This window comes from Triturus cristatus, chromosome 8 (genome assembly GCF_964204655.1).
Source record: "Triturus cristatus chromosome 8, aTriCri1.1, whole genome shotgun sequence".
Classification (NCBI taxonomy): domain Eukaryota; kingdom Metazoa; phylum Chordata; class Amphibia; order Caudata; family Salamandridae; genus Triturus; species Triturus cristatus.
The window spans coordinates 1,444,145,038-1,444,289,216 of NC_140591.1; positions in this window are offsets into that span (position 1 = coordinate 1,444,145,038).

The following is a 144,179-nucleotide window of genomic DNA, read 5'->3' on the forward strand; positions in this document are numbered from 1 at the left end:
GCCACGCCCCTTTGAGCGACTCCCTTCCCCCGTTTTTCCATTCCACTTAAAGCCCTGGCTATAGCAATTTCGTTATGCAGTGAGAGCAACATAGCAAATGGATTACAACTTACAAGCATCTCTCCCGCCACCTCCGAATGTCTCCCGACCACGGTATTCTTCCACTCCCTTCCCTTCCCGCCTTACTGCCCCAACGCCCGGTGTCTATCCACACCTTCTACCCAAATCCTGAGTTGCAATTTTTTCGGAAAGTCATAAGGTTGAGGTGCGCAGAATGGACATTTTCACCGGTATGAGTGGTAAAATCAATGTACGGGGAAAGGTGCATTGGACGATGCAATGATGGTCCCAGCAAAGGTGGCGGGGGGAGTTACAAAAATAAATACCAAAATGTAAACTGCTGTGACAACCATCCTGGGTGGAGGGAGTCTGAGGATAAAGCGACAGCAGTGGGTGAGTAGGGCTCGTATACAAACTTTTTTGAACTGCGTACAATATTCCAATTAAAGTGGAGGGGATGATGAACCTCGACTTGAGCGGTTTCACAAAGCCCGCTCCGTCCCGCCAAAAATTCAAACCATGGGCAGATCTCTGTCATCGCGAACCCCCGCCTCCGTCTAATATGGGCCCTCATTCTTGGTGCAATTAAAAGTAACCGTAGTGGGGCATTTCGTCTCTGTCCGTGCGCTCTTTTCAGCGGTAGTTTTCTTCCTGGTTTGGTGGCACGAGGCACCCAGACAGCCAAAAAAAGCCCCCGCCTGCCCGCAGAAGGATCCGACGTGTCCGCGGAATCCGCCGCCCCCACCGCTGACAGCCATGCACATGGATTTCTCGGCTCCACTTCCGAGAAAGCACAATCTAGGCACACGATGTAAGGAGGAAATAAAAGTCTACACGTCTACAGGGTGCTGTACCGGAAGAAACAGATGCACAGACAGCGTAAATAGAATCCAGTAGGGGAACCCCCCCAAGAGAGGCGGCCTACACCTCCCCTTTAAGTAAGAACGTCACAGATCACGGCACACGATAGGGTGTCACACTGCAAATAGAACATTTGTTGACTTTAGAACGTGTTGATAGTTGCACTTTTCTTCATGCCTTCCGGCGTTTAGATCGCCCGTTATGATATACCTTTAGATTTCACGCTTGCTGTGTACACTGCCATTGGGACATACAGTTCCGCACATTTAGAACGTCTAAATCACTTTGCTGCTTTTAGAACAATAGGGAATCGCCCTGAACACCGCCGCCTTTCTCCGAGGTCAAGCAGAAATGCCTCGGAGAAACGCAGTGGCGTTTTCGGATTCGGGGGCGTGTTTTTCTTTCTCTCCTCTTGCCATTGGCTGGAATGTTTACATTCCAAAGGAGAGAAAGAATCGAAAAAACACGCCCCCGAATCCGAAAAAGATAGGGCTTGTTTGGAGAGACAATGCTCTTCTCCAATGGCTGACCAGTATTTTAGAGGCCAGCCAATGGAGAAGAGGTAAAAAAAGGGGCGGGTTAAAGCCCCACTCCAAAACATTAAATCTCGGAGCGAGACTGCGCAAGCGCAGCCTTCGAGCCGAGACCTAAAAAGGGGGAGGTATTGCCTGCATCTACCGCTCTAACCTCCTTGTTAAGGAACTTCCTGTGGACCCTACAGACTCCTGTGAATACCTAGCACTCTCCATTTCTAACAACACCTCCCAACTGTGCAGACTTCACATCTTTTACCACCCCCCAGGCAAGAATGGCACCTTCACGGACCTCCTCATGGAAATCATCACATCCAAGGTTTCTCCTAACTCTAATGACATTTTCCTTGGCGACTTCAACTTGCATTGGAATGATCCTAAGGACCCTCAGGTCAACGCCATCAGAGATTTCTTGGCCGATCAAGCCCTTACCCAAGCCTGCTCTCTCCCTACTTATTCAAAAGTCGCAACTCTAGACTGGATCATTGCTAAGGAATCAGCAGTGAAACTTATCTTTATTGACCCTTGTGATTCGTCTGACCACCACGTCATCACCTTCCTCTTGCCTAGCACCCACAAGACATGGACACCACAACCTGTGATTCCCAAACAATGGGTTAGAGACACCAAGAACTGACCCCCCTCCCCCAGTGCACCTCGGTCAACAACCTAGCGGATCATTATTCCTCAACTATATCTGACATTCTGGATGACCTGGCTCCATTAAAATGAAAAAGAACCCAGATCAAAGACAGGAATTCCTGGTTCAACGGATCCCTCAACAAGGAGAGGAGATCCCTTCGACAGACTGAACGAAACTGGAAACACCACCCATCAGCAGCCCATCTAAAACTTCTCCGCCAGACCAGAAATGCCTACAATAAGAAAATCCTCAACTCTAAAAAATAATTCTTCAGAACTGAACTTGAGAACGCCGAAAATCGACCTCGCAAGCTGTTTGACTTGGTCAAACACTAATCCAACAAACTAGCAAAAACCTCCAAAGAAACACCTAAACCCCTAATAACAAGCGATTCATTTTCATCCTTCTTCTGCGACAAAATCTCTGCCCTAGGAAATGAATTTAAATCCACAACTCACCACCAAAATCAAAATCTGCCGGCTCTACCTCTTTTCTCCGCGCTGTCTTCCCAAACCCCACCCAAAAACCAAGCGCACTGGTCCAACTTTAAAATCTATGACGAACACTCTATCTCGAGAATTCTTGCCTCCTTTAACCCGAACCGTCACTTCAATGATCCTTTCCCTTCTAACTGCCTAGCTGCTGCCTCTCAGGCAATCATCCCTTCCTGGACCTCAATAATCAACGTCTCCCTCCTACAGGGCTCAATTCCTGATTCTCTCAAGGCTGGCCAAGTTGTCCCCATCCTAAAAAAACCTACGCTGGACCCTGCTTCAGTTGACAACTATAGACCCATATCCAACATCCCACTCCTAGCCAAAGTTCTGGAAAAATGTGTGCAACAGCAGCTGAGCCTTCACATCACCAACTTCCACCTTCTAGATGACTTCCAATCCGGGTTCGACACAGCACGGAAACCACCTTCCTCCACATCGTGGATGATTCCCTCCAAGCCCTCGACCAAGGCAAAACCTGTCTCCTAATCCTTCTAGACCTATCTTCTGCCTTTGATACGGTTAACCACGAAATTCTCCTTGAACGCCTCAAATTCAGGATGGGTTTGGATGGCACCGTCCTTGAATGGTTTAGATCCTTCCTCTAAAATCGCTCTGAGAGAGTCCTCATCAACGGTAATCTATCCGCTCCCTCTCTGGCTATGGTTGGAGTCCCCCAAGGATCAACCCTCTCCCCTACCCTCTTCAATCTTTACCTTGAACCACTCACTGAGGTGCTACGTGCTGCCAATATCTCCTACCTTATGTACGCCGACAATACACAGATCTACATCAAAATGTCTTCTTAGGACATTTTCTCCCTGAATGAGGCCCTGAAGCTGAGAGTCCATTGGATCACCACCAACCAGCTTAAATTTAATGCAAATAAAACTGAATTTCTTCTAATCTCCCCTCCCAAAACCAATCCAGACATCCAGGAATGGATCAAGACCATCACAGCACTAAACTGCCCTCCAACCATTGTTGACTCTGCGAAATCCCTTGGAATAACCGGCAGCCTGAACATGCGTGGCCATATAAACTCGATGGCCAAAATGGCCAGATTCCACCTGAGTTACCTAAGAAACCTAAAACCCTTCCTCTATGCTTCCGACCTTAAAACGGCAATCCAGGCACTAGTCATGTCCAGACTAGAATATGGATGCTCTACTCTCGCAGGGCTACCCAAGAACTCTCTGGCCCCATTGAAAGCCTGACTCAACGCCACCGCCAGACTCCTAACTGGCTCAAAGAAATTCGACCACATCTCTCCCCACCTCAAAGTTCTGAACTGGCTTCCCCTAGAGGCCAGAATCCAACTTAAACTGGCCTGCATTACTCACCAAGCTCTTTACTCTGATTCCCCTGCATTTTCGCCCAAAAACGGGTGATATCCAGAGGAGCCAGAAACTCCCAATCTGCCAAAGTCCTTTTGCTTCAACCAGCATGCTTCCGGAAGAAAAAACAACTACAATCGGGCCTTCTCTGGGGTCGATTCAAGAATTTGGAACTCTCTCCTACCCGCCATCAGAAGACTTCTGTCCTTGGCACACTGCAGACCAAAACCTTCTTAATGAGTAAATACCTCGTCTAACGACTACATTACAATCACCTCAGCAAAATGTTCCACCCTCCACCTTGGCACTATCCGCGGCTTCTTTGGATGATACCTATTCCTGCACTCCTGGGCATCCCACCCAAGAGTTGAGACTGCGTGCCTTCTTTTATAATGTATCTACCTGTTTTAATTTTTAACCCATATGTAGCCAGGACTTTTTCTTGTATAATGTATCCACCTATTTTACCCAATTGGTCCCTCCCTTCCTAACACTTTGTATACCACCCTTAATCCTGTAAAGCGCTCTGATACCCTCACGGGTCTGGTTCGTGCTCTATAAAACTATAAAGTAAAATAAAATAAAATAATATCACCAACACCCTGACCAGGATCCTCCTTAACGTGCGATCCCTACACCGACACGACGTAGAGGTCTGGGATCTGATTGACACCCTCTCGCCCGACGTCACCTTCTTCACAGAAACCTGGACAAATAGCACCTCCAGCCCCGACATCACCATGGCCATCCCTGACAGCTACAAAGTCCAGAGAAAAGACCGCCCCCACCGCCCAGGAGGAGGACTCGCCATCGCACACAAGACCCCCCTCTGACTCTCCACTGCCAGCACTAGTGACCCCTTCTCTGACACGGAACACCTCCACTTCCAGATGCAGACCAGCCCCAGGACCACGCTACGCAGCACCCTCATCTACAGACCTCCAGGCCCGCGCACCCAGTTCGCAAACACCATCGCCGAACTCGCTGCACACCTTCAACACTACCAGCGCACCCAAGCCCGTCCCGCGACCGCCACAAAGAAACTAGAGCAAGGTCACAGAGGAACTCCTCACCACCACCCTCTGCCAAGACCCCCCCAGCACCACGACCGACACTAACTCCGCAGCCACAGAACTCCACCGCTGGATCGCCCGCTGCGCCGACATACTCCTCCAGCACCCCGCCAAGCAACGCCCGCTGACGGCTGCCTGGTTCACTACAGAGCTACAGGTAGCCAGACGCTCGTGAAGGTGCCTAGAGAAAACATGGCGAAACCAGAAAACCACGGAAGCACGGAACACCCACAGGAGCGCCCTGAAATAATACCACCAGCGCATCAGGGACACCAAACGGACCTTCATGAAGGAAAAAATCCAGGCCAACGCGACCAACACCAAGGAACTGTTCAGCGTCATACAGCAGCTCACTAAGCCACCCAGCAAAGCCACAAGCTCAGCACATACTTCCACCATAAGATCAAGGACCTCTACGACAACTTCAGCGAAACAACAGAGGACTAGTTTGGCAGAAACTATTTTCAACAGCAACTACAAAAATATTTTTTTAGCACTCTTGAGAATTGTTGGAAAAGCGCATTGCAACGAGGCTAGTTTTGGTTTATTTGCTCGCGATAGTCAGGCAGTGGTTGTTAAGATGCCAGTGTTTTTCTTTTTCCGGCTGAAGATAACAATATTGTTTTTTTTGTAATAAATTTTCATCTTGTTTGCCTGGCAGTGCATTTCTCAGACATCTATCAATCTTTGGAGCCCTACCGGCATTTGGCTTAGCAGGACGACATCGTCTGCATATAGAAAAGAAGAGAAGTGTTGATTAGCTAATTTTGGGGCATGACTGTTTGCTTGGTTTAGTGCAGGGGACAAGTCGCTCATGTACAGTTAAAAAGGGTAGGTGCTAATAAGCACCCCGGTTTGACTCCTTGTTCCATGCTGAATTTTTCCAAAACAGCAGTGTGTGATCCTAATTTTAATCTGGCCCATGTATTAGAGTAGAACAGCAGAATGCCTTGCAATAGTGGGTCTGGTATTTTCCAGGCTATAAGTTTGGACCACAGCAAGCGACAATTAACTCGGTCAAAAGTTTTAATGTGGTCTATGAAACAGCAGTACAGCTGTTCTTTCTTCTGAATTTGTTTGGCTGCGAGCATCCTTATGGCCACCAGGTTGTCTATTGTGCTGGACTGTGTTCTAAACAGGTTTGGTTGAAGGGAAGCAGGTTATTTGTCATTGTCCATTCTTGTACATTGATGGAGCAAGGACTCGTATAAAAGAGACTTGCTCGGAAGCAAACCTCTCAAATAACTAGTAACACTGTATTAATCATGTTTGTAAAGACTATAATGCACCACATTCTATACTTTTAGCTTAGAGCAAGCTTGTGTATGTGTCTTACTAATAAGTAACCCGAGTGAGACTTAAAATGGCTGTTAACGTGGGAAACTGTACTGCGCATGTGTCAACTGCATCTACGTAGGATGACGAACTAAAGCTTGAAGAGAATGTTCTGCTTCTGCGCACTTGCTTCTCATATGGCCGTTTGAGGACTCACATGCTAAGCATCTGTCCTTCTGAATCTAAAACATGCTATTTACTAAACGCTAATGCGGGAAGATTTATTTTAAGTAAATTGGATTAGAGTAGAGATAGGTGGTATACAGTGAAATCATTTTATTTTGATTTTAACATGTTTCTCCTTGACCTCTCTAATAGTTTGTATTTGGGCCTCAGAGTGACACCAAATTATATATTGCATGTGACCGCTCACGCAGGCGCAGTGACTACCAGCCAGAAGCCATGAGGATGGGGTTGGATCTCGTCCAAGGCCGCGTTCGCAACATGTTCTGGGAAAGTGATGGACATCCTGCAAGATGAACAAGACAACTATTGAATGTATTCATTTTATTGATAAAGATGTGAAATGCAGATGGGAAATAAAGCTTGGGAAAATAAATTAAGGGGCGGGACCACTGAGTAACGAACTAGAAAATTGTTAAAACTTAGCATGGTGTGATGATCATGCCCTCTTTCCTGCCCAATCTGGATAAGGAGTTTCATAAATTTGAAACATTTAGGGGTGGTACATGCCATTAGAAAGGTATAATTGAAGTAGTTTAGTTAGTTAGAAAAGGAGATGTTGATGGTGATGATGATGCAGCTGCTGCTAAAGTTGCCAAGAGATCGGGATGCTGTCCGAGAGTTGATCCAATACTAAAGAAGAATCGATTTTCAGAACTTAGAACGAAAATCTATTTAATTAGAGGAAGCTTGCGGAAGAATCGAGGAGGGAAATAAGGCAAAGAAGTAGAAGAAGATCGCGGAAGAATCGAGGAGGAAGATAGTGTCAGAGAGGGGTACGACGCAGGCGTCAGATCTAGAAGAGGTCATCTATCCTGTCCTATAGCCTGTCCTGAAGCCTTTGTCATGTGAGCTGTCTCAGGGGACCCTTCCAGCTCCTTGGCCAAGGGGTTGGTTTCCACACCATTCTAGGTAACTATAATTCTGTGTAGTAAGTAATTGTATTGCTCCCTCTATTTTCTCCTCTCCAGGTACTGTTGTGGCAAAAATATTTGTTTAGATGATATACTGACATATTTGATAGATTGATTTTCCTTCCTTGGAGAAAAACGGTGTACAAATTGTATTTTGTTCTGGCTCACATGAATTTAACTAGATAAACATTTAAACTCTTCCCGAATCTGTGGTTATTTTAAATATTCAATTTATGTAATTTCACCTTATACTAGCTCAACTAAAATGTCCATTGACCAGAGGAAAGTACTTTTGATTTAGAAAGATGTTAAAGGAAATGTTTAGGTGAACTAAACTTGAAAGCATTTCATACAAATTGACCCCAGTGGCATTTTACCAGCTTACGTGAATGTGTGTTTATGGGCTCAGGTGAGTATGTGGATTGTGAGTATCGCTAGCTGGTAACCCGCTGGGTAAACTTCCTCGAGTAGTTGCGAGGCAAAATATTTTGCCTCAATGTCAAATAGTGCAATATGTTGGTTACCGTCTGGGAGCGAGATGGGGCCTTTTTTGTAAATTGGATGAAGAATCGAGCCTTGCCAGAACGGTGTGCCTAACTGTGCATCTCTTGAATAGATTTTTCAGAATACCCAACCAGAAATTGATCTTGTGTTTGTAGACTGATGCTGAGATGCCATAAGGGCCTGATGAACTATCTGCTCTGCTTTTTCAAATTAATGTTGTAGTTCTGCTGGGGTCGAAAAGTATTGCGTATTGATGATGTTTGGCAACAATTGTCATTGAGGTATGCTGTGCAGAGGTTTGTTTACTTGAGACTGATAATTGATTGGGCATTATAGACGTAGCTTTATATAGCGTAGTAACATGCTTTTTCCAATTATCGGCAGTGATGTTATTTCCATTTCTCGTAGCTGAAATTGAGCCACTGTTCAACCTGTCTATGATTAACCAGAAACGTCTTGTATATTTGTTCCAACATGCCTTGAACAATTCGATTTGGAGTGATTCCTCATAGTCTTGCTTGGCTTGCCAAATTTGTTTTTTATACTGGCTACGCAGGGTTTCAGCCTCAACATGTAAGGTGTGATTTGATTGTATTTTAAGAGATCAACACTTTTTGTTCAGTGTTCTTTTTAACATCCTCAGCTTTTTTGTGTATCAGGATTTATGGTTTGTGCGATTTTTGTGCTAGCGTTTCCCAGTTACTGATGGTGTTGTTAAAGGCACCCCCCTGGTCAGATATTGTGTTTTCCAGTTCTCATGCTTTTTGCTGCATAATATAGTCAACCCTGCCACTTAATTTGGTCCTCACAAAATTCCAGAGGCCTTGACTAATGCTATTAGGTTGTCGTATTGAAGTGAATACTGGGTTACTAATGAGATGCACATACAAATGCACAAGTTACAAAGAACTTCCAAAATATGACAGCCAACCACAAAGTAATACCTTTATAATATTATTATGGTGACATAGATCAGGATATATTGCATGAAAAATAGGTTGTTATGGGCACAACATTTCAGTAGGACGTGTGCCTACCAAGAAATCAGAGCCCTTTTTACATGAACAGTGCAGGTGGTGCGATTTAGAACTGTTAGAATTTGAATTTCTGGTTGGCAGAGGTATTCATCCTGTCCAAGCAGGAACAACAATCCTAGTCAGGGTAAGTCAGATACACACCCTAAATTAACCTGTGTTCACCCTCTGGTAGCTTGGCATGGAGCAGTCAGGCTTATCTTAAGAGGCAATATGTTAAAGATTTGTGCAACACTTAAAACAGTGAAAACAACACACAAAAAAGTACCACACCTGAATAGAAAACAATAGCTCAATTTAAAGACCAAAACAAGACAAACACAACAAAAATCCAATAAGAAGAACTTGATATATGCATTTTTCATGAATAAACTGCAAAATAGAGATTAGAAGCAATAGGCACTTACGTGAGTTATCTGGTCGCACTGGACCGGGACAAATTCAAAAGTTCAGGCTGATTGCGATGGAGTGGGTGCTAGATAGAGGGACCCAGTGAGGCCCGCTTCACAAAAGTACCTTAATCTTGGTTGCATCAACAAAGATGCGGGATGCAGCCAAGCGATGCATGGGTGTTCTACAGGAGCACACTTTATACCCACTTCCAAGGGCCCACGACTGGACTGGTACCAATTGACAGGGCAAGACTCACAGATGGCAGACTCCAGGTGCTGTAGCAGGGTGGTTGGAAGTCTCTGATGTCCCTGAGACTTAAGAACAGGAGGCAAGCTGACAAGCCCTTTGAGTCACTTTAGTTCTGGGTTGGAGAGATGCAAGTCCAGTCCTTCTCACTCCCAGGCAAGAGGGCAGGAGGCAGCAGGTCAGCACAACAAAGCAGGAGTCCAGCAAAGTATCAGTCCAGGAGAGTGGCAGTCCTTGTGACAGCACAGCAGTCCTTCTTAGCAGAGTATCCACAGGTCCAGAAGTAGACTGAAGTGGTGGCATCTGAGGGTCAGTATTTATACTTTGGTGTCCTGATTCTGGAAGGTGGGAGAAGCTTCTAGACCATGGTTTTGAAGTGCAGGAAATGTCCTTCCTCCCCTGCCCCGGCTCCAAGCTGGCTTGAGCGAAGATATAGAGTTGTTGGGCAGATTGTGTGGAGACAGGGCACAGCCTATTCAGGTGCAAGTGGTGCTAGTGGCCCATTAAAGCCCATCAAGCCACACCAAAGCTCCCAATGTGTGTGGCTGTCTAGAGGAAATGCACAAGGCCCACCCCAGATGTGTATTCAGAGTCAGGAGGAAGGCACGGAATAGTTAAAGTAAGAAGATGCCAACTTTCTAAAAGTGAAATTTTCATAAGATTTGATTTTGAAGTGTGAGTCCAGAGACAACAAACTTGGAAGGTCCATCTTCTGCCAATTGGAACATACACTTACAAAATGTAATAAGGTAATCCCAATGTTAAGGTAACCTACGGGAGAGATAAGCCTTGCAGTAGTGAAAAACGAATTTAGTATTTTTTCACTGCCAGAACATGTAAAACTTAAAAGAACATGTCCAAATTTTTAAATACACTGCACCCTGCCCTTGGGGCTTTCCAGGGTCTACCTTAGGAGTGACTTATATGTATTAAAAAGGAAGGTTTGGGCCTGGCAAGAAGGTTAACTTTAGTTTAAAACTACACACACAGGCTCTGCATTGGCAGGTCTGAGACATGTTGACAGGGCTACTGAAATGGGTGGCGCAATCAGTGCTTCAGATCCGAAGGCCCATCAGTAGAAAAGCCCTGGGCACATGCAATGCAGTGCACTGTACTAGGGAGTTTTAAATACATTAAAAATGCCAATTGCGGATAAACCAATGTTACCATGTTTTAAGGGATCACATTCCACTGGTTAGCAGTGTTAAAGTGCCCAGAGTCCTAAAGCCAACAAGATCGAGGTTAGCAAAAAGGGGAGGAGGAAGGCAAAAAGTTTTAGCGTGACCCTGCAGAAAGAGCCTGGTCCAACAGGAACAAATTAGAAACAAAGACTCAATTTACGTGCAACTTCTGAAATATAACAGCTAAGAAAAAAAGGGAAGTTTTTAAAGCAAAGTACGATAAAAAAATAAAACCCTTTATAAATATGGTGACATTAATCAAGATTTACTGTATGGAACAGTATTATGGACGGGTGTCTCATTGAACTGTGTATCTGCCTGGAGAATCAAGCCCCTGTTAGATAAACACCTTGAGCACTGATAATTCGAAGGAAGGTGCTTTAAAGCACTATGGGTTCAATGCTACAAGGCTGGGTCACTTTGCAATCAGTGTTTTTGCTTACCATCTGCTTTGCGAATTGACCTTCACTTTGCACCGGGACAGGTGTACAAATCTGTTCAAGCAAAAAATGAGCATTCCATAGGGCTCATAGAATCCTACTGAAGGTATGAGAATGCAGGACTGGGGCCCTGCAGGTGACAGACGACCTCCATCCACAATTTGAAATTGTTCTTTTTGATCTAAGTGAATCCTCTTTTCCTTAAAGGGGCAGGTGCAATATTCCAAAAAAGAAAGGGCGTGCTCCCAGGTCTTATCAGGGGTCATCTGGATCATCGACTGCACTCTCTGATGCCTGCAGATGGTATTCGCACAGTGAACGCTGCCCACTACATACCGGTAACACTAAGTGAATGGCTACCAGTTTTTTGGACAGGATGAAATTTCATCCTTTGATGCATCCCATTCGGACTCAGTAGCAGGTGGGAGGCGCCCATTTCCGGCCCCTCCACCTTCTGCTGCTCAAGTGGGAGCAAACTGTACTGTGAAAGCCAGAAAGACATATCCCATTCAAATAGACTCTTTGGTGCATAATTCATCTGTGTTTTGTGGCCCTAAAGCTTGTGATTATGTGAATCAGAGGCTTACAAAAAACTTCTGCACTTTGAGCCCTACATTACGAATACTAATAGACTGATGCTTTACCTTGTGTTTTTCTGCAACAGACAGGAAAAAAAAATGATTTTTTTTTATCTATGGAAAATAAATGTACACACATGTATTTTTGCTAATTCAAAATAGCACTATTACCAAAAGAAAAGAAGTGAAACAAAATGGGGACTACTCACAGAGGTGTTTTGGAATAATGAAAGTAGTCCTACAGTTGCACTCTTCTATGTGCTCTTACATGTCTTGAGAATATCCGGAAACATCCACAATGGGAATGAAATAGCAAGATCCAGGGGATTTTAGACAAATTATTATAATACTAATTACTTTGCCTCTTTGCACTTTTGCTACTAGGGTGTTGTAAGTTTCGGGGCTGATTCACAAAGGCATGTGGAGTTAAAAGAGCACTCCTCTGCTACTATAAGTCCTCGTAAAAGTTTGTGTGAAATGGCCTCATCCTTAGGTTATCTAATGTGGCCATAAAGCAAACCTTGGCGCACATCTGCACCACCCGGGCAGTTTAGGGGACCCACTCACTGTAGCTCATTTGTGTGAACGAGTGCTAAGCCAACTCCGGATTGCATCTGAGAATGTAGGTGCTATTCAGATATAATAATAAAACATGGATAGTTAAAGTGCTTAGAGTCAGTAATATCAGTTTGAGTCATGCACGTTGTAAACGTGAGTAGCAGTCTCAAGAGAGCAATATATGACTCATTGTAACATTGGTATTTTGAGAGCTCCATTAATGACTCTCCTTGGGGAGAGGATGTGGCCCGTCCGCTACGTTGCCGCCTCTGGTGCAGGAAACCAGGGTTGGAGCCTCGGGGTCACGTCCACATCCTGTGATTCTGGGTAAATCACTTAATCTCCCCATGCCTGAATGTGTAATGTAAATACGGTGCTATGTAAAGCGCTCCAATACCTTCGGGTCGAGTTCACGCTATATAAATCTGCAACAAAAAAACAAAACAAAAAAAATGACAATAATGTTGCTCTCGGCTTATAATGGCTGGTATAAACCGAAGCTAAGCTCCAACATTCCAATGATTATCTTCTCATTTCGCCCTTATTAATTTAGAACATTCTACCCGTAATGGGTGGAATTTTCTAATAGCCTTATAGTCCATTTGCCTTGGGCTATACCAGCTGTTAAAGGCCCTCTCCCTCTTTATAGGCCCTCTAACTCGGGTTCAGAGCCTTTAACAACCGGTATAGCGCTCAGCAGTGGGATAAGGCAGTTTCTGCTCTTGAAATTGTTTCAAATGAAGCTCATTTTTGCATTAGCCTGTACCCGAGATATGGTGACTTACAGATGAAGTGCACATGTTCAAATATAAATGAAGAAAACAAATGATTGGAATGCACATCTTCCAGGTCACAATCTTTGTGCATCTGAATATGGCCTTTCCTTCCTGAAAAAGCATTCCATCAGCACATGCGTTGACACTGAAGTTGGCTAATAGTCTTTTACACATTCTCATCACTCCCCTGCATAGCAATGACCAGAAGAATGCAATTGGGGCAGTGCATTTTGCATCAATGCTGGAAATTGAAGCTGGACCGAATTCTGCTCACACAGTTTAGTTTTTGAGCTATTTTTACTTTGGAAAATGAAATCTTTAACATTGTGTCAGATACTTCCTCCTAATGATCACCAAGAGTGAAACATGTTCTCCTTTTGACTCAGTTTTGAGGTACTTTTAAAACTTTCAATATTTCATAGACAGTGTTAGCTGCAACAAAAATAAAGATAAAAAGGTATTTTCTGCTACTTCCCATAGACCTACTCACACAGCTACTCACCCATGCACTCACTCACACAGCTACTCACTCACTGTTGCAAAGTCATCCTGTGCCCTGGACACCCCCCAACATTTTGTTGACTGGTGGTAACTGACTCTGACTGACCCTGGGCTTTGCCTAAGCAGGACCAGGACAAGTGCTATGCTGAAAAAACTTAGAAAATAGTGAAAACACCTACATATACTAGGGTACACTAAGGGTTAGGGTACCCCGTGATTGGCATGACCTACCCCATAGGGCCCTAGTACATCATAGGGTAAGGGGATTGAAACTACCTATCAGTCCCTAGTATATAATAGGACATGGCAGTTTAGAGGCCAGCAGCCCTTTTCTGCACTTGCATGTGTGCACTGCTGAGCCTGAGGTCAATTTAAAAGTTATAAAGTAGCCCTCTACTGCAGGACTGCTTTTAAAAAGTAAATTGTGCCCAAACTCGAGTTTTGTCTTTGGGGCACTTAAAAATGGATAACCTACAATGTTTGCGCATATTAGGTACCCTCAGGGTCTCCCCTAGGTGTCCCATGTGTGGGGGGTCAGGTAGCTATAAGGTGAACCCTTATAAAATGAGTTGTATATGCCCTGGGTAAAGTGAAATTGCACATTTCACTCCCCACATTGTGATAAAGTGCAGCCCAAAATCAGCTTTGATGGTAGGAGCACTGTGGAGGGTGGATCTGCAATATTTCTGCATATTCAGAACCCCTAAAGTCTCCCCTAGGTATACCAGGGGTGGGGGTCCTGTAGATATAGGCAGAGTACTTACAAAATATGTTTTTATAAGCCTGGGTACTAGAAAAATGGCCCAAGCTGTTTTTCCAATTGCAACCCCCCAGCCACATAGGTTAACATGGGAGAAAGTTATTAACTAATAACTCTTGATAGTAGAAGGCCAAAAGTAACATTCAAAGACTTCCCAGAATGGTATTAATAAATCCAACAATATGATATTGTTGAATTTCTCCTAATATGTAAATACAAGAAGTTATAAGACTTTCTTGTTTGTAAGTCCAAATTCAGTCTTCCAGTGGTCTGTCCTGATTGGTCAGAGTTAAGGGGATTAGCCAGGCTTCTTTGAAGAGGTGATAACGAGCCCCTGGGGTTGAACAACTGTGCTGGGAGGGCAGGGTCCTGTTGCACAGGAATTCCAGAGGAGGGGGAGGAATTGTAAACAATGGACTTCAATGGAAAGAGAGGACCTCAGTGTCATTTACAACTTTACCCTTGTGAACCCTAGCCAGAAGCTAGGATTAAGGAAGGAATGAGCAGATGCAAGGGGGAGAGACTATGTAGACTAGTCATCCTCAGGGTGTGTTAGCCAGCTTTTCTCTCCCTGATGGAAAATCGCCATTATGAATTTGGAAGAATTGGTGCACTCTGGGACAAAATAGTGCCACACTCTGCAGGAAGTGGTCAGACCTTTGGGTGGTACCCTGCAGCCCATCGGACGGGAGTGACCTCCTGCTTGACCCAGAGAAGTTCAAATAGGTATCTGAGAAGGGCAGAGCCCCTCAGATCTGCTGCTTGAAACCTAAGAAAGCAAGACGGCCATGCTGGAAGTTTGATGTGCATTTCTAAAGCCCTGCACTCTGAAGATTGCACATTCTGCACCATCTGCAACGACAGTCTGTGGATTACTTTGCTGTAAAAGGACTAAAACATGAACTCCGTGCAAGCTACAGGTTAATAGAGTTCACCTGGAACATCACCACCAAAAATCCTCAACCTGGAAAACTGCCACTAGATTTGCAAAGGTTTTGTCCAAGTGGATTGTGGGACCTGAAGTCCTTAACTTTCAAGGACCATCTTGGAGATTCCAGACCCTTGGAGTGAGTTTGAGACACTTTGGGACCCTTTGGGGAACCTCAAGAAGAAGTTCCAGAAGTTTGGAGAACTTTGGAGCATCTTTGGAAAAAAGCTCCATAAGCAGACCGACTCAACCTGGCCATCCAAGCCGCCTGCCTTCAACTGCGAGCCAGCCTGCCGTCCAGGTTTGCCCCGTTGAAAAGGTCCGTAGGTCCTACTTCCAAAGTTTGACCAGGAGTAGTTGAAATCCAAGGCCGGCGAACCCTCACCGAATCCGGCCTGGTGAAGAGCATCAAGGGACCCCGTAAGAAAAAGCTCCGTAAAAGTTTCTAAGTCCGAACGAAGAAAGGGTGAGTAAACTCGAAAGCCAAGCTGCCTGCCTTCAACCGTGTGTCAGCCTGGATCCTTGGTTTGCTCCGCTGGAATGCTCCAGAGGTAAGGCTTCCATAAGTTTGACCGTTTGTCAAGAGGCAATCCGGCGAACCCTCACCGAATTGTGGCCAGATGTCCCGATATGGCGAAATAGGTTTCTATGTGCTAGAAAATGCAACATCTTTGAAAATTCATATCTCTGGTTCCCTACATTGGATTTTTGTAATTTTGGTGTCATTTTAAAGATAGGATATTTCCTATTTTTAGAAATTGGTGTTGGTTTTTTATTTTGTATTGTGTCTCAATTATTTACTGAAATGGTGTTTTTAAATGCTTCACACACCTGTCTTTGAAGTTAAGCCTGCCTGCTCGCAGCTACGTTACCGAGGGTTGATCATAGGAATAATTTTCTAAGACTTATTCTGAGCCCTATACTGTGTTTTAGTGGCCTTATTGCCAGTGGTAGATATACATTTGCCTCAACTAATAATCCACATTCCAACACTCACCCACACAGATACTCACACACCCACTTATTTACCCATACAACCACTCACAGACCCAGTTACTCACCCATACACCCTTTCAAGAGAGCCACTCACTCACCCATACAAGCACTGAAATACCCACTCACACACCCATGCAAGAACTCACACGTGTACTCACTCACCTATACAGCCACCCACATAGACACTCACTCTCCAATACAGCCAATCACACACCCAATCAGTTAACCAACACCCACTCTAACAGCCACTCGGTCACCCATACAGCCACTTACACACACAGTCGCTCACCTGTACAGTCACTCACACAGCCACTTAGTCACCAATACAGCCACTCATATATCCACTAACTCATCTATAGAGCTACTCACACACCCATTCAATCATCCATACAGGCGCTCACAAAGCCACTCACTCACCCATACAGCCACTCACACACCCACTCACTCACCAATATAGCAAATCATACACCCATTCCCACACCCATACAGTTACTCACACACCCACCTATTAATCCATAGAGGGGTGGGTGGAGGTCGCAGAGTTTCACATCACAAAATTCTGCAGAGTTCCCAAAAAAATCTCCAAATTCAGCAGAGTTCTTTGCGTGGGCGGAGTATTGCTTGGCCACTCCCACTTTTTCCTTGCAGAGCGATGTGCAAAAAAAAAAAAAATCAGCAAGCTGCGGGCAGTCAGCAGGCACATGTGCCACCAATAAAATACGGGAGCATGGCACAGATGCATGAGCGGCACTGCAATTAACAAAGCCTTTATATTTGCTGAGTCACTCACTTCTGCCTCTCAGACTTTCTCTTTTGCTGTTTTGTGCTCGACCACAGATTCCCCTCACAATACCTCCTCTCCCTTCCCTCACCTGGACCACAATCAATCCCATACCAGGCTGGCTGGCTCAGCCACGCTCCTCCTGGAACATTACAATGGGTGTAGCTGGCTGGGACCTCAGCTCTCCTGCTTTCTATCTGCTAGATGTGCTTCTTATTAATACTAGGTCAGGGTCCCCTTTGGACCCCTGCCCCCTTAAAGTCCTTAAGGAATGTCGGGAAACTCTTCTGCCCCCGTTTTTGACCATTATGAACCAGGCAATACAGGAGGGCATTTTTCCTTCTCTGTGGAAAAGTGCTGTTGTGAAGCCCCTTCTAAAGAAGCCAACCTTAGATCCGGAAATCCTCAAAAATTTTCGTCCTATTTCCTTACTTCCTGCTCCTGCAAAGATGCTGGAAACGCATCTCAATGAACATCTCACGGCTTTTTTAGACAGTTCGGGCTGTCTTGACCAGTCCCAACATGGCTTTCGGAGACACCATAGCACGGAATCAGCCCTTACGGTAGTGCTCAATAACATCCGCACGGAGGTTGATTTAGGCCACACTACCCTTCTGGTCCTGTTGGATTTGACAGCCGCCTTCGATACCCTATCTCCCTCAGTTTTGATATCTCGCCTCAGGGAGATAGGGGTGGAAGGTCTGGCTCTGAACCTTCTGGCTTCCTTCCTAAATCAGAGGGAACAGAGGGTCAAACTGGGTGAATTTCTATCCCCACCCCTACCTGTGCAATGTGGGGTCCCTCAGGGGTCGGCCTTAAGTCCTACACTTTTCAATATCTATGTGACCCCTCTCGCCAGGTTAATTAGATCCTATGGGATGGAAGTGGTGTCATATGCAGATGACACCCAGATCATGGTGTCCCTTTCCCACTCGGGTAGTTCCCCCGCTCTCAGGTTTAGGAACTGCATTGAGGCAGTCTCTCAGTGGATGATTTACAATTCACTAAAACTGAACGGGGAAAAAACCGAGGCTCTTATCTTTGGTGGAAATAGGGACATCTGGTCTTCGGAGTGGTGGCCTCCCTCTTTGGGAGTGTGTCCTATACCTACGGTCCTGGCCCGTAACCTGGGTGTGATGATTGACCCTGCTCTCTCTATGTCTCAGCAGGTTAACAGGACTGTTTCTACCTGCTGGGGTATTATCAGGACCCTTAGGAAAATCAGACACTATTTGGCTCCGCATGCCCGCAAGCAGATTGTGGTTGCATTGGTCGCCTCACGGCTTGACTACTGCAATGCTCTCTATGCTGGCATAAATAAGGGCCTTGTGCAGCTTCTACAAATAGCCCAAAACGCGGCAGCCAAATTTGTGCTTGATGCTCCTAGGATTTCTTCGGCTACCGCTGCTAGAAAGAGTCTGCATTGGTTACCTATCCAAGATAGGATTGTTTTCAAGATCCTTTGTATGACCTTTGGGGCCCTGTCTGGCAGTGGGGCAGAAGGAGTGAAGGACTTGCTGGTTCCCTATGTCCCGAGCAGAAATCTGTGTTCCGGGGGAAGGAATCTGCTCTCAGTTCCCCGCTTTCAAAGAGTTAAATGGGGAGGGAGGGCCTTTTCGTCCCTAGCCCCAAAACTGTGGAATTCCTGCCCTATAGAAATCAAATCTCAGCATAATCTCCCTATGTTTCGAAAGGCATTAAAGACGTGGCTCTTTGCCAAGGCCTACCCGTAGGTGTAGTTCTGGTCTGTTTGATCTTTTTTGTTAGGCGCCTTGATGCCTTTGGGCTTAGTTGCGCTATATACATTTTCTTTCATACATTCATTCATTGTCAGGTAGCTCAGTCTCTCTTCTGATGAGTTTATCCTGTTGATTAAAGCGCTCTGATGCCTTCAGGCCATGTACGCGCCATATAAAATTGCAAAAATAAATCTGCCGTCCTCAGGGTCCTCTCTCCACTTCCCTGCTGTCTCCGCATTCATTGGCTGGTGCGTGTTCAGCACTGCATCTCTTTCTCTGCCTCTGTCCTCGCCTCAGAGCTGAAGCCCGTCCTCAATTTCTCCTGCCAGGGCTTTTTCCCGCCTCTGGGATTAGTCCATCATGTAGGTTTATGCTTTAGGGGCATTTCCAGAGAGTCTATTTTTGACTGCTATGGCCGATAAACAACAACATAAAGCCACATTTACTGAGGCCAGTCACCATGTGCTCACGATCGCCAGTTATTCTTTCTTGGGTGGCACCTTCCCTAAACGAAAATAGTAGGGCAACTAGGTTCATATCATATGTTTGAGGGCCTCGCCAATAAACTCTGTTAACTCTGCCGGCAGAGCTGTGTTTTCGCCCAGCCCTATCACACACCCACTTACTCACCCATACAGTCACTCACACACCTATACATCCACTCACACATCCATTCGCACAGGGATACCCATAGTCACACAGTCACTCACATATTGTATGTTAGAAATAGTATCACTCATTATTAGTACACAAAGTATAGTGATTTAACTTTTGTAGTACCTGAGTGTTTAATACTCATAAACTTTTAAAAACATTCACAATCACTGGATGATGTCATCAGGAGAGGTATTGTGCAGCAGCGAGAGCAGTTGATTCCAGAGTGTGGGGCTCACGGTTCGAGTTCTGGCGGAAGCTCAGGTCACCATCATGTGACTCTGGGCAATAGCTCACTTAATCTCTCCAGTGGCCCACTAGTGCCTGGATATCCTTAGGAGTGATACGTTCACGCTTTACAAATTTGGACATATGAGTGATGTCATTAGTTATTTCATTTGAGATGTCATGAGTGATGTCACTGACCATGTCATGAGTGATGTAATATCTGAGGTCATAATCAGTGCATTGCGGGGGCATCAGTTATAGTTAGCTCAGGTAATTATAACTGCTAAATTTCACTGGTTTTGTATGACTGAAATCTGAGCCTAACTAAATCCCTGTGACCTTTGTTTTTTTTCCAGTGAATTTCAATTTTATTAATTCTATTTCCTAACTATAACATTCCTCTAAACTATGGTTTTTCAAGTGAACTTCTAAGGTTTTTTAATGCTGTTTCCTAACTATAACATCTCTGTCATTGTTTGTTTTTTCAGTTCAGTTCTATGATTTTTATAATCTATATACTAGCTATAATGTCTGTTTAATAGTTAATGAGGGGGCTGCAGGTACATGTGTAGCTCAGTGAAACTCAAAATTAAATGTCTATCCTTTAAAAGAGAAAGCACCCTACCCTATGTCCTACAAACAGCCTAGCTGTGGGGTGTGTTATGTGTAGTAAAATGAGACTTTAAGGCTTGCCAAAGAGATTTCTGATGCCAAATCGAGCTGGCAGTAAAAATGCACACACATGCTCTGCAATAGTAAGCCCAAGCCATCTTTAAAGGACAACTTGTCAAGATGGGTGACTAGGTTGTGTCAGTAATTGGCCACATATCTGAGTGAGTTAATCAGTACCTCTATAGGTGTACCACCAGATGTTTAAGTAAGTATACCAGTATATTACTGAGTCTTTTAGCAACTCTATGGGTCTCTACATCTGTATGTAAATCACTGTATGATTGGCTTACTGAGTGTTTTGGTGAGTACACAGGTATGTAACTGTGTATGCAGACAGCTCTGACACTACTTGATGCTGTCTGGGTGTGTGCGTGAATGTATGAGTACCACTTTCACTGTCTGACTGTGTGTGTGTGTGTGTGTGGGTGTGTGTGTGTGTGTGTGTGGACCTATGCTTTTGTAAATAGGTATGTGAGATGTAGCATGGGAGTCAAACTGGATGTATAACTGGGTTTTTGTGTTCTGCAGGTGCATGTGTAAGAAACTCAAAAATAAATGTTTTACCTTTTAAGCACAAAATACCCTGCTCTATGGCCTACCTACAGCCTAGCTGAGAGATGAGTTATGTGTAGTTAAAGGAGACTTTAAGGCTTGGCAAAGCTGTTTTTAACGCCAAGTCGAGCTGGCAGTAAAACTGCACGTGCAGGGTCTGAAGTTGTAGGCCCGAGCCATGTTTAATGGAGTACTTGTCTGGATGGGAAACTTGGTAGTGTCAGCACTTGACTATATATCTGAGTGAGTGTATCAGTCCCTCAATGGGTGTGCCACCAGATGTTTAAGTAAGTATGCCGGTATATGCCTTGCTGTTTTAGTAACTCTATGGGTTTCTAAATGTGTATGTAAGTGGCTGTATGACTTGATTACTACCTGTGTTAGAGAATATAGGGGTATGCAACTGTGTGTGCAGTATGGGTGGGAGACTAGATTTATAACTGGGCATATGGTTCTGTAAGTACACATAAAACTCAGTCAAACTTAAAACCAACATTTAAGCCAAAGCACCTTGCCCAATAGCTTACCTAGAGCCTACAATAGAGATGAGTTATTTGTAGTTACTGCTGCATAAATAAGTGCTATATGGGCATGTCACTGGATATCTACAAGCCTCTGTCTCTTTATCACAGGCTAGGTGAGTAACAATGCTTTTATACATATGAACATAACCTGTAGTCTGGGTGAAACACTGCATAGTTAACTATGCCTAGGGGTCTCAAGGTACACATGTGACTGAGTATGACTTAAAGGGCATGTCTTACCATCTTAGCACATACAAGCCTGCCCTGTGACTTACCAAAACCTCACCTAAAGGATATCTAGTACATACCTGCCAAGTTTCACAAGTTTATGTGTGATGTATTGCTCCGGTCCAGGTTTTTTTCTTAGAATTTTGGGACTTGCAGTCTTCTTTTATAATGGAATAAAGATGACTACATGTCCCAAAATTCAATCAAAAAACTTGGTCCAGAGCAACACATCACACAATGACCTGTGAAACTTTGCAGGACTGCTAGTACATAGTTAAATGGTAATTTAAAGCTTAGCAAGCAGTTTTATATGCCAACTAGACCACAGAGTAAAACAAAAAATGTTCAGTCTACAGTCCCAGGTCAACACATTGTTAAGCAACTTGTCACACAGCCACTCTCACCCTCAGACACACAGTCACATACTCACACACCCAGAAAGAGAGTTACTCGCCCATTAATAAATATATAACAACACTCATTCAACCACTCACTGATCCCCTCTTAGAGTTACAATACATTTATATATATCATAGTCACTTTTAACAACCGTACATACAATTATACCTTTTCAATCACATTTGTTTTAAAGTTCAATCTAATATATATACCTGAATATTTATTTTGTTGGTCAAATAACTGTTTTGTTCTAATTAGATAGATTCAACCCTCCCAGAAAATGCAAAACCTAAGCATAAAAATGGCACACCACTCTCATACAAAGCAACCATTAATGGCAACCTTTTCAATTTTGTATTCCCTGATACTGCTGAAGGCAGCAAATCTCTTTCATATTTTACTTTTGTTACTCTACTTCTCAATGGTTAGTGTGTGTGTTAACCCTTTCTTGCACTTCTGTGAAGAAGCTCAACATGGTAGGTTATTTGTGCATATTTGCGAATTCATCACGGCCCTCAACGTGGCCCCCATGTAAATTCGTGACAAATTTGGGAATCAGTACAGGGGTCTAAAAACATATTTAGCTTAGTCGTTTTATCCCTTTAATGCTACACTATACCTTATAAGAAATTTCCTCACTAGGAAAACAAACCCTCCTTCTTTAGGAATGACTCTAAACAACTCTAATTTTAACAAAAGAGACTACACTCTACCTTCCCACCAACACTCTCTTAGCAGAGTTTTCACAGTGACCCACTAGAACTAGTAGGTCAAAAGTTCACCACACACTCTAGAAACTACACATTACTCTTCAACTCAACTGCAGCAGGTGTGCTTGACTGCTTCCAATTGCAAGCCTCTCCAAGAGTACATTACATTTTTCATTTTAACCACTGCCAATCACAGGTGTACTTGTGGGGGAGCGACCCTTGACCTTGTCAGGTAGGTCGCTCCCCCACCACACAGCTCTGCCTGTGTGTCCTGACCCTGCCCTGCTGCTGAATAAATTGAACCCCTTCTCCACCCGCAGGCTACCACCTGCGCCTCATCCCTGGTGGCCAGTGGTAGACCTTAGGTTTGTATCACTGTTGCTGTCTTTCCCTGTACTGCCCTTACTGTCTTCTGGTGCCTGTGACTGCTATTGTCTGTCTCCCCCCTTTGCCTGCATTCTTGCCTGTGCCCGTTTTTCTTTTGCTCCCCTCGCTGCCCCTTCATTCTGTTCCCTCTTTTGCCTTCTGTTCCCCCTCGTAGTCCCTTCATTCTGTGCCTTCTTTTGCCTTCTGTTCCCCCTCGCTGCCCCCTGATTTGTGCCTGGTTGCCTTCAGTGTCCGCGCCGCTCCCGTTCCTGCCGCGGCGTCCCCTGCATCCCCTCCCCCTCAGTGCCCATTTGCTGCCCCTGCCTCCCACCTCCTAGCTGCTCTTCCCTCCCACCTCCCCACATATGGTGGCCGCTGTGTTGCTGCGCCACTGGCAGCCAAAGGCGCGCCTAAGGCAAGCCCGGACCGCACCCAGCGCCAGAGCCCCTGGTCCCCGCACCCACCACGACGACCACTGCCGCTACGATGCCAGCACACTTCACGCTCTCAAATCCGGATGGACCCACACCTGCTTCCAAGCCGCCTCGAAATGCACACAGGGTCCCTTCACCAGCCGGAACTGCAGCTACACCAGCCTCAGAGCCACCGAACCACCCGCCAAGAAAGGCCACAATCACCTCCGATGCATCCTACTGAACACCCGCTCCGCACGCAAACATGCCGTCGAGCTCTGGGACCTGCTCGACACTTCATCCCCGGATGTTGCCTTCCTGACAGAGACCTGGATGAACAACTCCTCCGCACCCGACATCGCCATTGCCATCCCAGACGGCTACAAGATCACCCGCAGAGACTGCACCAACGGAGTCGGAGGAGTAATCGCCATCGTCCACAAGAACAGCATCAGGGTCCCGACCAGCACCGACGACGCTCTCAGCACCACCGAACACATGCATTTCCAGATCCACACAGACCCCAAACCTACCCTCAGAGGCACCCTCGTCTACAGACCCCCCGGACCCTGACCTCAGTTCAGCGACTCCATCGCTGACTTCATCAGCACGCATGCCCTGACCTCCACAGACTAAATCCTCCTCGGAGATCTGAACTTTCACCCTGAGAACAACAATGACAGCAACTCCATCACCCTGATCGATAGCCTCGCCAACCTTGGACTGAAGCAACTCGTCACAACGCTCACCCACTCCGCCGGACACACGCTCGACCCTGTCTTCTTCTCAAGCTCCCACGTCTGCTTCAGCCACACCACCAAGCTCCTCTGGACCGACCACCGCTGCATCCACTTCACCTACCAGAAACCCACCACTCACCACCGCACCCAACAGATCCCTCACCGCTGCTGGAGCAAAATCACCGAAGACTAACTACACGCAAACCTCGCTCTCAGCCCACCCACCGAACCCTCCAACACCAACAACGCTGCCCACAGCCTCTGACACTGGATCGACGACTGCGCCAACACCCTCGCCTGCTGAAGAACTGCTCCTACAGAGACACCAGCAAGAGGGCCAGCTGGTTCACCCCTGAACTCCTAGCCTCCAAGCGAGCCTGCCGGAAACTAGAGAAGAAATGGCACAGTGAGAATACTCCGGACAGCCACGCAGCCCACAAGGACGCCATCCGCAACCACCATCACCTCATCAGGACTGCCAAGAGGACCTCCTTCAAAGACCGCCTTGACAACAACGCACACAATAGCAAGGAGCTCTTCAACATTGTGAAGGAACTTTCCAACCCCAGCTCCAACACCAACGACATCCTGCCGTCGCAAGCCCTGTTCGACTGCCACTCCGGCTTCCCGTCAGACCCATTCCCGCACCACATCTTCAACAAAACCAGCAGCTCCATCGCACCACATCTGTGCGACGCCATCAATCTCTCCCTCGAGACCGCGACCTTCCCAGAGAGCTGGAAACACGTCGAGATCAACGCCCTACTCAAAAAACCCAAGGCGGACCCAAAAGACCTCAAGAACTTCCAGCCCATCTCTCTGCTTCCGTTCCAGGCCAAGGTCATCGAGAAGATCGTTAACAGACAGCTAACCCGATACCTCAAAGAAAACAGAATCCTGGACCATTCCCAGTCAGGGTTCTGCAGCAACCACAGCACTGAGACTTCCCTAATCGCCGCCACAGACGACATCAGGACCCTGCTGGACAATGGTGAGACCGCGGCCCTCATCCTCCTGGACCTCTCTGCCACCTTCGACACCGTCTGCCACCGCACACTACGCGCATGCTCTGGAATGGACCACCTCCTTCCTCTCCGGCAGAACCCAGAGCGTCCGCCTCCCCCCATTCCAATCCGAAGCCTCCGAGATCATCTGCGGCATACCCCAGGGATCTTCCCTCAGCCCGACACTGTTCAACATCTACATGGCCTGCTCGCACACATCGCCCAACAGCACGACCTCAACATAATCTCTTTCGCCGACGACACTTAACTGATCCTCTCCCTCACCAAGGACCCCATCACCGCCAAATCCAACCTCCACGAAGGAATGAAGGGCGTCGCTGACTGGATGAAGATCAGCTGACTGAAGTTGAACACGGACAAGACAGAATTCCTCATCCTCTGCTCCAACCCTTCGGCCTGGGATGACTCATTGTGGCCGACAGCACTGGGGCAGCCCCAACACCCACCGGCCACGCACACAACCTGGGAATCATCCTCGACTCAACGATCTCCATGACAAAGCAAGTCAAGGCCGTCTTCTCCTCCTGCTTCAACACCCTCCACATGCTCCGCAAGATCTACAGGTGGATCCCGACAGATGCAAGAAAACAAGTCACCCAGGCCCTCGTCAGCAGCAGACTTGACTACGGAAAAGCTCTCTACGTGGGAGCCCTGACCAAGCTCATCAAACAACTGCAACGTATCCAAAACGCATCTGCACAACTGTTCCTCGACGTACTTCGTCACAGCCACATCACCCCCCACCCGAGCAACCTGCACTGGCTCCCCGTCAACCAGAGGATATCCTTCAAGCTCCTCATCCACGCACACAAGGCACTCCACAAGATCGGCCCAGCCTACCTCAACAGACGACTTTCCTTCTACATTCCCAACCACCAGCTCCGCTCTTCCGACCTCGCACTCGCCACTGTCCGTCGCATCCAAAGAACTACCACTGGCGGGAGATCCTTCTCCCACCTCGCCGCCAAGACCTGGAACACCCTCCCATTGAGCCTACGACAGACCCAAGGCCTGCTGACCTTCAGGAGGCTTCTCAAGACCTGGCCGTTTGAACAGTAGCGCCCACCCCTCCCAGCGCCTTGAGACCCTCGCGGGTATGTAGTGCGCTCTACAAATGATTGATTGATTGATCGATTGATTGATACTTCTGCTTATAAATCACAACCTAATTTTTAGAATCTGTTCATTTACATCATCCCATTAAATCTATCATATTGTTTAAACCACTCCTGTCTCCCATTTTGACCGCCTTTCATTTTTAAAGCTATCTCATTCTGCTCCAGCCTTTTCCTGTGTGCTATTCCTGCTTGCCTCCAAAGTGGCTAGAGTGTTGATTGTGGTCGCAGTTTTGTGTTTTGGGACAGAGAGTATGCTAGAAAGAGTGACATTGACAGGGACCTGGGTTTGGTAAATGCATTACTTGGATTGGCCTGAGAAGGTTAAAGTGGCATCAATTGCTGCCTTTGTTTGGAAGCATTACAGGATACCAAGTTCCTGACCTCATGATTAGGCACTGTGGTGGCAATGACCTACACACACTTATTGGGGTACGACTGGAAATCCTAATGAAAAATACCTTTGCTCAATTAATGTTACTTTTCCCTCAGATTGCCTTGGTGTTCTTCAACATATGCCAAAGGTAGAAACGGAAAAAGTCAAGCGAAATCTTTCCACAGATAGGCAAAGCAAGGAAACATGTTAATGAAACTGTTTCTGCATTTCTCAGAGACCATAACATGGGCTGTATCTACAACAACAACTTGCGCTTTGACAAGGATGGAATCTATTGAAGTGATGAGGTTAACTTCAGAGACAACGACAATGGGGTGTTTCTCAGCAACTTGAAACACAGCATCCTGCTTTATGTGTAGTTATCATATACACACAGTAATCACAAAAGCTCTTCTGAGACCCACACTATTTCCCAAAATCTTATTGTTAGACGGCGACCTCAGAGGAGCCCGGAAAGGGGTCCTGACTACCCTGAGACCCACCCTCAAAGTATCGTAGCCGGCACTGGCGGGAGACTCCTCAGGAGGAGGAATCTCGTATCGAGGATCGTACTTCTGGCACCACACGACACAGAAACACCACACCGTGCGTTCTTAGGAATCAATCTTTATCAAACAGGTTAGCACTGCAAATATGTACAAGGGGAGCACAGGCTCAATGAGTCTCGGAAGGGATAGGGGGTAGCGGGACAGTCTCTGGTAAAAGGTTCAAGGCAAGGGCGTACCCGGCGCACAGCTCACAATCCTCGAGCTGGGGGGTAGGCTGGTTGTCGTTGGGGTCCGGTGGGACCGGTGGAGTCTGTGAAAGCCGCGAGTCACTCAGCGGGCTCAGGTACAAGTTCGGAGGTCTTACGATCTTCAGGGAGCCGCGAGTCACTCAGCAGGGCTCAAGTACAAGTTCGGAGGTCTTACGATCTTCGGGCAGCCGCAAGTCACTCAGCAGGGCTCAGGTACAAGTTCGGAGGTCTTACGATCTTCAGGGAGCCGCGAGTCACTCAGCAGGGCTCAGGTACAGTTCGGAGGTCTTACGATCTTCAGGGAGCCGCGAGTCACTCAGCAGGGCTCAGGTGGTTCTAAGTTCCAGGAGCCGCGACCGCGTCAGCAGGCTCTCGTTGTTCCAGCGTCGAATCTGCCGGACAGTCCCAGAGCACCCCTTGTTATAGGTCGACCCCTCTTTGATGTCCGGAGTCTGTGCAGGCAGGGGTCTTGTCACCTGGGGGTCGCTTGTCGGGGTTTCCTGCCATTGTCTTTTGATCCTTTCAGGGCCGGGTCGGGAGGAGTCCCAGACACCCAGCAGGCGTGGAGCCAGCCCTCAGGGGGGGCCGGAGGGCCGATCGAAACCCGTCGTCCCAGGGGAGTTCAGAGGTGCGATAGAAACTGCTCCTCCCTCTCTCATCCCCTGGAAGCGTGATGTCCTCCAGCCGGAGTGACGCCTCTAGGCCCGGGTCGCGCTGGGGCCGGGCGGCCATCTTGGTGCATGAAGTGGGCACGCGGGCCCGGGGTGGCCGAAAGGAGGGAGGCCATGGACGAGGATGTCCGGGCCGGGTGCGTGTGTTCTGGTGGGACGGATCGGCTAGGCCGTGTGCTTGGGGCTGCAGGTACCAGGTTAGTTGGTGCGGGGACAAGTAGAGCCATGCTACGAGGCCGGGTCCAACACTTGTCCATTTTCTTTTAATATTCAATACTAAATACAAAGGCAGACATTAAACAGACACCAGCACATTCAAAACTCACAATTATATAAGTGATTCTGTGCATCACAGTGGGTGCATCGCTGTCTGAATGAGTCTGTGAATGGATATGTGAGTGTCTGAGTGGGTGCGTCTGTGTCTGAGTTGATGTGTAAGTGGGTGCATGAGTGTCTAAGCGGGTCTGTGAGTCTCTGAGTGGGTGTCTGAATGGGTCTGTGAGTGGGTGTATTACTCTCCTAGTGGGACTGTGAGCAGCTGTGAGTATCTGAGTGGGTCTGCAAGTGGGTGCATGAATGGGTGAATCATTTTCTGAGAGGGTCCGTGAGTGGATGGATGAGCCTCTTGCTGGGTGAGTGACTAGGTACATGTGTGCCTGTTTGGATTTGTGAAGGGATGCATAAGTCTCTGAGTGTGTGAGTGAGTGGGTACATGAGTCCCTAAGTGGGTAAGTGACTGGGTGTGTATGTATCTGAGTGAGTCTGTGAGTGGGTGCATAGGTGTCTGAGTGGATGTGTGAATATCTGATTGGCCCCCTGAGTGGTTGCATGACTGTCTGAGTGGACCTCTAGATATGTGCACTAGAGTCTTAGTGGGACTGTGAGTGGGTCTATCAGTCTCTGACTGAGACTGCGACTGGATGCATGACTGTCGGAATGAGTCTATGAGCGTTTGCATTGCAGTCTGAGTGCTTCAATGAGTGGGCCTGTAAGACTCTGAGTGATGCTGTGAGTGGGTACATGACTCTCTCAGTGTATCTGTCAGTGGATCCATTAGTGTTTGAGTGGTTCTGTGAGTGGGTGTCTGAGTGGGTTTGTGATTGGGTCCATGTGTCTCTAGATGAGTCCAATGAGTGTGAAGATCCAATTGCTCAAAGAGACTTACAGTGCTATTTGAGTGAGATGGGGATTACCCAATCTGGAGGAAGAAGTCAACTCAAATTGAAGTCAAGAACAATACCTAAAAGCCCAAACGATGAGATAGATGTCTTCAATGATGCCATCATCTCTGATCTGAAAAAACTCATGGGAAAAGAGAGACAACATCAAGAACAATATAATCTTACCAGTGAAGAATGGGAACTGTTACACGATTTAAAAAAGATGACTCACTAATCTTTAAACCCTCAGACAAAGGAGGGAACATTGTCGTCCTTGATAATGAACACTACTACACAGAAGCCAAAAGACAATTGGAAGATGTAGAATGTTATGTCCCTATACAAAAATCAGTTTACCAGGATTGTATACAAACCTTTCATAGATTGCTCCTTCAATGGGAAAATGAGGGAATGATAACACACAACGAATATCTCAACATATATTGATTTGTTTTTAGCACCAAGGGTTAGAGACTTGGCATCCTATGTACAAGATTCACAGGACTTTTTAAGACTCATTGAGGGATTGTGATGGAAAAAAATATGATGTTAATTACGTTAGACATCACTAGTCTTTATACTTGCATTCACCACACCCAGGGTCTACGTGCAATCAAGTGGTTCTTAGAGAAAAGGCCACTGAAATTCCATCAACACAATCAAATGCTCCACGATATGACAAAGTTTTGCCTAGGGAATAATATTTTCATCTTCTCTGGGCAATTGTATAAACAACAATGGGGAACTGTGATGGGCACTTGCTTCGCCCCCAGCTATGTGAATCTTTTCATTGGCTGGTGGGAGAAGCGTGTGACCTGGGCAGGATGGAACGAAAAATGGGTCGATAGCATTGCCCTTGGGGCGAGATATATTGACGACTTGTTTGTCATCTGGCGAGGCGACCGCTCCCAGGCTGAGGAGTATGTGAAATCGCTAAATGACAACAAGCTGAATCTATTTTTCAAAGCCACTATAAGTAGTGAGACAGTATGCTATCTGGACCCAGAGGTGTATGTAGAGAAGACCAGACTCCTTACCAGATTGTATAGTAAACCAACCTCAGGAAACTCTGTTCTTTATGCAGGGAGTCACCATTCTAAGAGTTTGATTTCTAACATCCCATACGGGGAATTTTTGTGTATGAGACGCAATTGCACAAAAGAAACTGAATACCAACAAGCTAAAATGGGGGCTTTTGAATGCTCCAAAGCGAGAAGCAATTCTCACAGTATCCTCCACGCTGCAGAGGCAAAAGCCAACAAAGTGCCAAGGGTACAATTACTAGTGGCTAAAAACAGAAAGAGCACATACCAACAAGGGGAGAAAGCGCCGGTAAGGATGATAACACAATTTAACAACCAATTGGTCCAGATTATGCAAATCTTTAAGAGGAATTGGAAGATTCTGCAAAACGGACCAGGTCCTGCACAGAGGTTTCTGCCTAGACCCTTGATCTCCTACAGGAGAGGAAAATCCCTAGGTGATCATTTAGTGCACAGCCACTTTCATTCTGCACCCCCAAGGAAAGATTTTATTACTGGTTTCTATCCCTGTATGAGGTGCAAAGCCTGCAAATACAGCAAAAAGGTCACCAACTACAGGATTAATGAATAAGACCCTAAAAAAACTTAGAAGATCAATATGCTGCTTAATTGTAATTCAGAATATACAGTTTATTGCCTAGTATGTCCTTGCAATAAGCGGTACATTGGCAGCACGATCCATCCTGCTAAGAAGCGTATCTTGGAACATATGCGGGCAATCAGTAATAAGGATAACAACTATCTGATTGCCCGCCATTTCGAAGAGGTCCACCATAGTAACAGGGACTTATTGAGCTTCTTTTGTCTCGACCAAGTACGCAAGAATGAAAGAGGTGGGGACAGAATGAAAAAACTTTGCATCTTGGAAGCGAGATACATCACTAAACTTCAAAAAATGGTTCCCCAGGGTCTGAATGGTGACGAAGAAATGCGGGTTCACCTGGATTAATGATAAAACAACTTCACATCCCCATCATGCATAATTTCACACTATCCTCCCCTAGCTCTATTCTTTGTTCCAAGTACAACAATCCAAAATGCTAGATACCAGGCATTATCCATAGCTAACTAGGAAATATCATGAAACTACTCAGATAGGATATTAGCAATACATGCAAATAACATTAATCAGGAAGCAGCCTCACATGGTAGAGTAGATGTTTAGAATATATTGGGAAAAGGACAAAGAGCGAACTGGGGTAATCGCTTTAAGGCAGTGAAATGATAACATGGATAAAAAAGCCCATTCAGGGCACAGTTGTGGGAAAATGGGACTCTGCATACTTAAAAGCTCGTACATTTTTGATATCTCATTGAATGATGTATGATGTCTCACTATGCATGAATATATGATAAGATACATATATTTCCACGAATTGTAAATACTTACTTTTGGTTACACTATTGTTTGTGCACTATTTTTTGCAATTATTTTGTATTTACTGCACATTAAAAGATGGCCACCATGAATTAAGCAAAAACCAAAGGAAATGATGGACGGAGTGTTGAGCATTGCAAGCACTCACCCCCAATCAACTGATCTGGGTTTAATCCATCACCGTTCTCTAGCCCACTCTGCCACCCCAGCTCCGACATGGCCACATGCAAATCAGTCTGACCCTGTGCCTCATGGGAACAGTCCAGCCCGAACTGCCAAGCCATGTCTTCCCTGGACCGGAAACAAGCTTCCTAGGACCGGTTTCCTTTGGTTTTTGCCATGAATTAAGGCCATCATACCATTTTCTATTTTTAGTTTAATCATGTGAAATCAAATGGGCTTGTATATCAACAAGAAAGTGGTTGGAGAACACCGACATTGAAAAAGGCTGTTATGCCAAATCACGTCTGCCGGTGCGGGGGGGTCCGCACAATAAAGTGACTAAATAGAATCCATCCGTGAGTGCGTCCGTTTGTAGCCTGAATTGTGGTATTTTGGAGGAATTGATAGTGGCTCACCACCGCGAGGACGGCATCTGGAACGAGTGGTGCGGCAGCGGTGAAGTCAGTGCATATATATATATATATATATATATATATATATTTCAATTACGTGTACCGCCTGAAGTTTGTTGCTCTCAGCATAACGGGTGCCGCAGTTCACGAAGGCGACTCCGTGAAATAAATCGCAAACAGTTGTCACAGGACATAAAAGGGTGCGCACTCAGGCTTCTAGTTGATTGTATAATTTTTATTCATGCTTCTCAGAGAGTAAAAACTAACAGATGCGTTTCAGCCACCTGGCCTTCGCCAATGTCAGTCAACAATCGTGTTTTTTCACCTTTTGACAAAAAAGAAAAAAGAAAATGATTGGTTGATGATTCATCATGAAAATAATAAAAGGACTTGTGCAAGGATGACTTCTTATGTGTTAATGTGCAGCCATTTTTAAGTATGCCTATGGGATAATACGGGTATGATATACATCTCTAATCAATGGAGATTAAACTGATGTACAAGGTATATTCAGAGTGTCACTGATATAGCGACTCAAATGGGCTCCAAATTAATCCTATTTGATTTAATTCGAGATCATATGGACATTTGACCCAATAACATAATTGCGCCATCTTAAACATTGGTATGAGTCAATACACAAAATTGCACCCTGTATGGGCCTCTTTTGTCAACAGCTGACACTCACATCAACCAAATACATTTGTGCTCACAGTCCCCATTGTGATGCTGCACTGGTTCACTGGCCATACGAAATAACTCATTTTTCAAAAACACATATGGGTGAAATAAAGACCTACGAACAAATTGCGCCCTTGATGGGCAAATAGTCCATTGCAATTACATCATTGCGCCATCTTAGTCGTGGGTGTTAGTCAGTATACAAAATGATGCCCTGTGTGGGCCTTTTTCAACAACTGTATCAATCGCTAATTATTTTTTAATTGACACTCACATTGATCGAGTAAATTTGTCCTTACAGTCCCCATTGTAATGATGAGCAACTTAATTTGCATTACAAAATAACACACTTAACAAAAACACATATGTGTAAAGGAAAGACCTGCAATTTAATTGCACCCTTAATTGGCAAATAGTCCACTGCAAACTTTCAACCCACAAATGACCAGAGATCCTCTTCACTGTTTAGCCACCAGGGGGTTCAAGTTTGAAGCTCAATTATATATCTTGCCTCCAGCTGTCGCAACAATTTGACTCTATTGCCTCCCCTCTCTTTCACTGGGACCTGATCCAGACAGAAATAATGTAACCTATCACTTCTGGAATTATGGGCTTCAGCAAAGTGTCTGGCCACTGGATAATTAAGAATTGTCAGGATTGGTTATTGCCTGTGTGTGTGCTCCAATACACGTTTCTTCGCTGGATGGATTGTACTTCCAATATATTGGACATCAAACGGACAAACCAGAAAATACACTACAAAATTTGAGTCACAATTGAGAAATTTACTAATATTCTGTTTGACTTTCTTCCCTGGAACTGAGTAATCCATTACCTTGCTGCTATTTTTGCAAGTGGTGAAGGGATAGAATCCTTTGATAGACAGTCTCCTAGCTGTTGCTTCTTCTGTGAAGTGGCTTTGGACTAAAATGTCTTCTACTGTGGCATTCTTCCTATAGGTGATATCAAGCCTACTTGGTAAAAGCCATCCAATCACCCTATCTGTCTGCAGAACTTTCCATTTCTGCCGGACAAGATCCCTAATCTTATGTGACTCGCCTGAAAAGCCAAGAATCAACATATCAACATGTATCATCATCCGTGTTAGGTGCTGTGGTTGGTTTATAGGTAAGCAACTCCTGTCTCTCTTTCGATTGCACCTTCACAGCAGCATTATATAGTATATGATTCTGATACCCTCTCTTTCTGAATCTACTTAGGGATTCACTCGTCGCTTTGGAATATTCATCTGCAAGTGAACAGTTTCCTTTGAGTCTCAGTAGTTTCTCATAAGGGATGCTATGAATCAGACTGTGTGGATGCTGGCTTTGTTAATGTAACACCTTATTGCCAGCCGTGGGCTTCCTATGCAGTTTCGTGCAGATTTTATCATCTGCCACAAGAACTAGAAGATTTAGAAAAGCTACCTCCTTGCTGCTGATGTTGCTGGTGAACTTCAAATTTAGATCATTATTATTCAAGATCTGAATATATTCCTCAGCTTCTGCAGAAGTGCCTCTGCAGACAATAGAAAGATTGTCAATAAATCTCGCCCAGAGGGCTATCTTATTGACCCATCTTTAATTCTCCTCTGCCCAGGCTACGTGCTTCTCGCACCAGCATACAAAAAGGTTTGCATAGCTGGGGGCGAAGCACGTGCCCATTGCAGTTCCCTGAGTCTGTAGGTATCATTGACCGCCAAACAAAAAAATATTGTTGTTCAAGCAAAATTCGACAATTTTGAGTAGCATTTTACTATGTGCCTGAAATTTTAAATATCTTGTTTAAAGAAAATATTCAAGAGACGACCGGCCATGGGAGTGTACAATACAACTATAAAGGCTTGTAATATCCAACGTTATTAATAGAAAGTCTGTTTCCCAACGAATTTTCAGGATCTGCCGTATGAAATCCGTAGTGTCCTGAATTAAGGAACTCAAGTCTTTCATTATGGGAAAAAGAAGAAATCCACATAAATGGATGCTTTTTCCAAGAGACTTCTTTTACTGGACACTATTGGTCACCCTGGCAGTTTAGTCATGTCTTTATGGTTTTTGAGTAGAAGATAGAATGTGGGAAGCACAGGGAAATCCACTCTCATAAATTGATATTCATCTTCTTCCTGACTACCAGTAGTTTTGCAATTGTCAAGCAACTCATAGAAAGCCAGGATACTTGCATTAAAAGTTTATCTGTTCACTTTCTTATAGCTCTTCATGTTGCCTAGAAGGCGTAGTGCTTCCTCCTTATATAGAGATTTGTACATGATCATGACGTTGCCGCCCTTATCCCACTGTTTGATAACCAATGATGTATCGTCCTTTAATATTTTGACGGCTGCCCATTGGGCCTTGTTAGATTTTTTTTTTTTTTTGGCTGTCGGTTGTAAGAAAGATGTTTGTAACTCATCTAGATCTTTGATCATGGCCTCATGGAAGCAATCTATTGTGTCAAATGTTGTACTGGGGATGCACTTGGATTTTGGTTTAAACTTGCTGCTACGACTTCTCTGTTCAATTCCCAAATTTTCCATTGTCTCAATTGCATTTCCAATGCTGCTTTGTGTCATATCCTGCTGTGAATTCTGTAATGTATGTAAAGTTTGTAGTGCCTCAAAATCATTTCCGGTGAGGATGTCACTCGGAGTTGTCAATGCTCCAGCTCTCGGATCAGGGCGTCTAGGATGTTGAACAAAAAATTGTTTTAGTTTTAGTTTTCGAACAAACTGCTAAAGATCTATTCGTGTCTGTACATAGTCCCATTGAGCCGTGGGACAGAACGTGAGTCCTTTTTGTGATTCCTGGATTTCAATGTTGGACAAAGATCTTTGTGACAGGTTTACAACCAAAAGTGGATTTGTTTCTTCTTGTAATCCCTCTTGCTCCTCGTCACCCGTGGTTGAAAGTTAGTTTTTCCTGTTCTTTCCTCCTCGCCTGCTTTTCCAATGCCTTAATCAGGTGGGCCGGTTTCTTTGGGGGTACCCTCTCCATGAATCTTTGATGAGTTGATACTCCTGGGGAAAATATGGCTTGCTGGTAGAAGCACCTGTATCTCTTCTAGGATTTTCCGTTTCCAACTGATGTGTGTCCACCTCGGATTCAGAGGTATCTTTTGGAGCTCTTCTTTTCCTGCAGTGCCCTCCGCGGGCATCATACTTTTTTGCAAATGTCAGGACTCTGCCTGTTTCCTTCCTCAGTCCCATGGGTTCAGGATACCTCTATCTATACCCCCGGGAACTGTGCCCCAATTCACAAAATGGCTTCCACCAATTTTATCTCAGGTTGCGTACAGCCAATCACGGCACTGCTGTTGACACGTGGATCCGAGGATTCACCGTGGTGGATTTGCATCTCTAGATATACAAAAATCTTTTGTCTTTAATAATTCCAAAACTACTGAACAGATTCACACCATTTACAAAAAGCACTCTTTCCGGACCAGGATCTAGCTTTCTGCCAAATTTGGTTTAATTCCGTTCAGCAGTTCGGGCTGCAGTCATGTCTAAAATCTCTATAGGACACTTCATGGGAAATTGCATGTTGACGCCTCTTTTTTTTGGCCCCCACATGATGGATCACCCCGAAACTTTCCCGACGGCAACTGAAGTGAGTGGCAAAGTAGTTCTGAAAATTTCTTAAACTGTTCAAATGTGGGGATTTTAAAACTCAAACTATTTGTAGACAAACAGACAAAGGCAATCAAATTGAACGTTATATATAGACTTATGGATCAGTTTTCGTCAGCTGCTTTTTAAAAAAAAAAAAATGGCCATTAAGCTTGATATATTGTTCTTTGATATTCTTAAATGTGCCTATCAAAATCATGCATTGTATTTCACATAGTCTACAATGATTTATAGTTTGAAAAGTATACGATCAAAATAAGTAGGCAGTCTGTTTTTTCCACTGTGTGAGGGCTCGTTTTACAGTCTGTTTTCAATGCCTATTGTGAGGTGAATCGCATTGGATTAGTATTTTTTTTTATTGTGAACAATACCTCAGAGGGTTTGTATGTGATCAAGGCCACTCGAGGTGGCCGAAATTCACCATGACATGTTTTGAGCAACCCAACTTGAAAAAACACTAGAGTATTGGAGTTTGTGCCCATTTGTATCCTTTGAATGCAGAATACATGGGATATTAAGTTTATAATTTGAACTACCAGAAGACGGCTGCTTCCAATACACAAACACCCTCCCCGGAAGTGGTCGGGGGGCACTCAGCTGAGGATCATAGTGGTTTCTGAGGGAAGGAAGCCGTATCACAGCAAGAAAAGCGAATCCAGCTTTGGCATCGGTGGGATGCGAGTTAGAGGACCCCTGAATCACTGCAAGACCGGCAGTGAGTCATATTGCAATACTGATAGATGGGGAGGTGTGCTAATTTATATTTACCGATACCGAGGTAGCATATCCGTGGAGCTCAGCAGTTAATAAACATGTTGGAAGACGTGCTGCGGGAGAGGGAGGCAGCGGCAAAGGTACTATTTGGTAATTTACCATTAGCTTCAGATAACAAACAAGTAAGGAGACCAATGAATCTGCCCAAAGAAAATTATGCGAGAACATTGCTTAGGACTTTGGAAAAACATATGAGGAGTGAGATGACTAAATGATGGGAGCAAAAGTCGCTCCAAAAATATCAGGGAGCTGACTGTGTTCCACGTGGTTTGTGCATAATGGTAGCCCCGAGTTTTGAGAATCCAAACCCATTAATGCTGAAGGAATGGGCTGAAAGTAACCTAGAGGCATCTATGAGACTATTCCAAATCCTCATTAAATATGCTCAAATTGATCGTGAGGCACTCCTAACGGAAATTGAAAATATCAATATGGAATTACACAAATCAGATTTGAAAGAAAGATTAAAAAACCAAGAAGATGCCATTAAAACAAGGAAAGCTTAAAAATTCGCAAGGGATAAAGCGGACTACGATAGAACTAGATTTCTCAAGATGAAGCATTGCTCTGTTTTGTGTTTCAGACTGACTGCATTTAAATTGGCACAGAGATTTTGGTGCAAGTGAAAACACATGGCACATGAAATATTAAATGAGGCCTAGTCAAATGCTTTTTAAAAAGGGTGCTTTTGGTGCATACAAAGTGAAAGACATAAAATGAGGCCTGGTCAAAATGCTTTCAGTCTGAAATGCTTGTGCTGAATTAACATGTGTTTTTGCAGTGTAGAGAAACTCGTGATTGCAGTTTTCCTTTTTAGCTTTGAAGATAAAATGGAATGTGTTCTCTCCTCCCAGCTCCTTTCCCCTATAATCTACACTCCTTGTTTCTGTCTCAAGAGACTTTGACTTTGTTGCATATTTAGACAATACATATTCAGTTCATAAAACATCTTTTTATAATGTGTATTAATTAATCAACCATGCACTACACATAGGGCAAAAGCATGTTGCACGAAAAGCTAAAACATTGGAGCATGTTGCTATAAGCGTGAATTAACTACTTGCGCTTTGAAAATTTGCACTGGTGCATGTTTATGCTATGTTGTACATTGCACATTTTTGCATGATGTGCACAAATAATAGAAAAGCTGCTTTAAACTAATAGCTTGTGCTAGGTAATAACGAATACAGGGTACTAGTATGGGGGAGGTAAACATTAAGGGTTTTATTTCATAAATTAATACTCTTTTGTGTTTGTTTTGTTTTTGGCCTACCATAAAATGGCTGCCTGGGAATCCAGCATGGCTGGGAATTGTGCTGAATGAGAGATGCATGCGGAGAACCAGCTTGCCTCAAGTGAAGACACATGGGTCAAGGCCACAGTGAACTGTACATTCTTGTCATCGTGCCAATGTACCAGTGTTTGTGGATAGAATCATTCCTGTGTGCGATGTGAAAGGAAGGAGGAAATGGACTGATACATTTTTCTGCCTTAATGTTGCATATTTGTATAATTATTGATGGTGAAACATAAGACTGTATTAAGCATTAACGCTTCCTTTGTTAAAACTGGTATGGGTTGGATTTGCAATGAGAACAGGATGGTGAGACCCTCATGTCATCTATGCGAACCAATCACAGTGCGAGTTTCTACTGAAACTGCAACATTATTAGTGTAGTTAGCCAAGAATTAGAGTGTAAATAATGACCCCTTAGTGGGCGTGTCAGCTTTTGGACTAGAAGAGATAGGAGGAGAGTGGAGAGGGAGCAGATGAGACCAGACATCATATGGGTTAGGTACCTGAACGTCGCGGGTGCAGCCTGGGAGTAGATTGCGTCCGAAGAGAGACAGAGGGAGGTGGGGGTTCTTGCTCACATTTTTTTTCAGAGAGTCCTTGCACGTCATATTTTTGGCAAGGCAGATCACATTCCTCTGTGGTCTTGTGAAGGGCGGGCTGTCTTTCTCTGTGAAACACAGAGAGGCAGATTGAACAGACCAGGGCAGAGAGTACAGCTGATGGAACAGGTTTAGTTTTAGATGCTAAAACTCTAAGTTTATGTTTTGACTAGTTTTGAAAATGATTTATTTGTCTTATACATTTATTTCTCTATGGGAGATTTTGCCCATTATTAATTATTGATTAGCCTTGCAAACTCACTCTTGAATTATATTTTTCCTGAAACTCTTTAAAGAGTTCTGACTGACATAGAATTAGGGGTTTTCCACCTTTATGGAGTGCTTTGTATGCAACCTATAATATGTTTTGAATTAATTCCATTTTTCCTATTTTGAAATTCTGTAACCTGATTGATATTTGACTAATGAATAAAGGGTCAGAGAACTTTAACTTTTAACTAGAAAATAAAACCCTTTAAAAATACTCACAACTCTCTTTATTGGCTTAAATATTAATTGCATTTTTGATTTTTCATGTTTCTGTAAAGTCTCCTGAAGGTAATACACGGTGGCAAGGGTCCAACACCTTTACAGAGGTAAATTAGAAGTATGAGAAGTGATTAAGGATTATTAATATCACCATCAACTATTCGACTAATGGACCATTGACCTTAGGACGAAAGTTGGTCTGTGAAAATTGGTTTACATATTGACTAATACAGATCAAAGTGAAGAAAAACCACAACCTGCTATATCAGTTTCTGGTAGTAGAGGTAAGGTTAACACCATCACCAAAACGGCCATAGTTTAGTTTAAAAGCCTAAATAGTGCTAGAAAATAATTGCCCAAGTTAGATAAATATATAAATTCTCTAAACAAAGTCCTGAGTCGAATGCTCAGAACCTGAAGACTGGCAAAGCAGTACTGGAAGGTGATGCAAGAAGGTGATTGCTGGAGTGGTGTGAGTATCAATAGGGTTGTGAAATGTTGTTAATATGCTAGGATGTATGTTTTAAGTGTTGGAAATAGTAAGGGTTTTGACTGTTGGTGAAAAGTTTGCTCATTTTTGACTTGATGGTTTTATTGATTATATTGGTAATTTCGTAGGACAGAATTTTTGATTATTGATTATATGTTCTTAACATGAGTCTTGTTTTATGTTGTCTGTAAACACAGGTACAGTGATACCTGGAAATTTCCGGTAAAAGAAAAGCGGGTGGTAAATGGAAGCCACACTGCTCTGAGGTTACTCATCCGAATAACACTGAGAAGCTATGCAGGGCAGGCATTGTTAATGTAGAACCGAAACCGGTCCTAGGATGCTTGTTTCCAGTCCAGGGAGGACCTGGCTTGGCAGTTCGGGCTGGACTGTTCCCATGGGGCACAGGGTCAAGACTGATTTGCATATGGCTGGGTTCAAACTGGAATGGCATGGTGAGCAAAAAAACGATGGATTTAGGCCCAGATCTCTGTACTGGGGTGAATGTATGACATTGTTCTGCATTCTGTCCATCAATTGTTGTTTTTGCATTGTTAATGTAGAGACTATTTCTGTGTAAAAGTGAGAGTGATTGATAGCAAAGAGTTCGCTGGTGAAACATTGGTGTTATATCACCTAGAAAGTGTAACACTGAAGGAGTAGCAGCTTCTTCTGAGCTTGAGCGATGGGTAAGCGGAAGGGATTTACTCGCAGTGTTTGAAGAGTAAACAGAAGTTCTTACTTTGTGAAGAGTAAGCAGAATGTGTTACTCGTAGTGAAAAGAAATCTATCCTTTGTTTAGTGGAACAGACAGAGTAGCGAATGTTGTTATGTTGTTATTAACAGATTTTTGATTAAGAAAACACAGAAAAATATTTCAGTAAGATTTTGTGGAGGGTCAGTAGTAGGAGTTAAACTGACTGAAATTGAAACTGACAGCATTGGAGAAAAGAAAGTGCATTGAACTATTGCAGAAATGACATTGTTTGAAGGTTTAAAGAAACTGTTGGGAGGTAAAGTGAAAAAAAATGTTTTTCATTGGTGATGCTCCTGAAGGAACACCTGTGCATTTATGTTTACCAATTTGGAACAAAATTCATGTATGTGGGTTCACCAATGGTGCAAGATTACTGAAAAAGAGGGTCCTTTGAGGTTTCCAAAGATGGTACATTTGAATTGCAAACCATTGACAAAGTAAGGGAAGTGTTATGTGACATAAAGACACGATCTAGAGCTGCACAATTTGAGGCTTTAAGCATGTGGGAAAAGGCAGCAAGAGACAAAGCAAGTGATGATAAAAAGGTAAAGCACCAGATGCAGGAGAAGGGAATTAAAGATGATAAAAAGCTTCAAATAAATAATGATTCAGGGGATGAAATAATAGATGCATTGTTAGCTGAGTGTCCGCCACTTTATGTGGTTCCCATTAAAAACACTGAAAATAGTGTACCAGTAAGTACTACAGTGGCTACTGCTTCTGTTGAACAAGGAGAAACACAGATTGAGAGAACTGTGCAGACATTCCAGATTGACCCACTACCTGTTGATTCAGCACTGACAGTGATATCTGCAGGTTTTACTGTTTCAAATGTGACTGATTCAGTCACATTATTACAAAATGCAAATGAGCAGGCAATGCCTAGAAAAATTGTGACTGTCCTAATTAATATGATCCCTACTCAAAAGATTCAAAGAGCTGCAGAAGGAGTGATTTTGTCAGGGTTTATTTCAGAAACTCAGAATTCACAGATTATTGAACAGAAATTACCCCAGACAGTCTTAGCACTGAAAGGTGGGGGGTAAATGGTCTTTACAACATCTGCAGCCCAGGATAAAATGAATATATTTGATATATTTGAAGATGGGATTTTTCAAACCTGCTTTGAGGAAGCAGCAGTGCTGAAAACAATAGAACAAATTAACTCAGAGCCTGAAAAAGAAAAACAGCTTAGTGTTTTATATTCAACATTTGAACATGAAGAAATTAACAGTCCTTGCTATTTAAATCATGAAAATGTGGAGCAGTGTCAGGAAAAAGAATTAATTTCCCTGAGTAAGGAAACAACGACATGTGCAGTAACTACACATGATGGACTGAAAATTATGAAATTGATGTTTCAGGAAGTTTAGCATTTCAGAAAAGTTTCAGGGTAGATATGGATGATGAAGCAAATGAGAAAATGGGCTCCTCCGGAATGCAGCTGTACATTGCAGAAATATTAAAATATATTTTCAAATGCAATGGGCTTGAGAAATTAAGAGACAAGTGGGCAAGAAAACATGAGAAGAAAAAGAAACCACCAGAACTTGTTAGGGAAAATAATAAACAGGATGAGGGAGAAGCTTTTGCTTATTCATTGAGAGAAAAGGTGGGAGAAGTGCATGATCATGTGCCATGGAACAAAGGTGAACTTGCAGCATTTCTGAACACATTCCCACAATTGAGCGACAAACTTATGATGTGGTACCCACAAATTGATGGATTTGTTGAAAATTTAAAAGAGTTGTGTATTAATTTGGAAATGTTCTTTGACATTGCCATGCAGACTGAATTGTGGTTTGCATCTAAAGTTGTTGTGCAAAGGCCAGGTGAGGAGAAAATGACTTGCATGAATGCACCATCATTTTCTGTTGTTATGGAGAAAAACGTAGCAATTATCACTTTCCTGAAGGGCAGAGTGCCAGCAAAGGATGTTAATTGGGTACAGATTAAAAGAACACAAGATGGAAGTAAAGGTGTTTTGGTTCGTGCAAATTCAGGTATGGATGTTGCACTGCTGAAAAAAGTATTCTTTCGCCATCTTTATAACAGATTTGAGCATTGGAAGAAGAAATTTAAATTTAAACATGATGCAGCAGTTGGAAATGTGCAAGAACAGAGATAAATGTAGGTGCAAGATGTGTCAGCCAAGCAAATGCAAATGTTAGTTCAGAAACAGGTACCAATGGCTTTTCAATCCCAAATGGTCCCACAAAATATGGAAAAAGCTAAACTTAATTTTAAAAAGTTGTCCAGAGCAAATGTGAATTATTTCCAGAACTAAAATCAGAACCCAGTTCAACAGGTTGCTGTATTTGAAAATGAGAGTTTTAACCCTAACAATTCTGAATTTACCAAGTCTATTGTGAAAGCAGTGGAAGGTCCAGACTTAGTTGTAGGAGTTTTAAGCAAAGAAATTACAAACCCAGTTTTAGAAGAATTTGCACCACAAATAGGCCCATTTGAGGAAAGTTACCAATTTGTTGTTTGTAACTCAGGCCTGGCAGGAAAACAATTGTTTTGCAAATGAAACTGCACAGATTACTGTACACCAGATAATGTCAATTTTCAGATTCCTGATGAGGAGGTACATTTTAAAATGGCCCAACAAGAGACAGCTGTTGCATTGTTTTCAAAAAAGACAGTTGAAAAATTACCTTCTGATTTGAAAGAAATAATAAACACAGACGTAAGGGAGTTCACAGAGAAAGATGTCAGATTAATAAAATGTGCAGAACATGTCTTATTCAAATTAGAAACAGATGACATGTATTCAAGAACACAATGTAGGGTCTCACTCTCTGAACATAGAGTGTATTGAAAATCACACAATGTAGCGTCTCCTGGTTAGGGGACGTTCCCCTGAGCACAGCTGAAATCCCACGAAGGGGCAAAGACTTTGAAGAATGTAAAGTACACAAATGCAGAGACTTCAATCAACTGAACGTCTGTGCATGCAATTTATTGATGGTTTTGATATTAAGTTGTCATATCATAACGAACATTCCACACAGAGTTCGATTAATTCAATCAACAAAGTTCACAAACATTTTTCTCATCCCAATGCATTCGTCAGGGGACATACTCTAAGAGTAAATGAGAAAATACACATAATTAGGGGGAGGTCAAACCACTCCAAAGACTATTAAAATAAAAAATCATGTAGGTAATCTTAGAGTTGGTGCAACTCGTGTGTACTTTCACGCATGATATGTTTCATCTTGTAACAGATTTTGGGCTTCACCTATATGAGCACCATTCTTTTGTCTTTCTGTTTTTAAGCACATATGTTGAGCTAATCCCACAGGTTGTTTCATTCACTTTCTGGGTGCAGGTTTTGATTTTTGAACACAACGCTGGTTTTATCAATGGCATGACTCTTACTCCTTTTCATTGAAGGGGGCTCGCTTACTAAATAACAGCGCATGTTTTTTATTTATTGTTTTTTATTTTACTAGTCTTTGGTCATGGTTTGATCTCCCCCTAATTATGTGTATTTCCTCATTTATTCTTAGAGTATGTCCCCTGACGAAGGTCTAGCATAGACCGAAATGCATTGGGATGAGAAAAATGTTGGTGAACATTGTTGATTGAATTCATCGAACTCTGTGTGGAATGTTTGTTATGATATGAAAACTTAATATCAAAACCATCAATAAATTGTACAGACGTTCAGTTGATTGAAGTCTCTGAATTTGTGTACTTTACATTCTTCAAAGTCATTACCCCTCTGTGGGATTTCAGCTGTGCTCATGGGGACGTCCCCTAACCAGGAGACGCTACATTGTGTGATTCTCAATACACTCTATGTTCAGAGAGTGAGACCCCAGAAGCACACTACAAATTTACAGACTGATAATCAGTGGTGCGTGCCCCAAAAACCTTTTTCATTATTCAAGAACACCATCAGTTGCAGAAATTGTACCCATAATTGGAGATAAACTGAGTAAAAGATTTTTAATGGAATTGATTGGAAGTTTATGTAACTGTCTGATCACAGGTTTGCAGAAACTAAATGAAAAGAACAGATTAGTGCAGGAGATTAATAGCATAACTTTTCCATGTTGTCCTGTGGTACCGAATCCAGCCAACATATTTGTGCTGAAGAATGGCTTATTGTTATTGATTTTTGTCAAGTTCATGTCACAGTGCCATTGCATGGGAATTGTCAGGAGTACAGTCAAAAAGAAAATGAATGTCTGGGACACATAATTGGAAAGGGAGCTAGAAAGGTGTCACCAGAGAGAGTGGAAATAATTCAGCAGATGAATCCCCCTCAAATTCAGAAAGAAATCAATATGTTTTTGGGAATGGTTAGCTGCTGTAGAGAGTGGTTACCAAACCTTTCCCTAGTGGCTAAGCCTTTACTGAGGCTGACACACAAGGATGTGTCTGATCCGCTTCCATTGGACAACAATTGCACAAAAGCATTCCTAGAGTTGAAAGAGAAAAAGTGTAGTGCCCCGGCACTAGGAATGCAAGTTCATTTAAAAGAAAATACACCAATTTGCAGTGAGAGAGAGGGCTGCGCTCTCTCAGTGCCTGTTCAAAAACATGAATGTGTTCAAAGGTCTGAGATGTATTTACCAATGACCTTTGACCCCAACATCAATGAAACTGAAACTGAATATGAGTGTCTAGATGTCATGAAAATATGAATAAAGCCAAGATAAGACTTTAAGGTTGAACGTCTGATTCAGCCCAACAATGTCCATTTTGTAGATGGTTAACGGTGGTGAGATGCACTCCGTTTTACTCTCATTACTTGTCCTTATTTGATCTGATTCCACTTTACTAGCGTGCAAACTTGTTCTGCGCTTCGCCTCCTGCGCTGCAGGCAAAACAAATCGAGGGGAAACCTTTTACAGGTTCCACAAGATGCATGTTGGGATAGTTCAACACCTGATGGTATTTAAGAAGGGCGGGGAGCTTGGTGAAATATGTTTTCACCGATAGATAAAGCGCACATTTAAATACAATATTCGTGGTGCGGCACGCTCGAAAAGGAACATGTCATAACCGGAGAAGTTTGTTTACATAATTTGTATTTTCAACATGGTCTGATGGATGAAAAATGCATGTCATGGTAAGCGCGAATGTTATCAAAACTGTTGGGTGTTAGTTAAGGGAATATTACCTAATACTAAAAGGATGGTGCTACATAGTATATGTCATAACGTCGTAGGTGTAGATACGAGAGCACAATTGGCGATCATTAAGTGTATCATTAATTGTATTTTTGTTCAATTAAATCCAAAGAGTATAAGATGTGGAATGTACTATTTATCCTCTTGAATATTTTGGAGTCATAATATATGTATGGTGATTATTTAAATGCACAGTACAGATGATGTTCGGTTAAATATAATGACTTTGTTTGTATTACGTTTTAGATGCCCCTGACGAAGGGATTTTTTTATCCCGAAATGCATTGGGTTCTTTTTAAATAAACATCATGATATGTGGAACTTACCTTTGCCCTGGAGTTTGTTTGAATATCTTCGTAGAAGAAAGTGTATGGATAAAACAAATTGAATTAACAGTTAAATAAAGGATGAAGATCAAAATGGATCAAAATAAAAAATGGATAAAAGGAAGATAAACACGGTTGAATTTAATTCATTGGATTCATACTGAGTTCATGGCTGTGCAACTTGGTGGAACCTGTAAAAAGTTTCCCATCGATTCATTTTGTAGATGGCCCATATTTTAAAGGGAACAATGACACATTAAGAGCAGCACATGCTGTGCTCCTTTTACATTATGTTGTCAAAGCTTCATGGCTTTCAGTAGTTACTTCAGCCCAAAATTCGAAATTGATTGCCCTTACCATAACATGCAGTATATTTGCTCAAATGGGAGTGACTGTTGTCATGGGAGAGAGAAATGCTAATTCAGTTGCACAAAATTGTGTTCTGTTAGCATATACATTCAATGGAATCTTCACAGGTGAATAAATAGAGGCTCAAGAAATTGTTTCAGAAGAAGAACAACAGGGTTGTATCAGAACTGTTTTTGAGAAAAGTGACAACTGCATAGTAGCAAATGTGTTATTGCAAAGACTGATGCCCATGTATAGATTGCCAGTTTCTCTGAAACCAGATCATAATGAGGTTTCAAAGTTAATGTGTGCAGAACCACAGATTAGACAAGGATTGGATTGTAGCAATCTCCTTGATATTTCAAGCATAATGAAGCAACAAAATGACGGTACAGAGGTACAATTTGCAAAAGACTGTGTTTCAGCATCACCGAAGTGGCTTGAAAATATCCATGCAAAGGCACTCGTGAAAACAACTGATGAAAAGACTAGCCATTGTTGTGAAGGTCTGACTGATGTGGAGCGTGCAGTTTCTCACCAGATTGCAGCTGCTACACACGATCTACATAATGGATGGTGCCAAAACTTTGTTCTGAGAGATGCTGTGAAATGGAAAGGCCTGTTCCAAAAGATCCTGGCAAAGACTGTTGTGAAATGTGGTGCCCTTCCAAATTGGGTGCATGCCTCTCACACACGTATGGTCCTGTGTCCCTCTGATAAAACAGCTCCTCTTCAAGAAGAGATGCCAGCAGTGGTCAAAAGTCCACAGAAGAGGGTTAGTCAAGCTGTAAGGGAACACACAGAGTCTTAAGCAGCACTAGAGAAAACTGAAGTGGCACTGGAAAAGCAAAACGTGGAACGGACTCAGATGATAGCGGTGTCCAAAGGGTGATGCTGCCTCTGAAGAAGAAATTAGTGCTGTGGGCCTACAAGAGGAGGTAAGAAAAAGCTGGCTGAAAGAGTATTGAAAACATCTGCAGTGGTCCCTTGAAAATCATTTGCACCCATAGCTGAAACATCTGAATCTGATCAAAGTGAAAATAAAAGTGAAAGGCTTGGATTGGAAAAGTGCAGAGAATTGATGGTGCTCTGTCAGAGTTTCTCAGCACATGAGTGGTCAAAATGCATGGAAAAAGTACAGAATGCCACTTTGAATTAACTGTATGAGCCACCCTGATTGCAAGCTGGTGACAAAGAAAACAAGCATTGGCATAGCCAATAGGTCTTGCTTTTGGGTCCTTCTAAGTATTTAGTTATGCAGCACAATATCCTTGGTGCAACAACATCAACTGTTGCATGGCTAAACACTTGTAAGGTCCGTGAGGCAAGATCTATTGGCTATGCCAATGCTTGTCTATTAAGAGTATAAGAAAAGTGGTGCCTAGATTTCACAAAATAAATGCGTGTCCAAATCTATTGGACGACTGAGAATACAGAACCATATGGTGCAGCATGCTCACTGTGCGACATCGACTCATGTGCCTGTTGGTAATTGAGCATTTGTGCACCTGCTACGCTTCTCTAGCCACTTAAGTCCTGTGCCAGTTCGAAAGGGAGTGTGCTGGCGCAATGCCGCAGTAAAAATAAATGCATTGGGACAGTCAGTCGAAAACTCGTATGTGTAGTTCTGTTTACCAGCTGCTGTTGAAGAAGTCCCCATTTCTACTTGTTTGTAGTTTGGACTAAATGATAGTATTTTTTCAAAAACATTTGTCTTTTAGCGCTATACACAATCGATGTTACATTTACCCAATTTATTGCTAATTATTTATCGACCTCGGAAGCATGAGTGGCTGCACTGATATTTCCGGGTTTTGAGCTAGTGACAAACGGGTTCCCTAAAGTGTGTGCAGCCAGGGTTTAACTCACTGCAGCAATGTGCATGCTGTTGGTTATAAATTCTTGTTTCAATATTCCTGCGATTCAGTGTCATCCATTTATGGTTGGTCCTCCCCACGCCTCTGCTTACGCAGATTGTGGGGCTTATTTGACTGACAATTTTCGTTTTCGAGTAAAGATTTTTACACAAATTTTATTCAGTTTTAAATTTGGAACACAGCAGGCCGGAAGTCTACAGATCAATAAGTTTCAATATAAATGCCGCCATGTACCAATAAGAATCATACACAAGCATTGGCAAAGTCAATGTGAATGTCTTTTAGCCGTGTTGTCTAGCAGCACATCTATTGTTCAGCCTGGCTGAAAGTCACTGAAAGCTCAGGATCACAGGATGTTGGGCCGATGTGCGTCTCTTTGCCCCCATACTGAGTTTATTGTCCTGCCCCTCCTAACACAAAAAAAAATACAATGTGGCATGTGCTGGTTGCACAATAGCGCTTTTTTAGTGACTTTCAGCCATGCTCAAGAGCAGATGTGCTGCTAGACAACATGGCTAGGAGACATTCATAATGAAAAGACCAATAGATAGGGCATTGCCAAAATCTATTGGCTTTCCCAATGCTTGTTCGGTGTTGACAAGGTCTTGCCAAACAAATATGGAAGGGATAGTGAGAAACAGTTAAGGAGCTTTGAAGTGAAGCGAGGATGTGTTGTTACAGCCAGAGCATCCGACAAGGGAACTGGGAAAGAAGGTTTGAATCTCGGGCGGCTGAACAGTTTGTGATTCTGGGCAAATCACTTACGCTTATCCCTGCCAATGACAATGAAAGTGCCCAAGGTGTGCGTTCACTCAGGATATTGAAGACTCTATGTTTTGTGTTCACCCTATTGAAAGTTTGACGTGGGTTTAAACACAATTGATGAGTACATAAAGGCTGCATCAGGGACCAGGTTATAGTCTACCAGGAAACCACAAGATACCAAAACAGTCGTAAGTGAGAAATGCGAATAAGATTTTAGAATCTGCAAAATTTGCATAGTCTGCTGTTTGTATTATCTGGAAAATTATGCACTACTATGTGCAAATATGCGAAATGCAGATCCGACATTTAGCTCTATATTCTAACATGAAATGCATCTTAGCTTCCATTTTGGGTGCAAAGATACATTTTGCAATAAAAAATAGCATAAAAAACACCAGTGCCGTGAACAACAGTGTTCTGGTCATTCTCATTGCTTAAGCACTATAAGTTTGACACAAACACAGCAAAATTACACTCTGTGGCTTAATTTCATCAATTTTGCGTAACAAGTGTAATACGAAATTACAAAATATTACGCGGGTGTAATTTCAATTTCACCCAGGACTAACTATGAACTGGTGCGAATGGTGTGTAAGTAGAAGAGTGCCCAAAATAGAGGACAAGCAAACTATCTAGAAAATAAAATATATTATTGATAAGCAAAGGCGCTATGGAGTAGCAGACACATTAGAGCTATAGACAGACACCTAACAATGAATCCACACATTGTTTGTATATGAGGTTCAAAGCAAATGTATGTGTTGTAATTTCTAGATGTGTGAGAGGCTAAAAAATGCATAGGGCACTGTGTTTTGAAAATTACAAAGGCACACAAATCTCAGCTGTTGTCTCCAAAATGGGAATGTTTGGGGTCATAATGACTGCAATGTCCTCTGATGCGGAATTAAGGAGGATGGATTTGGCACTGATTCACAAATGAATAAACTCAACTGACCTAAGATAGGAAGGAGTGGAGATAGTTGAATAAGCATCCAGACAGGGAAGCTGAAATCTAGCAGCTGAAATGGAAAATAACCGATATGCAAGATAGGCAATGGAGGGACAATATCCAACTGTAGGACATACCAAAAACTTGGAAATTATGACATGGAAGCATTTCTTTAAAGATTTCTGCTGCACTTGCTCAAATTAATTTTTACAGAGAATTCCCAATTTCAAAGGGCACATAGATGAGATGAAGAGACAGATAGATGTCTGAGCAAACGAGACCTGCGAAAGCACTTATCTTAAACCATCAGTAGGTGACAACTATTCACAAGTTACCAACTAACTTTAATTCTGAAGGACTGGACGTTCGAAACACCACAAACTTCTCGTATGAAACTGCTAAAAGAAATGTATGGCTTGAAGAATGAGACTATGTCATGGAAACTTTAAATTTGGACCGTTGGAGCCACGAGTTATGATTATTAAGGTTGAAGGTAAGATAAAGGTGTTCTTTGAATTTGAACTTCTAGAAAAAATTCTAGATAATCTTGAGCATAAAATGTTATCTCTTCTACCTATCACATCCATCAATTCTGAAAACAAGAATATTTAACTACACCAACTTCAACCAATGGCAGAAGAAATTTTATTTACCACGCAGAACAGCTGCCCAATGGACTCCCTGACTGACCTATGACCAGCAAGAATCATGAAACTCTGCGAGTCTTTTCTAATTCCCCAACTACTAAGGCTACTAAACAGCTCAAGAACTAGTGCTTCCTTTTCCATCAAAACTGACACAGAGTTCACATGTCTGTTTTAAATGGTTAAGTGGATTATAAAGAATGACCACCTTCTTGCGATGCTGTGTCAATCACACACTAGTGTTTTGCAAGCAGCAGCTTTGTAGACTGACTTTTAGGAATATGCCTTGCCATTATGAGCTTCATTCAAAGTGTTTTCGTCGTAAACATTGGTAGGACAATACTTGCCATACTGATGACAAACTGGATACCAATATTCCACCCTCACTGTGATCAAAGAATACCTAGTTTTGAAAAAGATGTATTTGTCTTATGCATTTATTTCTCTTTATGGGAGATTTTGCCCATTATTAATTATTATTATTTTTTTTTTTGTCTCTCCTCGTTCACCTCTGATCCCAACAAACTAGTAGTCCGCAGGTCGCCACTGCTTCTCACTTTGGAGAGGTAGGTTTTATGGGATGCTGCGCCATCCCTATATTGCCAACCTTTCAGTGGTTCATCTGCTTCGTACCCGTTGCTGACCTCTCGTTGTTAATGAGAGGGTGAATCATGCTCTCCAAGGATTTCAAAAGACTGAGGTCTACAACTCAGTCTGAGAGCTTCCCAAGAGGCTTAATCATAGGAGAGAGACAAATTGATTTTCTCGAACTAGTCTGAAGACCAATTTAACAGGCAGTCCCATATGGCTCTCTTCTTACAATGTTTTAATCTGGTCAAATCTATTTTAGATGTTTTATACACAGATGAGAGCCATTCTGAATGTGTGGGAGGCAGGGTTGCAGGCCATTTCTTACAAATTTCTCGTCTGGCCAACAGAATGGCGAAAAAAAGAAAACGTCTAATGTGGCCAGTGATTTCAGTTTGAAAAAAATTATTAGGCTGAGGGTTATGTGTACTGGGTAGCCTAGAATAGATTTTAGAGTGGAGCTCACTTTTTGCCAGAATTCAGAAATGGCAGGGCAAGTCCAAAACATGTGTGTGTCAGGGGCCCTTTCCATGCTGCATTTTTTACATCTGGCAGGTGGACCGTTGGACATCTTTGAAAGCCTGGCCGGGGACAAGTAGGCCCTATGTGTGGTGAAATAATGATTTCTTCTCAGCCAAGCTGGTTTCACAACTGAGAACAAGGCACTATAAGCGACCCGCCATAATTCCACCCAATCCCCCTCCGGAATCAGTTCTTCCCATAGTTCGCCAGCTAGTCTAAAGTCCCCATCTATGGTCTCCTCAATTGCCCAATGGAAAAAGGCTACCTCTTCCTTGCTTGTTGGCTTTTTAACAAGGTGTTCTTCAAGGTCATTCCCACACCCAATCGGTTTTTTATCATTTTGAGCCCAACTGTTTAACTGTATATATTTAAATTTAGACATACTTCCTTTCAATTTGTCATCGAAGGTCACCCCAGAAAGAAGAGAACAATTCTCAGTTAAGTCTCTCCATGTTGATAAACCTGCTGTTTTTAAAGGTATGGCCAGCAGGAGATTCACTCTGGCTATCTCCTCAATTTTTGGGACGATTTTAACTCCCAGATACCTCATCTCGTCCTTGATATGATGTCTACCCTTTGGCAAGTTCCAAGTCATAATTTCGGTCTTTCCTGCGTTGACTTCATAACCAGAGACTCTACCAAACTTCTCGGCTAGCCTGATAACTTGAGGAAATGATGTTTCTAAGTCAGACGACAAGATTAAGATGTTGTCTGCGTACAGGGCCGCCTTCCTCTCCCATATGCCGCTTTTAAATTGTGATATGGCCAATTCCTCCCTGAGACTTTGAGCAAATGGCTCTATGTACAGATCGAAAAGGAGGGAGGAGAGAGGGCAGCCCTTTCTTGTTCCTCTCTTTATGCTGAAAGGCTTGGTTAGTTTGTTATTCACTATCAACCTTGCCGACGGGTCACTGTATATAAGTTTAATAATTCGGCAAAATTTTGGGCCAAAGTTAAATTTCTCGAGGACGGCAGCCAAATAAATCCAATTCACCCTATCAAAGGCTTTCGTCGCGTCAAGCGTCATAACAGCCAATGGTAGCGTGAAATTTGAGGAGAAATCAATCGCACCTATCAGATCGTGCATAAGATCGAAGAGATTTCTACCTTTTAAAAAACCCTTCTGGTCAGTGTGCAGCAGATCTCCTGCCACTGCTCCTAACCTATCAGTCAGGATCCTAGTGAAAATCTTATAGTTACAGCAGTATATTAGAAGTAAATGAAGTTTTGCACTGAGAAATTACCGTGAAATTACCGCTGGATCACTATGAAACAGGGCAGATTTTCACTTTTTCAAGAAAATCTGATTCTGTCAAATGCCAGCGATTGATGAATACTAATTTATATAGCAAGGCAATATGACAAAATCAACAACTGCAGAGATGGTACAATAGCGGCTTCCACATCCGATCTCAGTCCAATAATCAGTGAAACTGACTCTGAAAACAGCAGTTTTGTTTCCATGAATCGGGGAAGTGATTTGGGAAAGTTAACAACAGCAGAGGAGCTCGATTTTTTACGGCTGGATTGTCGGCAAACACTAAAACCAGGGAATCCCATGTATGTACCAAACAAAGGAGAAATCAAAGAAGACGGGCATGGAGGAAATGCAAAAAGCAAGAAACAACAAGGCAAGCAATGGCAGAGAAAGTAGAAATGTAGGACAATACAGTAATTAACTTTCAGACATAGTGCTAAATCAAGCAGAAATCCAACTATTATCATTGGGATTAACCTTTTGTCCTGAGAGTAATTTCAATTACGGTCAGACACGAACTAACGTCTTTAAACTAATCCAAAAACTGGAAACAAAAAATATTTTACCATCAAACAAGTGGTAGGCCATAATACTCAGGATTCTTTCCACAATGGCGGAATTGTGATGGTCTGCAAGTGTCCGACGCATCCACATTGATATCCCTGCATGATTTCGCCAATGAATTAGATGATAATGATGGGTCAATTTCGACACACAAAGTCTTACAAGATATTGGTATCAATTACACTACAGCTGCTAGCAGTCTGTTTAAACCCACCTCTACTGTCATGATTTTTGAAGTAAGAACTCACACGCAATAAAATAATTGCAGTGTTTGTGCAAATTGGGTAATGACAAATAATCATCGTATTCACACAAATTGCAGGAAGTTCATAAAGGAAAACATTTGCAACTGATAAGAAAAGTTGAAAATAGCCTTGGAAGAATTATTCTTGTGGATACTTACAGCCTGGGAGTGCTGATGAGTTGCTTTGGAAAAGGAGTGTACACTGAGGGTAACAATGTTGACTCTAATCAATCCAACCAAATTAATGGTATGGGGGGCACAGACTGTGGGTCCAATAAGCTTTACATGAAAAGTGATTGATTTGGTGGAAAAGCCATAATGCATCATTTGGATCATAGCTGACTTTAAATGGCCAGGTATCTGCAGTGAGTCAGGCCTCTGTACCTGAAAGGAGCAGCTGAGGTGCACAAGAAAGATTTTTTAGTGGACAAGCTTTGATACATTTGGGCACCTGAAGTTAGCCAACAGGCAAAACAAACTGTGTTTTGCATGAGAAAAATGAGATTTCACGAAATGTTTATTTCCCCCTTTGGTAGTGCACATCAGAAAAAAGGTGTGTTGGAGCATACATGAATTTCCAAAGTGAATTTGCAGCTCAAAAGGAGAAACATGAGCGAAAATTGAATTGCACAGATTCATATAGTAGCAAGCAAATTATGTGCTCGAATAGTTCAAAAGGGGGCTGAGAGGCATAGATGCCACAGCACATCTTATTCCCAGACAAAAGTGCTGGAAATTGCACCTAAGGACCATCATGTTCCCCAACAGTGTTCCTAACCCAGTGCAAGGCTGCTATAGTGGAAGCAGCAATGCAGGCCAGAGACAGAAATGTCTCCTGCCTTCAAGGCAGACCCCGCACTCCACTGCTATGAAATACTTGAGGAGTAGAGTATATATGTACATTTTCCCTTAGAGTAAAGGTATAGAAGTATAAATCTAAGCATGGACGTGCATGGGCTACCCAAGAACTCGCAGAGCATTCCACTGTGAGAAGTCTGCTGCCTTTCAATCTGCAGAGGCACATATTTACACAGGCAGAGCCTGATTTTGAGGATTTTCCAACATGAGGAAAGTCAGGTTGGCAAATTCAGGCTTTCGGAACTACATGTCTGAGAAAGGCAGAAGTGACGAGACGCCTTTTACACAAAAAGAGTATTGTTTTTGTGGAAACTGATATGTCACCAGGAGAATGTTCAGGAGGTAAGATTGGAGGATGTAAAGTAGGCCTGGGTGAAATGTCATTTATACCATCACAATTTTCGAATTTTGAGAATTCCTTGTTAAGATTGGAAATTCCCAAATTACGTGTTTACCCACTTCATGTAACTGAACTTCGTTGGTGGCAAAATAATAGCATAGGAACAACAGTAATCACCAGAATGCGAGTAGATATTTTTCACAGCACTGATTTTTGTGGTAGTATTGAGGGAGAAATGTGTCCTTGCGAGAATTCATTACACACTAAACTATAAAACTAAGGGGCCGATTACGATGTCGGGGGGAAAACCTCCACCCGACACCAACTCGGAATTGGGACCGACCGACATGCGGTTGGTGGTTCTGACCGCCGGATTATGCTGCTACAAACACTGTTTGGTTGGAGTCTCATTGTTCCTTATGGGAGCTTGTGTTCCGCCCGACAACTGGCCATAACACAGGCTCTTATGGGGAAATGAGGTGTATGCACCCTGTCGCAGGCACTCCATGGAGCCTGCTACACATTGCAGGGTTTTACTGGGGGAACACTTAGGTACCCCCTCGGACATCAACCGTAGACCCCCAAACTCTTTTTCCGACAGCCTTTCTGTGACAGACAGGCCGATGCGTAAAGGCTGTTGGAAATCGGCATTGTAATCCAGAGTGCGGAAACACTCTCCAATGGGGTGTACGATGCAGTTCCGGCCGACACAAATACTCAGCGAGTCGCTCAGAACCGATATGAAATGACCGTGCGGTTTACAATCCGACCTCGAACATCGTAATCGGGCAGTTGGAATGTAAACCGACCGGTAGGTCAGGAGGGCTCTGACACGGTCGAGGAGATTCTGACTGTAGGGAGGAAGCTTTCTGTCTGACATCGAAATCGGCCCTTAATTGCAGGATTTGCATTTTGTCAAAAAAAAGTGGAATTTTGCAGAATTGTCTCCAAATTTCAATGCGAAAGCAAAATACATTTTAAACACCCCTAGTATATAGGATTGAGGAAAATGTAGATAGTTAGGGGGAAGTAATACAAGAAACTTTTTTCTTTAAAAAGGAGTAAAGCAGGAGGGAAGAAGATGGATGGGCATTAAAGAAATGGAAATGGAGGTAAAAGTGTAGAAGAGACTAAAAGCGAGAATGGTATTGGGCTATGTGTATAGGCAGTGGGAAAACATATATGGGTAGGGGAAGGTTGAAGAAGTAAAAATAGGAATAAGGAAAGGAAAGTCCAAGACGTATGGGTATCAATGAAAATGAAGCAGAAGTAAAAGGGGAACAGTTGGCGGGTATAGGATGGGGAAATTTAGAAGTGACAGTGAAAAGCAGTAAAAGTAAAACTGAAAAAACAATGATGCTGGAGGGTAGAAGAAGTATGGGTATTATAGAAAGGGAAGGTTAAAGAATATAACTGAGTAAAAAGGGGAAAGCTAATGAAGGTGTATAGGAAGGGGAATAACGTACAAGGAGTAGAGGGAATTAGTACAAGTAAAAAAAGAACTAAAGCAGAAGGATGCATTATTTATGGATATTAGAGAAAAATAGGGGGAGAAAAAGAGGGATGGTTGCAGGGGGATAGGGACGAGTTTGGCAAATCATAGAAGGGGAAGTAATAAAAGTAAAATATAAATAAGAGTAAATTGGAAAGGTAGAAGATGTATGGGTATAAAAGACAGGGAAGGAAATATAATAGAATAGAAGGGAGAAAAAGAAAAAGGGGGGTGTTTAGGGTGGGGAAGCATGTGAATGGGTAATGGGAGATAATAAAAGTGAAGAAAGTATTGAAGTGTGAGGGTATAAGATGTATATTTATCCATGAAAATGAATGGAAAGTAAAAGAAAGTAAAAGAAAAAAGGGTGCAAAGGGAAAGCATATAGGATGGGAAAGCAATAAAAGTACAATCTAAAAAGGAGTACATGGGGAGGGTAGAACATGCAGAGGTATTAATGAAAGTTATGGTGAACAGAAAGGTGTGAAAATGGGAGTGGTAACAGGAGGAGGGTGCAAAGGATAGGAGAAATTTAAATGAGGTAGGAGAAGTTGTAGAACTGAAAATGTGGTAAAGGGGAAGGTTACAAGATGTGTGGTATTAAAGAAAGGAGAGGGGTGATGGTGTAAAAGGGGAATCCCCTTTAAAAAGAGGGAGGTTGGGGGTGAAGCACTCTCTAGGCAATTAAAAATACATGACCGAATGAATATTTTATTCTAAAAGTTTTTTTCCAGCTTAGTTTTGTCAATCTGGTAAAAACCATTAATAAAAGCAAAAATCATCAAAAAAGGTTTTATGAGAAAAATGTGCCAGAACCCTTTACTTTAAGAATGTATTTAGCCATAAATACATGTGTTAGATCTGGCAACCTTGTCATGTTTTTCCGCTAAATTTTTTCCTTCAGACCTGATTTTGCTGGTCTTTTGACTCTGCAAAAACAACAGTTGATGTACAGAATGCAGAACAATGTCATACATTCACCCCCGTACAGAGATCTGGGCCTAAATCCATCGTTTATTTGATCACCATGCCTTTCCAGTTTGAACCCAGCCATATGCAAATCAGTCTTGACCCTGTGCCTCATGGGTACAGTCCAGCCCGAACTGCCAAGCCAGGTCCTCCCTGGACTGGAAACAAGCATCCTAGGACCGGTTTTGGGGTTTCACCCCTCTTCAGCCAGGATAGCTTGATTCCAGTGGCATGGAGAGCAAGGGACCCATGTCTGGGCATACCCTTCCCACTCGGGGTGACAAATGCAAAAACAACAGTTGATGGACAGAATGCAGAACAATGTCATACATTCACCCCAGGACAGAGATCTGGGACTAAATCCATTGTTTTGTTGCTCACCATGCCGTTCCAGTTTGAACCCAGCGATATGCAAATCAGTCTTGACCCTATGCCTCATGGGTACAGTCCAGCTCGAACTGCCAAGCCAGGTCCTGACTGGACTGGAAACAAGCATCCTAGGACCGGTTTCGGGGTTTCACCCCTCTTCAGCCAGGATAGCTTGATTCCAGTGGCATGGAGAGCAAGGGACCCACGTCTGGGCATACCCTTCCCAATCGGGGTGACAAATGCAAAAACAACAGTTGATGGACAGAATGCAGAACAATGTCATACATTCACCCCAGTACAGAGATCTGGGCCTAAATCCATTGTTTTTTTGCTCACCATGCCGTTCCAGTTTGAACCCAGCCATATGCAAATCAGTCTTGACCCTGTGCCTCATGGGTACAGTCCAGCCCGAACTGCCAAGCCAGGTCCTCCCTGGACTGGAAACAAGCATCCTAGGACCGGTTTTGGGGTTTCACCACTCTTCAACCAGGATAGCTTGATTCCAGTGGCACATTGAGCCCAGGACCCACGTCTGAGCATACCTGGCGCACTTAGGGCAAAAAAGCAAAAGACACACAATTGATGGACGGAATGCAGAACAAATCAAAACATTCACCCCGAATCAAGAGATCTGGGTTAAATCCATCATTCATTTGCGCACCATGCCACCCCAGTTTAGACCTGGCCATATGCAAATCAGTCTTGACCCTGTGCCTCATGGGAACAGTATAGCCTGAACTGCCAAGCCAGGTCCTCCCTGGACCGGAAAGAAGTATCCTAGGACTGGTTTCAGGGTTTCACCCATCTTCAGCCAGGATAGCTTGATTCCAGTGATTAAGTTGGCAGAGTATGTCCAGACGTGGGTCCCTTGCTCACTTTGCCACTGGATTCAAGATAGCCTGGCTGATAAGGGTTATGAACCCGAAACCGGTCCCAGGATGCTAGTTTCCGGTCCAGGGAAGACATGGCTTGGCAGTTCGGGCTGGACTGTTCCCATGAGGCACAGGGTCAGACTGATTTGCATATGGCCATGTCTGAACTGGGGTGGTGGAGTGAGCTAAAGAATGATGATGGATTAAACCCAGATCAGTTGACTGGGGGTGAGTGTTTGATTTGCTCAAACGCTCCGTCCACCATCCCATTTGGTATAGGTCTTTTGACTCTGGGCATTTTACCACCCCTAACCAGTGCTAAAGAGCTTGTGCTCCCTCCTCAAAACATGTTAGAATGGCTTATACCCTAATTGACATAATTAATCTACTTGTAAGTCTCTAGTAACGTGGCATTATCGGTGCCCAGGGCCTGTAAATTAAATGCTGCAAGTGGGCCTGCAGAACTGATTGTACCACCAGCTTAAGCAGACCTTTAAATGTGTCTCATGTCTGCCATTGCAGTGCCTGTGTGTACAGTTTTAAAATGTCATGTTGACCTACCAAAATAAACCCTTTTTCAGGCCCAAACCTTCCATTTTAATACACATAAGTCACCCGTAGGGTAGGCACTGCACAGCATAGAGGGCAGGGTGCAATGGAATTAAAATGTAGGGCATGTACTTTTAAGTTTTACACGTCCTGATAGAGAAAAACTCTTAAATGTATTTTTCACTACTGCAAGGCCTACGTCTCCCGTAGGATAACATTGGAGTTATCACATTTTATAAGTGTACTTTCCAAATAGGAACAGGTAACCCCATCGTGTTTGGTGTCTCTGGAAGTGTAATTTCTAATCCTAATGTATGATGTAGTCAGATTTTAAATTACAATTTTGAAAATGCCACTTTTAGAAAGTTAGCTTTTTTTTAGGCATTTGATGAAAGAAGGATGCATCTAAGTCATATGACTGGGAATGGGTGACAGTCGGGTTTTGTGTTTTCCACCTACACAGCCACACACAATGGGGAGCTTAGGTGTGACTGGATGGGCCATACTGACAGGATGGGAGGAGGGAGCTGGACTCAGCTCCACTTACACTTGAATAGTCATTGTACTGTGTCCACAAAAGGTCAGCATACCCCCTGTAGTTAGTCTGTAGCCAGGGAAGGGGAGGCAGGGTATCTGTGCACTTCAAATGCATGCCCCTATGTTGATCCTATTTCCTTTCACAAGATATTCTGTAATGTCCTTGTTAGGCCAGAGGTCATGTGATATTTTTTCTAGTGATGTAATCAGTATGCTATTAGTAGTTTTGCAGACAGAAAATACTTACCGTGGTGTCACAGAATAATAGCAAGTAAGGGATGATGCTACTGGGAAAGGCCATGGCGAGGATGCCTGGGGAAGCTGAGAGAACAAAGTGTAGCGTGGAGTGAAAATCCCGTTTTGTGGAGAAAAAACATATTCTAGAGGGTTTCTGTGTATTATGAAAACTGCAGGTCAATAAAATACATCCATAGCTTTCACAAACTTTATATGTTCAAGAGTACTTTTTATGAGTCTCCTGCTGCAATCCCATTTACATTTATACTTTCTCCCTTTCCAACAACAATTTGGAAGTCTTTGCAGGTCTTTCTTCATCTAAATAAGAGACCAGTAGTGGACAAACTGTGATCTTTGTTAGGATAGCTGAGGGAATAGGCTTAAGGGATGGGAGGGTATCTAATTGGGATGGACTGTGGAAGTTCTTGAGGACCAGAGGAGAAAGATCTACATCCGCCTTCCTGCACCATCAGCATTTTTTATTGCCCAATTCACTCTCTCCTGGAATGGCTAATTTGTTACTCCCTGTCTTGGTATGTACAGATATTGTTTTTAAAGCCTGACAGGAAATACTCACCCTTCCATTCTCCCTAATCAGGTGAATTAAGGCTAGTTAATTGAGCAGAATGATATTGGATGAAAGCAGAACCTAAATTTACAGCGCTTAAAAACACAGCACTTTGGAATAGCAGAAGTGTAATATGAATTGGTAACATATACAAACAAGCATTTGCAATGCAATAGGTCTCGCATTTATGAAAGGTTGAGCTATTAGCATTGTAAATGAGAATGCCTTTTATTTATGTGTTTTCAAAACATGCAAGTGGTGCATAAACAGACACTTTGTACTTATAGTTGTTGCTTACGAGAAGCAAGGCTGGCAGTAACTGTGCCTTTTTTACTGCCAGCCTTGCTTCTATTAACCCCTTCACTGCTGCGGACATTCCGCTGCAGCGCTGGGGGGGGCAGGGGGGCAGCGCGGTGGGCCTGTGCTCATGACAGAGCTGCTCCGTCATGAGCCACAGTTGAGCTGTGCTCATGACGGAACGGTTCCGTCATGACTCCGCCCATTTGCGTTGTCCCCTCGCACAGGCGGGGAAACAGCGCCGCGCAGGCGGAGCGGCCGCCAACAGGATTGTCATGACGGAACCGTTCCGTCATGAGCACACGCCAACCGTGGCTCATGACGGAACGGTTCCGTCATGAGCAGGGAAGGGGTTAAGCAAGGGCTATAAATACAAAGTGCATGTTTTTCGCCCAACTTGAAGGTTTTCAAAACATATAAATAAATGTATTTGTTATTTATAATGCCAATAGTTTAAACTTTTGCAAATGCATGACCTATTGCAAGTGTTTGTTATATTTACTGATCCAAGAATGCGTATGCTACTTGGATTGGTACAAAAAAAAGGAAAGTACACTTGTGCAAAAACACTTGTTGTAATGAGGAACAGCCCAGTGGCATATGGCAGCTGCCAAGACCTCCCAACAGAAAACAAAATGAACATTTTATTTATTGTGCCACTAGGTGTGGAAGAGCAATAAAGGAGACAGTGGGAAAGGGGCGTTCGGTGGAAAATATATGTGCTTAGACCAAGAACAGGCCTTTTTATAAACTCTGAAATACAGGGTAATAGGAATGGTAAGAGGCAATAACGAAGAGCATGCTGGAGACTCGTGGTGGGAATAATTTCAGTGGCGCGAAAGGACAGGGCAATTTTTGAGTGGTTGTCTCCAAGTGGGAACCCTGTCTATGTCTTTTTTGCAAGTTCCTCAAATGTTGAGTTATGTGTTTTTTTTAATGATATTGCCAACAAGTCTTGTGTTTTTTTTTTCAGCAGACTGCTTGTTCTCCTGGGAAAATTAGTTATTTCTTTACTTTAACTGTATATGCTGTTCTCATCAAAATAGCAATAATAAAAGAAACGTAAGTAGATTTGTAAATTTTTTTACCTAGTGTTTTTTTAAGGTTTTAAACTCAGGTTAGGAAAAGACACTATTTAACTTCACTTTTCACTATGGCTGAATAGTTCACATATTATTTAGCACACAAACGAACACTAAAAGACCCTGTTTGGTGCTCCCCTACAAAAAAACAAAAAATACACTTGCGCAAAAACACCTCTGGTAATGTGGAAAGGCCCAGTGGCAAATGGTAGCTGCCAAGACCTTCCAACAGAAAACAAATGAACATTGTATTTGATGTGACACTAGGTGTGGGAGAGCAACAAAGGAAATGGTGGGGGGAAACAATGGGTAGTTGGTGGTGTAAGGGAGAAAAAGAGGCTCTTGAGACTGACCAGCTGCATGAAGAAGACAACATTGTTAGGAGAACTATAAACATTGTAAGATGGTCCATGTAACATGGTTCTTGGAAGGTGTACTTAGAAAAAAGAATACTTGTGAACGTGTTGAGATTAAGTTTTATTTAAGTGAACTTTTGGTGAGGAAACACCAAACTCTGTTTTGATTAACCCTTCGGCGAAGTTACTTACTTTCTTCCAGAAAAGAGTGCCAGACTGCAGAATAAAAAAATTTAAAAAAAGAAAAGGGCAATAAAGGGATACCAGAGGAACGCACTGGGTATAAAAAAAAAAGCTCAACACTTACCCTGCAAGTGACACATAAGCGCCTTGGATCTTGTAGTAGGAGGCAGAGGCCTCTTTGCCCAGCTTAGTGATGACCCACACCAACAGAGTAGAAGGCAGTAGTGAAGATAGGAAACGGACACTGTATTTTGTGTATTTGTTCATTTCCTACTGCTGTGGACACCCTTTTGGAACAGACACACGTCTCTTAGATTATTACATACATTGCCACTCCTTAATCGAGTAAGCTGTTATTTAAACATTTGTAATTTAAGTTCTATTTTTAAAGATGGCAGTATAAAAATAATATGAGGATCGCACAGGGACCCAGTGGCTGAAGAAATGTGGTGCAGTTCTCAAGACTGCTCGAGTACGGAAAGCAAAAAAATTATAATGCGCAGGAAGGAAAACAAAACAAGCTGCAATTCAGGAGAGGGGTTGTGTGCTGGTGCATTCACACAACTTTTCTTTTAGAATAAACATTACATAAGAAGGATTGTGCGGGCACCCAGCTGGTGAAGGAATGCGGTGCAGTCATCAAGACTGTTCGGGTATGCAAAGCACAAAAAAAAATTAAATGCGCAGGGAGGAACATGAATAAAACAAGCTGCTATACGGGAGGGGATTATGCGCTGGCGGGCGCTCACGCAACAAATGCGATTGCAATAATAAAACAAAACACACATGTTTCAATGGTGCCGATCTGGGATGAAGGGCAGCAGAAGAAAAAGAGTTCCCCCAAAGAACACATGAACAGTGAAGGCGAAAGGAAACTGTACATTGCCAGTGCTCCTTAGCCTTCACTGGAAGTGACGTGTTGGCTATTGGAACCAGTTAGGAGCCAGCAAAAAAGAGCCTATACATTGTTCAATGAATGGTAAGCAGCAGGCGGGAATAAAGTGGTTTTATTGAATACAGCAGGTCTTGCATACAGCGCATGTGCACTTATGCTCGACCTAAACAGAAGGGAAAGTGACCACCGGTATCTTTCAATTGAAGGAGAATGTACTCTAGCCCCTTGTTGAGTGGTCGCAGCAAGGCGTCGATAGTTGATCCAGTCATCTGACTGTAAACATGACATATACAGTGTTGGTAACCAGCACACACAGAATTAAGGTGAGTTGGTGACTGAAGGAAACATACATTTCTTTCAGTTACCTAGATGGATGCACAGTGACATGGACACTGGTGACCAGAGCCTCTTAAAAACTCATGATGCAGGTAAACATAAAAGCACTTGCTCTGCATATACATCCTGTATACAACTTTACTTCAGTGGGGTTTTGCAGAACTATGTTAAAGGCCCTGTGCTCCCTTAAAGCTAGCATTGTTAAGAAATGTGTAGATATAGCTGTAGATCATGTGAAAGGGTTGGTAGCATGGCTAGAACAACAGCTGCAATGGGTACGCGAGCCAGGTCTACTTTGACATTGTGTCTATGATGGAGCAGAGATGTTGTCATTATGACAATTTGCATAGAAATGGTTTGTGACACTATTTTACATGATAATGATAAAGTGTGTATTAGGTCACAATGTTTAAATGAAACACACAAATGAAGTTCTGATATACAAATTGTGCATCGTAAAAGCATGCAGAATGTTAGAAGTAGATTTCTGATAACACCTAACAGTCAATTTTAGTGACATGTGTTCTTATGCATAGATGAACATGGTAAATAAATGATAACACAGAAAATGTCTATAGAATAATAAAGCTGCTTTATGTGTTATGAAAATGAATGATAATGCTAAAATGTGTAATGTGAGAACTGACATTGATAAGAGAAGTAGGTGTTACACAAGGTTATGTTATGATTTGCACTTCGTAAAAGTTTATCTCAAGTGTCCCTTTCAATCCTATATGATGTATTAACGTATAACATGCAAAAGATGTATACAAAATTATATGTGAAATGATAGTGGTGTTAAAATTTTTATGAGTACCCTATACTTACATGAATTAATTACAATTTATGAAGAAGTAATATTAATCTACATAATTTAAGAATGAATGCACTGTTCTAAGAAATGTGGGATTCATATTTTAGCACAACTTCATCATGCATAAGCTGTGTTTCATGAAGTCCTCAACCTCTGCTTCCTTTCCTAGTATGAACTTATGAACTGAATAGTCTAAAGCCTATGGGAACTTTTCGTGAAGTTTCCACTTGAGTTCTAACACTGAAATGCCACTTCTTGCGTTTGTAGCTTACTTGACAAGACTTGCAACAAAAGTGTTACTTCCTAGAGCAATGCTTGAAAATTGACTGACAAGAGATGAGAGCATGAACTCGCCTACTTTCTAAATGCAACAAACAATCATATGACAAAACTACAGCGGTCCTAAGGAAATTGTGAGTAATGGTTGACTTAATTCTTCCGGATTTGTATACTTATCTCTTACTACATCATCTCATCCTATAGAGAGCAACCAATGGGACAGAGTCGTCCTACACATTTGGTGATGTCAAGGGGTGTGAACCTGGATTCAATAGAGTATATTTGCCGAAATTTTGAACTGGGACGAAATTATCACTGCCCCCAGATCTTCTCTAGCCATGCCACCAGCTTGATTCACTTTTTTCTGAGGTGGGAAGGAAGGGAGGTGAGAAAGAAGCTGGATGGAGAAGCATAGCTCCTCCCATTTCCCTTCCACCCCACCAATAGAATAATCTCAACTTTCTGATTTGGTTTACACATTTCTTTTGTTTAACAATGCTTCTCTGTGAAAGAATAACACTGTTAAGCATTGTGAAACAAAAGAGTTGTTTATCTGTGCCACAGCAATGAGGCAGACACTGTTTGGATGTTATTCTTATCCATAGGAAAAATACAAATAGGGTCTAACTGTAGCACAGACACAATGTTCTTTGCTTCATTGACGAACAAGATGGTGTTTGTATTTTTTCTTATTTTTATAAAAACTGCAAGCGTGCTTGGATCCATACTACTGCACAGACGTCTGTGGCCCAGGGAAGAGCAAGATGTTGTTTGGATTTTTATTATTATAGAAAAAATACAACCAGCATTTGGATCCTTGATGGGAAAAGATTTGTGTCTATGATACCTAGAACAAAGAATTGGGCAGTGGTTTACATTGTTTTCGTCACTGTGTACTCATAATGCATCATTTGATAATGGAAATATAAACATTGCTAGTTCATGGTGAATAAAAACCTTTATATTTTTCAATTGTACCTAAGACTCTGAGTTTAGTGATATAATGTCATTCGGACCATTCCGAATTCTGGATTACCTACAATCATTTGCCCACCTGTTTCTCCTGATCACTCTCAATTCAGAGCAGAGCCACACCCTCTTGAGCCACGGCCCCTTACTGAATAACATGGTATTAAATAACACAATAGCGCATCCCCACAGCTTTCACAGCACAGCCTAATATTGTCTATGATGATCATAAAGGAACTGCCCACTTTCGTTTCCTTGTAGGTACAATTGTACCATTGTTTGTGAAGTTTCCTGGCTACCGATAGGTTTGAGCACCATATTAGAGGGTTTCTATGATTTTTTTAAAAAAATGTCATGCCTTCACTATTATTTGAATTTACTCTTATTTACCAGTATAACTCTGTAGAAGGGGAGCCTGCTACAGTGTTAAGGGGTTGTTGGACCCCAGTTTGGATAAATCATTTGCCCACCTGTTTCTCCTGATCACTCTCGATTCAGAGCAGAGCCAGGCTCTCTTGGCCATGCCCCCTTATTCAAGCGGACTATTTATATACCATGACGGCACAACTGTATGTGTAGTGGGTACGCCGCTGGCATGCTGAAGACGTGCCAAACGCAAGCCAGTTTGCGCCTGTCTGTGCCCGAACCACACCAGCACCACAATCACTACACGTTTGTTATCAGGATTAACTCCCATGTTAAAATACTCTAGAGAGGAACTCCTGGCATGTAATATAACAGGTAAGAACACTAATTGCAACATTCTAGAACTGCAGCATGGCCTAAAAAATGTGCTTCTTGTAATTTATCCCTCATATATTCTCCTGTCCTCACTAGTACGGCCAGACAACTTGTGAGATTTTTACAAATTGGTTTGTCTGTCTCTTTCAGTTGAGCGCTGATCAACTTGTGCTCATTGATGAAGCACAAGCTTGAATTTGCTGAACTTATCAGCTCACATAATCTGGATATCATATTTGCTACAGAAACTTGGGTGGACCAATCATCCGAACCTGAACTAATTCAAGCACTTATTTTACCTAGAAAAATCGGACGATCATTACACTGCCTCGCTGATCGACACGATGTATAACTTTGAGTTTAAACAGAAACTCTTACAACCCACCGTTGCAGCAGGTGTCACTTTTGATGGCATTTTCACCAACAACTCTTTATTGGAAATGTCAGCCACCTTACTGGTTCTGTGGTCAGACCATAATGCAATTATATTTAAGGTCAGTATTCCTCACTCACAACCTCGACCCAACAAGACTCTTTCAGCCATCACTGGATGGGCCTGTAATAAAGTAGATCCCTTAGAATTCCAAAAATACCCTCTCCAACTCTAAACCCTCTACCGTTTTAGATGTTAATCAATCAGCACATGATAATTCCTCATGAATCAGTGCTGCAGTGGAATGATCAGCACCTCTAAAAACTCATTCCAGCCAGCGGAAAACTCTGTTTGAACACTGGTTTACTGAAAACTTAAGTTACAAAAGCAGCTCTGCCAACCATCCAGTGCCTTGCACAAATGATCCACACAATACACCAAGGTCTACTGGGTCATATTCTGACTGTCCCTACACTTTTACGGGGTCAGCCCATGCTTCCTAGTCAGGGCTTCCTTCATGAGGGGATACTTCATCCTTTCCCGTTTTCCTAGAGGGAACAGGGCATCCCTCCTTCCATTTGGAATGTGCCCCCAAAAACTGGCCCCCAACCCTCCTCACAGACCTGGTTAATATCTAAGGGAACCTCATCGACCTCAACCCAATTTTCAATGTCATACTTCACAACAAAATTAGGCACCAGATCTTTCGGGATGTGGACCTTCTTTTCCCCAGTCTACACTGGAGAATCACTACCACCATTCCTGCTGGACCCTGAGGCTTGTCTAGCTTTGAGCTCCAGCTCCTTCAGGTTTATCTCATGCTCCAGAAGCATTTTCTTTTCTGCCAAGGCCCTCTCAACAGCAACCTCAGCCTTAGTCTTCTTTTCTTTTTTCCTCCAGTTTCATTTTGGTCAATTTCAGATCAAGCTCCCGTTCTGCCAGCCTATCCTCCAGCTCCTCTGGGTATAGGCCCTTTTTTGAAGACACACTGCTGCCTGTCCTCAGACTGGTCTCTCTGTAATTGGGCAGTTGTTCTCTCTCCTCTGGGAGCTCCTGCTCAAGGCCTACTGCCAGGCCCCTCACCACTCCTAAATCAAGTCCTTCCTCATCAAGATACTCCTTATTAAGATCCTCCTCCTCAGACTTCTCAGGATTGAATTACATCCTTGTAATCTCCTCGTTGGCACGGAAGGCTATGTGAAGGTCAAGCTTTGTGATCTTCTTTCCTGCATGCAGACACCTCTCCTTACAGAGTTTCTGAAGTTCAGTCCTGCTAAGATTATCCAACGTTGCACATCTCCAGCTCCATGGAACCAGACAAAGAGGTAGGAAACTACAATTTAAAAAAAGGAAAAACAGCCAATCAGAAAACTAGGGGAAATTTAAAAAGACTTTAACCCCTTCGACGCTTATGACGGAACGGGGTGACAAATGCAAAAACAACAGTTGATGGACAGAATGCAGAACAATGTCATACATTCACCCCAGTACAGAGATCTGGGCCTAAATCCATTGTTTTTTTGCTCACCATGCCGTCCCAGTTTGAACCCAGCCATATGCAAATCAGTCTTGACCCTGTGCCTCATGGGTACAGTCCAGCCCGAACTGCCAAGCCAGGTCCTCCCTGGACTGGAAACAAGCATCCTAGGACCGGTTTTGGGGTTTCACCACTCTTCAACCAGGATAGCTTGATTCCAGTGGCACATTGAGCCCAGGACCCACGTCTGAGCATACCTGGCGCACTTAGGGCAAAAAAGCAAAAGACACACAATTGATGGACGGAATGCAGAACAAATCAAAACATTCACCCCGAATCAAGAGATCTGGGTTAAATCCATCATTCATTTGCGCACCATGCCACCCCAGTTTAGACCTGGCCATATGCAAATCAGTCTTGACCCTGTGCCTCATGGGAACAGTATAGCCTGAACTGCCAAGCCAGGTCCTCCCTGGACCGGAAAGAAGTATCCTAGGACTGGTTTCAGGGTTTCACCCATCTTCAGCCAGGATAGCTTGATTCCAGTGATTAAGTTGGCAGAGTATGTCCAGACGTGGGTCCCTTGCTCACTTTGCCACTGGATTCAAGATAGCCTGGCTGATAAGGGTTATGAACCCGAAACCGGTCCCAGGATGCTAGTTTCCGGTCCAGGGAAGACATGGCTTGGCAGTTCGGGCTGGACTGTTCCCATGAGGCACAGGGTCAGACTGATTTGCATATGGCCATGTCTGAACTGGGGTGGTGGAGTGAGCTAAAGAATGATGATGGATTAAACCCAGATCAGTTGACTGGGGGTGAGTGTTTGATTTGCTCAAACGCTCCGTCCACCATCCCATTTGGTATAGGTCTTTTGACTCTGGGCATTTTACCACCCCTAACCAGTGCTAAAGAGCTTGTGCTCCCTCCTCAAAACATGTTAGAATGGCTTATACCCTAATTGACATAATTAATCTACTTGTAAGTCTCTAGTAACGTGGCATTATCGGTGCCCAGGGCCTGTAAATTAAATGCTGCAAGTGGGCCTGCAGAACTGATTGTACCACCAGCTTAAGCAGACCTTTAAATGTGTCTCATGTCTGCCATTGCAGTGCCTGTGTGTACAGTTTTAAAATGTCATGTTGACCTACCAAAATAAACCCTTTTTCAGGCCCAAACCTTCCATTTTAATACACATAAGTCACCCGTAGGGTAGGCACTGCACAGCATAGAGGGCAGGGTGCAATGGAATTAAAATGTAGGGCATGTACTTTTAAGTTTTACACGTCCTGATAGAGAAAAACTCTTAAATGTATTTTTCACTACTGCAAGGCCTACGTCTCCCGTAGGATAACATTGGAGTTATCACATTTTATAAGTGTACTTTCCAAATAGGAACAGGTAACCCCATCGTGTTTGGTGTCTCTGGAAGTGTAATTTCTAATCCTAATGTATGATGTAGTCAGATTTTAAATTACAATTTTGAAAATGCCACTTTTAGAAAGTTAGCTTTTTTTTAGGCATTTGATGAAAGAAGGATGCATCTAAGTCATATGACTGGGAATGGGTGACAGTCTGGTTTTGTGTTTTCCACCTACACAGCCACACACAATGGGGAGCTTAGGTGTGACTGGATGGGCCATACTGACAGGATGGGAGGAGGGAGCTGGACTCAGCTCCACTTACACTTGAATAGTCATTGTACTGTGTCCACAAAAGGTCAGCATACCCCCTGTAGTTAGTCTGTAGCCAGGGAAGGGGAGGCAGGGTATCTGTGCACTTCAAATGCATGCCCCTATGTTGATCCTATTTCCTTTCACAAGATATTCTGTAATGTCCTTGTTAGGCCAGAGGTCATGTGATATTTTTTCTAGTGATGTAATCAGTATGCTATTAGTAGTTTTGCAGACAGAAAATACTTACCGTGGTGTCACAGAATAATAGCAAGTAAGGGATGATGCTACTGGGAAAGGCCATGGCGAGGATGCCTGGGGAAGCTGAGAGAACAAAGTGTAGCGTGGAGTGAAAATCCCGTTTTGTGGAGAAAAAACATATTCTAGAGGGTTTCTGTGTATTATGAAAACTGCAGGTCAATAAAATACATCCATAGCTTTCACAAACTTTATATGTTCAAGAGTACTTTTTATGAGTCTCCTGCTGCAATCCCATTTACATTTATACTTTCTCCCTTTCCAACAACAATTTGGAAGTCTTTGCAGGTCTTTCTTCATCTAAATAAGAGACCAGTAGTGGACAAACTGTGATCTTTGTTAGGATAGCTGAGGGAATAGGCTTAAGGGATGGGAGGGTATCTAATTGGGATGGACTGTGGAAGTTCTTGAGGACCAGAGGAGAAAGATCTACATCCGCCTTCCTGCACCATCAGCATTTTTTATTGCCCAATTCACTCTCTCCTGGAATGGCTAATTTGTTACTCCCTGTCTTGGTATGTACAGATATTGTTTTTAAAGCCTGACAGGAAATACTCACCCTTCCATTCTCCCTAATCAGGTGAATTAAGGCTAGTTAATTGAGCAGAATGATATTGGATGAAAGCAGAACCTAAATTTACAGCGCTTAAAAACACAGCACTTTGGAATAGCAGAAGTGTAATATGAATTGGTAACATATACAAACAAGCATTTGCAATGCAATAGGTCTCGCATTTATGAAAGGTTGAGCTATTAGCATTGTAAATGAGAATGCCTTTTATTTATGTGTTTTCAAAACATGCAAGTGGTGCATAAACAGACACTTTGTACTTATAGTTGTTGCTTACGAGAAGCAAGGCTGGCAGTAACTGTGCCTTTTTTACTGCCAGCCTTGCTTCTATTAACCCCTTCACTGCTGCGGACATTCCGCTGCAGCGCTGGGGGGGGCAGGGGGGCAGCGCGGTGGGCCTGTGCTCATGACAGAGCTGCTCCGTCATGAGCCACAGTTGAGCTGTGCTCATGACGGAACGGTTCCGTCATGACTCCGCCCATTTGCGTTGTCCCCTCGCACAGGCGGGGAAACAGCGCCGCGCAGGCGGAGCGGCCGCCAACAGGATTGTCATGACGGAACCGTTCCGTCATGAGCACACGCCAACCGTGGCTCATGACGGAACGGTTCCGTCATGAGCAGGGAAGGGGTTAAGCAAGGGCTATAAATACAAAGTGCATGTTTTTCGCCCAACTTGAAGGTTTTCAAAACATATAAATAAATGTATTTGTTATTTATAATGCCAATAGTTTAAACTTTTGCAAATGCATGACCTATTGCAAGTGTTTGTTATATTTACTGATCCAAGAATGCGTATGCTACTTGGATTGGTACAAAAAAAAGGAAAGTACACTTGTGCAAAAACACTTGTTGTAATGAGGAACAGCCCAGTGGCATATGGCAGCTGCCAAGACCTCCCAACAGAAAACAAAATGAACATTTTATTTATTGTGCCACTAGGTGTGGAAGAGCAATAAAGGAGACAGTGGGAAAGGGGCGTTCGGTGGAAAATATATGTGCTTAGACCAAGAACAGGCCTTTTTATAAACTCTGAAATACAGGGTAATAGGAATGGTAAGAGGCAATAACGAAGAGCATGCTGGAGACTCGTGGTGGGAATAATTTCAGTGGCGCGAAAGGACAGGGCAATTTTTGAGTGGTTGTCTCCAAGTGGGAACCCTGTCTATGTCTTTTTTGCAAGTTCCTCAAATGTTGAGTTATGTGTTTTTTTTAATGATATTGCCAACAAGTCTTGTGTTTTTTTTTTCAGCAGACTGCTTGTTCTCCTGGGAAAATTAGTTATTTCTTTACTTTAACTGTATATGCTGTTCTCATCAAAATAGCAATAATAAAAGAAACGTAAGTAGATTTGTAAATTTTTTTACCTAGTGTTTTTTTAAGGTTTTAAACTCAGGTTAGGAAAAGACACTATTTAACTTCACTTTTCACTATGGCTGAATAGTTCACATATTATTTAGCACACAAACGAACACTAAAAGACCCTGTTTGGTGCTCCCCTACAAAAAAACAAAAAATACACTTGCGCAAAAACACCTCTGGTAATGTGGAAAGGCCCAGTGGCAAATGGTAGCTGCCAAGACCTTCCAACAGAAAACAAATGAACATTGTATTTGATGTGACACTAGGTGTGGGAGAGCAACAAAGGAAATGGTGGGGGGAAACAATGGGTAGTTGGTGGTGTAAGGGAGAAAAAGAGGCTCTTGAGACTGACCAGCTGCATGAAGAAGACAACATTGTTAGGAGAACTATAAACATTGTAAGATGGTCCATGTAACATGGTTCTTGGAAGGTGTACTTAGAAAAAAGAATACTTGTGAACGTGTTGAGATTAAGTTTTATTTAAGTGAACTTTTGGTGAGGAAACACCAAACTCTGTTTTGATTAACCCTTCGGCGAAGTTACTTACTTTCTTCCAGAAAAGAGTGCCAGACTGCAGAATAAAAAAATTTAAAAAAAGAAAAGGGCAATAAAGGGATACCAGAGGAACGCACTGGGTATAAAAAAAAAAGCTCAACACTTACCCTGCAAGTGACACATAAGCGCCTTGGATCTTGTAGTAGGAGGCAGAGGCCTCTTTGCCCAGCTTAGTGATGACCCACACCAACAGAGTAGAAGGCAGTAGTGAAGATAGGAAACGGACACTGTATTTTGTGTATTTGTTCATTTCCTACTGCTGTGGACACCCTTTTGGAACAGACACACGTCTCTTAGATTATTACATACATTGCCACTCCTTAATCGAGTAAGCTGTTATTTAAACATTTGTAATTTAAGTTCTATTTTTAAAGATGGCAGTATAAAAATAATATGAGGATCGCACAGGGACCCAGTGGCTGAAGAAATGTGGTGCAGTTCTCAAGACTGCTCGAGTACGGAAAGCAAAAAAATTATAATGCGCAGGAAGGAAAACAAAACAAGCTGCAATTCAGGAGAGGGGTTGTGTGCTGGTGCATTCACACAACTTTTCTTTTAGAATAAACATTACATAAGAAGGATTGTGCGGGCACCCAGCTGGTGAAGGAATGCGGTGCAGTCATCAAGACTGTTCGGGTATGCAAAGCACAAAAAAAAATTAAATGCGCAGGGAGGAACATGAATAAAACAAGCTGCTATACGGGAGGGGATTATGCGCTGGCGGGCGCTCACGCAACAAATGCGATTGCAATAATAAAACAAAACACACATGTTTCAATGGTGCCGATCTGGGATGAAGGGCAGCAGAAGAAAAAGAGTTCCCCCAAAGAACACATGAACAGTGAAGGCGAAAGGAAACTGTACATTGCCAGTGCTCCTTAGCCTTCACTGGAAGTGACGTGTTGGCTATTGGAACCAGTTAGGAGCCAGCAAAAAAGAGCCTATACATTGTTCAATGAATGGTAAGCAGCAGGCGGGAATAAAGTGGTTTTATTGAATACAGCAGGTCTTGCATACAGCGCATGTGCACTTATGCTCGACCTAAACAGAAGGGAAAGTGACCACCGGTATCTTTCAATTGAAGGAGAATGTACTCTAGCCCCTTGTTGAGTGGTCGCAGCAAGGCGTCGATAGTTGATCCAGTCATCTGACTGTAAACATGACATATACAGTGTTGGTAACCAGCACACACAGAATTAAGGTGAGTTGGTGACTGAAGGAAACATACATTTCTTTCAGTTACCTAGATGGATGCACAGTGACATGGACACTGGTGACCAGAGCCTCTTAAAAACTCATGATGCAGGTAAACATAAAAGCACTTGCTCTGCATATACATCCTGTATACAACTTTACTTCAGTGGGGTTTTGCAGAACTATGTTAAAGGCCCTGTGCTCCCTTAAAGCTAGCATTGTTAAGAAATGTGTAGATATAGCTGTAGATCATGTGAAAGGGTTGGTAGCATGGCTAGAACAACAGCTGCAATGGGTACGCGAGCCAGGTCTACTTTGACATTGTGTCTATGATGGAGCAGAGATGTTGTCATTATGACAATTTGCATAGAAATGGTTTGTGACACTATTTTACATGATAATGATAAAGTGTGTATTAGGTCACAATGTTTAAATGAAACACACAAATGAAGTTCTGATATACAAATTGTGCATCGTAAAAGCATGCAGAATGTTAGAAGTAGATTTCTGATAACACCTAACAGTCAATTTTAGTGACATGTGTTCTTATGCATAGATGAACATGGTAAATAAATGATAACACAGAAAATGTCTATAGAATAATAAAGCTGCTTTATGTGTTATGAAAATGAATGATAATGCTAAAATGTGTAATGTGAGAACTGACATTGATAAGAGAAGTAGGTGTTACACAAGGTTATGTTATGATTTGCACTTCGTAAAAGTTTATCTCAAGTGTCCCTTTCAATCCTATATGATGTATTAACGTATAACATGCAAAAGATGTATACAAAATTATATGTGAAATGATAGTGGTGTTAAAATTTTTATGAGTACCCTATACTTACATGAATTAATTACAATTTATGAAGAAGTAATATTAATCTACATAATTTAAGAATGAATGCACTGTTCTAAGAAATGTGGGATTCATATTTTAGCACAACTTCATCATGCATAAGCTGTGTTTCATGAAGTCCTCAACCTCTGCTTCCTTTCCTAGTATGAACTTATGAACTGAATAGTCTAAAGCCTATGGGAACTTTTCGTGAAGTTTCCACTTGAGTTCTAACACTGAAATGCCACTTCTTGCGTTTGTAGCTTACTTGACAAGACTTGCAACAAAAGTGTTACTTCCTAGAGCAATGCTTGAAAATTGACTGACAAGAGATGAGAGCATGAACTCGCCTACTTTCTAAATGCAACAAACAATCATATGACAAAACTACAGCGGTCCTAAGGAAATTGTGAGTAATGGTTGACTTAATTCTTCCGGATTTGTATACTTATCTCTTACTACATCATCTCATCCTATAGAGAGCAACCAATGGGACAGAGTCGTCCTACACATTTGGTGATGTCAAGGGGTGTGAACCTGGATTCAATAGAGTATATTTGCCGAAATTTTGAACTGGGACGAAATTATCACTGCCCCCAGATCTTCTCTAGCCATGCCACCAGCTTGATTCACTTTTTTCTGAGGTGGGAAGGAAGGGAGGTGAGAAAGAAGCTGGATGGAGAAGCATAGCTCCTCCCATTTCCCTTCCACCCCACCAATAGAATAATCTCAACTTTCTGATTTGGTTTACACATTTCTTTTGTTTAACAATGCTTCTCTGTGAAAGAATAACACTGTTAAGCATTGTGAAACAAAAGAGTTGTTTATCTGTGCCACAGCAATGAGGCAGACACTGTTTGGATGTTATTCTTATCCATAGGAAAAATACAAATAGGGTCTAACTGTAGCACAGACACAATGTTCTTTGCTTCATTGACGAACAAGATGGTGTTTGTATTTTTTCTTATTTTTATAAAAACTGCAAGCGTGCTTGGATCCATACTACTGCACAGACGTCTGTGGCCCAGGGAAGAGCAAGATGTTGTTTGGATTTTTATTATTATAGAAAAAATACAACCAGCATTTGGATCCTTGATGGGAAAAGATTTGTGTCTATGATACCTAGAACAAAGAATTGGGCAGTGGTTTACATTGTTTTCGTCACTGTGTACTCATAATGCATCATTTGATAATGGAAATATAAACATTGCTAGTTCATGGTGAATAAAAACCTTTATATTTTTCAATTGTACCTAAGACTCTGAGTTTAGTGATATAATGTCATTCGGACCATTCCGAATTCTGGATTACCTACAATCATTTGCCCACCTGTTTCTCCTGATCACTCTCAATTCAGAGCAGAGCCACACCCTCTTGAGCCACGGCCCCTTACTGAATAACATGGTATTAAATAACACAATAGCGCATCCCCACAGCTTTCACAGCACAGCCTAATATTGTCTATGATGATCATAAAGGAACTGCCCACTTTCGTTTCCTTGTAGGTACAATTGTACCATTGTTTGTGAAGTTTCCTGGCTACCGATAGGTTTGAGCACCATATTAGAGGGTTTCTATGATTTTTTTAAAAAAATGTCATGCCTTCACTATTATTTGAATTTACTCTTATTTACCAGTATAACTCTGTAGAAGGGGAGCCTGCTACAGTGTTAAGGGGTTGTTGGACCCCAGTTTGGATAAATCATTTGCCCACCTGTTTCTCCTGATCACTCTCGATTCAGAGCAGAGCCAGGCTCTCTTGGCCATGCCCCCTTATTCAAGCGGACTATTTATATACCATGACGGCACAACTGTATGTGTAGTGGGTACGCCGCTGGCATGCTGAAGACGTGCCAAACGCAAGCCAGTTTGCGCCTGTCTGTGCCCGAACCACACCAGCACCACAATCACTACACGTTTGTTATCAGGATTAACTCCCATGTTAAAATACTCTAGAGAGGAACTCCTGGCATGTAATATAACAGGTAAGAACACTAATTGCAACATTCTAGAACTGCAGCATGGCCTAAAAAATGTGCTTCTTGTAATTTATCCCTCATATATTCTCCTGTCCTCACTAGTACGGCCAGACAACTTGTGAGATTTTTACAAATTGGTTTGTCTGTCTCTTTCAGTTGAGCGCTGATCAACTTGTGCTCATTGATGAAGCACAAGCTTGAATTTGCTGAACTTATCAGCTCACATAATCTGGATATCATATTTGCTACAGAAACTTGGGTGGACCAATCATCCGAACCTGAACTAATTCAAGCACTTATTTTACCTAGAAAAATCGGACGATCATTACACTGCCTCGCTGATCGACACGATGTATAACTTTGAGTTTAAACAGAAACTCTTACAACCCACCGTTGCAGCAGGTGTCACTTTTGATGGCATTTTCACCAACAACTCTTTATTGGAAATGTCAGCCACCTTACTGGTTCTGTGGTCAGACCATAATGCAATTATATTTAAGGTCAGTATTCCTCACTCACAACCTCGACCCAACAAGACTCTTTCAGCCATCACTGGATGGGCCTGTAATAAAGTAGATCCCTTAGAATTCCAAAAATACCCTCTCCAACTCTAAACCCTCTACCGTTTTAGATGTTAATCAATCAGCACATGATAATTCCTCATGAATCAGTGCTGCAGTGGAATGATCAGCACCTCTAAAAACTCATTCCAGCCAGCGGAAAACTCTGTTTGAACACTGGTTTACTGAAAACTTAAGTTACAAAAGCAGCTCTGCCAACCATCCAGTGCCTTGCACAAATGATCCACACAATACACCAAGGTCTACTGGGTCATATTCTGACTGTCCCTACACTTTTACGGGGTCAGCCCATGCTTCCTAGTCAGGGCTTCCTTCATGAGGGGATACTTCATCCTTTCCCGTTTTCCTAGAGGGAACAGGGCATCCCTCCTTCCATTTGGAATGTGCCCCCAAAAACTGGCCCCCAACCCTCCTCACAGACCTGGTTAATATCTAAGGGAACCTCATCGACCTCAACCCAATTTTCAATGTCATACTTCACAACAAAATTAGGCACCAGATCTTTCGGGATGTGGACCTTCTTTTCCCCAGTCTACACTGGAGAATCACTACCACCATTCCTGCTGGACCCTGAGGCTTGTCTAGCTTTGAGCTCCAGCTCCTTCAGGTTTATCTCATGCTCCAGAAGCATTTTCTTTTCTGCCAAGGCCCTCTCAACAGCAACCTCAGCCTTAGTCTTCTTTTCTTTTTTCCTCCAGTTTCATTTTGGTCAATTTCAGATCAAGCTCCCGTTCTGCCAGCCTATCCTCCAGCTCCTCTGGGTATAGGCCCTTTTTTGAAGACACACTGCTGCCTGTCCTCAGACTGGTCTCTCTGTAATTGGGCAGTTGTTCTCTCTCCTCTGGGAGCTCCTGCTCAAGGCCTACTGCCAGGCCCCTCACCACTCCTAAATCAAGTCCTTCCTCATCAAGATACTCCTTATTAAGATCCTCCTCCTCAGACTTCTCAGGATTGAATTACATCCTTGTAATCTCCTCGTTGGCACGGAAGGCTATGTGAAGGTCAAGCTTTGTGATCTTCTTTCCTGCATGCAGACACCTCTCCTTACAGAGTTTCTGAAGTTCAGTCCTGCTAAGATTATCCAACGTTGCACATCTCCAGCTCCATGGAACCAGACAAAGAGGTAGGAAACTACAATTTAAAAAAAGGAAAAACAGCCAATCAGAAAACTAGGGGAAATTTAAAAAGACTTTAACCCCTTCGACGCTTATGACGGAACGGTTCCGTCATGCACGTCGGTTGGGCTGTGCTTATGACAGAACCGTTCCGTCATGGCCCCGCTCGCGCTCAGAACCTTCAGCACCGCGCGGAAATCCGCGCAGCGCTGAAGGGGTTAATTGGTCTCAGATTACTAATCTGGGATTTCCAGTGTATACAAAACCACTCTATGGCACTGCACAAAAACGAGTCCTAATCCTCAAAGCTGAACACCAATGTAAAAAACTGGGGTACTGGTTAAAGGGGGTGAACACCTACTCAAACAGCAACCACTATCATTTTTAGAGTGAGGTCACAAGAAGACCCTAAATTAACCTGTGCTGAACTCTCTACTATCTTGGCACACAGTAGTCAGGCTTAACTAAGAGGCAATGTATAAAGTAGCAGGCACGAGGAGCAGGCGCAAGCAGCAGGACGTCATGCCAGCTCCTCCTGCTGCATTTCTCCTTATGTTATGATTTGCAATGTATCTCAATATAGGCCTGGGTAGTCTCCTAACCTCTCACCTACATTTACCCTGCCATTGTACTACATACCGGGTTTGGTGGTGACCTTTTACCTAGATTAGGTGCTGCATGAATTTTGTGTGGTTTTCTCTGAAAATTAGCCTCATTTATAATGCATGAGGATTCTCAGAATCACAGCAGGATTACCATCTTCTGCATAATAACTATGTATAAGGTTCATCGCTATCGTCATCCACGGCCGACATGACACAGCAAGGTAGAACCCCTGGGGGTACCTTTTGGGTATATAAGCACCATATCTTTACTGGAGGAGACAGAGGAGAAAGACTTCATTGCTGACACACAGATGCAAGATGATGAGGTTAATGCATGCAGACACTCCAACACGCAGTGGTATGCCATCCCTCACAGGTTGTCGATCTCAAGACCAAGATGGGGTCCTTCATTCTCTCACACCAGGTAATGGGGTTGGTTATATCCTAGGGGGAATTTCGGCTATTGACATACAAACATTCTAGGTACATTGAGGTACATCTTGTTAGGGTCTGCATCGTCGGAGTACACATTATTACTGTCATATATTTATCTACCATCCTTTTAATCTGTTGGTGCTTATAATAGTTTATATCTGTTTCTTTTTTATGGCTGTTGCAGCACACATATTTTACACTAGAATGACACTGGTTCAATAAACGCTTATTGAAAACATCCCCACCGTTTATTCTGTGTATCTCTCTGAGGTAAAGTGAGCACGAGTGATTGAGCAAAAAGTACTGTACTGTTTCAACGATCCCTGAGGGGACGGGTTGTCATGTTCGATAGTTGCTAGAAACTTTTCTCCCCTTGGTAAGAGGGGTTCATAGAGGCACTGTGAGCTAGCTGGTATACAGGAGAACATATCTGGTGGGGGTGTCTGTAATCAGGCTTGACACCGATCCCACAGTTTATGTTGTCTAAATGCGCAGATCCTATATAGATTTATAGGAACTACATGACAGCACAGAGCGGCAGAAAAAGCCAGAGTGGCAAAGCAGGAAGAATAACAACCAGTGGCAGAGCAGACCGCGGCTGACAGCTGGGTCTAAAAGGGCCTTGACTGGGTGGAGGACCAGTCCACGTGAGTGGGGAGCCTGTGAATGACTGTTAACACAGAGAGTAGTTAAAGGTTTTAACAATGACACTATGGGCCTTATTACGATGTCGGGTGGATGCACCAATGCAAATATGGGTCCAACCGGCCACAGCACAAGCTCCCATACAGAAAAGAGAGTTTTTGCTCATCTATGCACCTAAAGGTGATTGCCATACGGTGCAGGGATCAACAGGGATACCATGCCCCCTCAGCCCCTAACTAGAGGCCGCAGGAAGAAGGGGGCCCTGCTAGGCCCCGAAACTCACTTTCAGACAGGCTTTCCATGTTGGAAAGCCTGGCATAGAAAGCCTGCCAGAAACGGAGCATTGTAATCCAGATGGCCTCAAATTCTATCCATAGGGATTACATGCCGGTTCTAATTGGCAGGCGGGCTCCTTGAGCCAGTTGGAAGCCAGACAGAATGTCCGAATATAACATTTGTTCTTTGGCTTATTGAACATAGTATCTTAGTACAGTACTAGTAAAAAAGGTGTCAGTGCTTCATCACATGAGAGTTCAGTGTTTTGAGATTTACAGTTCAGATTCCCTTTGTGAAGAAAATTTAATAATTTTTAAAGGCTTACTGCACCGAATATTGTCTCTTGACAATCAGTGCAATATAGGAGAGTGTCAAGTACTATATCTAATGAAGGATAGCTGTTCTCAAGGTTCTTGATCCAAGGCGCTAATGAGTATCTCCTCAACTGAAAATTCTACAAGGATTTTGTTTCCAGGTTGATATTTTAATAGGGTAAAGGAATATACATGGTACTGTATTTTGGGATTTATAACACTCTTTTTTTTATCTTTTCTTTGGCAGACTCATGTCCCCTTTTATCAAACTATGCCTGAGCCAAATCCTGAGTTATTTGGTTTGAAGCTATTCAGGTCACACTCAATTTGATATTTAATTAGGATGGTAGTGGTCTCGGCCTTTTTGGGAAAGAGGAACTCTCATCATTGCCCCACCTCATATTTGACGTCGAAGGGAATGTTATGGAGTATACAGTGGAAGGTCTAGATTGCTCAACTTGAAGCAAACAGTCTGCTCTTATGAGAAATTTGATACAGTTGGCGTAACACTTAATCAATCCTAATTTGACATTCACTGGACTATAAACGTTGAAATATTCTTAGTCCATAATGCCTGGATCTTTCCCTTAAAAAATACTTTGGGCCTGATTCAGATCTTGGCGGATGGATTACTCGATCACAACGATGACAGAAAACCCATTCGCCTAAATATATATCCCAAGGGATTTATATTTCGGCGCAGGGTATATCCGTCACCGTTGTAATGGAGTAACCCGTCCGCCAACATCTAAATCAGGCCCTATGCCTCCCAAATGTACGACAAGTAGGCATGAGATCCTTTACCTCTATGTCCCTTAATATTGATCATTGCTTGTTTCATGTATTGTGATATGAAGTACTTTTTGGTAGACCTGGGTAAATGGAACTATCTCTTTCTTTCTTTCTTTCTTTCTTTCTTTCTTTCTTTCTTTCTTTCTTTCTTTCTTTCTTTCTTACTTTCTTTCTTTCTTTCTTTCTTTCTTTCTTTCTTTTTCATTTTATATAGTGCATACAAGAGCAAGGAGCAATGGAGATCTTTACATAGAACACTGTCCAAAAAAGCATATACATGGAATTCTGAGGACTAAGTATTAAGAGATATATTGCTTGTGCAAATCTACATGCACCCTTGAATTCAGTTCAACAAAGAACAGCATACTTGAAAATTATTTTTGGAATACATTCTGAATTTACTACAGTGCTATGATCACCATACTGCTTAATGGGCTTGTAAAAACTGTGCTTATTTTTGTAAGGCTTCAATTCTGGAGTCACTTTACAAAAGAATATATTCGGGCCATACTCAAAAGGCTTGTTACCATGTTTCTTTCAACCTGTTTGAATGTAATCCCTTGGATTCTGATTAAGATTAAATACATGTGTTTATGTGTATTGCAAATGACATAAACCATTCATGAAGAAGCACATGGCAAGATTTATGAAAGGACTGCGTTGCCCTTGCAAAACTCAAGGAGACACAAGCAGAACACAAGACTTAAGTGAAATTGACTATGCCATGCAAAGCCACCTTGCATTGCTCTGCATGGCATAGCAGATCTGGAGCAAAGTAACTCAGTGCAAGTTGCTGCCCTGCTTTATTCTGCCTGGTCGAGGCGTTCCATGTGTGGAGCAAGTGTGTTCCCACGCATCCAATTATGGCTTTTAGTTAGCCCTTAGATTCCTTACTAGTAGTAAACCTGGAAATGCGTCATAAAGGTACACCTTTCAGGGCGTAGAAATAAGTTTATTTCTCCTCATATATTCCACTTTCTACGAGTGCTGCATTCTGCAGCACACATGGAAAGAGGAAAAAGCCTCTACGGAATGCTTTTGTGCAGGAAGGTTTTCCTTCCTGTACTAAACAATCCTGCCTTCAATGCAGGCACCTTTGCACCATGGTGCAAGGGTACTTGCATTGGGGCTAGGCTGCACTATGTCCGCCAGCTCAGGGAGAGAGGAGGAATGTCCATATGTTACACTTTTATGGCACATTCCTGCCCTCTCCATGTGGTGCAGCACAGAACGTTGTCCTGCTGCATTGCACTGCATCTCATCTTCATAAATCTGGCCCACAGAGCGTAATATACTATTATTACCATTCTTGAGGGAGGGGAGACGATTCATGACCCACTCGAGTCACAACACATCATCACACTCAACAGTAATGAATCGCAAATTACACTCTTCATGTCTTCCTTTATACCATTTATAACATGTTTGCTGCTTCTATTGCACAAACTGTAGTGATGTAAAGATCCATATTTCACAGGGAACCATGAAATATGCGGTGAAATAAAAATGTAATCATCATAATGACAGACCCCAAACCACTCTGCAGATCTTTGTCACGTCCACAAGAATTATGCAGCAAAGGAATACCAAAATATTTGGCTAGGTTATCAAAATGATGCTGCAGTAAATACAAATTATGGTGGCAAGTGGCACTTTCTATGGCAGCAAAAATTTGATGTGTTTGATTTAAGAAACAGTATTAATTTCTGAAATCTGCAAAGTGTGCAGCAAATTATGTGGCAAGGGCAGTAAATTCATAATTATGTGGTAAACAGTGTAAAAACAAAACAAAATAATTCTACTGACCCGAAACACTACCCTTTGTCTTATCAGCAACCTATTTTACATCAATATATTCAAGTTGATGCCTGTAACAGGCCCCACGTGCCCCACCGACCACTGCAAAAAAATTCAGCGTGCCCTGTATTTCATCTTACCCCCTTTTTTCTGATCATACTGCTTGTGCTTCTTCTCTCTCCCTCCAACTTCTCCCAGTCCCCTGATAATCTTACCCTGGGGGTACCATGGGGCTTATATGCATTTCCTGTTCCATGATATTAAGCCCTTCTGACATTTTGGAGCAGGATATTGTAATTTAGAGTTGGGCTGAGTTTTGTGTCTAGGCTTTGGCAAAATGGATCCAGTTGTGAATATTTTCTCTTTTCTGACAATGTTGAAATTGCCTCACTTGGCCTGACTACTGGGTGTCAATATTACATAAGACTTAATTCATATAATATATGAAAAAGGTGGTAATTATGGAAAATGAACACAAAGAGTAAGGATTCATTTTTTTAAATCCCGAACCCCTAACATGAGTAATTTGTTCATTATTAGGTTTAACATTAATTTTAATATAGTGACAGCAATACATCCCTAAAGAGATAAGATTGAGTATGTGAATCAAAAGACCCTTTAAAAGACTGCTTACATCGCGATATGGAGTTTGATTATAGGAGACAAGGTTCATGTCTGTGCAAAGTTACAAAGTTTTTTCTCTAGTGGACTTCCCATAATTCATGTGAATACTGTGACTGCTATACATAGTTTGGCAAGTTTTTTTCTATGTGAATTTTCATATTAGAGTCTGGACATTTAAGCTACATTTAAGTTGTTTTGGAAAAAAGTGCTAGCATGTATCCACATTTCAAGTTGAAAGGAAATTATTCTTGTGGTTAAATTGTTAGGAAATAGCATAGCTTTTTTCAGCATTACCTAGCGTTCGCTTGGAAATATTGCCAGGTTGATGGAAAAAACGATACCAGAGCCTTAATATACGAAAATCAGGAAACGCTTTAATCTAAGGGGTGCCAGAAATCATGACATTTCTATTATCTCTCCTAGAATAATAAAGAGAATTATTCAGTTACTATCAATGGAGATTGAACTGCTTTTTCAATCAGCGACAACACAGCAAATGTGACAATACTATGGGAGGCTTTCGAGGCCGCAATATGGGGTTTTATGATATTCAATTCTGCTTTTGGTAGAAAAAGGGATAGAAATGAGCAAGATGACCTACAAATGGCAGTAGATGAAGCATATGTCAAGGCCCCGGCAGAACAATTGGTTCAGGCTTTACACAATAGGCTGGATAAAAAGGAAGTGCTAAAATATTGTTTCTTTAAAAAAGAGGTTGTTAATGACCGTATTCATAAAAAACAGGTTTATGAAGAGGGATGGAAGACTGGGCACTTCTTGGCCTGACTGTCCAAAGAAACAGTAACCAAAACCTGATTGCTGGAATTAGAGATCCTTCAACGAAAAGAATAGAAAGAGAAAGTGCAGAAACTGGGAAAATCTTTGTAGAATAGTATGCCTCATTATATAAGGGTAAGAAGAGATTCTTACATCAGCACTGGCAGAACAATTTCTGCACAAGGTGCAGCTACCAGAGCTAAAGGGAGAAGCTGTGAACCATTTATTAAGTCCAAATAACAACAAAGAAGTCAGAAATGTTGTATAAGAACTGCCAGGGTCAAAAATGTCTTTGGTGTAGAATTTTATAAATGTTTTAGCTCTCTCTTAGTGGTTCCTCTAACAACGGTGTTTAACTCCATTTTACTTGCTGGGTCTGTTCCACACTCTTTTAAAAAAGGAACATTAATCAATGCTTTAAAAAAACGGGAAAGATGACTTTGAACCACCCTCATATCGATGTATAACACTAAATGAGGGCTAAAAGACTTTTACAAACATTTTAACTAATCAGTTCAGTTCAGAAAACTTTATTTCGGTCTAAGCAACCATTAAAGTATACTCACAATAAACAAAGCATTACAATTCACAACAATTTAAAACAGTCTTCTTTGCAAAAATATTTATTTACATCACCTCAGCAATTCGAGTTAAAAAAAAAAAAGAGGATCTTCACCAACACATAACTAAGTCCAGTAGACTTGTTGAATTACATAAGCAAGGTGTGTGCAGAACAAAAGGCAATGGACTAGAAAGACAAACTCCTAATAAAACCCATCAATAATGACAATAGGAATTCTGTTAATGTAGGTATCATTAAAAGTTTCATGAGATAGTCATGGAAGTAGCAATTCATTACAATTTCGTTGCGGCAGCCATTGGAATAAAACATGTACACATTTTAGAACAGTAGAAACTCTATTGATTTTAAGGTTAAAAATAATAAAATGTTTTTTGCTTAAAAATAAATTTTTAAAAAAAAACAAAATATTCCGAAGGAGTATGCTATTTGTTACTGAACAGGCATACGTACAAAGGACCAGCGCCTATGCCACATTGAGGTAAAAAATAGCGATACAGCAAATACTATCGGTTTGCAAGTATCGTGCTTTAAAACCCTGAATGCCTCCCTGCAGTGTACAAACCCTAAATTCCTACATAGTGGAACAAGCCAATATTTCCTCGCTAGTTTGTTGGCCGGACAGAAAAAGATGACATGCAGCTCTGACTCTTCCTCCCAGTTACAGGCTGGACACTCTTACTGAGCCGTGCCCGACAATTTACAGGAAAAGACACGGAGCGGCAGGGTGCCCACTCTGAACTGGACATATCATTTTCTAGCCAGGGATGGATAGATGTCATCTAAAAAGGGCTCAAATAAATACTCGTCCTTCAGGGTGAAATATTTAGCTGTCAGGTGTCCTATGGACGGATTCCCTTGCACCTCTGCTAGCTTGCTCATTCGGTAGACTTTTACTACTTCGGAACGAGAGATAGCAGAACACGCTTCCTCTGGGTTACTCCACAAGCTTGGTTTACCAAGCCAGCTATACATTCTTTTTTTATATAGGTAAACCAGGGGATTTTTGCTATTCCTGAAAAGCTCAATATCTCCTTTAATTCCGCTCTGTAGACTGTCAGTCCAGGCGTCACCCACAGTCTATGCCAAAAGGTTAGGGGTCTAAGTCCTATATTCTCCCTGATGGGTCTAATTCTTAAATCCAGCCGTAGAGGGATAAGGAGGGTGCTGGAGGGGAGACCCAAAATCTGTCTCATAAAACTGTTTTCCACTTTTCCAACGTCTCCACCACAACAGTGCCCCCATAATTCAACCCCATACAATGTGGCACCCCTGGCTTGCATCTTGTAGATCACCACTATAGGCCCAGCAGGTTTGGTGGAAGAGTTTCTCAATAGTTTAATAATTCCTCCAGTAGTCTGTGCCAGCTTAAGCTTAGCTCTAGCAATTTGTAGGCCCCACTCCATGTTTTCTGTCAGGGTGACCGCTAGGTATTCAAATACCGTCACCCTGTCCAGCATGATACCATCTAAACTGGGGTTGGGATGCAATGTTTTAGGTGAATTGCAGATCATAAACTTTGTCTTCTGAGTATTGATCTCCAACCCCCTATTATTGCAAAAGGTAGCAAAGCTGTCCAAGATCCTCTGGATTCCCGTAGGGGATTTCGACATTAGGAGGGTGTCATCGGCAAACATCATTGCCGGGACCTTAGTACCTGCCAGTTTGGGGGCATTATTGTCCCTGACCTTGGTGAGTTGAGCAATCAGTGCATTGACAAAGAGGCAGAACAGGGTCAGTGCGAGCCCACAGCGCTGCCTTATTCCTCTGTAAACTCCTCTCTTCCCACACCTTACCTGGGCAAAATTGCCTTCATGCAGTCTTATGAGTATGATCCACAGGTAAGGGGGGATCCCCATTTCTCTAAGTACCTCCCATAACTTTGCCCTGGGCACCAAATCAAAGGCCGTCTTAAAATCCACGAAAATCAAATAGAGGCTGCCAACCTCCATTCTCACCGTTTTCCAAAATATAATTTGAAGTCTATATATTTGGTCAACGGTGGAGGTGTTTTTCCTGAATCCAACCTGATACGGACTTAATATCTCATGATCGTCCATCCACCCCTGAAGGCGATCAAGAATTACCCTTGCAAAGAGTTTTTGTGTAACATCAATCAGACTGATTGGTCTGTAGTTGGCAGGCAGAAGAGGAGAACCTTTTTAAAAAATTGGGACAATTTCTGCCCCTGCCCATGTTTCGGGGATCGGCATGCCCTTCAAGATGGCATTGAATAAAACCTGTAAATAGGGTCCCCAGATTTTCGGTTTGTGGCGGAAGAGGTCCCCCGGGATCTTGTCCAGTCCTGGTGCTTTACCGGGGGGGGGAGCTTATTGATCGCATTTGTCACTTCTAGCAAAGTAAACTCTGTAGCTTCTACAAGATTGACCCTAAGCAGAGTTACACGTGGAGGGACAAAGAATCCCGGGACATTGTCTAGAGCCTGGAAGTGCACTTCCCACGCTTCTGCTGCTATATTGGGTTCTACTGCTGGCTTACCCTCGCCACTGCCTGTGCAGACTATAGACAAGAACTTCTCTGAATCTTTGAATCTTTGGTAGATAAGGCAGTTTTTAAGGCCTCCCATCTGTCCAGTTCCCATGCCTCTTTTGCTAAGCGTATATTCTCTATGTACAACGCCCTCAATTGTTTGGTAAGCGACTTGTCTTTGACTTTAATGGCCTCCAATAGAGCCCGTTTGTCCTTGCGGCAGCTATCATTAAACCATGATTGTGTGCTGTTCGATGCAGGAAAGTCATTTGACCTTGTGAGGTGGGGATTTCTGTTTGGGATCTTAGAAAAATTAAGTTTCCATCATTGCTCACAAGGTATATTACCAGGCTCTATGAAAACACATTGGCTCAAGTTATTATAAACAATCCCAGCATGGATGCCATATTGCCAAGTAGAGGTATGCCCCAACACTGGCCTCTATTCCCTATTTTGTTTGCTTTATTTATAGAGCCTTTAGCCCAATATAGTCTCTCCTTAGAGGGAAATTGCCTCCTATTGACAGGTGGTGCCCAAAAAAACGTATATGCGGATGATGTTGCCTTTTATCTATTCTCCAATAGAGATAATATTGTTTCAATAGCAATAGCTAGATAGATATAGCAACAGATAGTTGATAGCAACTCAGAGATATACCAAGCCTGGGGATACAAAATCAGTAACTCTAAAACAAAATTGGTTCTGTTTAACACCATCCCAAATACTTTACCTTATGAAATAAGGGAAAATTATAATCAAAATCCCAAAAGGTATTTCACAGTATTTTATTCTGACTTAGTCTTTGATATTTATAGTTTGAATTATATTCCATTATTTTCCAAAATTAATTTTCTTCTTCCTGTTTGGAAATCTCTTGCCCTTTCTTGGATGGGAGGGATTTCTGAAATTAAAATGTCCATTTTGCCTCTCTTTTTAATTACATATTTAAATGTTCTGTGTAAAGTTGAGTCTGGCTTTTATTTGCTAAACTAGACAGCAGTTTGACATCATTTATATGGAGGACTAAAACCTTTAACCTTAAGATCTGATGGTGGGCTAGCACTCCCTAACTTTAGGTTATATTGCATTGCAGATGAGAAGATTTTCAATGCATTTTTCCCAATTCGACAATTATATTATCTCATATATGCTCCACAAGAACATCTTTGTCTAAGGCTATAAAGGAACCAAACAACCCTAAAAAAAGTGAGATACAAATCTTTACAGGCCATCTAGGCCTATAATAAAAAGTTTTATCGAAAATATGAAATTCCCGCTAGCCATGCTAAAACGACCTAGAAGTAGCATAAGCACTTATCTCCTTCTCTTTCACTTACTGCCATCATTAGACAGAAATATATTAACATCAAATAAGTAAGCGATTTTATAGATGTGAACAGTATTAAATCAGAAGAAGAGATATGCTCCAGTGATTCTCAATACAGTGCCTTTTTTTTTTAGCCTTTTCTACAGGAAAATTGTCTCTGTCCCAAATACCTTTACTATATCAGAGGTATAGCAATTGGTGGGGTTTGTTAAGAATATTCTCAAGGTGGATAGAGTTAAAGACTCCTTAAGCTACTGGTACAGAGAAGTTCACCGGGATAATTCTTAAGTTATTGAGAATATGAGCATGAAATGGAGAGAGAGCACGGGCATTAAGGTAGACAGGGATATTTGGCGACAGTATTTTAACTAAGGGTTTTCACTAGTGAGGGTGAGAATTTCCATACAAATTTTGGGCTATATGCATCATTATTACAAGTAGCGATTACCTAATTGCGATTTTCTCCAAATCGCAATTAGGTAAGCGCTAATCCTAATGTATAAAACTGTTTTCAGTTTCATTAGCGATTCTTAATGGGTTGCAAATAGACCTACCTCATGCATATTAATGAGGTGGGTCGCAATTTTCTAGCCATTAGGACTCTAAAGCCATCACAGGGATGGTCGCCTACTCAGGTCAGCAGACCACGATGTCTGTGATTGCTTATTAATAAAGCACTATTTTTAGGTCTCACCTAGGCAGCGCATGCGCTGTCTCTCCGAGACTTCAAGTAATCTATATGTTGAGTGAAACTTCGCCTATTGGCAGCTAATATGTCCTGCTGCTCGTCATTTGTTTAACGTTGCATTACTCTTCATATCTTGCTTATGGTTGGCTCGCAATGCGAAACATCACTTCTGGTTTGCTTCCGTTTTGCAGGAAGCAGCACCGACCAACCACTGTTTAGTTACGCTGGTGGGCTGTTAATATTCAATTTAGGGACTACTTCCTTGTTTTAAATAGTCTTTCTAAACCTAATTTTACGCTGTCACGGAGGTTGTCGAGTCAAAGTACACGTCTGAATGGCAGGTTAACACGTGCAGGCTTCGTACAGGAATGAAGAATAAACCCGATAAGGAGAGCACAGCGCTGGTGGCACCTTTGTATTCGTGCTACCGTCCTTTCACTTTCTTGTTTAAAGAGCTTGTTCTTTATGTAGTGTATATTGTGAGATTCAGCTTCGAATGGGGCACACCCTGCACCCCTTGCCCCACTGCTGCCTCCAATACCACCACATTGACAGCCCCCACCTTTGCAAGGATCCGAACCTTGCAGTCAAGGATTAGCTGTAGCACCGAAGCAGCAGCGCTTGGGTGGGGGGCAATGAACATGCCAGTGCTACAGTAGAATAGAAGCAGCAATGTATTCTACCTGATCATAAACAAACCACAAATCACATGTGCCCCATAGCAGAGACTTATCCGTGAAAGTGATCCCAGAATCATGGTAGGAACGGAAGCTGCGTTTATGCATCAGATTCACTCAGTGTTAAGCCTCGGTGATTACACAAAAACAATCACTCTGGATCATTTAAAGGCATCAGTGCTTCAAAAATCATTTTCTAGAATTCAGAATTTTTTCTCCAATTTTCATTTTTTTTTCCTTGCCAAATCATTAGGGTGTTTGGTACTAGCCGACCCCGACCGTCGCTACTTCCATGGCATTACTCTGACGATCCCTGACCAGGGCAAACCGTGTCTATGATTCCTAAACATCATTGGGAATTGTCTCTGTATGGGTGAGAAAAGGATTTTTTTTTTAAGTGGTGCTGTCATTAAATTATGAGTGAATGCTGAATGTATGTTTGAAATCACTGGAGTAAATAACAGCTTCTTCTTCATGTGTGCTTGTGCCTTACCTCTGGTGTGCAACTTCTTCCTAGATGGCAGTAGGCTGTGTATGGTACATGTAGTTTATCAGAGAGAATGTTTGTTTTTCATTGGAGGTTGTGGTTGATGTGTATTTATTCTCCGTGGGCATGATTCACAAAACATTTTAAGGACCGACGTCACACTCAGGGCTGAAAAAGGCGTCATATCATAGATCCAAGATGTGCTATCATTTACTCCTGCAGCTGAAACTCACGACCGCAAAAAAGTCAGTTAGTATGGAAGAGTTTCCAGAATCACAAATTTAGGCTGGGGTGGAGTAATGGGCATTCCCTGGGTAGGAGCAGAGGGTGGTCATTGGGAAGGCAGTGAACACCGCCAAAGTTGTACCTTTGTAAATATTCCATGCCAACCCATTTTGGGAATCACACCCATTGAGTGCACCTACATTCAATGGCAAAAAGTCTGGGCTAAGGCCCACAAACAATACCTGTGGTTTCTTAATGCCACCGTGGCCAGTAACAGCAGTTGCCACCATAAATGAGATTATGAGATTGGTGGGACCCTGCAGGTCTGTTTTCACCAAGAGATTTCAGCTGGGTGAAAGTCTGGCCCAAAATGAGGGCTTACAAGGGGGATTGGGCCTGGAATGATCAAATCCCAGATAATTCCTCATTTATTGCTGTGTTTTCTTCTCTGACTTGACTGCTCTTTCTGTCACGCCACAGTGCCATGGAGGAGGCACCAACGAGTCTGCAACCGCCTCCAAAGGGCATGGCAGATTTTAGCTGCCCTGTGCCTAATTATGCGGAGACCAGAAGCCACATTTGCATATTGAAGCTTGCAGTTCCACCCTGGGATCCTGGTGACATTACAGACCAATGAGCAGGGTTGCTAAGGTTCATAAGGTACCCAAAGAGCCACCATTGGTTTCCGCTAGGTGATGATGGGTCAGGGACCCAGAAAAGGGAGAGGAAATACCACTGCAGGTGATCGTGAATGCAAGCTTGACTTTTCATCATTGTGCAAAGCCTCCCACTAATGTGTGCCATACATCACGTTCCCCTCTGGCGGGGCTGAATTTTGGCTTAATAAGTCCGTTTTCAACAGTTTCGAAGACTATATTGTAGTCCGGTATCAGCTAAATTATAACTGCACTTCACAATTGCAAAATTCACTCAAAAAAGCATTTTTGTTGGTAAGTTATCATGCAAAAACATTTTGTGGCTAGAAAATTCTCCCACAAAAAGTAGAATTCTCTTCAGAATAATGTTGTACATTTTGCTTATTATTTCACACATCATGTTTATCAAAACTTCGCGAGCTTCGTGAAGTTTGCTAAGTTTTAAAAACAGACCTGTGAAGTTGGCATGAGCCAACTTCACAAATTTTACTTATGTTCAAAATTTAATTCTACCAGTAGTGTTTTTGCAGTTTGTTAGTACAGCTTCAGAAAACTGCTGTGGAAGGAGTGTGTGCTTGAATGACTAGTAAGTCCTTGCTATTGGTTTTGTCTTAAGTTGCAAACCAATGCCATCCTCTAGTTGTTCTCTCTCACCCCCAGAACTACCTAAGTCTTGGTGGTTTGGGCAGTGCCTGAGGACTGTTCTTGTCCTAAATCTGAGTTGATGTGAGGTGGTAATACTACATGGAGCAACTGCTTAAGTTCTGTCCTGGTTCCACTCACATTCTCAGTCAGCCCTTAGCTCAAAACTGAACTCTGCAACTTTGGGTCATCAATGTACACATCCCTGTGGCATAGCTGATCCTAGGTTTTGTGGTGTCTTCTCTATTCATGATTTTAGCTATTAGTTTTAGGTCGAGTCATGGGGAGTGAGTATCTACAGCCCACTGGGAGAGCACGTAGCTGAGCCAGGGACGCAGCCTGCTTTAGAATTCAAATAAAATAACGCCAACATCCGCCATTTTAAAACTATGAGCGGATGGCGTTTGCATTGAAAACGCTTGTTTAAAGTGGCAGCAAGGCATAGGAAATCAATAGGGGTGGACCTTCAGGCTGAAGTTGCGTCCATAGCATTTTAGATCTCGTGATACGCTATGGTTGTCTGACCCTTCTTTCTAGCCATGGTACATACCTATAAATGTGAAGACACCCATCAGGCTATAGTTCTACCATGGTTTTGATTGCCTTTTGATGCCTACATGGATGCAACGCTGTTGAATATCCTATGCATGTATTCATGTGCAGATTAGTATTCACTCACCACTTGGCTCCGTAGATTTGACCCTGCTGCCTACTATTGTCATTATTGTTGGATTCAGCTTTTGTATTTTGCTTTGGAAATGCGTTTTTTGTGGTTCTTTGATTTTTGAGCCGTAGGCCTCGTTCCACTGCCATCTGCCAAACAGCAAGCCTTTTACTTTGTAAATTTTACAACTGATTATGATGGAGGCATTATTGTTGGATTCCCAAAAGCGAGACTGTTTGCTTTGCAAATGCTTGTTTTTAGAAAGCAGCCCGTTTTCCTACGGGATGCCTTACAAAAAGAAAAATGAAAAGTTTTCCTTTATTTTCTTTAAGAGCATGCAGTGGTCCATGCGACCCTTTTCCATTTGTGAATGGGTTACCACCTACATGAAGTAGGTAGTAAAAAGCGAATGTTTTGTGACCGCATTTTGGTCACTAAACATTCCTGCATACCGATACGATTCGGTATTAGGATGGGGCGCCTTAAACACGCCCCTTCCTAATAGGGAATCTCAAACTCATTTTGCGATTCGGTAACAGGTTACCCAATTGCAAAATATGGTTTTCTGCATCAGAAAAGCATTTTTTGCGTTCGCAAACGAGCCAATTCTGCGAATCGGCCCGTTTCGGAACACAAAATTGCTTGATGCATGTGCCCCTATATTGTTTAATGGCTAGATGTTTTATTGTACCTCAGACAGGTTGAATAACATTTTTGAAACTAGTAACAAGACATGCCCTAGATGCACTGGATCTGGAGATTGGAAACACGTATTCTAGTTGTGTGAGTTAGTGACTGAATATTGTTCATGGATTTTTGGGCATTTCTTGTATAAGGGAAAGACATACGGTTAAACCTTCATCCTAAATACAATTTCAATTTATTTATGGGAGGTTAGCATTCAGAAAGGAAAAACACGGACCATAGAACATTTTCCATCAGAAGCATTAATTACATATTTCCTATAAAACCTTCACTATCAAACAATAACTCAGAAACAAATCTTCTATTTCTTTTCATATATACTGTGATCAGTATAATTATTTTTTTAGTTTTAAAAGAAGATTTATTGAAGTCAATTACAACAGAGTAACAATAAAATATACGTCTTTTTTTTTTTTTTACAAATAACCAATGGTAGGATATATACACATTCTTCTACGACCAAACTAATTAAGAAAATTACATAATACAAAATCAGAAAATAACCCCTACATAAATCATCAGTTTGATCTTCTCCAGCTATCAAGAGGAGCCCACATATTTCTGCCCATATCCCTTATCCTTTCCCCTTTTTGATCATATAGGCAAGACTCAATATTATGTATCGCTAGGAACCTGGCCATCCACATTTGAAAGGTGGGTGGGGAAGGGTCTTTCCATCCTGTTGAAATAAGGATGCGCAACACAGCAGCCGAAACAAATACCAGTGCTTCAGCAGAGTTAGACAATTCAGCTTTGCTATCTACACCTACCACCACCTGTGTAGAGGATAGAACAATTCTGCATTTTAACAATCCAGCCAAAAAATCTGAAATTTCTCTAAGTATCGAGGATAGCTTATCACATTCAAAAAACATATGTAATAAATCTGCTGGGCCAGTCTGACACCTAGGGCACTTGTCATTCTCCACTAATCCCCACGAAAACAATTTGGCTGGAGTAAAGTACAGATTAAACAGTGTTTTAAAATGCTGTGCCCTTAAATTAGATGAACGTAGCAATTTTTTGTTTAATATAAGCGCTAAATCAAGATCCACATCCGGGTCGTCTAACTTAATGGATAATGCATGTTCGGTTTTTTCCATATCATCCTGTATACCCACCATAAGATGATTATAGATATGTTTAATTTTATTTCCCCCATTCCCTACGTAATCCAATAACGGGCAGCGTGTAGTTGCCGTAATTTTCGGTCTAATTGCCCTTAACGACCGAAATAGCTGACTATAGAGAAGCCAGTGAGTTGGTGGTACCCCAAATTTGACCTGAATTACATCAAACCCAATAACCGCTCCACTTTCCCACACATCCCCGATGGTCCCGATTCCATGCTCTTTCCAAAATTGACAGTGCATACCTGTATCCAACTGTGGAAACAGTTTAGAATTCCATAAAGACAGATATGTATTGATTTTGGGAATCTCTAACAGCTTTTGAATAGCTTTCCACATCCCCCATATCCCGCTTACAATCTTGAGCCTAACCTTTGTATAATATCTACGGTCGACTTCCCTCAAAAGTAGCCCTACAGCCTTCTTCCCCAATAAAAGCTCAAATATAGTTGGGGGGTCCTGACTGTCTCCCTGAATCCCTGGTAAATTATCATTTAATTGAAATAAAATTGGCATTTGAGCTAACTGGGAAGAGTAATGATACAGTTGAAGGTTTGGGAGGGCCATTCCACCTCTATCGTGGGGGAGTGACATAAGCATCATGGATCGTCTTGTTTTCCCATATTGCCATATGAACCTATTGAAAACTGATTCCAACTTCTTCAATAATTTTTCCTCCAACAGGAGGGGGATAGCACGAAACAAGTAAAGAATCTTGGGGAACATTGCCATTTTGAGAACATTCACCCTCCCCACCAAGGATAGGTGTAGAACGTCTAGTCTTTTTAGCTCCGCTTCTATTAAGCCTATAAGCGGACAATAATTTTCTGTATTGATCTTGTCTACTGCTGCATTAATCCTCACCCCTAAATAAACTGCAGAATCAACGTATCTATCATCTGACTTAATGATATTTTTAGTGCCGATAATCTGGGTCTTCCCCTCATTTAACAAGTATCCGGATCTTTTACCAAATTCTCTTGCCAACTCTACTAGTGCCGTCATCGCCTGCTGTGGATGGGTCGTAAGAATCGCCAGATCATCGGCATAAGCCAGCAGCTTATTACTATACCCATTAACAATCACTGGGCAAATCAATGGACAATTCAAGATTCTATAGATCAGAGGATCTATATATAGCGCAAAGAGTATCGGGGAGCAGGGACAACCCTGACGAGTGCCTCTCCTAATCATAATTTTCTCGGAACTCTCACCCATTACTGATACCCTGGCTACCGGATCTTTATACATGGCTCTGATAGCGTTAACTGCTTTTATACCAAATCCTCTATCTTCAAGAATACCCCAAAGATAGTCCCAGGTTACGCGATCAAAAGCCTTCTCTGCGTCGAGGAGGATCATGGCCATCTCGCCCCCCCTGGCAGCGTGAGTGTCAAACAGAGCGATTGCTCTCCGTATATGATCTGTAGTGCCCCGCCCAGGCACAAACCCATGCTGCCAGGGGGATACAAGACCGCCAATAACCCCCCCCAACCTTTTGGCCCAAATTTTGGAATACAGTTTAGTGTCTGCATTAATAAGTGATATAGGCCTATACGAGCCTGGGTTTTCTTTGGGTTTGCCTTTTTTGTGGAAAATGATTACATTTGTCTCTTTCCACGAATCGGGGATAATGCCTGTGCACAGGATACCGTTAAACAAATCCAACAAGATAGGAACAATCTCAGATTCAATATTCTTATAGACTTCTAGAGGAATTCCATCGGGGCCTGCAGCCTTCCCGACAGCAAGCTCATGCAGGGCATCCTTAATTTCACTTTCAGTAATGTCTCTATCCAGTTTTTCCCTAAGTGATCCATCAAGAACTCTTCCTCCATTATCAGACTCACATCTTTGATGATCTTGCTGATTGATAGGGAGATCCTCACAGTCATACAGTTTTTGATAAAAGTTTTTAAAAACTCTAAGGATGTCTTGAGGCTCTGAATAATTTTTACCATCCTCTTGTATATTTGAAATTACGTTCCTCGTTCTATCCTGTCTTATACGTAGGGCAAGAATCCTACCTGCTTGTTCACCTGTCTCATAGCGCTTGGCCTTAGAAGCCTGATACTCACCTACCTCCTTCTGTGTAACTAATCTCTGTATATTAGCTTTAATAATAGTCAAACTTTTTACGCTTTCCGAGCCATCTATTCCATTTCCGATATCTCTAACATGGAGCTCCTCTGCCTTGATTAAGTCCATCATTAACCTTTCCAGCTCCAGTTTATCTACTTTCTTTAAATTCACTGAGCAGCTGATTGATTCCCCTCTAAAAGCAGCCTTAAAAGTTTCCCACACAGCATTCCTTGAGGTACTATATCGATTGGCATCGAAGAACTCCTTGGTCCATTTTAAAATATGATCTATAAATCTATGATCAGATAGTAGTCTTCTTTCGAAGGTCCAATTGGTGCGGGTTCGCCCTACCATATCTACGCTACAAGAAAGAATTAGAGGATTATGATCAGATATTATTCTGGGGAGCTTCTTAATACAAACCTTACTCAGTGCTGACGACGAAATAAAAAAATAATCAAGTCTAGTGTACTTTTGAAACGGGTATGAAAAATAAGTGTAGCCCGGGTTCTGTGATTCCCTAGTTCCCCAAACATCCTCCAGCCCATGGGATCTAATAAGAGAGGAAAGAGCCCTAAAAACCCTTGGCTTCCGCCCAGAATATTTCTGTGAATTATGCCCATCAATGGAAATGTTTAAGTCGCCACATACTATCAATGGGGTTGGCCAGTCCGCTAATTCTTCCTCCAACAAATCAAATATATCCGGGTCATCACAGTTTGAACCATATATTGAACAGATTGTATAGCCAAAATTAATTTCTGCGATCACCCACCTACCCATTCTGTCACTTTTTACCCTCTTTGCCCCCCCCAAAGACGTTCTACCCAGGATTACGACCCCCCTTACGATGGAAGTTTGTGTGGTACAGGCTATAATATCAAACCCTTTCATACAGAGTAAATTACGGCTGGCCCAAGGTAGATGAGTCTCTTGTATACAGATTATATCTAACCTGTTAAATGTAACAAAATGAAACAAATTTTGACGCTTTTTCAAATTGTTCAGCCCGTTAACATTGACAGTACAAATATTGATATTAGCCATTCTCATGATTTTAAAACCTCCTTAACCACAAAGCACCCAACTGAATTCAACACAAATTTATGCAAAGACCCAAAGAAAAAGAGGCAAGAGCCCCAGCACAAATAGCCTTCACTACAACTACATCTACATCTTTCAGTTTGAACTACCTCCCTACCACACCAGATAAACTCTCTTTTAATTTTTTCCCCCCGCTCCCCCAACCCCAACCCCCTCCCCCCGACCCTCTCCCACCTCCAGACCCCCCCCAGACCCCCCTGCACCCCCACACCTTACCCATAACTCAGAAACAAATCTTCTATTTCTTTTCATATATACTGTGATCAGTATAATTATTTTTTTAGTTTTAAAAGAAGATTTATTGAAGTCAATTACAGCAGAGTAACAATAAAATATAGTGTCTAAAATACGTCTAAAGTGCAAAAAGAAATGTCATAAGTACAATAGAGAAATAGAAGGAGAAAGGAAGGAAATAGAGAAGAGAGAAAAGAAAAAGAAAGAAAGAAGAAAGTGTCATTTAATGAAACAAGACATATGCAAATGACAATGTATCCATTGATATAAAAAAATTATACACTAAATATAAATAGAATATAAAATATACAGCAACTCCTCTAATAAGGATATATAAATAGAACCATAAGACAATCCATAAAAACAGACATATTACATCATCAGGAATATGTTCACGGAGGTTTGGGAACTTCTTCTGTAGAAGGATTATGTAAAGGCAGGGATCGAGCAGATAAGTTTAAGAAATCTGTAATGGGAAGCCATAATAAATCACGTTTAATAGCTAGTGTAATGGGATAAACATAGGCTCTATCCAATCTATGATGGTAGCAAACTCCATACCACCACGCTTGAAAAGAAACATTTGAGGTATCCTTCCAAGATTTAGTGATTTGTTGAAACGCTACAGCTATAAGTAGATCAATAATGGATATGCTAGCAGTAGAAGAGGACCATATGTCGGAGAGACTACCTAGAAAAATATGTGAAAAAGTAAGAGGAAAATGGGTGGCAAAAATCTTATTAATTTGACTCCACACATCAGTCCAAAACTTATAAATCACTGGGCATGTAAATAACATATGTTTCAAATCTGCTAGTGAGGCTGAACAAGACCAGCAAGAGGAGGGGATGGAGGGATCAATTATATGTAATTTAGCAGGAGTGATCAAAAGTCTATTATATATAAAAAATAACGTTTGAGTTGTATTCGCTGCCCTAGAGGATTTCCTTATCTTGATCCAAATCTTTTGCCACATTGAGACAGAAAAAGCTTCTCCCAAATCTAACTCCCAATCATTTTCTACTTTAGATTTATCTCGGCTGTTAGAAACATCTCTCAATCTTTTATAGATATGGGAAGCGGAGGAAGAAGCAAGCAAAAAAGGGAGGGAAAGAGGAGAAGAATTGGAGTGAACGATGGAATCAGAAAGGGTATCATAACGATCCTGAACAACTGTACGTAATAGACTATATTTGGGTTCGAATGATATTGGCAAAGGAAAGTGGGACTGAAAGATAGAAAAGGAAATACAAGTACCTTCATCAAACAGTTGATGAGTCCAATTAATACCAAAATCCTTCCAGTCTTTCCAAAATATCATCCTGTTCTTAAGTTTAATAAGAGGGTTATACCACAAAGAAGATTGCAAAGAAACGTGAACGGTCATCTAGACCCTCCAGAAAAAGAGGGGAAAAGATTTTCCGAGAGTTTTTAAGAATAGGAAGGGAGAATTTATTAGGAATATGGGACAGTGACACAAATTCTTCAAAAGTAAAAGGGTGAAAAAAAGAAGATTCAATCTCAACCCACAAAGGTTTTGAGGCGATATCAGACCTCTGTTCAGATAACAGGGAAACAGAATGCCTTAGGAAAAAAGAGGTATGATAAAATGCAAAATCCGGAAAATTAACACCACCCAGCTGTTTGGGGCACTTAAGTTTCGCAAACGACATCCTAGCGCTCTTATGATTCCATAAGAATTTTGATAGAGTAGAATAGATATCTTTATAACAAGACTTAGGGATATTAACTGGAAGATTAGAAAGATAAAACAAAATTATTGGTACTAACATCATTTTAATCGAGTCTAATCTACCCCACCAGGATAAAAACAAGGGATGCCAATGAGTCGTAGAATCTTTTAGCGTTGATTGTAAATTTTTAATATTTAATGTGACAGTGTCTTTAATAGAGGGTTTGAACCACAAACCTAAGTATTTAATCTTAATCGGACTCCAATGAAAAGAAGAGGGCAAGAAGTGTACGTGGAAACAAAATGTATTCAAAGGGAGGATTTCACATTTATCAACATTAAGTTTATAACCTGATACGTCTGCAAAGGCAGAGACTTCCGATAAAAAGGATGGAATAGAGGATTGTGGGTTAGAGATGAATAAAAGAATGTCGTCCGCATAAGCAGAAAGTTTCAAATGCTTATCCCCATAAGGGAAGCCGGTAATATCCTTATTCACTCTAATTTTTGTCAAGAAAGGTTCTAATGTCAAAATAAAAAGAAGAGGAGAAAGAGGACATCCTTGTCGGACCCCTCTGAAGAGAGGGAACGAAAAAGAAATAAGGCCATTAGCTAAGATAAACGATCTAGGAAAAGAATATAGTAAAGAGATATAAGCAAGAAATTTCTGGCCAAAACCAAACCAAAGAAGAACTGCGAACATAAATTGCCAATTAACCCTGTCAAATGCCTTTTCGGCGTCTAACGCAATAGCGGCTAAAGAATGCTGGTAGGAATGGGACTTACTAAGGACATTGAAAAAGAGGCGAGTATTATCAGAAAGATGACGACCTTTAATGAAACCGCATTACTCTTTACCAATTATGTTAGGTAAAATTTTGTCGAGACGAAGTGCAAGAATTTTTGCGAATATTTTATAGTCCAGGTTGATCAGAGAAATAGGTCTATAATTTTTACACAAAGTATGGTCCTTATTATCCTTAGGGAGGAGACAAATTAAAGCTTCTTGAAAGGAACCTTCAGATTTTTTCGACGATATAAAGAAAGAAAACAGTTGATGAAGTCTGGGAACAAGCAACTTGGAAAAATGAATATAAAATTCTATCGAGAAACCATCTGGTCCAGGAGCTTTGCCTTTTTTAAGCACCTGAATGGATTCCAGGATATCTTTAGGGCCTATATCTGCTTCTAATGACGCAAAATCAGTGTCTGGAAAGGAAGGAGAAGGGATAGAGGATAAATAAAGGCCAATATCTGATAACAGAGGAGGGGATTCCGGAGTGTAGAGATTCTGATAAAAATTAGTGAATTCCGCCAGAATATCTTCATCTTTATGAAGAATGAGATTAGATGCGGAGACAATAGACTCAATTTTTGTGCGCTCTCTCTTAACCTTAAGATATTTGGCAAGAAGATTACCTGCTTTATTCTGTGCGCTGTAGTACTTGGCACTGGATTTAAGTAAAATTAAGTTTGCAGACTCCGTGGAGAATTTATTAAAAGAAAGTTTGGCTTTAAGAAGTTTATCTAAATCAGACTGAGATTTAGTTAAATAATAAGTATGTTCCAGTTGTTTAATTTGTGAGGTGATTGATTGTAAGGATTGGGAGGCAACACACCTTTTATGGGAAACAAACGAAATAATGAAATCTCTAGATGCAGCTTTAAAAGTGTCCCATAACACCTGAGGAGATATCAGAGGAGATTCATTTTCTGAAAAAAATAGGGATGAAAACTCAAGGAAGGCAGGAGTAAATTTGGGATCTAATAAAAGAGAGTTATTAAACCTCCATCTTCTAGTACCTTTTATGGGGGGGAGTAAATCTGAGCGCAAGGAAACTGGAGCGTGATCAGAAATTAAAATAGATCCTATGTCAGACTGAGTAATGTGTTGGATCAGGGCTTTAGAAATAAAAATGTAATCAATCCGGGATTGGGAAGAATGAGCCGGTGAGTAATAAGTAAATTCCCTAAGTGTGGGATGGCAGAGTCTCCAGGAATCAAAAAGAGAACGTTGAGCTATAGTGGATGTGAATTGATTATGCATGAAAGAGGGCGAAAAACAAGAATGGGACCTCCGATCTAAGATAGGATCCATAATAGAAAGAGATACCAATGACAAATCAAAAGTCGGGAAATGAAGAAAATGAAGAAGATAAGAGGGGAAAAGTAAATGGCAGAAAAGACGAGGACAAAAAGCAGAAAAACAACAACCTTAATATGTGTAATATGACTATAATAAACAAGGAAAAAATAAGAGGAAATAGAAATAGATGAAAAAGAGCCAAAAATCATATAAAAGATATAAAGTATCACCAATACTTGAGAAGAAAAACAAAAGACAAAGAGACACAATAGAAGAACCCAATAAAATATATCATAAAAACGTACCACAGATAAACATTGAGGATGGGGGAGGTGAAGCCACATAAGAAAAGGCAGCGTATCAAGACGGACAACTCCAGGACTGACGAGGGCACGAGGAACAACGACCTCCAGGGAGAATGAATAGATAAGTAGGAAGGAATTGTATAATATATCTACAAAGCGAACAAAGAAGAAAAAAAATGTTAACCAACAAAGTCATATACTGAACACAGAAAAGAAAATACAGAAATTGAACATGAAACAGAGAAGCACAACAAATGCCAACACAAGCAAAGAAATTACGATCGAGACATGTCCATAGATTCATCTCTACAAGTGTTCAGAAAATGCTGAAGAAGCGCAGGATCCTCATAATTAGTCGTTTTGTTTTGATATGTCACTTTGAACAAACATGGATGGAATAGACCATAACGAGCATTCAAATTACGGAGGGCAGGCCTCATGTCCAAAAATTTCTTCCGGCGATCTGCCGTGGCTTTAGAATAGTCTTGGGCAAAGAACAAATTAGAGCCATTCCAAAGAATCTTTCCTTTTTGTTTGGCAGTCTGTAGGACTTTGAGCAGATCGGTGTACTCCAAAAAATATAAAATAACACCTCTAGGATTCACATGAGAGGATGTAGCAGAAGAGCCCGGGCTGTGACCAGAGCGGTGAGCTCGCTGGATGTTTAGAGGAGGTGTTGCAGGAAAACTGAGAATTTTTGGTAGAAAGGAGCGAAAAAACAGCAAGGGGTCAGGACCTTCAAGTCCTTCCGAAAGGCCATAAATGCGTAGGTTATTACGCCTATTTCGGTTTTCCAAATTCTCCACCTGCTGCGCCAGATGCATGATCTCCCTTCGCATATCAGGAATGTGGTCTGTAACAGCTTGAATAGATTCGACATGAATCTCAAGAGCATCCACCCTCTTCTCTGTATTTGACCAATTATCCTCAAGGTGCTGGAGGCGAAAGTTAGTCTCTGTCATGTATGGCTTAAGAGAACGAATTTCTTCCAACAAAAGCTCCATTGAAAGTGTAGGTGAAGTAATAGGAGGAGAAGGAGGGTTAATTTTTGTTCTCTTACCAGAAGATGAAGAAGAGGCAGAGGGAATTTTAGAGATTGACTTATTACTGGAGCATGAAGTAACCGAAGCCAGAGGTTTAGAGTTAACAGAGTCCGAACCGGGCTCCTCTACAGACTCCTGCAGCACACTGAAAGGATTAGAGTCTTCCATGGACGAATTTTTGGGCTGCTGGGCGCTACCACGGCTAGCGCGAGGCATTGCCATTCAATTCAAGAAAAGTGGAAAATGACACCAAGAAATGGGGGTAAAATAAAGTGCGATTATAAAGTTATCCAATGAGGCTGGAGCGATTAATCCTATAAATTAATAAGCCCAAAACCAAATTCTGACTGAAAGTCCACACCACGACGACAGGAAGAAATAAAAGCCAAAATTCAAAAATTCAAAAACATTGGAGGCCATAAAACGCTCACCGCTCGTCACATACGTAAATGGATGTGAGGAAACCCTTCAGCGACGAGACGCGGGAAACCGGAGCATTCAAGATGGCGACCGCGGCTTTCACGGAGCCGCGAGAGGACACAGGAAGCAAATATCAGCCAACTCCGTTGTCAGTTAGACTTCACTGACATCCCAGACGATGCAGACAAGTATACGGGACATGTTCCCACAGCTGAGAGAGCCCGTCCTGAAGAAAAGATGCCCTGGGGGAAGCCCAACGCACTACCCCGTCACGGAGCTCCGGCAGGTAGCGGCCATCTTCTTCGGCGTTCAAGCCACGCCCCCTTAAACCTTCATCCTATACTGCCCTGTTAAGTCTAGCCATCTTTGATCAGTTTAGGAAAGAGAGTGCACACTTCATTTAAATGTCTGCAGTTGTGTCCCGCAACATTCTTACGAAACTATGGAAATCTTCAATTAGTCCTACCCTTGGAGAAGAGCTCGAAAAGATGAGAACATCTGGCGTGTAAGAATATTGGTTTTATGCCTGGGTCAATAAACTGCGCATTGTAGGAAAATATGCGGCAGTTTCGTAGTTCAAGATACCTCCTTGTTTTTCAGCACTTTTAATATTAGAAGGCAGAGGCACATGTTTTTTAAGAAGAAAGTGTCTAGGAAAAATGCACTTTAACCAGTGCTGTCACCTTTGTAGTCTACATAGGAGTAGGTAGTAAAGTATGCATGTACCACATTATACAATTATATATTTAGATATATCAGACACTTAAATTGATAACAATATATATATATATATATATATATACACACACATATATATATTCACTGAAAAAACCATAGGTTTCAGACATGTTATAGTTAGCGGAAATTTTACTGATAAAAAACCAATGAAATTCCCCCGTTATAGTTAGTGCAGGCAACTATAACTCACGCGACCGCAATCCTCTGCTGATGCTAATACTGTATTTAGACACTTATTTGCCCATGTCTTCTTCCATAAATTTTTAGCTATACATATATTACAAATATTTTTTTTTCATAAAGACACATATGTCATCAGCAGAAGATTGCGGTCGCGTGAGTTATAGTTGCCTGCACTAACTATAACGGGGGAATTTCATTGGTTTTTTATCAGTAAAATTTCCGCTAACTATAACATGTCTGAAACCTATGGTTTTTTCAGTGAATTTGCAAGGTTTTTTAAATGCTAATTCCTAACTATAACGTGTGTGAAACCTATGGTTTTTTCAGTGAATTTGTACGGTTTTTTAAATGCTAAGTTACTTTACGCCATTCGTGGCGTGCACGCCCACTTAACGCAGTTCGTTCCGTGCGCGCACGGTGCGCTTCGCGTACCGTGCACGCACAGTGAGCACGCGGTGTGCTTCGCGCACCGCGCGCCCACTTTACGCAGTTAGTGCCGTACACGCAAGGTGGGCACGCAGTGCGCTACGCGCACCGCGTGCCCACGTTACGCACCGTGCGCACATGGAGGACATATTATGCGCTTCCTTGTGATAGGTAATCTGTTAAATTTAATTTGTAAGTGATGACAATAATATGCCATGCCCAGAGAGTGTTTTTTTTTTTTTATTAAAATTTTTAGCGTAAGCGCACCGTACGCGTACGGTAAGCGTAATCGGCAAAATTTTCAAAAAATAAAAATTTACCGTTTTTGGCCTTGGGGGATCTTTGAGGACTCAACTAACATGGCTATGTGCATGGGCGCTGTCTAAACAGCCCCTTTATATGTTTTTTGCCTTTGTTTACAGCCCCCCCCTCAGAGTGCGAGAGAGAAAATGGCGGCCGCCGTTTCCTGGTTTCGACCGATTCGAATGTTTACTTAGATGTAACAGCCAATCAGAATCGCGCTCGCGCACGCCACCGTACGCGTACGGTAAGCTTACGGTAAGCGTACCGTAAGCTGGCTCAGATATATATATTGATTTAAAGGCTATTTTCTCAGAATCTACTGAACAGATTTACACCAAACCTACAAAAGGCACTTCCTTGACCTGAGGACTACCTCTCTGCCAAATTTCTAGTAATTCTGTTCAGCCGTTCGGGCTGTAGCCCTGTCTAAAGGTCCTATGGAAAAATGCATGGGAAAAACGCGTTTTGGGACCCCCCTTTTATCTCAGCCCCCGCTTGACGAATCCCCCCGAGACTTTCAGGGTAGGAGCGGAGCGGAGCGCCCCACCTATTTTGAGAAATTCGCGAGGATTCGTCGACCGGCGCCAAAGTTATTAAAAATAGAATGTTGCGGATTTCCTATGGAAACAGGGTCCTAACTATAACTACCCACTGGCGACCGCCAGTAGGTAATATATATATATATATATATATATATATATAACACCAAAACTTCTCTCCCAGGAAGGAAAAAAGCGACAACTCTGCTCCGGGGATTGGAAGGCAAAATCAGCTTTTTATTTTTGCACAGGTAAGCAAGAACCATGAAACGCTGGGGCAGACGCGTTTCGCATAGTAGCTTCTTCAGTGCCGGTTTCGATGGCTGCTTCTTCTTTCTGGGGGGCCAAACGAGCAGGTATAAGTACCGTTAGTCACTCCCCATCAGGTGATCTCTCGCCCCTCCTCTCACCATGATGTTCGTGTGTCCTGTGCTACACCCAACCAGGCAGATGCATGCTGGGGCTAGGAGTCCTCAGAGGTCGCCCATACAGTGACGGGGCATATCCTGACCATAAGTAGGGTCCCAACGAGTTGGCAAAAGGTCCCAGCTCCGCCACAGGTACCCGGAATGGTGAAGCCTTCCTGTGTCCCCTTTTCAGGCAAACCGTGTTGCCTCCTCTCTCCCAAGGTTGGGGGGCGTTGCGATTGCAGTTTTGTGCAGTACCAAAGTTCACAGGCTTTTGCGCAAAGCACCAGACCGAGAGGGCAGTTGTCACAGTCAGCGCCTGTTGCTGACGTTAAATATAAACACTAAAACTTCTCTCCCAGGAAGGAAAAAAGCGACAACTCTGCTCCGGGGATTGGAAGGCAAAATCAGCTTTTTATTTTTGCACAGGTAAGCAAGAACCATGAAACGCTGGGGCAGACGCGTTTCGCATAGTAGCTTCTTCAGTGCCGGTTTCAATGGCTGCTTCTTCTTTCTGGGGGGCCAAACGAGGAGGTATAAGTACCGTTAGTCACTCCCCATCAGGTGATCTCTCGCCCCTCCTCTCACCACGATGTTCGTGTGTCCTGTGCTACACCCAACCAGGCAGATGCATGCTGGGGCTAGGAGTCCTCAGAGGTAGCCCATACAGTGACGGGGCATATCCTGACCATAAGTAGGGTCCCAACGAGTTGGCAAAAGGTCCCAGCTCCGCCACAGGTACCCGGAATGGTGAAGCCTTCCTGTGTCCCCTTTTCAGGCAAACCGTGTTGCCTCCTCTCTCCCAAGGTTGGGGGGCGTTGCGATTGCAGTTTTGTGCAGTACCAAAGTTCACAGGCTTTTGCGCAAAGCACCAGACCGAGAGGGCAGTTGTCACAGTCAGCGCCTGTTGCTGACGTTAAATATAAACACCAAAACTTCTCACCCAGGAAGGAAAAAAGCGACAACTCTGCTCCGGGGATTGGAAGGCAAAATCAGCTTTTTATTTTTGCACAGGTAAGCAAGAACCATGAAACGCTGGGGCAGACGCGTTTCGCATAGTAGCTTCTTCAGTGCCGGTTTCGATGGCTGCTTCTTCTTTCTGGGGGGCCAAACGAGCAGGTATAAGTACCGTTAGTCACTCCCCATCAGGTGATCTCTCGCCCCTCCTCTCACCACGATGTTCGTGTGTCCTGTGCTACACCCAACCAGGCAGATGCATGCTGGGGCTAGGAGTCCTCAGAGGTAGCCTATACAGTGACGGGGCATATCCTGACCATAAGTAGGGTCCCAACGAGTTGGCAAAAGGTCCCAGCTCCGCCACAGGTACCCGGAATGGTGAAGCCTTCCTGTGTCCCCTTTTCAGGCAAACCGTGTTGCCTCCTCTCTCCCAAGGTTGGGGGGCGTTGCGATTGCAGTTTTGTGCAGTACCAAAGTTCACAGGCTTTTGCGCAAAGCACCAGACCGAGAGGGCAGTTGTCACAGTCAGCGCCTGGGGCAGACGCGTTTCGCATAGTAGATTCTTCAGTGCCGGTTTCGATGGCTGCTTCTTCTTTCTGGGGGGCCAAACGAGCAGGTATAAGTACCGTTAGTCACTCCCCATCAGGTGATCTCTCGCCCCTCCTCTCACCACGATATATATATATATATATTCACTGAAAAAACCATAGGTTTCACACATGTTATACTTAGCTGGAGATTTTACTAAAAAACCAATGAAATTCCCCCGTTATAGTTAGTGCAGGCAACTATAACTCACGCAACCGCAATCCTCTGCTGATGCTAATACTGTATTTAGACACCTATTTGCCCATGTCTTCTTCCATTAAATTTTAGCTATACATATATTACAAATATTTTTTTTTCATAAAGACACATATGTCATCAGCAGAGGATTGCGGTCGCATGAGTTATAGTTGCCTGCACTAACTATAACGGGGGAATTTCATTCGTTTTTTATGAGTAAAATCTCCAGCTAAGTATAACATGTGTGAAACCTGTGGTTTTTTCAGTGAATTTGCAAGATTTTTTAAATGCTAATTCCTAACTATAACGTGTGTGAAACCTATGGTTTTTTCAGTGAATTTGTACGGTTTTTTAAATGCTAAGTTACTTTATGCCGTTCGTGGCGTGCGCGCCCACTTAACGCAGTTCGTTCCGTGCGTGCACGGTGCGCTTCGCGCACCCCGCGCGCCCACTTTACGCAGTTAGTGCTGTGCACGCACGGTGGGCACGGTGGGCACGGTGGGCACGCGGTGTGCTACGCGCACCGCGTGCCCACGTTACGCTGGATGGGCAATGTACGCACGATGCGCTTCGCGCACCGTCCGCTTACGGAGAACATATTATGCCCTTCGTTATGAAAGGTAATCTATTAAATGTTCAAATATTTTATATGCCATGCACAAATGGGGCAATGCGGGCACCATTTGCACACGGGGGTGGGAAAGTGTGGATATTGTTTTTTTTAAATTATTTTTTACCGTACGCGTACGGTAAGCGTAATCGGCGTTTTTTCGAAAAAAAAAAAATTAGCATTTTTTGCTTGAGGGGTTCTTTTTGGACACCATGATCAAGACTAGGTGGTTGGGAGCTGTTTAACCTGACCCTTTGCATGTTTTCACCCTTTGTTTTTCCTCCCCACCTCAGAGTGCGAGAGAGAAAATGGCGGCCGCCGCTTCCTGGTTTCGACCGATTCGAATGTTTACTAAGATCTAACAGCCAATCAGAATCGCGCTCGCGCACCGCACCGTACGCGTACGGTAAGCTTACCGTAAGCGCACGGTAAGCGCACCGTAAGCTGCCACAGATATATATATTGATTTAAATGCTATTTTCTCAGGAACTGCTGAACAGATTTACACCAGACCTACAAAAGGCACTTCCTTGACCTGTACACTACCTCTCTGCCAAATTTCAAGTAACTCTGTTCAGCCGTTCGGGCTGTAGCTGTGTCTAAAGGTCCTATGGAAAAATGCATGGGAAAAACGCGTTTTGGGACCCCCCTGTTTTCTCAGCCCCCGCTTGACGATCCCCCCGAGACTTTCAGGGTAGGAGCGGAGCGTAGTGCCCCATTAGTTTTGAAAATTTCGCGAGGATTCGTCGACCGGCGCCAAAGTTATTCCAAATAGAATGTTGGTCCTAACTATAACTACCTACTGGCGACCGCCAGTAGGTAATATATACATATATATATATATATATATATATACTCCACACTGTTCCTTTTCACGCCAAGGAAACACTCGGACACTCCATAGAAGGTAAATACTTTTAATCAGCAAGCAGAACGACGCGTTTCACCATTACGGCTTTATCACGCTCGTATGGTTAACTCTACGCCATGTTTAAATACAAATTTGATCGTGTAACATTACACGTCAAATTGTGATTTTTTATATAATGATATGATCAATATTTCAAAGTAACGGTTGACACTATCATCGAACAACCAGATTGATACACACTTGAATGGAGTTATTATTGGTGATTAATCTAGATTTGTCTATATGGACGAGGATGTTTAAGAGTCTTTACTCACCATTAATGTATTAATTGATTGATGTACGCTATGTTTCAGTTTTTTGGAGCCAAAAGTAACGTATTGCGTGTATATAAATTTTAGCGCATTTTATGTTATTTCTCCATATGTTTTGAAATTTAATGAATAATGGGATAGAGTAGTATGTATTCTCTATTTCGTTTGAGGTTTGCGCATTCAATTGCATTATCAGAGACTAGCGTACTCACCACTTCAAAATGGCCACTCCTTTAGTATTTCTTTTTCTACTATGTATACACGTGAAGTCTGCTTTTTGTTTTGACTGTTTGTTACACGATCAAATTTGTATTTAAACATGGCGTAGAGTTAACCATACGAGCGTGATAAAGCCGTAATGGTGAAACGCGTCGTTCTGCTTGCTGATTAAAAGTATTTACCTTCTATGGAGTGTCCGAGTGTTTCCTTGGCGTGAAAAGGAACAGTGTGGAGTGTATAAGAGGAGTTCCGGTATCCTGACTCGGACCGCCTGCGACAGCCCTGAGTTCTACCGGAGTTGGGGGAGTGACATATATATATATATATATATATATATATATATATATATATATATATTCACTGAAAAAACCAAAGGTTTCAGGCCTGATATAGTTAGGAATTAGCATTTAAAAAACCTTAGAAATTCACTGAAAAAACAATAGGTTTTAGGGGTGTTATAGTTAGCTGGACATTTCACGCGAACAAAACCATTGAAATTCCTCCGATATAGTTAGTTGTACTAACTACATCTCCCGCGCCCGCAATCCACTGCTGATGATGTCACATATTACATCATTCATGACATGGTCAGTGACATCACTGATGACATCTCAAATTACATCACTGATGACATCACTGATGACATCATCCAGTGAATGTGGTTTGGTTCGTTATTTAAATATGTATTATATATATAGAGAGCAATTTGCATTGAAGAATGAGTGGATATATAAATATAAATATCTGGATGGAGGATTTAGTAGCAATGTGATTCACTGTTTACTTGACTAATTTATAGTGTCTCACTAAATATATTGGATAGTCACAAAACTGTGAGAATATATGTATCACTTTGTCAGTTGCTGTGTAAACTGCTGCACCAGTTGGTTACTAGCTACGTAAAAGTCTATATTATTTATTGATTAGTTAACTGAGTAGTTGTATGGCAGAGTAAATGTGTGTGTGGTTCGGTGGGGGGTGTGTGACTGAACAAAGATGTGTGAATAGTTGATTCAGTAGGTATCTGAAGTTAAAACTACATGTTATAACAGTTGTTTGGGTAAGTGAATATCTTTATGGGTGTGGCGATGAGCCAATATATGTCTCAATGGTCCATGTCCAACAAACTAGAGAAATAAAAGCCAGTGTATGTGTCAGTTGTTGTATATAAATAAGTATACATAAGACTCAGTGATTGTATGAGTGACTGTATGGATGGATAACTGTATAGTTGTAATAGTGTTTTTATAACACACTAAGTATGAGTTATTATCAATATGAATAGATGAAGTGGTGTTTTTATAAGTGTATAGGTGAGTAAAAGTAAGTACTATCCATTGTTTGCATAAGTGAGTAGGATGACTTCATAAGTGATTAGGATGTGTGCTGGTGTGTAATGTCGATATAGGTGTATAAGTATATTTGATAGTGTTCTATTGATCATTGACAGCATGTATCAGTGAATCTGGTAAGTGATTAGATGTGTGTATTGATCTAGGAATCACTGAGTGGGTGTTTAGAAACTTGTGTTGGTGTGTCAATGGTTTTAAATCTGACATTCTCTATTTTACAGTGAGTGATGAAAGGTTATACTAGTGTATGATGAGGTGTATCTGATTGTCACGTGGATGATGTCATCAGTGATGTCATCAGTGATGTCATTTGAGATGTCATCAGTGATGTCACTGACCATGTCAGTGGATTGCGGGCGCGCGAGTTGTAGTTAGTAGTTAGTACAACTAACTATATCGGAGGAATTTCAATGGTTTTGTCCGCGTGAAATGTCCAGATAACTATAACACCCCTAAAAACCTATTGTTTTTTCAGTGAATTTCTAAGGTTTTTTAAATGCTAATTCCTAACCATATCAGGCCTGAAACCTATGTTTTTTTCAGTGAATTTCAAAGGTTTTTTAAATGCTAATTCCTAACTATATCAGGCCTGAAACCTATGGTTTTTTCAGTGAATTTCTAAGGTTTTTAAATGCTAATTCCTAACTATATCAGGCCTGATACCTAGAGTTTTTTTCAGTGAATTTCAAAGGTTTTGTAAATGACAATTTTTAATATATTAATTGATTTACTACATTGTTTAAACTGTTTATTTTTAGATATTTTATTTTTTTAATTACATTATACATTACAATACAAAATATACTTTCTCAGAATGAATTACTTTATTTTAAATACTTTGCAAATAGGCAATAGACTTTTAAGTACAGTAGTTACAGTTGTTGCAATGGGCAACACAATTTCAAACACAAAGCAACATTGAACTCAATGTGAATTTCTAGTCAAATGCCATTAGTTACTTTATGGATTACTTTTCTAACCACAGGACTGGATGCTAGATTCAGTCCTTGGACATCTCCTGTAAACAGCTGAGTAAAAGCGTTTTGGTTACAATAGTGATTTTTAAGGATTATTATTGTATTTTAAAAGTTGACACAGAAAATGTTTCACATAGAATCACCAATGTTATCCTAAGGCAGAAAATTCACTTAGCAGGTAAGTACTGTTATCGTTACTTTTTCTTACTAGGTGGTGGATCCTGGATCCAGCACAGGTGAATCTCCTGTAAGCAGTTGAAAGAATGTGTTTAAGTCATAAAGACGATTTTTTAGGAATATTTTTAGTTTGTGAAAATAGACACTTAGAAACTTTTCTACTTAAAAGCACACAATGGATTCCTATGGAAGGAAATACAAGTTACTGGTAAGTACGCTTAGAATTACTTTTCAGGGTCAGTGCTGGTCTAAAAGATGCAGCCCTGCGTTCTCTCCTGAGAACAGGTGAGTAAATCGGAATTCGTAGTTCGGCTGATTTTAGAGGAATATTTGTACAATGGTAAAGGAAGGGGGCGGGGCCTGAGGTGACGTGTGCAAACACGCCCTGTGGCATGTTTTAAGTTGGGGATTAAGTCCCCTTGAATCCTGAGGTCCCCTGGCGGCCAACTTGACCACCAGGTACCTCCAGTATGCGCCAGCGAGCTGCGTTGCAGAGAGGTGTTCAGAGGCCACGCCCTTTTTTACAACACTCTGCAGCGCAGCTCCGTGGCGCTTACTGGAGGTACCTGGTGGGCTAGTTGGCCCCTAGGGGACCTCTCGATTGAAGAGGAATGAATTCCCCAGCTTAAAACGTGCCACAGGGCGTGTTTGCACAGTATCACCTCAGGCCCCGCCCCCTATCTTCACCACTGTGCAAACGTGCCCCGTGGCGCGTTTTAAGTTGGGGTATTAAGTCCCCTTGAATCCTGAGATCCTCTAGTGGCCAACTAGGCCACCAGGTACCTCCAGTAAGCGCCACGGAGCTGCATTGCAGAGAGGTGTAAAAAGGGGCGTGGCCTCATTACACCTCTCTGCAATGCAGCCCCCTGATGCATATTGGAGGTTCCTGGTGGGCTAGTTGGCCCCCAGGGACCCCAGTATTCAAGGGGAATTAGTTCCCCCTCTGCAAATGCACCAGGGGGCGCGTATGCAGAGTGGTGTAAGGAGGGGGCGTGGCCTCCGGCCCGATCCTGTTTTTTTTTTCCTTCTTTTTTGTAGAAGGGGGGCTGTGTAGCCACCTTCTTTTTCTATTGTTTTAGCCCTGGGGACCCCATCCCCCAGGGCCTGACCCCAATTTTTGTATTTGAAAAAAAAGAAATTCGGTAAGGGGGCCGGCCGCGTGGCCCCCCTTCTGAGGCCATCATTTTTCCCCGGGGACCCCATCCCCCGGGCATGGGCCTTTTTTTAAACATTTTTTATGGATGGGGGCTGCGTAGCCCCCCTCCTCTGGCCACTTTAAGGGCCTGGCCTCTTGTTGGAGACTGTGGGGGGGTCCCCATTCCCCCCACGGTCCCAGCCGGCTCCCCGCCTCCTGCGGGAGCCGGCATTGCTTTTCCACATGGGGAACAGCTAACATGCTGCTCCCCATGTGGAAAAGCAATCTGCTTTGCTTCATTGAAGCGAGAGCAGGGCAGGTTTCCCTGCTCTTGCTTCAATGAAGCAAAGCAGTTTGCAATGGCAGGGTGGGAGCCGCGAGGCTCCTGCCCTGTCAATGCAAACTACAGTGTCCCGGGGGTGGGCACCCCGGGACAATGCAGGAGCCAGCCCTGGGGGGTGGCGGTCCCCAGGGCCAATACAAGGCTCCAGGAGGGGGGCCGCATGGCCCCCCTCCAACATGTACAAGTTGCCCTGGGAGGTGGCGGTCCCCGGGGCTGGAGGGGCCTGAGAGCCTCCCCACATCAAATCATTTTAAGCCCCGGGGAGTGGCGGTCCCCGGGGCTGGGGGGGCTGCGAGCCCCCCACCTATGGTAACAAAGCCCCGGGGGTTGCGGTCCCCGGGGCTGCGGGGGGGCCGTGAGTCCCCCGCATATACAATCTTGGAGCCCCAGGGGGTGGCGGTCCCCGAAGCAGTGTGGGGGGGATTGGGACCCCCCCACACTTTTTTTTAAAAATTATGCCCCCGGGATTTGGCCCCCGGGGGCAAATTAGAATATTCAGCGCGGGAGCGCACGAAGATTTTTTTATTTTTATTTGCGGCCGAAATTCGCGCTGGGTGCGCAAATCTCGCCGATTTATTTATTTGTTTATTCTTTTTTTGGCCCTGGGGGTCCTTGTGGGACCCCCTGAGCAGGCCTAGGGCGTCAGGGTGTTTCCACCCTGCCCCCTTGTCGCGTTTTTCGCGGGGTTTTTTAGGTTTCTTGTGCCTCGGTTCTACCGAGGCACAAGATGGCTGCCAACACTTCCTGATCTGGAGTGTTGACAGCCGATTAAAATACAGCTCGTGCACGGCAGGGTGCGCACTGGGTGCAGGGAGGGTGCACGGATCCTCCGAGGCCATAGATAAATCTATCTTTTTAACTCTAAGTTTCTCAGGAACTACTGAACGGATTTACACCATTTAAGCAAAAGGCATGAGTCTGAACTGAGGACAACCTCTTTGCCAAATTTGGTGTAATTCCGTTAAGCAGTTCGGGCTGTAGCTGCGTCAACAGGTCCTATGGGAAAATGATTGGGGAAAACATGTTTTGGGACCCCCCTCTTTTCTCGGCCCCCGCTTGACGAATCATCGTGAAATTATCAGGATAGGAGCAGACCGGAGCTGGCCAAAAGATTGGAAAATTTCGCGAAGATTCGTCAATCGGCGCCAACGTTATTCCAAATAGAATGTTGCGGATTTCCTATGGAAAATAGGTCCTAACTATATCTACCTACTGGCGACCGCCAGTAGGTAATATATATATATATATATATATATTGTTATAAATTAAAAAGCTGGCAGGTGCAAAATAGGGCTTAACGAATACTGGCACATTAGTATACACTTACACTTTATATGAAATGCAGTAGGTTTATGAATACCTTGTTTTCCTGCCTTTTATTCCTGTACATACTTATTGGACTTCTGTAGACTACATGATATTCAAGTTGTTTAAGCTGTATTCCAAGCATGGCAAAAGGAAAAAAAAAGAGTATGCGCGTGATCCCTTTCGTAATAAAAACTTCGCACGACCAAGCATTGGAATTGAAATATAGATGTCGTGGAACAAGATAAAACATCAGAATCACAGCCACTGAACATTTAGGGACGACGCTTGAGCTAGGAAAATCATCAGTTTTCCCATAGTAAACACAATGAGTTGCATACAAAAGCTGATGTGCAATCCGTTACGAGCATTACCGACATCACAAGCATTACACTGGGATTATGTAGCAATAAAATGGGGTCATATTCTCTGCAGCCCTATCAAGAAGAAGTCGCTATGAGAACAAATTCAACATTTATGGGCCAATAAATTAACAGTAGAGGTGTTCGCCTGGCCATAGCTGAGGAGTGATCATTAAAGTATCTGTACATTATCTAAAGGAGAGAGCTGTATTTATCACCACATAAAAAGTTATATTGGCTTCTGTCAGTTGATTTAAAGATGCCATGTGTAGCTCATGCTGATTTTAGCAGAAATAACATTAATATCGATAGCCGTATGAAATACGGTGCAATTATAGATTTTTTTCATATCACACAAATTAAAGATGTTTCCTTTCCTGTTTTTTTTAAAACAAATACTATTCTTGTATCATTTGTCGCGAACAATCTTCAACATTCGTAACACATAACTGTAACACACATATCACACCAATGAGGAGCACAAAGTAAGGGTGGGCGTAACTTGAGTAATTTGCTGAAGCATAATTATGTAGACTTACCACAAAATTACGCAAGATCTGTCCATAATTATGCACAAGAGTAATTTGCCATTTAGCACTAGTCTCTTTGTGGGAGGATGAGGATGCATTGTGCTGTAAGTAATAATGCTAAATACAGCAGAACACAAAAAGCAGCGTGATGCTTCCCCCAACCATAGTCTTGGCATTTAGCAAGGATGCATTCTACCCTAAGAAACAGGGCTAAATGCAAAACAAAACATACAGCAGTAGGAGCAGATGCTGGATAAACTTGTTGTATCCGTGCTTATTCCCCCCCAAATTACTCTTAATTATGCCAGCTGGCATAATCATAGAAGTGCTAGTAATTCCCTGTCAAGGAGGAACACAGAATTACTGAAAATACTCCAATTTATCTGGGCAAATACAATTACTCCTAGGTTTAGCAAAAAGCATATTTCACATGGAATATTGTATAGTTAGTCACACTTATCAATCTCATCATTTTTAATATCATACATTGAACTCACGTCTATGGGTTTCCAGATGTAATTACTCTTCTAAGATCTGCCTGAAACTTGAAAGTGTTCTTCATTAAGTACACAAGGAATTGATGGCTGCACAATTGAAATATTTGTGTCACAAGGATGGATCAGAAATTACCAAACATGTATGTTGTTTGAGTTATTTTTTAATATTATTTCAAGGCACCATGTACCACTTTACATAGTGCATTGCCTGTCCGAATCGCAAATTCTGACTACAACTTCTGAACTACAGATTATTGTATGTACTGCGCACACTGGTCCAGCTAAAGCACCTTCAAATTTACTACTGGCGGTAGTGGCAGAAGCAGTATCAATGGAAAACTCAAAAGCATGAAATGCAAATTCACCAAGGGCCTTATTATGCGTACGGCGGTCCTGGGACCGCCGCACTCGTGGTGGTGGTCCAACCACCGCCACCCCTGCAGTCCCCTCACTCTACTGGGAGTGTGGCGGTCCGACTTCCACAGAACCACAGCCACCGCCAGGATCCATGATTGCACGGCGATGCGGATTGGAAGCCAAGGGAATTACGACCTGTCTTTCACCAAGCATTTCATGGCAGTGAGCCCGCCATCAAACGCTTAGCAGAAAGGTAGGGAAAGGGTCCCCAAACAGTGCCCATGGGTGAATCTGCCCATGGGGGTGCCCCCACAAGTCCATGCTCCTGCATGCACTGTGTGGCATGCACGACATGGTGCATGCCACATGGTGCACCGGTTGGCAGCAGTCCCACAGCTGCGGCATGACTGCTGGCTGTAATCATCAGCCAAAATATGTAGCTGTCGTGGGACTGCTGTCACACTGACCGCCCACCCTGGATTCTACTTGGAATCTAGGGGGTGGGTGCACCACAGGCTTGGCGGTTCTTCTCTGGGCGCAATGGTGGCGATCCTAAAGGACCTAAATTCAAGAGGCCCTTGAAGAAGGATTTGGTGAAAGAGGGGGCAGCCATTTCTCTAAAGTATTATTAGTTGGTAGAGTGAAGAAATATTTAAAAATTAACATTTACCCACATCAATTTAAAAAAATAAAAACACTCTTGGGACATCTGGAAGATGAATCTGAGTGAGTCTTCCTGGTATATGTTGAGACTGCTAATAACTTCTGTGGCTGCAACAAGGACTACATTTCTGGAAGAAGAGATTTCAAAGTTGAAAACGGAGAAGAACAATGCTGTATTAGAAGATGGTATGTCATTCAATTTTCATAATTTCCACCATTTAATCTAGTACTCATTTCACTATTTTCACCTTATGTCTTATTTTCCCGCTCTTTTCTTTGTTTCTCTTCCTTTTTTATTCTCAACTATAAACAGCTCAGCTGTGTGGCAAAAGCTCACGTACTCACACAGCACACCACTTTTTTAAAACAACTTTTATTGAAGTTTTCAGGCCTGTACAAACACATTCTATATAAAGTTCATATCAAGATACATGCAAAGGGGTGAGCAATGACTCCATCATGCCACCCACAACCCAAAATAAAAAGAAAGAAGTGTAAAGAACAAATCCCACATTGTGTTGCAATCGTGCGGTACTCATTTCAATCTTATTTCAAATCCTAACTCTATTCTAACCTCTCACATCTACACCCCTCCCATCCCTCCCCCCAGGCATGTCACATGCAACTCTCCTTGTAGACTGCAGTTTAGGTCTTCTGTGCTTTCATTTCACTAATTTACCAAGAATAGCATTGCAAGGGTGAATTCACAGCGGATGCAGGGTCACACTGCATGCTGTTTCAAGGGTCTCCATGTCATGGCGAGCTCAGGGGCAATCTACCTAGTCCGCTACTACAGGAGTAGCAATCCCGGGATCTTCGTCACTATCACTGTCTGGGTTCTTTAGGAGCACCACTAATGTTTCCCAAGCCTTTGCCGCTTCTAGTGCCCTCTCACTCCCCGCCCTCTTCGCTAATTGCATCCTAACCACTCCGTCACATTCCGCCCGTTTAATTAATTCCTTCTTCCATCTGGTTATTTTAGGGCCCCTCTGTGTTCTCCAATGCATAGTGATTTCCCGTTTAGCCAATAAGAGACCCATATCTAAGAATTTGCTTGTAATCTTATTTTTGGCCGTGTGGGGAAACCAATGCAGTATACATGGCCCCATATCCGGTTCCAACCCCCTGTCTGTGATCTCGTTTAGTAAGGTCACTAAGTCTGGCCAATAGGTACCTAATTGCGAACACCCCAAGAACATATGATGGAAGTCTGCTCCCTGCCTGTGACAGTGCGGACACGCAGCCAAGCTAGTGTCAAATTATTTATTAATTTTCGCTGGGGTGAGGAAGGCTCTATGTAATATGTAAAAGTGCACTAATTGGAAGCGGGCATTCCCGGAGCTCTTCCACGCCCTTTCCACGCCCTTTCCACAATGTCAGCCAAGGTCTTTTCTCGAATCTCCGCTCCCACATCTTCCTCCCACTTGAGTCACAGTGCATTTAGGGGCAGCAGCATCTTCTGCGTCATACATCTATAGAGGCATGTGAATGCTTTAAAGGTTCCTGATGCCGTCACTATGTATTGACACCCCAGCGATGTCCGCGGTTCAATGAGGCCCCCCTCCAATGCTTACGAATAGCCGCAGTGAGTGCAGAGTGTAATAAAAAGCCCCCAATCCCCAGCAAGTCATAACGGTCTTGTAAGTCGTTAAAGGGAAGCTTAGTGCCATCTTCATATAAATCATCGAAAGCAGTCAGGCCTTTCTCTCTCCAACTCGCCAGCCCCCTCCAGGTACCTCCATGAGGTAACACCTCACACCCAGATAGAGAGATGTCAGGTGCATATGGAACTTCAATCATCGCCTGTTTCAGGCTCCTAATTCAGCACTGTCTTGCTGTTTTGAGGTTCCCTGGGAGGTCGTGGTTTCGAAAAGGTAGCTTCAGTACAATTTAGGAGATTACTCGCAGCACCGGAGCTCTTTCCCTCATCTCTTCTGTCCCTTGAATCCTAGCTGCTATCTTTTGTGTGAGCCATTGTAATTGAGCTGTCAGGTAATAAGACTCAAAATCAGGCACTGCAAACACCCCTCTGATCGCGAGCGCATTAAAACAGCCAATGTTACTCTCCTTCTACCAGAACCCCATAGGAATCCCGTGACCATGGTCTTAAGTTGACTGAACGATTGTGCCAGAATCCAAACTGGTAAGGCCCCTAAGTACTACAATAGTCTCGGGAGGGCCACCATTTTAAGTAAGGCCACCAGTCCAGCTACTGACAGTGGAAGCGTCCCCCACAAGTCAAAGCTACCCTTCAGTCCTCTAATTGCTCTGCCTATATTACCCTCCCACAGATCTCCCTGTGCATTATATATCCGCGTCCCTAAATATGTCAGGCATCTATATTCCCATTTCACCCCAGCAGTTTCTTGCGGAGCATCTTTATCACCAATGGTTGGGAATAAGCAGGACTTTGCCCAATTTACCCGAAGCCCCGCCACCTTGCTAAGGTCAAGGAACACTTCCTTCGCCCCACAGAGCGCCTCTCTAGAATTTGCCAGGAACATTAGCAAGTCGTCTGCATATAGGGCAGTATGATAAATCTGTCTGTGGACATGGAGGCCTTAGTAATGTTGTCCTGTCCTGGCCTTGGCCGTTAACAGTTCCACATCCAAAGCAAACAAGAGGGGGGACAGTGGACATCCTAGTCTCGTTCCCCGGGTTATGTCACAGATGTCGGATATCAATCCACCTGTTTTAACCCTCGCCATGGAGTGTTTGTATAATTGGGCCGCCCACTCTATAAACGTATCCCCAAGTTTATACATTACTTGGAACAAGTAAGGCCACTCAGGACTATCAAATGCTTTTTCGATGTCCACTACAAAGATAGTGGCCATGTCTTTTGAATAGGAATCAGCTTCCCGGATCTGCAATAAGCGTCCAACATTAATAGCCTTATTCCTGGTCGAGATGGTCCTTATGCACCAGCGACGACATATAGGGGAGGAGACGGGTAGCTAAAATACGACTCATAATCTTGCAATCCGTATTAGGCATAGATAGTGGGCGATACGCGGATCTGTCTCAAGGTGGTTTCCTAGGTTTGAGGAACGGGATGATAATGGCCTCCCGGGTCGTTGTGGGGAGTTGACCTACCTGCTTCGCATCATTATAGAGCATCACTAATCTAGGCGCTAGTTGTTCAGTGTACGTTAGATAAAATTCGATCAAGAGCCCATCTGTCTTATTCCTAGCCATATGCTTAATAGCTCCCCTCACCTCCCCGATGTCAATATCCCGCCACAACTCATCCGCTTGTTCTCTATCTAATCGTGGTGATCTGTTTGCACGTGTAAACTTATCCAATTCACCGCCCCCCACCAGGACCAACTTACTTTTATACAAGTCTGTATAATACGCAAGAAACAACTCATTAATACCCTGTTGAGTGCAACAAGCAACACCATGGGGGTCCCTGAGCTCCAAAATCGTGCCTCTTCGAGTAGGGTTAGCCACGCTAAGAGAGCCCCAGATTTGTCTCTTTCTGTGTGGGCACACGTGATATATTTTTTATAATCAAAACAGCATAACTGTTCTACTTGCGCTGCTACAGCTTCTTTCGCTTCTAAGAGCTCCCCCTGTTTATCCGGCCTCTTGGGGCAATCCCGCTCCACCTCTTGAAGGTGCTGGTCTGCCTCCTGCACTTTCCCTAAGAGTACTTTACGCACCCCCACTACCTCTGAGATGCAGCAACCCCTAACGACTGTTTTAAAAGCATCACATTCCACTGAGGAAGATGTCGCCGTGCCAGCGTTTTCTTGGAAATATTGAGCTATGCCTGTGCCCACTGTTTCACGAAAGACTGGGTCTTTTAAGGCTTCAGGACGTAAGTCCCATGTAGGTATCTTAGCCCTTGTGCAAGACCACAGCACTCGGATTAAGATAGGGTTATGATCTGATAACGTTCTAGTGAGGTACTTACTATTCTGCACTCCGGCATGCACTTCCGGCAAGCATAAAATTGCATCCAGACGAATGTGGAGATCATGCAGAGCAGAGAAAAAGGAATAGTCCCGATCCCCAGAATGCTGAGCCCTTCAAGAGTCCACCAACTCCCAACGCTCCTGACAGTTGCGCCTTGCCACCGCTATTTTATAAATGGGTGCGTTACGGAGCCGAGGGTGTGAACGATCTAGGACAACATCAGAAATGCTATAAAAAGGCAGGTTGCTCTGTGTTAGGAGCGTATATGTTCACCAAGACTATGTCTCTTCCATCGAGCTTCCCAGTGGCCACCACATATCTGCCTTCTGGGTCTGTAATTTGAGTCGTGCACTGAAAAGTCACACATGCCGCACCCAAATCAATACTCCCCTGGCGAACACTGAGCAATTAGTATAAAACACTTGGCCTCACCATCTGCGTTGTAAAGCCGCTCCTTCCCGTGCTTGTATGTGAGTCTCCTGAAGTAGTGCAATCTGAACCCCTCGACGGACTAAGGACGCATGTATTTTATGATGCGGCCACATTGAATGCATTCCCGGCATATTCCATGAGATACATTTTAAGTCACATGAGGTACCCATCTCGATAATTCAACCAGTCCCTGCGGAAGACCTTCTTTAGTGACATGCCTGGTCCCAACAAACCCTGTAAATAACCAAAATCCCCAACTCCCCCTCCCCTGGACAGTTACTGTGAAACTAGCACCCATCCAAACTATTGCATCAGCCTCAACTAAAAAATAAAAAGGATAGCCCAGGGCCCATAATAGCCATTGTAAGTCCAGCACCCTTCTAAACATCTTAGTCATTCTAGCTTACCAAGTACATTCAAATAATATTGTCCGCAGTATTAGGTGTCACCACCGGCATCTTTACACTATCGCTATGGGAAGTGTCAATTTCATTGTCTGCTGACTCTCTGGAAGACCTGGCCTCCTCTTCTGTGGTAGGGCTCCGAGCCTGCGCCAGTGCCGCCACCGCCTGCAAAGCCTTGGCCCTCTCTTTCTCCGTCTGAGATGAGGACGGCTTCTTCGGGGTCCTCCTGTTGGATCGTCATTTCTAATGTTTCCCAGGGTCCATGGGTCTCTGCCCGGTAGCCCCAAGACTCCTATCCCATGGCATCTCACCCTTGTAGGTCTCCAACCAGTCCCAGGCCTCTCTGGGAGAATCAAAGTAGTGAGTGTTACCCTCCAGGAAAATATGCATTCGGGCCAGAAACATCAGAGAGTGTTGGAGACCCTTGTCTCTCAGTGCTTTCTTGACCTCCCAATAGGAGGCCTGCATCCTCTGTTCCTCCAACGTGTAATCCGGAAATAGGTTAACCCTGCTGTTATCCACAGTGAAGGGGCCCTCAGCTCTCGTTCTTTGCAGGGCTAAGTCTCTATCATGGAAGTGAAGCAGGCGGGCCACTACGAGTCTTGGAGGCCTCCCCGGGGCCAACGGCTTGGCAGGCACCCAATGAGCTCTCTCCAGGGTATAGAAGGTGGATAGACCCTCTGGAGCCACTACACTCTTGAACCAATTTTCCAAATAGGACACCATATCGCTCCCTTCCGTTCCCTTCGGCAGGTCCAGGACCCCTGACATTGTTTCTACGATTGCGTCCTTCCGCGCCTTCAGCTCTTCGTTCCAATAAGCTTACCCTGTCAGTGAGGGCCCCCATCTGCTGTTCTAAAGCCTTTTGCACCGGTGTCAGTTCTGCAAGTTCTGCATTAGTCTCGGTGTCCTTAACCCCTTCTGATAGCTTCTTATGCTCTTCCCGCAGCTGGCCAAACCCGACCACGATGCTGATGTCCTGAGGGAGGGTAGCCTTCGTGTCCAATATGACCGCCAGTATTTTATTAAGTTGCTGCTGTACCGGGTCTTCAGGAGTAGTATGCAACTGTTCTTGGCCACTATCTTCTGGGTCCTGGAGGGCCCCAGTGTTGCGGCCACTAGGTTTGCCTATGATGATGTGATGTCACAAAGCGAAAGCGGCCTTTCCCCAACACAGTCTCTTACAATTCGCTACGCAGTGCTATTTAGGTAGTGTTCCACAGTGCACAAGCATTCTGCTAGGCGGGTGCCAGTCCCTCTCTCAGTGTTTCCCCCTGTGTCAAGTGGGCTCCTTCATGACACCCCGATCAAGTACGGGCACACCACACGTCAGTAGAACAGGTCTGCTCGTGGGGGGGCACTATCACTCTCCCTCCCGACAGACCACCAGACATGCCATCTGCTGCAACCACCACCACTTGCTGTAGCCCAGACACGCAGGTCACACTACAATCATGAGCCTGTGTGCAGTGCGCATGAGGCTATTACTCACTGCGGGGCCCAGGCTCTAGGCTCTGCCCAAGGGATAATACACTTCCAACTGCAGGCCCGGTTTTGCTCGCGGTCTCCATGGTGCAGCCTCATGCAGTTACATTCAGGCTCCTCATCACAGCCTGCACCTATGGAGACTGCCACTCTCGTTAAGGGCCAGGGAGGCTTCTTTATGTCTACTGGGGTACACAGGCCCGCCCCAGCAGTGCACCGCACGTCACAGGGCCCAGTCGCGTACCCTGCTCAGGCTCAATCCTCCTACAGGCAGGGTCTCGGGCACGACCGCTCTACGTCGCAGTCAGCAGCATGTTCCAGGGGGCCCTCCGGATTTGGGTGAGCTCATCAACACTGCTGCCCATCCAGGTGGCTCTCACATGCTTTGCACTGCGCTCCTACGGTGTCGCCCGTCCGAAGGGAGAGCAGGCCCACCCAGCGTGCTCCACTCACGCCGGGGCTCACTCTCAGTTACTGCCTCGATGTCGCAGGCATCATCCGTGCAGGTTCTCGTCGCTCCTCACGCCTCTTCTTCTCGCAACACTCAGCGGACCTTAGGGGCAGTCTTAGTTGCCCACTTGGTGTCCTCTTCGACAGTCGGGCCGGGTCTCAGGTTTCACGTAGCTTTTCTCCTCCACCATTGTTAAGGCCGCCGCAGTTCGTAACTCACCTCAGGGTCCAGTTCCCGGCTTTCGCCGCTATCTGCCGTCAGCTCTCTCCCAGGCACACCCCTCAGTTCTCCGGTCTGCCCGAGGGTTCCGAAAATGCTCAAAGCAGCCCCGGCTGAGGAGAAATTACGGGCTGATGCGGAGCTCTCTGCTCACGCGTCCTCCATTATCCTCGGTCAAGCCACGCCCCTACTCACACAGCACACCATACACGACACTACTCACAACATACACAAACATACTGTATAGATAAAATGAAAATTGTGACTCGGTGTCCTCATGTGAGGCAGAACGGTCAGAGTTTGCTCTCTTGACTTATTGTTTAATAATACAGATTTTAATATTGCTATTTGCACTTGCGCTTTTTTAACTGTTATAGTTTGTTTGAACTCTCACGTGGGGATCTTCTACCCGGTAACAGCTGTGTGCAATGCTCTGGGGGTAGGAGGATCCTGCACACCACTTCCGCATTTTGAGCACTTCAGACGCACAGGGCAGCGGTTTATTTGCAGCTCCCTGTGTCGGAGGATGTAGCTTAAATTCACCCTATGACATGACAACGCACAGGCTGACCTGTGACTCGGAGTCCTTGTGTGAGGCAGAACGGTCAGAGTTTGCTCTCTTGACTTATTTTTAAAAATTCTGATTTTAATATTGCTAGTTGCACTTGCGCTTTTTTAACTGTTACAGTTTGTTTGTACTCTCACGTGGGGATCTTCTACCCGGTAAGAGATGTGTGCAATGCTCTGGGTGTAGGAGGGTCCCGCGTACCACTTCCACATTTTGAGCACTTCAGACGCACAGGGCAGCGGTCTAGTTGCTGCTCCCGGCAACAGAGGAAGTAGCTTAAATTTACCCTATGACGCGATAGCGCACAGGCTAACCTGTGACTCGGTGTCCTCGTGTGAGGCAGAGAGGTCAGAGTTCGCTCTCTTGACTTATTTTTTTTTTAAATCTGATTTTAATATTGCTATTTGCACTTGCGCTTTTTTAACTGTTACAATTTGTTTGTACTCTCGCGTGGGGATGTTCTACCCGGTAAGAGCTGTGTGCAATGCTCTGGGGGTAGGAGGGTCCCGCGCACCACTTCCGCATTTTTAGCACTACAGACGCACGGGGCAGCGGTCTAGTTACTGCTCCCGGCGTTGGAGGAAGTAGCTTAAATTCACCCTATGACGCGAGCGTTCCTAAGGCAAGCCTGTCTGCACCCGTCCATGCCTGAACTGTCTCCACGATATGCCGGTGAAACAACCATACTAAAATGTCCACACTGCTCGTTGACATTCTCCCTCCAATATCTTCCCTCCTCTCCTTCCATGGTCTCATATAAAATCATTCTCTTAAATTGCAGGTCCCTGCCCAAACATACCACAGAAATCTCAATGCTGCTGCAAGATCTGGCCCCGAGGTCTTATAACAGAATCCTGGCTCAACTCGAGTTCTGAGCCTGACATCGTGCAAACTCTTTCCCAGGGGTATTTAATACAAAGGGTGGATAGAACAACAGCAAAGGCGGGGGGGATCGCGATTCTCTACAAAGACCACCTCACCTGTCGCCTACTTGGGAATCTACTCCCTGACTGCGAGAATGTGCACTTCTCTATAGAATTCACCCCTCTTCTCTCGTTCTCAGGCATCTTTATCTACCGCCCCCCAGGTGCGGCTGGCGTCTTCTGCAAAACTTTACTAGAAACAGCCATCAACTTAGCCAGTACGGCTGCTAATTTCACCCTCCTCTGTGATTTTAACTTACACTTTGACAATCCTGACGCTTCCTCAGCACTTGAATTAGCAAACGACCTCATGACTCTCCAGCTGGCTCAAAAAATCTTACAACCCACTCATGTCCAAGGACACTGCCTCGACTCGGTGTTTTCCAATTTAGAGAACCTCTGGGGAAATTACCCTATCCCCATTCCCTGGTCCGACCACTTTCTTGTCCCCCTCTCATGGCGCCCCCAGGTTTCCATCCCCCCTGCCCAACCCTCCCTGACCCTTAACCAGCCATGGTATAAACTCCCCAGGACAAGGGCTGGAAAAGACCAGACCCCAACCCTGTCATAGCGTACAATTACTTCTGCAATTGGATAGAAGACTCGCTGAACCAGGTTCTCCCCAAGACCTTGATCAAAAAAAGAACGGTCCCTATAGATCCCCCTGGTACTCCTCGGAACTACGCACCCTAAAACAGTGCTGTAAAGTGCAAGAAAGATGCTGGAGGAAAGACTTCTCACCTAGCAGCAAGCTGGAATACAGAAGAGCTGTCGGCAAGTACAGAGCAGAAATAAAAAAAGCCCAGGCCTCCTTCTATGAGGAAAAAATCCTGCAAGCGGCCAACTCCCCCAGAGAGACTTTCCTCATCATAAAAAAACTCCTCAAAAGCCCGGTCCCACAAGCTGCTACCGATACTTCAGGCACACGCTGCGAAAACCAGGCTGAGTTTTTTGACAAAAAAATTCAAAACATTCTTAAGTTGCTGCCCCGGATCGACCCTGCAAGCATGCACGCTGGTCAAGATCCTCCCCCCACCGGCCACCGGTTGGAGTTCTTTCCTCCTCTCCCCCAGGAAACGCTCCTGACATTGATCTCCTCAGTAAAAAGTGGCTCGCCCAGGGACCCCGCACCCATGAACATCTTAAAAAAGGTAGCATCCATAATTGCCCCCACTATCACAGATGTAATAAATGCCTTTCTTAATGCAGGAGCAGTCCCTCCTCACTGGAAAGGGGCAATGGTTAAAGCACTCCTGAAGAAGCCCCACCTGGATCCTGTGGATCTTGGCAACTATCGTCCCATCTCTCTTCTCCCAGGGATCGCTAAAATCACTGAAAAATATGTTAACCACATCCTCTCAAATTTTCTGGAATCCTTTAACCTGCTCCACCCCTCCCAGACAGGTTTCCGCACACGGCAGAGTACGGAAACTGCCCTGCTAGCGGTGGTGGAAGAAAGCAGGAAGATTCTGGATATAGGAGGTTCTGCAGCCATTATACTTCTAGACCTGAGTGCTGCATTCGATACGGTGAACCATCATGTCCTGATCCATCGTCTCAGCAACATGGGAGTAGCCGCTACCGCACTGAGTTGGCTGCACACCTTCCTGGAAGGACGCTCCTTCCAGGTTTTTGAAGAAGGCGTGAGCTTCAAACCCCGGCCTCTTCTGTGTGGTGTGCCACAGGGTTCATCATTGAGCCCCATGCTTTTTAATGTTTACATGGCCCCTTTGGCTTCAATCATGGCCCCTATCTGGATCCATATGGTCACCTATGCTGACGACACCCAACTGGTCGTAGCACTGAACCAAACCTCACAATACCCTGTGGCTCTGAATGCGTGCCTAACGGAAGTCGTAAAGCGGATGGGGGCGTCCCACTTGAAACTCAATGAGGAAAAGACAGAGATTATAATCCCGGGCAACCCCCTTAATACGACACTCAGAATCATATGGCCAGCATGCATGGGCCCAGTTCCGGCACCAAAGACGGAAATAAAGAGTCTTGGCATCTGGCTAGGCCAGAATCTGACATTTAAGGCATAAGCGAGGAAGACGGTCGCATCTTGCTTTGACCTGATCAGAATGGCCAGAAAGGTGCTTCCACTTCTCCCCCCCCCCAAGCCAAGAAAATCATGGTCCAATCCCTCGTACTCTCGAGGCTAGACTACTGCAAACTGTCCAAAACTGTGCAGCATAAATACTGTCGGGCACACCTAAGTTCCACTCCGCAAAACCAGCTCTCCGCTCCCTGCATTGGCTGCCAGTGAAAGAACAAATTAGTTTCTAAACCCTCTGCATCGTCCACAGGTCTTTTCAGGTGATGGACCATCCCATTTTCACAACCATGATTCGCCCCTATAAAGCGAGGAGGAAGCTTCGCTCTGACGCACTTCACTTAATTGACACCCCTAGAATTAAAAGGTCCAGAAGTGGCGGCAGACGTTTCTCTCTGAATGCCGGAAACCTTTGGAACACACTGCCACTCCACCTCCGTAAAGAGCCCAGCCATCTTGCTTTCAGTAAACAACTAAAAACCGTTCTGTTTCCCTAAATCTCTCCGCCCGATCACTGGTCATGCCTAGTGCTGAGAGGCCTCCGGGTAGCCATGCGCTTTAAAATGTCCTTTCAATTTCAATTTCAATTTCAAAATACCATGAAATTATTCCACAGTTATGCGTAATTATGTGAACTGCAAATCCGTCATTTTGGGATGCATTTTAGTGCAAAATACATCTCCTCTTCAACTTATGGTGCGAAGGCACATTCAAACAAATCATCACAAACAACGTCCTTCAGGTTCTGTCGTCCCTGTGCATTTGCGGTTCATGTTTCCTTTGGAGTACAATTTTACCATAAATGCATAATTGTGTGATGTAGTGTACTGGCATGATTTTTCGGAAAATTTAGCATAACAAATATAAACATACAACCATGCAAATTATCTTGGTGTAATTTACATTTTCCCCAGGCCTAATTACAAGTGGAGATAAATACAGGATTCCATTATTTTGTTGAAAGTCTAGAGAGGAGCAATATTTCTCGCATGCTGTCCCAATATTTACTACTAGAGCACATAATATATGAGGATCTGACAGGATGTCAATCAAGGCACCTGAAGCAAGCATAGCTAATAGGTCTTTCATATCAGAGAGCTATTGACTTTGTCAATGTCTTTTAGATTATGTACAGCAGCAGCGTCATAGTGCATTTTTTGTATTGCTGGCTAGAGAAGAGGCAACATAGATGTAGGGAGGGTGGATGGAGATGTAACATTAACAAACGAGGATATGAGAAAGAGAGCTCTGATGTGGCTAGAGCTGACCACATCATAGTTCTTTTTGTGTTTTATGGGAACAGAAGGGAACACAGAAGGAGGGGAGGAGGGAGGCAATGTGGAGGGAGAAGAGGTGGTAGGCAATATGGAGGGTGATGGGAAGAAACACAGAGGCAGGGAGGCCAAGTTAAGGGCAACAAGGACAACAGAGTGAGAGGGGTAGGTAAGGTGTGGGAGCAAGCACACAAACAATGGAGGGTGGGAGAGGGCAAGCTGACAGACAACAGAGGGTTGTAGGGGCTGAGGGCAAGAAACAAGATGGATAGCAATGGAAGGAGGGTAGGCAGGTGGATGAAACCAACGAAGGAAGAAAGGAAGGTAGATAGGGATCGGTAATAATAAGGCAACAATGTAAGGAGGAATGGGTGGGTGGACAAAAGCAACAGCATGGGCAATGAAAGGAATGGTGGAAAGCAACACAAACAAGAGAGAGCGGTGGGGGGCAAGGAACATGGACCAGTGAGTGAGGGCAGGTTGAGCAACCGACATGAATGAGAGAGGAGTGAGGTGGAGAGGGACGATGGAACATGAAGGGGTAAAGCAAATGCAACTGTTAGTTGGTAAAGTGCTTATACATCAATAAAGAAAGTAGCCCCTGAGTCGCGCACGCCTCGACCCAAGATGGCCGCCTAGTTGCAGAGCTACGTGTCGCACTGGACGTCGCAGCTACAATTTAGGCGGTTCCAATACCGTTTTCTTCATTTCACAGATGTATTCCTGAACTGGAATACCTACTCACCTAGAGGATGTCCTTGCTGACCACCATTTCCAGGTGATAAGTTATTTTTTCTTCAGGTGACTGTTTTTTTGCTTTGCGGCCGCCATTTTGTTTTCGGTCCTGCATGGTTTTTCTTCGAATTTTGACTTGAATGCAGCCTGGACTACTGTTTTTTTGTAAGTCTCTACTATATTTGTCGCATTGACTTCGACTGAGCTGTACCCTTATATTGGAAGGTCCAGTTAATTATTCCAATATTAGACTTTTGTGCAATAATTTGTGTCAAAACATTTTCTTGCCTTAAGACACAGCTTTTCTTGGTCCTTGGCCAAACTATTTTATGGGTAGGAGCAAAAATGTACTTCACTCCTCCCAAAAAATTAAGTCCAGCAATCCGGTGTCTTCTCCTACTTCCCTGACAACTACTAATAAGTCATCTCAGCCTTCTGAGGAATTATCGCCTACGACGCTCTCACATCCTTCAGCTCTAGCGACCATGGCATCCAAATCCTAACTACCTTCATCTACTATCAAAAGAATTAAAGAATTAAACAGGATCCTCCCTCTCCTCCCAAATCTGCTTCTCTTGTCTCTTTGGATATTGTTTTGGAGGAAATTCGTGCTCTAAGACCATTTATTGAGGAAACAAACTCTTTATTGCAAACGCTGGATAATAAATGGTCATCTATTGATTCCCGCCTTTCTATGGTGGAACAACAAATTAGCGACGTACAGGATTCATCTTCCAAAGTTTCAACTTTGGAGAGGGAGGTCCTGCAACTAAGGACAGCCTCTGAAGATCTTGAAAATAGAAATCGTCGTAATATCCTCCGCTTATATGGTCTTCCTGAAGGCCTTGAGGGTGATAACCCAGTGACGTACTTTACTGCATTTCTTCCACAGTTCCTGAACCTTCCTGCTACAACCAAATTAAATATTCAACAAGCTCATAGACTGGGTCCACGTCTATCTTCCTCAGCTGCTCCATCCAAACCTTGTGGAGTCATTCTCCTATTTCTGCAATTCATGGATCTCCTAAAGGTTCTAAATGCAGCTAAATCCATCAAACAGTTGAACTGGCTGGGCACAAAATTGTTTATTTCTCAAGATGTTTCCTCATCCACCACTAAACAACGCAAAGAATTTCTGGACCTTCGCCCCGCTCTTCGGTCTTTGGGTGCCCGATATGGCCTATTCCACACTTGCTTATTTAAAGTCACCTTTAGGAACAAAACTTCTACATTAGAAGATCCTGCTGATCTCAAGAACTTTATTCATTCTCATTCTTCTTCTTCGATGGAGATCACTGGTCCTCCCTCGAATACTTGACTATGTTCACATCTTCTGTTTTTCCTCTTATTGAAGTATGTTACCTAGTTACATTATTCTTTTGTTTATATGACCTTTTGATTCTTATTGAAAGTTCTTTGGACTTTATCTTGTACCTGACTAATTTCCCGCTCCTATTTATGTTTAATTGATGTTCCGTGTGGTGCGTTGCCCTCTGTTGGGTGTGCCGTCCTTGTTGTCCATTGCCGCCTCTCCTCTTTTCCTTGTGTTTCCCTGTAAAGGTATGTCATTTTGGCATGTACCGTCTCTTCTTACTCTTTTTCCTGTTTTCTCTTTCCATTTTAATGTCTTTTTTCCTCTCTTTCTCTTGGTGTCACGTCAACATCTTCTCTCTACAATTTTTTCTTCACCTGATTCCTTGATATCTCTCACTGCTTCATCTCTTTTCCGTCCTTTGACATCATTCCAGTATATTTTTCTCCTTTATACTTTTCTCTCCTCTCTCTTTCATTATTATCTTATTGTTGAACGTATTTCTCTGTATATATTGTTGATGGTTTTTCATTCAAAGTTATTTCCTGGAATGGGAAAGGTTTTATTAATCCAATTAAAAGACAGAGAATATTATCTCATCTTGCCTCCTGACTTGGTGTTTCTACAAGAAACCCATCTTACAAAACCCAAAGCCTTAAAATTGAAAAAGAGATGTGTTGGTTCTGTTCTCAAATACCCCACTTCATCTAAAAAAATTGTGTCATCATTCTGTGTCATAAAAAACTGAAATTTAAAATTCTATCACAAGAAACTGATACAGAGGGGAGATGGTTGTTAGTCAAACTGCTTATTAATAACCTTTCTTTGACTGTATTTAATATTTATGGTCCTACTCAACCAGACTATTCCTTTTGGCCTAGTATTACACAAAAATGTATACAATTTAGAGATGATCTCTTTATTCTTGAAGGAAATTGCAATCAAGTTGTTGACCTCTTTATTGACCGCAAATCCCAGGTGCGCTTTATCCCTCATAAATCCTATAAGCAATTTCTTAATTCTATCTCGCAATCACATCTTGTTGCGTGGAGGCTTTCCCACCCTGATACTATTGACTTTTCCTTTTTCTCTCCTCCTCATAACTCTCTTTCCGCTTAGACTATCAGGCACATGCATCAAGCAAAAAAAGCCTCGCAAAAATTGTGAATCGCAAAAAAATGCCGTTTGCGTACCCAATTCATCCCTTTCCAATGCAGGAACCAATTTACCGAAAAACAAACTGTTTCACTAAAATAAGGACTCGCAAATTTTGTGAGAAGCAATAATGCGAATCCTTATTAGCGAGTCCCTCAACAGCGACTGCAAATAGTGATTAGCTAATAAAGAGTCGCAATCCAATGCATGTAAACTCGCAATTAGCAAATAGCTGGAAAATCGCTATTTTGCAAGTGCAGAATAAGGGGAATCACAATCAGGTGGTAAAGTTTAAAAAACAATTCTCACAGGTGCAACCACTCAGAAACCTATTTAAACTGACTATGAAGGCCCCTGAAGCCTTTCACAATGGCAGCGCTCTACGTGATGGCGAGCAGGATGAGGATCCATGCAGCAGCCCAGCGCAGAAGGAGAATACAGGAGCGGATTTTCAGAGTATGCATCACATTACTGGGACAAACAGAGGATAAAATCTACGATAAGTACAGGCTGAACGTTGCAATGATCCTGCAACTAATGGCAGAATTGGAACACCTAATGCAGCACCAGACCCATAGGACCCATGCTATCCCCGCACATGTACAGGTCCCATGTTGCCTGCACCTACTTGCCTCAGGCAGTTTCCAGGGGGACGTAGCTGTAGCTGGAGGGGTATCACAAAGCTCCCTTTCACGTTTCTTCAAAACCTTCCTTGAAGCCATGATGACAAGGATCCACACCCACATCACCTTCCCCACAACCCAACAGGATTTCAACAAGACAAAACTGGACTTCTACCAGGTAGCACAGTTCCCTCATGTGATCGGCTGCACAGTTTGTACGCATGTCCCCATTTGACCCCCAGCAGCTAATGAATACATTTTCAGGAACTGGAAATCCTATCACTCAATCAATGTGCAAGTAGTGTGCAATGCAAAACATATCATAACAGATATTGTGGTGCAATTCCCTGGAAGCACCCATGACTCCTATATATTTCGACACATTGGCATCCACACGAGTCTGCTCTGGGGTGAATTTGGCAAAGGACATCTACTTGGTACACACATGTACTTATTCTGTACATAAATTAAACGAATGTCAATGCATAACTGTGGCTAACCCTTTGCTTTCCACCCTGTAGGTGATAGCGCATATGCCGTGTGGAACTACATATTGACGCCATACCTCAACCCAGACACACCACATGAGCAGAGGTACAATGCAGCACACATCAGCACACAGAATGTAATTAAATGCACATTTGGACTAATGAAAAGCCGCTTTCGCATTCTACACAAAACTGGTGGAGCGTTGCAGTACCGTCCAGAGACCTGCTACCGGATCATGGCTGCATGTGCTATATTGCACAATATTGCCACCAGGAGAGGTATACACATCGAGGTGTCCGACAGTGAGTCTGAGGGGGACAACCAACCACCCACACAACTCCGACAAGCGCATGGGGCAAGCTCAGCAGAAGGGCAAAGGAGACGTGTAGGCATCACACAGCATTATTTCTGAGGTATGTAATGATAAGACAAGACACTTAAATGTCGAACAGAAAAGTATTTACTAACATTAGCCCATGTAGTATTGTGTAGCCACACAGAGATTTGTGCAAAATAGAACAGTGATTATATAGAAGAATACCGGAAAATAAACAATTCCAGGCTCTGGATATCAATCACTAAAATGTTTTTGACCATGGTTACATCACCATGGGCAAATGAAGGAGGATATGTATGTCTAGCGCTTCCTGCCAATCACCCCCAAACGCCTTTCACCTGCATCGGCTACATCACCCTGATGTGCAACAGAAGGTGTTGTGCTGCAGGAACTGCACCTCCTAGCAGTGGTCACTGGCACCGACAGGCTGCTAAGGCTGGATGCCTCCCTACTCCCCTCCTCCCCCGTTAAGTTGCTGCCACCAACAGTAACAGCCTGAATCTGTTCCATGGCAGTGGTCACTTGTCCAAGGGCCCTGGCCACATCCCCACAACAATGGCCCATATCAATTTGCATGGCCACGGAGTGACGTGCCAGCAGCGCAGTGGTGTTGCAGAGCTTATTGTTGGACCTGGTATAGGCTGCCATGCGCATCATGCTCTGGCGATGCCTTCTCCTCTGTGTGCTCTGGCCCTGAAGCATAGCCCTGGAGAGCTCCTGAATGCTTGAGTTGGTCTGACTATTTCCCTCCACATCCGCTGTGGTTAGTTTCCGCACACTGTCTGTCATGTGGCTGATGTTCTTGGACAATTTTAATATTTGCAGCTGGATTGACCCCATGTATCTTGCTTGCAGGTGCTGCACCCGCCGCATCTAGGACTCCATGCCACCCCACACATTTGGAGTCTAGTCTTCCTGAGCAGCAATGAGGGCCTTTGAACTGTGTCTCCGTCCACATTGGACCGGTGCCTGGTGTGTAGGTGTTGTGTTCACACAAGGCTGGCTGGTCACAGGAGTGGGTGCAGGAGCCAGCTCTGATTCCATGGGCTGCAGTGTTCGGAACTTGGGCCCTGTGTTTTGTGGGTGCGGGGTGTGTGCTTGCTTGGGCAACTGGAGTCTCCACATCAGTCTCAGCAGGAGTCTCCGAGATGTGTAGACAATCAGTGTCTTCCGAGTCTACTTCAGCTGCATCTGTGATGTGAAACAGTGCAATGTTGATTTGTGTTAAGGTTACTATTGTGTTACATTAAGCATACTTGGCTCACATTAAATCACTGACGGCAATCACTGACTGCCATGCAGTGTTGGCGTGTTTTACTTGCCATTGTTGTGTTTGACTGCCCACTTGGCTGACATGCCTACAACTTCCATATTGCATTCGGTGTATGAGGGAAAATGTGGACTGGAGTTTGACCTGTACACTGGGGTTGGACTGGGGGTATGTGCACAATTGAACAGTATTTTGAAGTGTATGGTTGTATGCATCTTACCTTGTGTGTTACTAGCCGCGCCGGATGTGTCCAGCTGGGTCACTCCCACCACTGCTTCAGACTGGATTGTGGCCTCCACCAAGTCCTCGAGGGCTGCGTTGTCTGGGACTGTATATGTGCCCCCTCCTGTGCTCCTGGCTTCCTTCAGCCTTTCTGCGATTGCTCCCTGGCACAGCTATGCAGGTCGAACCACCTCTTCTTGAGGTCATCTATACTGTGGTGTGTGACACCCACAGCATCGACCTTGCTCTTTATACACAGCAATATTCTGCAGTTTTCTGCCTCTGTCACTTTGAGTGAAAGTTTCCCAAAGAGCTTGTGTTGGCTCTTGGACACCTCCTCAATGTGGTTTTCCAATTCTCTTTCACTGAATTTCAGTTTCTCGCAGTGCGAGAAGGCAGAAACATAAACGGTATAAACTACCATTTATGTTTCTGCCTTCTCGCATTGCGAGAAAGCAGAAGTGCCTCTGTGCCTGGTTGGGGCCAGGGGGGTAGGCGGTCCTGCTCGAGTGCCGGGGGGAGTGGCTTACCCACTGTTGTGGGTACTGACTGTTTTGTCGGCCCTGAGCCGACCAAACAGTCAGTACCCACAACAGTGGGTAAGGCACTCCCCCTGGCCCTCGAGCAGGACCGCCCACTCTCCGTCTTTCTCTATGCAGAGAAAATGTCCCGGCTGGGGCGCTAGCCTGCTGCGCCTACCAGCGTTCTGATTGGCTTCCCTTGCATTGCGTAGTGGAGGGAAGCTGCCTGCTGGCTGCTTCCTGCAGCAGGAACACGCGGACCCAGTACAGACCGAGCAGAGGCAGTGCGGTATCCCAGCGGCACTAAGGTAAGTTTACTTTTATTTTAATTCATTGTGTTTTATTGCCCACCCGTGGGCCACGACCCCCCCCTCTCTGTCGAGCATGCCGGCCGCCACTGTTAGTTACTGTCCTAAAACGACTATGGTGGAAATGAAATACCTTTTACATTTTCACACAATAAAATAACTGCGTTTTTTTAATGACGTACATGATGAACTAATTAACGGAGAGGGATGAGGTGTACTGCTGTGACTGAGACCACCACCAATCCGCATGCTAAGGTGTCTGCAAACAGAGCATATGTTGGTAGAAAGGGTGTTCGAGAGCGTGGGGGTAGGGACAGCGAAAGAGCGGCTACCCAAATGGGAGAGTCGGAAGGGACGCATAGTCAGACACATGCTGCTTTATTTCGGGACAGAAAGAGCACACTGATCGAAATGGGATGAGTGTCCTGTAGGAAACAAAGGCGTGTACTCTATGGTGCATAAGGTGAACAGCCTTAAACTCATTTATTTAACACAAGCACCCAATTAAGCTTTTCTTCGTGCCACTGACTGAATCAAGTCTTTTTAAATCACACTGCTATCCTCATCAGCGGTCCCTTCCTCTTTTGCACCCCTAGGTAGAGCCCGCCTCCACACTGATGCAGAGAAAGAGCCATGCAATAGTATTCCCTTTGGCGGCAGAGCGCACAAACACAGTCTGTTCACAGAGGCCCTCTAACACCAAGCTTTTCTTATATGATAAAGCGCCTCATACAACCTCCATCTTCTCTCATCCTACTTCCCTTCGTAAGATAAAGCACTTCATGCTCCCGGCTTCCTTCATCTAAAGTATAGCGCCTCCTGCATCAAGCGTCCTTGGGATATGATGTAGCGCCTCATGCCTCTAGCTCCGCATACATGTGATTAAACGCCACAACGTGCCCAGAATTCATCAGCCGCGCGGTCCTAACGCGCTCTCCAAGACCAGGAGCTCTACAGGGGTCCCCGAGACCAAGGCCTCACTCAGGGGAGCCATGTTCACTAATGTATTGGTGGGGTTCAGCCGTCAGTCATAGGGGCAGGTCCACCGAGGCGGGAGTGTGGCCCGTGTGATGCCCGGTGGAATGAGCGCACAGGCTGCAGCCCCCAGGATAAGGCACTCACCTATTCATTCCGTACAGCGCCAACCACCGGTGCTGACACCTACGAGGCACTTTCTCGATCCTGGAAACAGGGAAGGCCTTCTGAACCTCCTCAGACCCCCTTTTGCTGTTGCAGGTGATGCGGAAACTTTGCAATGTAAATAACCTACAGCACCCGCAGTACATGTCACATTTGCCAACATGACACTAACATGTTACAAGTATTTTATGTAAACATACATGATCTACTGCATACTATCACATCACAAATCTGAACTCTGCTGTATGCAGGGCTTTAAGTGGGATGAAAACAATGGTGGGGGAGGTGGGGCGTGTAAATAAGGGCACGGGTTAAACATGTAAGCTACATTTCTGTGACCCCCCATGGTGCCACCCACCCAGTATTTTGGTTCCTCTCTGAGCTTTCTTTTATTGCATCCAGATATATAACCCAACAACTGACACATGCCCAAAAGCAGCCAGGACTATTGGCTTTATCAATGGATGTCATCTGTTTAAACTAAAGCCGTGGAAGCAAACATTTTGTTGTAAATAATTCATTTTGAAAATGTTTTGTACTTCTGAATTTGTGATATACACATTCCTGTGATCTATAAGGGAGGGAAGCGCTCGTCAGTGTCTCGATGAGTCCCGTATGCCAGCTCTGTTAGACAAGGACGCCCTTCTTCTTTTCCCCACATATCGTAATATAAGGGTGGGTTGCTGAGGCCGCCATGCTGTTGTGAGTAAGGCTGCTTCAGTAGCCAGCCTGGGTGTCCCTCTGCTTGTCTTTAGGGAACACTACACTGTTGATATGGGAACTAATCGGGTCGACAGGAAAATATATTGATGCTTTTGCTGTGGACTTGAGCAGCACATACAATCAAGCATTTGTAATATTTGGCGGAATGTATTTATTTTGTGTTGACGCAAACAAATGGAAAGTCATTTCGAAGCTAAATTACCTAAACTTGACAGTGCCCGCGAAGCGGAATGGGTCAGCTCCAGCCCCTCCCCAGCACAGTACACTGAGGAACGTGGTTTGTGTTGGTCGTCCATGTACTTTGCAGCCCCCCCCCAAGTTTCCTTACGCCGCTGAAACTTATTCGAAACTGTAACCAAGCACTCGAGCAATTAAATTAAAGTGTATATACTGTGTACAGTAGATGAAAGATGACTTTTCAGTTCTTTTCTGACAAGTAATTAGCATCCTTTGATGCTTGAAAAATGAGGCTCTTCGCAGTTCTTGAATCGTCGGTGAGAACATCTGATTGCCTTGCGAAAGGCCTTAGGAGATATGTCTTAAACAGAGTGTGTTTGTGTGTGTGTGTGTGTGTTTTTTTTATGGCGTCTGCTTGCCCTGTTCCTTGCTGTTGGCCAAGCTTTGTCTGCTGCTGTGCTCCCTGTTACTGAATCTTGGTAAAGCCCAATCGAGCATACAGAAGCCAGCCCTATTGACTTTGTTGCCTTTACCATGCAGATGTGCTATTTTTGTTTTGTTCTGGAATCTCAGCATCCCTGACTCTGTAATATATGGTTGGCAAGCACTAGTACATTCAGCGGGCGATGGGTGACCTGAGGCATCTGGGGACTGCAGACAGAGAGGGGACAGGAAGGAGAGAGAGCCTACACTGAGCTGTATCCCTCATAGCTGCCTTAAGCACTTCATCACTATACTGTGCCTTATCGCATGAAACTACCTTTTTGCATGGACTTCCACCACCAGACTGTGCCTTCTGTTACAGCTGTCGTTAGCATGGTTTACCTTTACCTTACTGTTTGTTATCCCTCTCCACTACCATTAGCATAGTCTTCATCACCAGGAGCTTTGAGGGGCAGAGGAGGAGTAGGAGCGACCTGAGGCTGAAGCTCCGTGTGCCTCTTACGACGGTCAGCCTCGTTCAGAACGCTCCCTCGCCATAGGGCACTCATCTCTAACTTTTACACCCTACCACTTTCAAATATCACCAGCCGCCACTGAAACAGAGACACGGTAAAGTTTAAAGAGTTTATTTATAAACCTCGTGTCCTAAGATGCATTACTTTGGCTAACATGAGCAGACAAATGATTAAAATGAAAACCATCAGCATAGTTACAATACCATAGAAAATGAAAGGAGAAATCATAATATAATGACAGTGGAATACAGCCACCTTCCTTTCGCTAGTAAACTAATATTATTATTAGACTAATAGAAGGTCTCTAGGCTTGAATGGGGAACCCCATACCGTAAAGATCAGCTAAGTAGAATCACATCACAGGATCAGGTATACTCTGCTCCTGGGTAAGCTCTTCTTCCGAATGTGTGAATCAAGTATGCAGCCTGCAATATTAAAAGCGCTCGACTCTCAGGTATTTGCAGCTGTGTGCGTGTTATGGCTAAATAGTGGGCCGATCAACCTGAACCCAAAAACATGCACCGTCTAGCGACCCAGACTGTTTCTTTACACAATGTTAAGTCCAAGGTCGCAGCTCACGGCTAGAGATGTAAACAACAGACAGTTCTCATGTGAAGAAAAGGCGAGCAAGCATTTCTCAAATCATAACATGTAACTGCAGTGTCGTGTGCAAAAGCAGCAAAAGTGGCAAGATGGCTTTCTAACATCTAACGCGGTTATGCTAACTTAGCAATGTACGTATATACATTGCAGCCCTCACTACAATCTCTTGAAGAAATTTCTAGTGCCCTAACAGTTCTAAAGAAAGGTAAAACTCCTGGCCCAGACGGCTTTACTGTTGAGTTCTATTTAACTTTTTCTACTTTACTACTCCCTAAAGTTTTCCACCTTTTTCATTATTTTTCTCTCTCTGGCAATAGTGCGGCACTTTCCAGAAAGCTACGATTTGTTTAATCCACAAAGAAGGTCGAAATCCTATGTTTTGTAAAAACTATCGTCCTATCTCCCTCGTTAACGTTGACTATAAAATATTTGCTACATTGATTGCTTTAAGACTGGAACCCCTTATGCCTCACTTGGTTGGTAAAGAACAATGTGGCTTTGTCAAGGGTAGACTAACCCCGGATAAATCTCGATTATTCCTTAATGTATCAAATCAAATTCCTTCTCTTTCGAACTCCCTAGCAGCTATTTTCGTTGATGCTGAAAAAGCATTTGATAGGGTAGAGTGGTCCTTTTTATTTCAAACTCTTAATTGCCATGGTTTGGGCCCCAAAATAATATGTCTTATCTCTTTGTTATATTCCGCCCCTATGGCTTCAATATTAGTTAATCGCTGCACATTCTCCTATTTTTCTTTACATCGTGGAGTTCGTCAAGGCTGCCTCCTTTCCCCTCTTCTTTCCATTCTAGCTCTCGAACCCTTTATATCTTCTATCCGTAACAATGATTCTATATCCGGTTTTTCCTATGGTGATCACCATTTGAAACTTTCAGCTTACACAGATTACATTTTACTTTTCGTTTCCAACCCTGAAATATCTATCCCTTCCTTATTACATGAAATGTCTTAATTCTCCTTAGTCTCAGGTTATAAGATTAATTCTGACAAAACTGAAATTCTCCCCTTCACAAAATTTTGTACTCAACTCTCCTTTTCTTCAACTGGGTTTTCATGGAATTGATCTAAAATTAAGTATTTAGGAATATGGTTCTCTAACTCTATATCTTCCTCAGTGAAACTAAATATGACAGAAGCTCTGTCCCGCATTGCCAAACGAATTTCTTCTTGGAATCCCCTTTTTCTTTCATGGTGGGGACGGTTTTATTCCATCAAAATGATGATCACTCCTATCTTACTTTATATTTTTTCTATGCTTCCTATTTCTATTCCTTCTTACTATTGAAAGAAAATAGATTCTCTTCTCTCCAAATTTCTTTGGAAAGGTAAAAAATCTAGAATATCTTTATCATTGCTTCGGAAGACAAAATCCAATGGTGGTGTCAATTTTCCGGATTTTAGAAATTACCATAGATCCTTTAGCCTTTGTCAAGCCTCCAAATGGCTTCTCTCAGATTCCTCTCCCTTCACATCTTTATGGCTTACTATTGAAGGATCTTTACTTCTACCCTTCTCTATGCAGGAGATTTTGGCCTTTTCTGCCAAAACCCCTCAAACCTCTCTTTCCCTATTCAAACATATGTGTTCTCTATTAAAACCACTCACTCAATCAATGATTATTTCAAAGGAATCCTTTTTATGCTCACCTTTACGGCATAATCGCCTTAATACTATCAATAATAGAATGTTCTTTTGGAAATCCTGGAGGCTTCGGGGAATAACTTGGGTCAATGACCTAGTTGATGGTACGTCCCCTTGTTCATTTCCTCAATTCCAATCGACTTTCAATTTCCCTCGTTCCTTATGGCATAGATTTTCTACTCTAATGGCAATCATTCTTGACATATACTATTCTCTCCCTTCAACTCCTCGATCCTCAGGAGAAAATTCTCTTCTTAAGATTCTTTTAACCTTTCCTAAGGCCTCTCTGAAATATGAACACATTTTATCTCCTGATCCTGCCGCCCTAAGAGTAAAGTGGAACTGGCCTGGGAATCTGATCTGGGCTGTGATTGGAGCTTCTTCTTTTGGGGTAAATTCTGGAGCCGATCTCTAAAAATCTCTAGATCAGCCTCTATCAATCAATCTATGATTTTCTTATATCATAGACTATATTTTACTCCTATTGCTATTGCTACTTTCTCTTATTCCTCTAGCACGAATTGTTGGACATGTGATTTCCCCTCTGCTGATCTAATGCACCTTCTCTTCCTTTGCCCTAATGTTATTGCTTGTTGGAAGAAAATGTGGTACTATATTTCTCTTATCTTTAAAGTATCTTTAAAGTACACCTCCCCCTTTCTAATGTCACCCTTTTCTTAGGAAGCTTACTTGAATCCCTAGACCTTCCTTCCCATAATCATGGCCTATTTGACCTTATGCTGGCTTTAGCTTTTCAACAAATTACATTCAATTGGAAAAACTCAGCTAAACTTTCTGTCCAACACTGGTGGAATAAATTATGCCATTACCACCGACTTGATATTGTTTTTGCCTCCTCTTGTAAACCATTTGTTAATAGAGATCTTTTCTGGCTGCCACTTAAAACATATTTAGACATAATTCTTCTTGTATTCGTGCTGAAAATTTCAAACCTCCAAAAATATTTTATTTTCTCTGTTCTTTTTTCACTGAGTTCTTGTTGGCACATTGTTGTTTTCATTAATATAAGCATGTTTTTATAACCATTTAATATTATGCAATTTGACATGCTCCTAATTTATAAGCGTATGTCCCTTCCCCTTCCTCCCTTCTTCCTTTTATTTTTCTTTATTTTCTTGCCCTTACTGTTATAAAATAGAAATAGTTTCCCTTTATGTTCTTTATGCTGCTTGTACTTTGTATTCCATTACTTAATTATTTCTACTATATGTTGACTGGCCTTATATATCTTTCTCATTTAATTCAATAAAGCTTTTTAAACATAAAAAAGTAGCCCCTAAAAAATGAACGTTGGAAGGACAGAAGTAATGCATCTACGCTCCTTGGGAGTGACAAAACCTCAAAGAGGAAAGGCATGCCTACAACAGCTGAAAAAAAGAAAACAAATGAGAATGAAAATGAAACCATCCAATGGTAAGCAATGTCTCGACGAGACAGCAAAAGAATTGGCTAAGTGTGTACATGCCATCAGACCCGATTCAGGTGGGAGACCCTGATTTTTATAGCCAAAATGGCTTCCATTTATCTTTCTCCTACCTGAAA